Source organism: Lissotriton helveticus, chromosome 8, assembly GCF_964261635.1.
Source record: "Lissotriton helveticus chromosome 8, aLisHel1.1, whole genome shotgun sequence".
Lineage (NCBI taxonomy): Eukaryota > Metazoa > Chordata > Amphibia > Caudata > Salamandridae > Lissotriton > Lissotriton helveticus.
In genome coordinates, this window is record NC_136069.1 from 1,145,478,471 (window position 1) to 1,145,622,649 (window position 144,179).

General features: G+C 45.9%; 1 protein-coding gene across 1 annotated transcript; it reads left to right on the forward strand.

Moving 5' to 3' along the window:
* The first annotated feature begins 6,829 nt into the window (after positions 1-6,829).
* On the forward strand, positions 6,830-81,942 carry PDCL3 (phosducin like 3). Its single transcript, XM_078658024.1, has 6 exons — positions 6,830-7,132; positions 19,869-19,992; positions 22,149-22,239; positions 26,770-26,913; positions 30,307-30,515; positions 79,819-81,942. Exons 1-6 carry the CDS (start codon positions 7,127-7,129, stop codon positions 79,962-79,964), a joined length of 720 nt encoding a protein of 239 aa, XP_078514150.1. The 5' UTR covers positions 6,830-7,126; the 3' UTR covers positions 79,965-81,942.
* The last annotated feature ends 62,237 nt before the right edge of the window (positions 81,943-144,179 follow it).

The following is a 144,179-nucleotide window of genomic DNA, read 5'->3' on the forward strand; positions in this document are numbered from 1 at the left end:
ATTAATAAAGCTCCTTGAACATCAAGTAGTGTCTGTCATTATTGCATGCACGACACTACAGCTGGCGACGAGGGTGGGATGAAGTAACCTGCCATCCCCACATTGAGGAAACGAGTGCCCTATCCCTGGGCAGCACCGAGAAGTAGTCGCCGTCGCGACACGTGTGCCCCAGAGAAGATCGCCGCCTGAGGACCCAGGCCAGCGACAGCTGCGACAGCTCCACGATCTGTCGATCGTGAGGAGCGCTGCCGAGTGAGTGCTAAAATAAGTTTGCTGCCGAGAAGTCACTTCGCGCCAAAACGGGAGCTCACCCCAGATGCGTGCAACTTGGCAAGGCGTCGGAAGTGACAGCGAGCGAGCCTACCGCGACCCCTTCGCGAAGAAGTTCCAGAAAAAGCAAGTGGAGCGCGGCTGCTACAGTGCTACTGACAAGATCGGTGATCTGGTGAGTCTCAGTAACTGGATCGGAGTGAGGAGAATGAATGAGGCTGAAATCTCGCGGGAGCCGAGATTTCACTAGCGGCGGCCATCTTGAAGTCAGGCAGCCCGCAGGACAATCCCTATGTGCAAATGGGAAGCGGCCATTTTGAAGTCAGGCGGCTCACGGCTCCAGCAAAGAAGCATTGGTGAATGCGAAACAAGCACTGGTAAATGCAAAACAAGCACTGGCAAATGCAAACAAGCATTGGTGAATGCGAAACAAGCACTGGTAAATGCAAAACAAGCACTGGCAGATGCAAACAAGCATTGGTGACTGTGAAACACACGCTGGTAAATGCAAATACAAGCACTGGCAAATGCAAAATAAGGTTTGGTGACTACGAAACAAGCACTGGTGAATGCAAAAGCAAGCATTGGCAAATGAAATAAAATAAGCAGTGGTGAAAGAAAACAAGCACTGGCAAACGCAAACAAGCATTGGTAAATGTGAAACAAGCAGTGGCACCTTAAAACGGGTTTCGACAAAACGACTGGCACCAGTAAGATAAAAGGTGACGTAGCCAATCGCGCTCAAGGATGTCGAATCCACCGCAAGAGAATGGCCATGCTGCCGTGGCTACCTCGACTGAACCTCGAATATCACACTTGCGTCCCCCTGAACCACTAAAGTTGGTGGTTGGCGGAAGCATGGGCCCTCGATGGCAGGAGTGGCTAGAAGATTTCGAGGACTATCTTGAAGGCTCAAAGATCACTCTAGATAGAGAGAAACTCATTGCACTGCGTAATTTAGTAGGCAAAGAAGTCAGCAAAGTGATTAAAGAGCTGCCAGAAGATGACAAAGGGACTTATGCCAAAGCAAAAGAAGCGCTGAATAAGAAATTCGTACACAAGAGGAACGTGGACTATGAGAGATATGTTTTTCATCAAGCTCGTCAAGACAAAGAAGAAATGATGAGCACCTTCATCTCCAGGTTACGACGACTGTCTCAGTACTGCAATTTTGATGCGTTTTCAACGGAAGATGCTATCCGACTGCGAGTGATTGAAGGCTGTCACTCCGAAACACTCCGGAGGAGGTTGCTAAGAAAAAGCCATAACCTTGATGAGATAGAAGAAATGACAAGGGTACATGATCAGGCGGAGGAACACGCCAAGTGCATGGAGACAGGAAGAAGCGAGAGAAAAGAACAAGCCTTCTGGACGCACAGCACCAAGACTTGCAGGAGGTCAGGGAAACAGCAGAGGAGGTCCAGACCGGCCTCTCGTCATCAACACAAAGGACGCAGACGCTATGAGTCTAGCCGGAGAGCCAAGAAGGCTGAACCTGCAAAGAAACTGGACAGGTCTAGAAAGTGCTATCGATGTGGATACGATTATCCGCATTCAGACGTCTGTCCAGCGATGGGTCAACAGTGTCACAAGTGTGGGCGCAAGAACCACTTTGAAGCAATGTGTGGAACATATAACAAAGAAAGGAGAGGTGAAACGAACAGGCGGCAGTCTGACCCCAGAAGACACCACGCCAAAGTGGTGCAAGACCGGGCGATGTCATCCTCTGGATCGTCCCGCTCCAGCCGAGACTCTCGTGAACCTCAGTGGACCAGAAGGTCACCGAAACGATCACCGTCGAGAGAGTCCAGATCGACGTCGGCAGAGTCTAATTATACTGATGAATATGTCTGCATAGTATCAGACCCTGATCAACTAAAAAGGTATCCTCCATTGGACATAAAAGTGGGGACTCATGCGACACAGTTCATGCTTGACAGTGGGGCATCCCTGAACTACATGCCCGTGACAGAATATAACAAGATGAAATCACCACCTCACCTGAGCCCAGCGCACGTAAAAGTTTTCACCTGGATGGCGAAGAAACCACTTCCATGCTTGGGCAAATTCGAAACAATTCTCACACACGAAGACAAATCGGTGACAGCATATATCCATGTCATTGAAGGGTCCGAGGCGGAGTGCCTCCTCAGCCTGCCGACGGCGGAACGTCTCCGCCTGGTGGAGATCCTTTACAGAGTCAGTGATGATCTGGATTTAATCCGCAAGTTCCCCAAATTATTTACTGGGCTAGGCAAAATGAACAAATGCCAGATCCGCCTCCACATCAATGATCAAGTGCGCCCTGTGGCTCAGCACCCTCGACGAGTGCCTTTTCATCTTCAGCAAGCGATGGAGGAGGAAATTCTGGAGCTGTTACAAACTGACATTATCGAAAAGACAGATGGTCCGACGCCATGGGTGTCTCCTGTCGTCATAGTCCCAAAGAAAGGCACTCCAGACAAAGTACGCCTATGTGTAGATATGAGACTTCCCAATACTGCCATAGAGAGAGAGCGTCACCCATAACCCCACCTGAGTGACATGATAACCGCCTTGAATGGAGCACGAGTATTTTCCAAACTTGATCTGAACAAGGGCTATCACCAGCTGGAACTCCATGAGAAATCAAGATATATAACGACTTTTGCTACACATTTAGGTTTGTTTAGATACAAGAGACTAAGTTTCGGCATTTCATCAGCAGCTGAAATCTTTCAGGAAATGATTCGGCAGACCATCAGACACATACCCAACTCGCTGAATTACAGTGATGACATTCTGGTATATGGGTCAAACACGCAGGAGCATGATAAGGCGCTGGATCGAGTATGCCGTGCTCTTCTGGAGGCCAACTTGACTCTCAATAAAGATAAGTGTGAGTTCCACCAATCCACTCTCAAGTTCTTTGGCCATGTGTTTTCGGGAGCCGGCATGAGGCCTGACCCGGAGAAAGTGACTGCACTCAACGCCACCAAGAGGCCCCAAGATGTCAGCGACATTCGTTGCTTTCTGGGCATGGCGAGCTATTGTGCTAGATATATCAAAGACTATGCCACCATCAGTCATCCCCTGAGGGCTCTCACCAAGCAAGGACAACCTTTTGTGTGGAGTTCCCAATGTGAGAGGGCCTTCCTGGAAATCAAACAGGCTGTTGAGGCTGCAGACAATCTGGCATACTTTAGCCCCAAGAGAAAGACTGAAATAACAGTGGATGCCAGTCCAGTAGGTCTGGGTGCCATCTTGGCCCAGTATGACAAAGACAATGATCAACGGCACATCGTGGCCTACGCCAGTCGCAGTCTTACTGAAACAGAAAAGGCCTATTCTCAACCAGAGAAGGAGAGTCTCGCAGTTGTCTGGGCTTGTGAGCACTTTCACGTCTTCATCTATGGCAAGCATTTCACCATGATAACAGATCATCAGGCGTTGGTCACCATATTTGGCAACCCTCATGCCAAAATGCCACCTAGGATAGAACGTTGGGGCCTGCGCCTACAGGAATACACATACACAATCATACACAAACTGGGGAAAGGGGAGAATCCGGCGGACTACATGTCCCGACACCCTCAGGAATCCCAGGCCTCGCCTCCGTCAATTGCTGAAGAATACATTCATTTTGTAGTAGGATCAGCCGGACCTCCGGCCATTCCCTTAGAAGCAATCCAGGAAGCCACTGCCCAAGATGGCGTTCTTCAGAAAGTCATGCGCCGACTACGCACCCATCGATGGAGACACTACAGTGAGGATGAGCAGACCGATCCTCAGGTCCGCCAAGAAATGCAGGTGTTCAGACACATCTGTGAAGAGCTATCCGCCACCTCGGAGGGGCTCCTCCTGAGAGACCATCGGATTGTCATCCCGAGGCAACTACGACAAGGAGTCATTAACCTGACTCATGAAGGTCACCGGGGAGTGGTTGCAACCAAAAGAAATCTCCGTGAGCGAGTCTGGTTCCCGCTGCTTGACACCATGGTGGAGGCCACCCTCAAAGACTGCCCCCAGTGTCAACTAGTCAGCCATGGAACACCCCCGGCCCCGCTTCAAATGACTAAACTACCAAATGGAATCTGGCAAGAACTAGCCATGGACTTTTACGGACCCCTTCAATCTGGCAAGTATGTGGTGGCTATCATGGATGAGTACTCAAGGTTTCCGATAGCCCAATTCGTGCCCTCCACTAATGCCTCCTGCGCCATCGCAGTTCTTGATGAGGTGTTTGCCGCCTGGGGTGTCCCAAAGGAACTCAAAACAGACAATGGTCCTCCTTTCAATGGCCAGGAGTTTAGTGAGTTTGCACGACACCTTAACTCTAGACATCGAAAGGTCACGCCTCTGTGGCCACAGGCTAATGGCACTATTGAGAGGTTCATGGCAACTCTGAAGAAAACATTCAAACAAGCCACGCTTGAAAAGAAGGACTTGCAAGTTGCCCTCAACGAAGTCTTGCGAGCTTACTGGACTACCCCACATGCCACCACAGGAAAGTGCCCGGCCACTCTCATGCTGGGGCGACCCATCAGAACCAGAATCCCGACATGGGAAGGTGCTCTGCGACCAGTGTCTCCGACACATGTCCACCAAGAGGTGGCTCTTGCTGATCGCACCAATAAGAACAAGATGAAATCATATGCGGACCATCGACGGCGAGCCAAGTCTCCTTCCTTGCAGACGGGGGACTGTGTGGTGGTCAAACAAGAACAATCCCGCAAGACAGATTGCAGGTTCAAAGACGAACCGTTGGTTATCACCCAACAAAAGGGCACCATGGTCACTGCGGCATCTGACCAGAGAAAGATTACCAGAAATGTGTCTCACTTTCAAAAATGCACGCCGGGCCTGAAGGAGGCTCTTGAACAAGATGGAGACATACCGGACACACAAGGACCCAGTCAAGTGGGCACAATCCAAAGACTTGATCAGCAGGCTGAGGCTGAATTGGATGCTGGCGGTATGAGTCTGCGACCGAGAAGGAACATTCACAGACCTAAAAGACTGATTGAAGAACTTGAATAAAGTTAGTTCGTTCTTTTGTTAACAACGGGGGAGATGTTATGTCTTTGAGCATTCTAGTAGCTGGGGGCGTGGGTGGAGTCATGGGGTGGAGGAAGAGGCGGGGCACGAACAGGAAAGGGTTAGTTAGAGTAGGGACAGGGACGAGGAAGGAGTGTGTTAATAAAGCTCCTTGAACATCAAGTAGTGCCTGTCATTATTGCATGCACGACACTACATTGCCCAGGGCTTTAAGTGGGATGAAAAAACTGGGGGATCTCTTAAAAGGGCGTGGCCAATGTAATTATGCGTGTGGCTTAAAAACACGTAAGTTAAAAATCTGTGCTTAGCATAGTGTGCCTCCTGACTTGTATTTTGCTGTTTCTATCATTGCATCCAGATATATGATACAACAAGTAACACCATACCTACAACAACTCAGAACTATTGGCTTTGTTAATGGTTGTTAGTTGCATAAGATAACTAAGCAGCAACAAGGGCTTGTATATAGTATTTAAAAAGCTTCCACTTAAAGTCCTAGTAACACCACGACAAAGTTGGTGCTCCTGAGTTTCAAAAAGAGAAGGGAAAACCAGAGAGAAAATTGACTCTCTTTAAAGGATTTCCCTTCCCCTACAACGCTCACCTGGCATGATGTCATGCCGTAACTTCTCCATTAGTGAGAAACTAACAGTGTTAGCAGGCGCACCTCGATGTGCCTGCTGTCACTGCAGTCAGGAAAAAACGGACCGCCTGTGCCAGGGCACAAAACAGAGCCCAATAAAGACCCGTTTCGAGGCCCCCTTTAAAAAACTGCTGGCGCTCAACACCGGTGAGACCCGGCCCACTCAAAGCCCTGGGATTGCCCATCCTGTAAAAGTTCGGAAAACATACGGTGTGGGCAGTGACAACAGTCCTCAAGTGCAACCAGAAAACCTGGACACCTTGTAGCTTCCTCGCTTAATTTGTGTTATCAGTCAAATTTTTTATTTCATTGAAACATTTTTCATTATTGCTTATAAAAGCATTCCCAGATATAGGAGTTCAAACTACCAGTCATACAAAAATACCACTTTAAATAAGTACTTCTCAATGCAGTGCTATAATGTGCCTATTGTAGTCAAAGTTTACACGTTAAAGAACAGTAGATTTTGTAGCACCTAGAAAAATGCCCTGCATGGCTAATCACGTATAAGGTCCCAAAGGCGAGACCAATTGGCTATGCCAATGCTTGTTTTGAGTTCGTTTGGCAATCCATTTCTTTAGATCTCTGGGGCTGGCGCTACACCCCAATGACCCGTATTCGCGCACAAGTGCAATAAAAGTGACTAACTGAAACGCCAGACCAATAGGCGTTACTCAAAGGTACAGTATAGGATACATGCATTCATGTCTACGAACATCAAGTGGTTGGGAAGCCGCTGCCTGTGAAGCTCTGCTCGAGTTGTCTACTTTAAAGATGGCCGCCAAACACAAAGGCGCGTTCTAGTGTTCTGACCCCCAAGACACATGGACGTTCTCGCTCCTTATAGGGAGATAGGCCGAGGCAGCAGGAAGCACTCGGTGTCTCCGCTTGTATAACTCGTCCGGAAACACGAGAAGCGAAAGGAACGTTCCTGCTCGCACCTCCTTTTCCTTCAAAGTCTTGAATATACGGTGGGGTTTGATTGGGGTCCGGTTAATCTTTTCTAGTTTATTGGCTCGCATCCCAGGTGGATTCAGGCCGTCGTGCATCGCATTCTGTGAGTTTCGGACTGTACTCGGAAACACAGAGCGCCTCTCAGTGTCTGTTGCTGCCCGGACCCTGAGCGGCGTGACTCCAACTGGGGCGGGGCAGCCGGTGACACATACTTCAGGCAGCATGCAGGTAAGACTGTGAACATACAATCTCAGGGAACAAATATGAATTATGCACTAGGCTAAGTGATGTAGATTACCGTGAGAGGTGTGCTGGTACTTAAATTCCTGTCTGACACGAGGTGACTCGGGTCTTCTCCCAGCTTTGCCACTCTCTCGTTAAAATGGTGTGATCGTGGGCATCCTCTGTTCTAATACATCTTGATCACTTTTATATAGCAATACAATAAGTACTGGTAGAGGTCCCGCCGCGGCCAAGGGTGTGTTCCTTAGCAGTCCCGAGTAAAATCTTTTTCTTTAGAAAATCAACTTGAGTTGTTCCTACGCTCTCATGCGTGTGAAGAGTGCATTAATCTGTAAAATGGCTGGCTAAATTGATCTTTTCTAGAACATTTTATATTATAAGGTACTTCTATCTTTGTAAGTTAAGCATGGAAGTAAACTGAACTGTGATTCGAGAAGTTGAATTCCTTGTTTGGTGATTGGTTGAGCTTCAAGCTTCAGAAATGGACGTTTACGTTTTCTGGACTATGGTTTTCATTGTGATTGAGGTGGACAGGAATCCAGTTTCCACATAAATCATTATTAATGTTAAGCAAAGCATTCCTTGAAGATGGTTCAGCAGTGTCTTGCTTTTCAATTCCCTGGGTTGTGTGGTTTTGAGTGGTATCAATTTGAGATGGCAACATGTCATCCATTAATCCTGGGTTCTGAGACAACTGAAAATTGATGAGTTTCCAATGTCCTTGCAACATTTCAGTTGAAGGAGTATTTGTGTGTCATCCGCATAGTTATAGGATGTGAAGTGAAATTGATTGACCGGTGCCGGTGATGACTTCATGTGAATGTTGAAAAGCATGGATGAGATGATAGAGTCTTGAGGCACCCCTACTTTTGTGAAGTACAGTTTGGAAGAGAAGGGGGGCTATGACATTAGTTCAGTTGTCAAGCAGTCCCCACTATGCCGACTTCATAGAGTCTTTGTATCAGAGTGTCATGGCCAACAGTGTCAAAGGCAGCTGAGAGGTCCAAGAGAAGTAGTGCAGCAACCCCGTTCCGGTCAACTGCATTGTGAATACCATCCTAGATAATTATTTTCTCCTAAATGACTCTCTTTTCTGTTCTCAAATGCTGGGATGTATGGGAACATGACTTTTATTTGTATTTATATATGGAAGTCCGAGCTAGGAAAAATATTACTTGGGTGCCCTTCCTTTGCAGCAGTTTTGCAGCAGTTTCAAGATCTTTTTTGAGTTTCTCTTAGTTCAGAAGTGTGCACTTTCTGATATTGGTCTGTTTCTGTGCATTTAATTGCCTTCGAGAGACAGTGTTACTCTTAAGTGTCACACATTTGGTCAATAAGTAGAAGTGAAGACCTTTTGTTCAGAATGCAAACACTGCAGGGGCAGAGGAAACTTTGAAGCTAGTGCCCTGAAAATAAATCAACTTAAAATTATGAAGAGAAAATGTTGTTTTTTGCCACCCGTCCAACCATAAAGAAGTGCCTGTTTTCTCATCCATCGAACTGTGCATGCACAAAAATGAAATGCATGGTTTTCCCTATCTGCGTGGATACCACGTGTCCAGGGTCATTTGAACCCTCTCAGTTTGGCTCCAAGGGAGATCTAAAATCATCAAAAATCCAAAAAGGCTTTCAAGAGTATCAGTAGACCATTTTTGTGAATTCTGACTTGCTTGTATGCAATAATGCCTTAGAAATAATGTTGCAGCACTTTTTTCCTAATGTATTTTTCTCCACAGGGTTTATTATAATATGTTGTGTGGAAAATCAAATGAGGTACATGCCAGACCTTTTTAGATGCATTCACGTGATTCTTACTCTCGAAAGAATATAGTTCTTGACGTAACAGGAGTAAATATCCAGCAATTTCCTGGATGGGAATGGATCTTAAAATGTATGAATACCTACAAATTTTCCAGGGCACCCCCGCCCTATATCTCTACGAAGGTGGTTCTTTACCCCATCGTCACTTTCATTGGTTTTTAGAATGGTAAAGATCAACTTTCATGGGTTCCTGGGAGATGCGGTTTCATAAACAGCAGCACAATTTCATATTTTAAGTAGATAGCCATATCATTTATGACATGGCAATATGTTTTGTCGATTGTTTTTTTTAAGTTTTGAAAACAAAAACATAGATAGGATCCAATTATCAAGTCACGCTATCCTCACCTGAAACCTATGCAATTTACTGTAATTTTCTCCTGTGCCTTTGATTCATATATGAGTGGGTAGGACAACAGGGCCTGAAGCTAAATTCATACACCTGGAAATATTTAAAATAGGATGGAAAGTGTATTCTGTTTTATTTGCTGTTCATTTCCAATATCTGGCTATCCTAGGGACCATTTGAACCCACAATAGAATTCTACAGAGTCCCTGTTCAAGGATAGGGCACTAAATGACCTGAGAATCTTTTCTAAAAGGATACGCTTTGCCCACACCTGTCTTTTCCGTATGACTGTGGGTGGCGTGCGTGTAGCAAACAGCTGCCAGCTAAATTGCAAGGCCTTGCACCTGTTGTTTAACACCGGCCTCCATTTGTGAATGCATTTTTTTAAATCATCATACGTTAAAAAAAGTACTCTATTTTGAAGACACTCCATTTGTGAATGCATTTTTTTTAATCATCATACGTTAAAAAAAGTACTCTATTTTGAAGACACTCTTTCTTTCCTTTTTTTAAATTTTATTTTTTATTTTTACAGTTACAAGAGCTAAGGTGGAAAGGATTAAAGTTATTTGGTCAGGATCATACAGTTGGGTCAAGTGGGTGAAGAAGGAATTGAAACCTGGGTCAACGATTTACACAGCCTGCTTTTCAGTGTATAGTGCAAGTGTAATATTTTCCATAGTGTTTGTGTAGAGATTAAACACATTTTGTGACACTCTCCACCCCACAAAAAAATGTATTTGTGACTTTTATAAAGTATGGTCTCTTTTCCTGATAATCGGTGCTTGAACTAGAAAAAAACTTATTTCGGGAACCCAAGAATTAGGATTCAAAGATGTGGCAGAGGAAAGGGGGTGAGAGGCACGAGGGGGCAGAGCTTGAATAGCTGAGTCTGGCAGTGCATTTATTTTAAATACAATTATCTGCCAAGGAATTGGCAACAAGGACAAATGTGACAGTAAATCTTTTCTGTCTAACTTAATTGTCATAAGAGTTTTAATTTTAAATCACTTTACATGGTTAAAACACCTGCTGCAGAGATCTTCTTGTGCCCAGCAATGTTGAGGAGATTATAACAGGAGTAAGAGAACTCTAGTGGTTACTGCAGTTGTGGGAGGGTGTTGTGTTTTGTCCAGTCGTGGTTTTGACTCCTGAAGTAGAGGGTTAATGTCATGCTGCAAAACACATTGTGTAACATGCAGATCACAGATTTGTATATTATGTAGATAGGTAAGTGGGCCACAGCTTCTGATAATTAGATCATTGTGTTACGTCCAGTTCAGAAGTTGAGATCCTCCCAACGTATTACAGTGATCTATCAGCATCCAGAAGCTGCATGCACATTATAAGTCATAGGCTTTGATTCTTATTTTTCTCAATCTGTTGTTACTGTATTATTTCCAAGAAGCGTTCTTTGGGAAGTAGTACCGACAACCCCAAACACTATGTTGTGTTTTATATCCAGATGTTGTCTTTCTCCCGGCCATTCACTCTTAACATGTAATATCTACAAGTATGGACGATATGTGATATCTACACTTTAGAACACTCATTCATTGTCTTATGTAACATTTCATGTGCATTGATTTACACACTCGTATGATTTATTGTGTTTGATGTAACACTGGGATGAGTAGAACTATAAATGAATTACATGAAAAAAATAGTAGGTGGTATTTAACCCGCTTGCTGCTGGCGACGTCCAACGGACGTCGCGTGCACCACCTCGGTAGTGCTGCGCACGTCCGTTGGACGTCGCGGCCCCGCCCGCGCAATAGAACGTTCCGCACTAGCACGGAACGTTCAGCGCAGGGAACGGGTTAAATCATTAGTTGTGTAATTGTAATTACTCATATACACACACACACATCCATTTGGCATTCTTACATGCAAGCACTTCTCCTCTTACAAAGAGGGACTGAACAAAGTGAAACACGTGCCTCCAAGTCATAGTTTCTTTAAAGTACTTGTAAAGTGAGAAGCTGTGTGCCTTTGTATTAGTTTGCATTAGTAGTGTTAGGCTTGAGATGGCTCCTAGCCAGAATGATTCTTTAACACAAGAAGGGCTGATGGCACTTTTGATGAGACCTTTTTCTTTGGGTCATCTGCAAGTGAGAAGAAGAAAGCCCTTTTGCTACCTGCAGGTTGCTGCACCGAACTAACGTAAAGGATATAGCGTGTCGTTGCGGATGAATTGTGTCCTAGTATTGGAAAATGACACCAGGACAAATTTAGCATATTTCCCTTGGTCGGACAGATCCGGCCCAGAAATGGCTGCTAGAGCCAGGATCTGGTAGGACCCCTTACTTTTCAGCACTGCCAATAATTTGATCGAAATTAATTTCTCTTCCTCACCCTAGTATATTTCACCTTGCGTTAATCAGAGAAAACAGGAGATTCTGAAGGACAGAGGTCAGATAGCCTGGTGGAGGGTGGGTTAGATATGCTGCTGCAGTGCACCAAGGGAGGATGGACAGATGGGCGTTGGAGAGAAGTTAGGAGGTCCCAGACACAGGGTGCACTCCCAGCTCTGAGACTTTACAGTGCCAACATCTGAGCGGGAAAGAGCAGTGGGCGTACTCTGGCTCTCGTCTTTCAATCTTGGAAAACCAATGCAGTGTATCACTCTATCTGGCAAACAATGGAGTGAGACAATGTATGTGCTAAACATTGACAGGCAGTTGAGTGATGCAATGCAACAGCTTTCCGATATTGAAAGAATCAGATCAGATAAGAGCACAGTCCAACAAACCTATATTTTCCCACTGCCACATCATATACCGGACATGAACGAATTAACAAACTGTCGACAACAAGTGTGGAGCATAAATACTCATGATATGTGTGTGTGTATATATATATATATATATATATATCAAAAAGAAAATAACCCCTACAACCAATATTGAACATTAGTTTAGAATAATGAAGTATTATACATTACCACGCGTGGTAGATCTCAACAATGTGAAATACCAGTGGATTGAATGAAATAAAGTGGCTGATCTATCCAAAGATACCAAACACAGTAGAATATAGAGACAGATAGACAGATGGCATAGTCGTGATGAGATGCATACAGTTTATAGAGGGTTGACATGTCGCCACTATATCTGTTTGTGGTGTGATCAAGCTTACTTTGTATTTAGCAACTTAGGAAGGATTCCTTTTCTGGAAAGCTGGATATACATCCTATGATGCTTATTTGGTTTTCTGGCAAACTGTAAGTGCACCACCATGATCACTGCACCGTCTGCACTTTAATTATTTGATTAAACTCATATCAAATCAATATGGCTAGGGTCAAAAAAGTGGCATTGTGTGCATTTATTGATTAATCCAATACGGTTTATGGAATTGCACAATAGAGTGTAGGAGATTTATTCACACAGGCACAATCTATGTATACTTGCCTTTCAAGTGAATCCCATGGGGCAGCTGTCCAAGTTTGAGCATTAGAACGTTGTTAGCATTTAATTGTCCCAAGCAGCCATAAAGGAGAAGTCCCTGCTTTTGCCAAGTCATAACTTATTACAGGATTATGCGGAATTGACCAAAGGAGTAAACCTGTTATTTGAATACTGTAAAAAAAAAAGTAGTCATCATCTTCATTCAATACATCGTCCTCCTGCTGTTTGTTAGATTTTAACTGCAAATGAATCTGCCATCAGAAGTTGTTCTTATGCACATTTCCAAGGACAAATGTCCAATTTTGGCTTCAGCCATTTTAGAGATGGTTCAGAATAATTTTTCCACTCCAAAGTCTTGTGAAAAGCTTAAACTCTCAGAGTTGTGGATCAGTCCTTGAGGTGTTTCATCCTGTATAAGGCCAGCTAGTGTGATATATCAGGCCTGCTTCTTCAGGGTGAATAGGCTTGAGCGTGGGCTAATGCAGAGAATCCTAAATATTATAGCAAGTACCAAGCATTGGAAAACCCAAGGGAAATGCATTTGTGCAGTTAGCTGTTTGTGTAATCGAGAGTGGGCACTGACAAAAGCATCTGAAAAATCCATGCTACAAAAAACAGAATTGGCAAACTTAGTAGGTCTTCCCCGTTACAATGGATTGCAGACTTATTGGATTTGCCAATGCTTTTTCCATAGTAGATAGCCTTTACACATGTATGATAGCCCTCTTGAATATATATATATATTTTTTGGAAGCATAAGAAAACCCATTCCAAGATGTCCACAGTGTGTGCTGCATCCATCTTGAAATGGTTTCAAAAGCATTACATTTTATGCCTCCCTCGTAGTGCGACTCCAGGACTCTGTTTCTGTCACCTGTGTGGTTTGGGCATGATCAAATATGTAAAAGGGGTGTGGAGCCTGCTATTACTGTACCCATACTAAGTCCAAAGATCATATTTAATGACTACTCTTAAAAATGATTGTTCAGGTTAGCAAGAAGTCGCCTCACAAATAAGCTTTGATGCTTCTCAATGAGGAGAACAATCCATTCAGTAGTTTCATTTTCACCTGGTCTTGAATTTAATGTGCCTGCTTGTACAGAAGAACAAGCGGCTTCCAACTATATCCGACGGTTCAGAAACTGTAACCAGCTCGCAGGTGTGATCATGCCTTCCTTTTAATTGGTTACTCTCTCTGGGGTCTTTCTCACCCTGGAATTATCAAAAGCATGTGGTCGTCAGTCAGTGGATTGCAATAATGAATGTCAAAGGCACTTCGGTGTCTCGCTGATGGCTGCTCGGCTTAACTGATGGATAGCGGTCATTAAATAAGACCCAGGCTTATAAATTACACGCCCACATGAGCTACATCTTGATTCAGGTTGACTGCGGGGGTCTTTGTCAGTGCCTCTTCGGACCACTCATTATCCAGATTTAATTACAGCAGGGTGGCTAGTTGGCTCAGTGTACAATGAAACACCCTGTCCTCCGTGCTGTGTGGTCTGCCGGAAAGGTCAAACTGTCCTGTGCTGCCGTGGGCTCTTTTTTTGCGATTATGTAGTCTCACTAGATTGCCTTGCTTTAAGTCAGGATGCATAGTGTTTTAATGCTCTATCGTCTTGGTATTGAGTAAAAAAACTAAGACTGTGAACAAGAGGGCAATTCCACCCATGCCTTGGTATCCGTTTGTTGACAAAGTTAGATGCATTTGCTCAACAGCATGGGTCGCTGTATACTAATTTATAACATTTGTAAAATAAATATGTTGGTTGGGTGGTATTTTTATCTAATAATGACTCTTTTCTGATTTATTTCAAATGTTGGTTGTTCATCTATCACCTGTAGCTTTCAAATCTCCTCGCGTGGACTCTCATCCACTGGGATCCTTGTAGAACGTATACAGGGTAGGCCGGTTGTCTCTGTTTTAAGCATGAATCAATGCACAGTGCGGAGCATCTAATGGGGACGCTTTAACATTTTCTTTTACATGTTTGCTTTATTCAGTTTGTGACTCTTGGAACGTTTTGCCCAGATCATGTTTTGTTTGGTGAAATGCAATCCTGTGATTTTCAAAATGCTTGCTGTAACATTATCACAAAGGAAGCAGTTGGTAAGCCTTAGATAAAGTAGTAACAAAGTTCTCCCTGCCTGGGTCTTTTCTAATGCTCAGCTGTAGTTTATCCTCTTTTTTAAACTGCCTGCAATGCAACCCATAAGGAAACAAGCATGTGGATATTTTTTTATTTTCAACACGCCTTTTCCTCCCTCCATATTTATTTTAAATGAGCATGGTTTCAAGCCTTTAGTTAACACTTTAACAGGTTAATACTTCATTTTAAAATGCTGCTTTAAAACCATTACATGTGAAATGCTTTGTTGCATTCGCTTGTGTGAACGACCACAGGAAACTTCCCTAAACATGCTCCAGATCGAAGAGGAAAAGTCTGTCCTTTTCCTCCATTCCAAACCTCACACCATCACATTATTGTTCTTAATATAAGGGCCACATCCACACCCTATGCTCATCCAGAGCTGCTCCGTATGCCCTGCTGCTTTTCTACCATAACACAAACTCCCTTTTGTATGACGTGAACCCTAAACAATGGCTTTTTATGATTTATCTGGATTTGAATAACCATTCTCAAGTTGCCTTTACCTGCATTTTTGACATGGCTAATATTTTGAAGGACACAACGCACTCGGGGCGTAGTTCATTTTAAATATTATACCCCTCTAATAATATATTTTCCAAGGGTGCATTGCGAAGGTTCAAAAAGGCCATTTTACACACACACCGCAAAATTCTAATTGTAGATCTTTTCTTTATGGATAGGATAGGCAAACACAGTGCCGACCTACCATTCCATGTAATTGAAATAAAAGACTCCAACAAACCATGTGTGTCACTTAAAATTGGCAATCAATGTACATTCTGCAGCCAAACACTCATGGAAGAGCCACAACATGGTATAGGTGCCGAAAAGATCCATCCGAGGAGTGAAAGAAACCTGTTTTTTGTTTGATTATCCAACATTCCTTAATGCCCTACACTTGGACAATTTAAAACGTATTACAGAAACAAAAGCAGTCATTTATCATCAATGTCCCCAGTAATTAAAAAAGCTAGCTACTCGTGTATAATACAGCATGATTCTTAACATGCTCATACTCCTACTCCACCATTTCGTTAATGTGCGTTAAACACCGCTATAAACTTTCCTTTTTGGAAGAAATTGTCAGATCTGGCTCAAGTCATTCACCAAAAAAGTCTGTTACTGGGTGACTTTAGTGTCTGGGAAGACATCTCAAGTAATCAGCATGGACCAGAAATCACTGACAACCTAAATTGACTGTCCCCCCCCAACCCAAATAACAGGGCACCCACTGGATTTTGTGTTTACTTATGGTCTGGTCAAGTCAGAGACTGTTGTTAAACCCACCATTTAGTTGCATCACTCTCTGTTCACATTAACTATTGGTGTCTATTACAAACTCACCACGATCAAAAATACTAATCCAGAAAAAATTTCCCCAGCATGTTCCAGATATCCCTCAGTACACTCTTGCTTCCTATGATGGGGTGCCATGTTGCCCTACAGAAATCAGTGTTCTGTGGTATCGCAAAAGCCTATGACATTGTAGCTCTGATTTCTCCCAGAAAACCGTAGTTAGGTGTCAAGGCATCTAACAAGTGGTTTAACTCAAGCTGGTAAGTCATTAAAAAATAATGACGAGACCTTGTTGAAACCTGCAGTAACATAGTAGGAAAACCACGAGTACTTTTAGTCTGATAACTGTAAAATTCTCTCAAAGGCTTCCCACAAGGCAAACCACAGGACAACAAAAAGCATGATGCATTACCGATTAACCATGTCTTCAGTAAAACCGCAGAACCAAAATATTACCTTGTTTGTTCTGAGCAACACTGCAAAAATATCTTCGTTCAAGGATAATATTCTGAACATTCAGGTGAATATCTTTTGAGAATGCAGAAGTATCTCCGTTCTCTCCAATCGAACAACAGTTTGTTCCACCCTCACCTATATGTGCACTGTACAAAGAACTTGGAAAACTAAAGCCTCCAATTTATATTTGAAGGTTGCTCTGTATCTGCACTTAAAGTCTGCTTAGCTACATTAAGCCAAGACAACCAATATGGAGCCGGCAAATTCTAAACTAATTTCATATCCCTCATTCATAAAAATCATGGAAGGAGCTCTCAGTTGTCAACACAAAGAATTTGTTCAGTCAGCTAATATCTGTCAGATAATGTCTAATAAATAACAAGGCGGGGAACAGAAATTCATCCTGCAATATCAGGGCAGCGCTGCTTTCCTTTCTTGACAGTGGCACGCAGGAAACCGTTATTCGCCTTGTCTGCTGTCTGTAACCTAGTGGACAAACTAATTCTCTAGCAACATTTGGTAAAATGGTCAGGAGTCATTGGAACAGCCGTGCAACTGGGCCATCATTGGCATCTAATTGAAGTCAACAGATTGGGATGTGCTTCTCCGTGTCACCAACGAAACAAATTCCTGCAGGGTCCCTTATTTATCCTGACTTTGTATCATATGCAAGAGGCTTCTGATATTATCTCCCAGTATTGCATATTTTTCCAAATGTACACAGATGACATTCAATTCTTAATCAAATTTAAGTATGAGCTGAAATATACATTTTTCTGGATGAAAGTGGGTTACCTTCATCTCTGTGATTTGAAAACTGACATCCTCGTAATAGGAGAACAGCTAACTGTATGGATAGCCTTCATACCATAGAAGGAAATGGATGCTACTCCAGTTACAGAACTCCTCTCCACAGTGTTAAAAAGCTTGTTCTGATTCAACACCGACCTTTTGTAAAGAATAGTAATCTCCAGCTCCTGACTTTAAAAATGATCCCACCTCTCCTTCAAATAAAACAACACAGTGAACTTACTAGGACTGTGAGTGCCGCTGAGACTCAATGACTACTCAATCGCTGCTGGAGAACCCAAAAATGACCTCAAAAGACTAATAAGATTAAAAAATAAAGCAGCTGAGCTATTTCTGGCATAACAGTTGTATATCACTCTGGCAGTCACAGAGCTTCACTGGATACTCTTATTTATTTAATTAATTTATTTATTTTTATTTTAAAAGTTTTATATAGCGCTAGCTATACCCGTTGGCATCAGATCGCTTTACATACACACTGTAAAAAAACGAAGGAAATTGCATTACATAGTAGGAGGGCAGTAAGGGAGCAAAACAGAGATAAAACATACAACATGAAAAATAGGTAAACAGTGCATGGGAGGGAGAGAAAACAAACGAAGGTGGTTAACACAGTCCGGTCGCCACTATCCTTGAATGTCAAGAGAGAGCGGAGTCAACTCTGATATTGAAGTCTAGGTTAGTTGACGTTGGTCAGGAAAGTATTTGTTAAGGAGATGGAGTTTCAGGTCCCTTTTAAAACAGGAGAAGGAGGGGTTGCATCTGAGGACTCTAGGGAGAGCGTTCCACACCTGGGAGCGTTGCCAGAAAACGATCGGTATTGGGTGGTTTTCTTTTTCAGTTTTGGAGGGATAAGGAGCGTGTTGGAACTTCTCAGCGTTCTGGATGGACCTGATTTTACCACTTTGTTGTTCAAGTAGTTGGGGGCCGGAGAGTGAAGGGTTTTGGGTGTGACTCTATCACAAAGATTAAAGTTAAAACGTGACTGTTCAATCTTCAGTCAAGCAGGGTCTTAGCTTAATCTACCCTCAGATGTGCATTCCATATTACATACCCAGTCATGCAGAGCATTCAGAGCAACATTAATTACACAAACCACTTTAGTGCCAGTAAGCTCGAGGTGGCAAAACAGTTCAACCTTTCCTCATCTATGCGCTCATCTAATTCTTGAGTCGAGCATTAACAGAAGTGTATCCATTGGGTGAACTCACCGTAGTGCTTACATCGTACTATGACCTGGATTCAGTATATGTCACCATTCACTATTTCATTAAGTTTTCGATTCATATTTTCACCACTTGGGTCAAGCTTCTTTACTTTTTTATCGGGGAACCAATTGGGAAAAGTGAGTACCATTAAGGGAATCTGTTTTCTGTGCACCTGCTGTGCTGCCGCCTAAATATAGCCGATTATTTATTATTTGCAACGGTGTTGCTATTTTGCAGCCAATCTTAAAATTACATAACTAAAAAGAAAGGACTGGTAACTAAACATTAGTCCTAGTACTTGCAATGCTATTTGCTCTAGGACTTTTTGTCGGTCTTTTTCAATCTGAGAACATCCTCTAGCTTCAAAATCATTTTAAGTGTCTGGTAAGCAAGATAAATATGTTACCCTTTGCCAATTAAGGTTTCACATACATGATTTTGCTTCCTTCCGTAAGCATCTGCTCCACCAGCTGAATTTCATTTTCGTACTTAAGTAGAAGTGGTGTTGTTTTTCGAAGTCTAAGCCATACCACACACTGGCAGAACCATTTTCAGTAGTTCATTGAAGCCCTCTAGTTTTGCAGGAAAGATAACATTATTGAACTGTAGCTGTCCTGTCAGGGGTATCTGGTTCCACTTGTAGCCTGAGGTGTGTTGATTGGTAACCACACCCAGCCCATACTATCCATCTCTTGATCTGACAAACACTTGTTTACAGCTTTTTTGTTGTTGTTGGAGTTTTATATAGCGCAAACTCAACCCAAAGGTATTGGAGTGCTTAACATGATCACCAGTTATGTTACAGATGGACACATTTATTTTGTTAGGCACAGGGAGATTAAGTGATTTGCCCAGAATCACTGGATGTCGAGCGTCATTGCCGAGACTCTAACCCGGTTTCCGAGCTTTTAGGACGACCGTAGTAGTGCAATTTGTGCAAGGTTGAGATTGAACTGTTGACAATAGATCCTTCAATAGCACTAGAGCTAAATGGCAGTTCCCTCCTTTAGCTACTTGTAATGTAGGGTCTAAGATATTCAACACGATCTTATAAAAAAATGGAGTTGAGCTTTCCATGTCTCCTAAACAGCGACTGGAGTAATGGTAACACTTAACACTTGTGTTTAAGTACTTAATCAAGTCTTCAACTAGCAAAATATTTCTACAACAATTGTTCTGATAGCTGGTCTGAAAACATTTTTCTGTTTTTGTTTCTAGGACCCGAATGCAGATACCGAGTGGAATGATATCCTCCGCAGAAAAGGGATCCTCCCTCCAAAGGAAAAGCCCAATGAGGAAGCAGAAGAACAGGCGGAGCAGATACTGCAGCAGCAGTCAGTAGGTGAGCACACATGGAAGTCCGAATGTAGACTTGAGCCGCAACTTCAATGTTTAAAGGCTTACATGTGCAAATGGGCTTATGCGATTAAAAAAATGTGGGTTTTTGCTTGCTGCCAGAACGTGCTTAATCATTTGCAACGACGGTCCTTAGTAAAATTACAATTTTTTAAAATTTAATTTTTTTAATGAAAGTTAACTAAGTCAAATGTTTTCTTGAGCAATGGAGAAAAACCCAACTCAAGCGAAATGGGATTTGTACATTATGTGTTAAGTGTATTTTAGGTCGAAGCCTACCAGACTGCACGGCTGTATGGTTTGTTAAAGACATCTTGGGGATATTCAGAAAGCTTCCCTGAGAATGCATTCCGCCGGTTGCTTATTATTGTCTTTTGGTTTGTAACTCATTTCCTGGCTTTCTATTTGCTGGAATTATTTGTTTTTAGACTGTCCAGGGAGAGTTGGTCCCTCTCTTTGTATTCTTCCACTGTGCTCCTTTCTGTAAACAGTCCTGTAAATCTTTTTCTTGTCTTGTCACACTTGCTGTTTATTCAAAGACAGAGGTCAAATCTCAAGCTCTGCCTTCCAATGGAGCTTGATGTTTACTTTCTTTCTCTGACTTTAAAGTGAGAGGACTTATCTGACAATCTTGCTGGATATTGAGGGTAGGAAAGTGTGTTTCTAGCACACAACAACATTTAAATGAACATTTAAATGGACTGTGCAAGTATTTCAGAATATATCGATACACTAGGTGATGCCATTTCCACACTTTATCATATGTGCGCTGTATAGTTTTATTAGTAAAACTGTATGTCTGTGCGAATGTAATCGGTCATTTCAGTTGAAAATGTATGGTCTGTAATGGCAGTGTGCTGCCACATCATGCATACTCCACTATACACCACGCCACTGCACTCTGCGCCACTGCACTCTACTCCCCTCTGCCCCACGCCAATCTATAGCACTTCCCTCTGTGCTCCTTTACTCTGCACCACACTATGCCAATGCAGTCTGCGCCACTCTACTGTTCATCACTGCACTCTACACCACTCCACTCTAGCCCAATACAGTCTATGCCAATGCACTCTGCACTATTCTATGCCAGGGCATTCTACGCCATCCTACTCTGTATTACTGCACTCTATGCTGCAGCACTCCACTCTGCACCTCTCTACGCCTCCGTTCTGCACTACTCCACTCTGCACCACTGCATTCTATGCCACTACACTCTACTGTACACCACTCTAATCTACACCACTGTATTCTATGATGCTTCATTGTACGCCGCTGAATTCTATGCTGCTGGACACTACACCACTATACTCTGCAACACTCTATGTCAATGCACTGTACACCAGTCACCTCCACTCTACGCCACTCCTCTGTACTCTGCTACTGCACTCTACACCACTACACTCTACTCTGCACCACTACTCGGCGCCATTGCACTGTCCTCCACTTGTACGCCACTGCACTCAATACCACTCTGCGACACTCTACTCTGCACTAATGCATTCTATACCACTGCACTCCACATCACAATACTTTACTCTGCCGCACGCTCCATCGCTCTACTCTACACCACCCTAAGCCACTGCACTCTTCATCGCTGCACTCTGCTATGCAACATTCTAATCAACGCCACTGCGTTCTATGACTGCATTGCACGCCCCTGAATTCTCTGCTGCTGCACTTTACGCCACTGCAATCTACACCACTAGACTCTGAAACACTCTACGCAGATATACTCTACACCGGTCTTCTCTACTCTGTGCCACTCCACTGTACGCCACTCAATACCACTCCAATGCAAGACGCACTATACCACCCCAGTCTACGACACTTTACTCCACCCGTCGCCATTCCACTTTACGCCACTCTCTTCCACGCCACCAACTTTTAGCCATGGTGATTAGCAGCCAGGCTGGCGTGTACAGCATGTCTAAATCATATTGGGAAAGCCAATAGCTCCTGCATAGGAGAGACCTATTGGCTGCGCCAGTGCTCGTCTTTGTCGTCAAGTCAATCAGATAGAAAGCCAACGCTTTAAAATAATTGTGCAGCCAGTTTTCTCCTTTTTAAAATAAATAAAAAGCTAATACTTTTTTGAAGGACTGTTTGCTAATTGATAATTTGCTGTGTTTTAATACATTGTAGTGAAAACCTACGAGGACATGACGTTGGAGGAGCTGGATGAGAACGAAGATGAGTTTGGTGAGGAAGATGAGCGAGCAATAGAACTTTACAGGTTGGAGCAACTTTTTTATAAGCAATCTCAGTTTGCTTAGTAGCATGATGGAAAAAAAATTCATGACAAATTTTATAAGATTTTAGCAATAAATCAGTGCGGAATGGCCCACAAACCTATACAGGGATTTATAATAAAAGCCCTGTTATCAAATGCAACACAGATACTTGCACAGTATGTCCCAAACATCCCACCAGCGTACCACATGCCACTAGTAGAGCCCTTGATTGGATTCAACACCAGACTCACACCTCAGACTCTCGTGCCATGGCACCATAGTTCTTTAGTTCAGCATCAAGCAGGAAGTCGATAGAGCGAACTGAAGCCAGAACTATACCCCTGTAGTTTGCCCATCTCTGCCAAATTTCTAGGTGTATCCCCTTGCCTGAAACACCGCCCGCTACCTCTAGAACCATACTATAGTCCTTCCCCTTTTTCCAGGCCCTGACAGATGGAGGTGTGTCCACCTTCGACATTCTAGCTTTACCCATGTGCCAGAGGCAATGCCTTATGTAGTAGGCTCTGTGTAGGTATTTTTATTGTATCAAGTGGAGATGGGCTTATATCTCCGTCTCACTGGAAGCTCCCAGAGCCTCTGTCCAATCAGCGTCATCTAAAGTGTCAATGTTGGCCTCCTATGCCACCCTTAGTGCAGGTAGTGTGTTGGAGCTATTCGTGATCAGGGACTGAGGTATTTTTGTGATCTTGTGGGTACCTATGTCTCCCAACCGGAGGTGCCCTCTAATAAACTAAACTCTGGTAGCTCTTGGAGATCCTGGAGATAAGGGTATGTGGCATGGTGGAATTGCAAATATTGGTAGAATTGGCTACAGTGTAGCTGATAGTTCCTTAGCATCTCATGGAATGATTTTAACACAGTACCCTGCAAAACATTCCTAGCATGGATATTCCTATGAAATCCCATTTCTGGAAGCCACCCAACCGAGCCACTTGCTTTAGGACAGTGCCCTTCCACTGAGGCATCCGCTTTGTCAGTCTGGCCCACTACCCCATCCGCCGGAGGAAGCATCTCCATGTGTCTATGGCTATTTCTGTTGCTGGAGGAAGGAGCCCGACCCGCTTTCCACTATATAGGTAGTCTAGCAAGGAGGCATCACTCATCTCTCAGCGGCATAAGCCGGGTACCCCTGAGGGGCATACCACCAGTCATTTATAATCAGGAGATGGGAGGCAGCATAGTAAGAACATGCAGCGGCAATGCCTCCACAATATGTGGACTGGAAGCCCACTCCATGGCACCAGCACCCCTCAGAAATGGGGGAAGACAATGGATTTCTCAGCATTCATGTACAACCCAGAGGTCTCGCCAAAGATTTGCATGATCCCAAGGCTTCTGGATCTGTGAGGAAGAATAAGACGCCGTCTGCATAGAGGGTTAACCTATCGAACAGCTCTACAGTCATTCAAAGCCTCCCACTTGGGCATCTACCCTGACCCATGCAGCGAAAGGCTCCATTGCCAGTGCGAACAACAGTGGGGACAATGGGCACCCCTGCCGTGTAGCCCTGCATATTAGGAAGGGGGTCTGAGACTCCACGCACGACCTGAACTGTGACAAACAAGCTGTTATACAAGAGGACATAGGAAAGGAATCTGGGGCCCAAGTTTAAATGCTTAAAGACAAACAGATACTCGCAGCTGATGGAATAGAATGCTTTATCTATGTCTGCAAGGAGCATAGTCGCCGGCCTCCTCAAGCGGTCCACCAAAGCATTGTATAAGCGTTTAATATTCTGGTGTAATTGGGCATAAATCCTGATTGGTCGGGATGGACCGGATCTGCCATGTGTTTCATCAGCCTATTGGCCATGGTTTTGGCTTGAAGTTAGAAGGGAGATTGGAGTATGGTGGCATTTTAAGTATTCAATAAGCAGTCGCTAACTTTCTATTGTTCTGCAATCTGAACTGATTCTGCTTACTATTTCTGTGTGGAAGGATTGCAATCTGAAACATCAAAAGGAACAGGTGGTAGCTCGTGTGCTTTGTGATCACTGCTCACTAGGCAGAGCTGTCAATAAATGTCCCCTTCATGTTTGTAAAAAAAAGTGTCTGGGCAGTGCTGCTAATGGAAAATGGGTGCTGAAATTAAAAAGTAATGTTGAATGAGCAAAAAGTCTGCCTTCCCTCTAGCTTTCCTTGCTTACTTTCATTGCACAATCTGTCCTTCATGCCTTCCTCTTTTGCAAAGCACCATCTCACTAAAAATACATTGCACTTCCAGTTTCTAAAATTGCTAATTGGTTTGCACCAGAATAAGCTGCTGTAAGAAAGTATGTAAAAGACATTATAGAGAAATTAGAATTCAAAATGTGCCATTGGGGACAATGACTGGTGTCTACAGTACACCTAAAAATATATAGATGTGATTGAGTAATCAAAAACTTTTTTTTAACCACAAGATCAAATGAAGTGGATAACTTATAGAAAGGCCCATTTAGAATTTCAGATGAAGCCCTCTGTCCTTTCCATTAGAATTATACATTCACGAGTCATGCAACTCCCTAGCATCACAGCTTTGTTACATTCAGTACATTTCTTGTTGAAATGAAGCATAGCTAAATCTCACTCTGAATCTTCTAGGATTTTAAAGGCTATTCCAAGCTTAACTATATATCAGCAGTTTACATCACTTACTTCTGCCAAGGTTCATCTTAGTAGAACACCTGTCTCGCCTAATGATCCACTGCCCCATAAAAATATATTAAAACAATCTTATATTAAATTTAGTCTCAAATAAGATGACACTTTGTATCAATTACTCCCTTCAGGAATTAAGCATTCCTTACTTCCTGTGAAACATTGCAGTGAAACTCGCTGTTGAAAAACCATTGCTAAATCGGTAGATTTGAGAGTTATTGTTGCATTTCAGTAACCAGCAGTCTGACTAAACGTGTTGGAAAAAGTGTTAGTTCCACAAGGTACACAATTTTGTAGCATGTAATTACTTCCCACCAGACAGTATTCTCCACCCTCCAATATGTCCACCTTGTCACACAGATGAAGGGACCCTCAGGTCTTGGCACATTCATCTTTTTTTATCAAATGTTTCTGCTTACTTCTATGGTACTATTGGCATGGCCTGTTGTAACCATGAGGATAACATGCAGATTATTGTATTGCCCGTCTCACAGCTGCTTAAACAAGCACACATTGCCTAACTGCACCATTGCTATCAAGCAATAGATGAATTCGAATCTCCTACAAGTAAATCTGTCAATGATGGGTGTTGTGCTCAGGGGTGAGAATACCAACTTGGACCTGTGAAACTTCTTTTCAAGTGTGCTAGACCCAGGGTCTCCTCTTCAAAGATGTAAAAAAAATAGGGATTTGCACCTTGACTGAGAGCTCTCTGTGAATCCCCCAATAATGTTATTAAAGCAGGATTGGTTACACTTCCTATTGCTAAAAAGGCAATTTGCCTGCATTGCACTTCTTACAGCATTGAAGCTGTTTTAATCCTAAGCACTCACAACTAGACTATTGACACTATTTGATCTTGGCCTTCCCAAACACACATTTAATAAACTACATAATAAACAGTACAGCCACTGAGGCCCTAGGATGACCATATAGCTCCGGTTCTTAAAAAACTACATTGGCTCCCTGTTTATCTGAGAGCGGCATTCAGGGTCTTCTGTTTCGTTAATAAATCCTTTTGTGGAAAAGGCATAGCCTTCTTAAATAATAAGTTGCAAATATACATTCCAACAAAAAATGTACACACCAGTGATTGCTATTGACTCGCCATTACAAGCCAAAATGGGAGGTTGGGGACTACCAGTCCAAGTGGCCTCTCTGGAACAGTACTTCAAATATGCCTTGGTAGATTCAGAATTCAGCCCTGCAGCAATTTGAAGACTTTACCATTTGCTTTTTCATAAGCAGCAATATTACTGGATTGTGCAGGGTGCCAAGAGGATGTAACGGTGGTTCGCTTTACTCGAAAAATGCAACAAATATTTAGAGTTTGTCATGCGTAACTTCTTTGTCTAATTGCTTTGCTTGTCGCTATATCGACTGATGTGCTACATGTGTGGCTAAGGCAAGGCATCTGAATTATTTTATTTGTTTCTGTCTCAATGAAATTGATTCATGTTCTAACCATTTGTGACCTTTTCACTTTATATTTATTTGCACACCATTACCATTTATTCCATTTCAAGCTGTAGTGATGTTGAGGCTGAATTATTTTAATGTTACACAGCTGATTATTTCACGAAAAGCCATCTTTATTTTGTACAAGCTTCAAATCACTGCATTTTTAGGGAGTACATTGCTCTGGCCATCAGTAAGGGAGCATATAACATTGAGGCAGCCTTTGTAGCTCCCAGAAAATGTTACTTTGATCTGAACCCTCACTGACCGATACAATTCCAAATATATGTAAAATATCATTATCTTGAAAGATTATGTCCTTGGCTGCTCACCCATATGTTACCTATATGTAAATCCTGATCTGTGCACAATATTTATTTTAACTCGATGTATTTGTGAATTACTTCTCAACAGACAACAGAGGATGGCACAATTTCAGGCATTACAGGTGAAGAACAAATTTGGAGACGTTATGGAGATTTCTGGCCAGGACTACATTCAAGAGGTGACGAAAGCTGGTGAAGGACTGTGGGTTATTTTACATCTTTACAAACAAGGGTAAGCAAACCTACCAAGTACATTTTTGAATTGTACGTTGTTTGTCATAGGGAAACATCCCCGTTTAAAAACAATGTGCCCAGCTGATTGGACCTTGATTTTGACTATTTATGATACCATCAATTGTGGATTAGAATAGATTGCTTTTCTGACATTGTTGTGAATTGAAGTCTTTTTTTTTTTATTTGTCACTGGGATTTTCCTTATCTGGAGCCATCCTCAATATATTTTTTCACCTTTAAAATATTCAGATAGCATGCACAATGATCTTGATTTGTAGTGCATATTTTTTTATATATGTAAAAGGACCATCTCACAGTGGATAGTGCTCTGCATTAAAATCCGCTATGCATTGGCCAAGAAGTTGTGAAGGCTTCCATGCTCATTCCACCAGAGCCAAGGCTGCGACCACTGCATTAGCTTGCACAGTCCCTTTCCTGGACATCCTTCAGGCTTCAACATGGGCATCTCTGCACATGTTTATCAAACACTATTGCCTGGACAGTCAGGTTTGTCGTGACTGGCATTTCCTGGTCTACAGTTGTTTGCAGACCCACCTCCAGAGAGGTATTGCTTGGGTATCTATTCTTAGGTAAGGAATCTGCGGCTAAAAGACTCCATCAGATGAACAAGTTACTTGCCTTTAGTAACGCCTTATCTTGTCTACATGCCGATTCCTTACCGACCTTCCCATTCTGTGAATGGATCTCTCCATATAGGGTAACCCATATGAGGTTCTTAGTGTCTGCACACTGGTACATCAGCAACCATTGTAGCTCTGCACTACTGGCAAGGAGAGTTTACGAAAAGTAACTGATGTAGGCGCCCTGGGTTGGTGCCTATATTGGCAATGCGTGTCACTTCTGGCGTGGATGACATGGAGAAGAACGACGCCACCTACTGGTGCACAGAGATTCTGCTCGGAAAGGTTCTGGAACCAGTCTTATGCCTGGTATAATTCTAAGGTAAGGAATCTGCAACTAGATAGAGTCTACCAGAAAAGGCTTTACTGAAGATAAGTAACTTGTTCGATTATGCCAGGTCTTATGTTATATCAAGGGTTGGATTCTGGCATAGCTCTGATTTTGCCACATTTCTGCAAATCTACGAACATGTGCTAGTCGTAGGCAGGAAGCAGTCCTTCCAAATCTAGAATACCTTTTGAGTCCGTGCACAGCCACCAACTTGCATCTTTAAGGGTAATCACCAATTCATCTGTCTCTTCCCTCTCCTCAAAAAGTTGGAAATCAACTCTTGTCAAAGGTCGGGGTCAAAGTATTTCCAGGAAGGGGGGGGTACATTGGATGTAGGGAAGTGATTTCGCAATTAGCAGGCAGACTTTCACATGAGCAAATATCCATGTATATATGTGCTCAGTGCGAAATTGAATTCACAAACGTTGCTGGGATTATAGTTTCTAGGCCTACTTCTATAAACTCTTGAATTCCTGAATGCCGTAAGTCTGCATATGCCTTTCTTTAATTATTGGGCCCCTAATTTATTTTAATGTTGACCTTTATGATTTTATACTGAGTCTCCATTATTAATCTTTTGTTTAATGGCATATACCAGACGTTTTATCAAGTGATGCCTCGGAGAATTAATATCTAAATTTGTAAAACAATTTGGCCAGATATTTTTCAGGTTGCAATTTTTTGGGTCAGATTTTATTTTGAAAGTAACCAATCACCAGTCATGATTTAAGTACTACTACTGCAATGGCCTTATGGCCGGAGTGAAAAAATCTACTCTCAGAAAGCTGCAGTGCATCCAACATGCTGCAGCCAGACTGGTTTTACAACTCCCCAGAAGGTCATCAGCGTCGGCAGCACTTAATTCGCTGCACTGGATGCCGCTGCACAAAAGAATCCTTTTTAAACTGCTCCTCACAGTTTTTAAAACTATGCAAAATACAGGGCCCCGCTATTTTGCAAATCGTTTCACGCGCTATAATCCCCCGCGCTGCCTGAGATCCTCCGGGACAAATCCGGTCCGAATCCCCAGATTCAAATTCAAGACCAAAGGTGGGAAATCCTTCATTGTTCTGGCAGCCAAGGCCTGGAACAACCTACCTGTCAACCTTAGATGTACAGAAAATGAGAACAATTTTAGAAAACTTCTCAAGACATGGGTCTACCAGCAACCAGACTCCTCTGTCTTGGCTGCCATTTAGCTTCACTCCTTTATCACACTCCACTTCTTTCTGTTATCCGTTCACAGCTTGCTTAGCGCCATGATGCTCCCTTGGGAGCGAACGTCTGCGCTTTACAAATGCACATAAATATCAAATATCAAAAGTATTCCTCATGTGTTTGCATATAATTAGAAAGCATAATGGGGGTCTTTTGTGTGTTCTCAAAATATTATATTTTGCGCTCATCTACATGTGTTTTTTTTTTTTTAGTGGAGCCACTATCAGTTATTAAAACTGAGCACAAGTTTGAATAATTTACACACCTAGCTAAAAAAGTTTGCTGTGGTATCTCACACTGGCAACCAAAGGATTAGTGCTGCAAGGGAGTTTGTTGTCCTTGGTCCAAGCAATATGTCCCAGGTGATACGGATTCCGCGCCCCTGCACCCACATAGTTTATCCTCCAGCTGACAGGGTTGTGGTCAGAGACTTAGCAAAAGGTTCTTGATTTGCTTTTATGGGGAAGCTATTTGTTTGGACATCAGGTGGGAGAAGTGATTGAAAGGATGAAGCCGGGGACCTTTGAATCAATTGGATTGGAGAGTAGACCGTATAAAAGCCAAACTTTAAGTCGGAGACAAACCTCATTTTATTGACCTTAAAATTAAAGAAAATAAAGTAGACCTGTAGACATTCCCAAACATGACTTGTAGTTGCTTCACCTACAGAGCTAACCAGACATCCTTTGTGGGAAACTCTGATTGAAACACACTGCAGTCTACATAGCAATGAACCTTAACCCCTATCAAATATTTCCTTTTCTTTCATCTCAACTTAGCTGTTTAAAAAAACTCCTTTATCCACAACCCTACAAAACTGCTTTGCTGCAGGCAGTGGTTGCCAGTCTATGACGTTTACAGTAGGGTTAATGGAAAAGCCTTGTGGTTGTACAAGGTCTTAGCGTCCGCTAGAACCGCTGCTTTCATTTCAGGGTGCTCTGTTGGGGTGAGCCAAGTGTATTCCTGGGAAAGATTAGAATATATGAAGGAGGGATGCCATCTGGTGAGTCAGTTACTGAGTTTGGGGGGGGGTCGAAGAAACAATCATGGCTTCTGATAGAGAAGAATGAAAGAAAGCACATTTTAGTAATTTGTAACAACATAACCAGCCTATTGTCATCCTGTTCATAATATTACGTACATGTGCATATTCGATTTTACCTGGGTGGTGTGTTAACTATTGTATTTTTGGTTCCATCAGAATCCCCCTCTGCGCCCTCATAAACCAGCATTTGAGCAGACTGGCGAGGAAGTTCCCAGCAGTCAAGTTCATCAAAGCTATTTCTACCACCTGCATTCCCAATTACCCCGACCGGAACCTACCCACCATCTTCGTGTACCTTGAAGGCGCCATCCGGGCACAGTTTATCGGCCCCCTCGTGTTTGGCGGCATGAATTTGACATACGATGGTAAGTCAGTATTTACTTTCATTTTCTTCTCCGATAGGAGCTACACTTGATGAGCAGTTGATATTTTCAGAGCTGAATCCCATGTTTATTGCCCTGTGTTTTCACTAGGCCCAGACTTTAAATATTCTGTATAAGTTAGAACATGTTCCAATGCAGTGATCTCATTTCACCAATATCAGCAATCTTTCATCCTCATGCATGTTACAAGAAGTAACATGACATGGCCTTTGACCTCTAGTGACTGGCCAGTTTACGTGTTTAAAGCCATCTATTGACAACATTAGGTTGTAACATTGAAAGAAACAGTCACTGATAATAATTACAAACCACCAGATACAATAATGTTCAACACACATAATTATAAACCATGTGTAATATTAGGCCCTCATTCCCATGGTCATGACATTTCCGATTTATTTATATTTATTTAGTCAAAGTTTTATATAGCGCGAACAAGATCCTTACAGATATCGGAGCGCTTCACAAAGACAGGGTAGGGGCAGTAGGAATGAACAGAGATAATGGAAGCAATATAATAGTCACTGACATGATAGGATAATAATAACATACATAACACATATCAATATACAAACAGGTAAACACGTAATATAAGACGGCACCAATCATTGATCCCACTAAAGAGGTGTTCAGGTACACCTTGGGTGTGTGGATGGCTTATACCAATGTCTTAGTGTATAGAGAACACTGAGTGGGGGCATCGGGAGAGTGAATCAGTAAACCAAAGTGTAACATATATCGGTCAGTATTAAGAGAGTAGCGTAAGAGTGTCCCCCATCAAGTAGAAGTATAGTGCCAAAGGACAAGGTGAACAGTGATACAGAGCCATGCAGAGTCTCTGATCCAGCACCTATAAGGATCAGGAGATCTTGGCCAGACGGATGGTTTTCACCTCTTTCTTGAAGAGTGCGGTGGAGGAGATAAACCTGGTTTCAGGAGGGAGCGCATTCCATATCCTGGGTGCCATTCCTGAGAAGGAACGCTTGTATGTTTTCTCTTTCCGGAATCTACGAGGTTTCAGGAGTAGATTTTTTTGTACTTCTATTCGATCTCGAACCTCCTGATATAGACAACTTTTGAGCGAGGTAGTTGGGTGCCTTGTGGTGCACGGCCGTGTGTGTCATAACAGCAATTTTTAGCTGTATTCTGGCTTCAAAAGGCAGCCATTTTAGAGACTTTAAATCTGGGGATATATGCGAGTGTTTTCTTGAGCCAGTAATGAGTCTCGCGGCAGCGTTCAGTGAGGCTCTTAAGGGTGCTGTTGTGGATAGTGGGAGTCCGCTGAGGGCCACAATTCCGTAGTCTATTCGAGGGATGACTAAAGCTTGTACAGCAGTTTGGAAGTCTTCGGCAGGGAGGAAAGGTTTAATTTTCCTCAGTGTGCTGATTTGGAAATTAGCTCCTTTTGTGGCTTTGCTAACGTGCTGCTGCATGTTGAGCTTGGCGTCGAGTGTGATGCCTAGGGATTTTGCTGAATCCACGATGGTAGGTTGGACATTGAGTGCTGTTAGGTTATTGAGCCAGGTTTGGGTGGTGGAAATTTTCGCCGGGGGTGAGATGAGTAGGAACTCAGTTTTCAGAGCATTTAGTTTGAGGTGTGTTGTACAGTGCTTAGCTCTCCTTCTGAGCTAGCACTCTAGATTCCTGTCAATGTTCTTTGTTCTGGCGTTCTCCTTCGCCCTGTTGGCAGTTGGAGCTCTGGCCAGAGGAGAGAAGGGCTTACCTGTTCTGTGCTGTAAATAAAGCTGTTACTTGTAACATCCACCTGTAAGGACATTCATCATTTACAACATTTGGCGACTAGGACTGGCGATGTGTCTGGCCACAGCTTCCTCCTGAAGATTTGCAGCTGGAAAAGGTATTACGGAACGGTAACACCAACTTCTCTCGAACCCTGCGTGGTGTGCGACGTTGGAGGGAGTTTTGTTGCGGTGGTGTTGGTCACTGTGGAATCGTTTGTGACTTGGAGAAATATCCGGAAGATTTTCCCAGTAGTGTCTCCTTCGTCGGAGTGTGTGACGTCACCTCCTTCAACGTCTCTTCTTTGACAGCGTCCTGACGTAGCCTGGTGAGTCGCGCATCTCCGACGCTGCTGAACCGCATTGCTGAAGCGCATTCACTCTCATGCGCATTTGACGTCGGAGACGTGACTGACGCTACGCACGACGCAGTCGGCCATTTTGAAATACATTTTCACTGTCTGTCGGTGGTTGCTAGGCGACGCAACTCACCGGGATCTTCACTGCGCACTCAGAAGCAGCGTCGTGTAGCGGACCTTCAATATCCTAAATTGGGGTAAGCGCTTATATTACACGGAGACAAAATATAAGCGGACAATTTTCCTAGTTTCTTCAGCATCAACCTGTACTTTACTATATCGTGTGACAACTGCTTATTGAAACGGAGTTGACTTTACACTGTGATAGTCTATCCAATCGTATCTAATGGCTCAAGCGATTAATGTTGCACTACCACCACAATTCTTGTGTGAGCTGGGGATTCCGCCTATAATGTGGGAGGACTGGATAATAATGTTTAACAACTATATCCAGGCTTTAGACGGAGAAGACTTCTCACCTAAACGCAAGAAAGCCCTCCTGATGACAACTTTAGGCAAAGAAGGACAGCGTCTATTCAAATACTTACCACAAGTATTGCCTTCTGGGTCACAGGCGGATTTAGACGAATTTAAAGAAGCGGTAGTAAGACTTGAAACCAGATTTGGTAAAGAGGAAAACCTTGTCCTACAGAGATATAAATTCTACAAAAACAAACAGTTGGCAGAGGAGAGTATTGACGAGTTTGTTGCGCGACTACGTGAACTATCAGTGAAATGCAATTTTGGTCAAATGGCGGATGAACTAATTAGAGACCAGCTGATTGTTCAAGCCAATAACAGAAAGGTCCAGGAACTATTATGGGCAGCGAAAAATCCAACGTTGAAAGTTGCAATAGAGTTGGCTAAAGTAGTAGAAGAGAGTGAAAAATGTATGAGAGAGTTGCAGAAGAGTGGTTTGGAAACTAAAGTTGCAGAAGTTTCCAATAAGGGTGTGATTAGTGACAATAGTGATGATGAAGCTATGGCAATTGCTATTGTTAGAAAAAAAGGCTATATTCTTCAGAAAAAGAATATGCAACCAGTATCAAGTAATAAGAATAGCCAGAAAATGTGTTCGAGATGTGGGAGTTTTTCACATAGTTCAGATGCCAAGTTTTGCTTTGCAAATAACAAGGAATGTCTACGTTGTGGGAAGACGGGGCACTTTGCAAAGATGTGTAAAAACAAAAACAGCTCAAGGGTGACTGTAGTTAATGAGTGTGGTGATGTGAAACGTGAAATGAACAAAATATTAGTTCTGTCTGACACTGTATGTTCCTGCAAGGATCAAAGAGGAAATCCTTTTAAAGCTGAGATCTGAAAGAAACAGGTTAGTATTAGATTCCTTACCTTAGAATATCCCCAGGCGTCAGTCTGGATCCGGAAACTTTTGCGTAGCAGTACCCCTGCGCGTCGGTAGGCGTCGTCTGCAGGCGTCCCCTGCGGCTCCGCGTCGTCGGCGTCGTGCGCCGTGATGACGTCGCTGGAGTATATAGACGCCGCCTCCGCGCGCTGACGTCAGTTCTTCTTTTTTCCGCGCCAGTTAGCGCAGATCCGAAGAGCAGTACTCCGGTCTTTTGACCAAGTGTTTGTAAAACTAATTCTTTCTACGGTGCCGGTAGGATGCCTGGGTTTAAGAGCTGCGACGAGTGCGACCGCATGATGTCGGTCACCGACCACCATCGACTCTGCCTCCGGTGTCTGGGCGCGGACCACGACGTGGAGTCCTGCGTCGACTGTCGGGCCTTGACTGGAAAAGCTAGGCGGGAGCGGTCCCGCAAGCTTCTCGAGCTCCGGGTGTCGGCCCCGCGTCGAGAGCGGTCCCGGTCCGGTCGGAGGTCGAGGGAGCGGTCGAGGGAACGATCGCGGAGCCGCCATGGGCGCTCCGGGAGTCGCCACCATTCCTCCGGCTCGTCAGGTAAGCACAAGAAGTCGGGGCGTCGCCATCGCACCCCCGACTCCCCCCGACGCCCGCGTGATGCGGCCTCGGGTGGCCCCACCCCCGCGGCCCCGCGTGGGTCGCCGACGCCGTCTACCCCATACCCGTCGGTCCCTGGGGAAGGCGCGTCGCGTGAGGAGATCGAGGCCTTCCTCATTGCTATGAGGGCGAGGTCTCCTCCGGCGGGGCCTTCGGCGCCTGCGGGCCCGTCGGTCCCGTCTGGGGGCCCGAGCGGTTCGGGTGCTCCTGCCCCGGCGCCGCCGGTGGCTCCGGCCCCGGCGCCGCTGGTTCCCTCTGGTTCGTCGCTGGCTGGTCTCCCGGCCTCTCCGGCGTCGGTTCCTGTGGGCCAACCCGTGGTACCGCCCCCGCGTGGTGCAGCGACTCCGCCGTCGGCTCCGGCCGGCGTCGGGTCCCCGGCGCCGCGCGGCGCCACCCCCCTTTCCTCCCCGACTCCGGACGCGGAGTCGGACCGGCGTCGGCCGACGCCGGATCCGACGCCGATGGGGCCCGTTGACCCCGATGTCTATATCGTCGACCCAGAATATGGGTATGATGAAGATGAGTATGGAGAGGGTTGGGAGGGGTCTGAGGACCCTCTATCCCGTGCCTGCCAGTATGATGTGGACTGGGTAGGTGATCTGGGTGATGCCAGTGGCCTGGACGAGTCGCCCAACCCTGGGTTTGTCTCTCCGTCCCCTGTGGCGTCTGAGGCAGGTGCTGCCTATTCGGTGGTCCTGATGAGGGCTGCCAAGGCCTTGCACCTTGAGCTCCCCGTCGCGAAGGTCAAACCGAACATTCTGACCGAAGTGTTTAAACCGCAGTCATGCCCCCAGGAGCCTCTGCTGCCGTTTAATGAGGCCCTGTCGGATGTCCTTTTGGGCACCTGGTCCAGGCCCGCTTCTGGTGCGCCGGTTGACCGGAATGTCGCAAGGCGTCACCGTCCATGCTCGGACGACCCTGCCTTTTTATCCACCCATCCCTCCCCGGAGAGTCTGGTGATCCAGGCCTCCACTTCGCAGTCCGCATTTCCGTCGGCTCCGCCCGATAGGGAATCAAAGCGGTATGACCAATTTGGTAAAAAGGTCTTTTCCTCTTTGAGCGCTGGACTGCGGTCTTGTAATACCGCGTGCCTCTTGGGCCGCTACACCCACTCCCTGTGGGATACGGTCGAGGAGTGTCTGCCGCAATGTCCCCAGGAGGTGCGGGACAAGCTCACCCGGGCCTTAGTTGAAGGCCGGGATGCGGCGCGGTACTCGATCCGTTGTGGTCTCGACACGACCGACTCGCTGGGACGGGCGATGTCCACAACGGTGGCGATTCGTCGCCATGCTTGGCTGAGATCTGCCAACTTCTCGCCAGACGTCCAAAATTCACTCATGGACATGCCATTTGATGGCAGTCGCCTGTTTGGTGACAAAGCGGACCACGCGCTGGAGCGCTTCAAGGACTCCAGGGTCACGGCCAAGTCCTTGGGTCTTTCGACCCAGCGCCAGCAGACGGGTTCGTTTCGGCCCTTTCGTGGCCAAGGGAGGGGAGGTCCCACACGTGCTGCCAGCCACGCGATGCAGAACGCTCCCCAGCGCGGTGGCGGCCGTGGTTTCCGCCGTGGTGGCGGTAGAGGCCAGCGGCGTGGTCAGTCCACGCCTCCCTCCGCTGCTGCATCCAAGCCTTCCTAGTCCGAGCTTTCGGGCTCACGTGACGCCAGTGGGTGGCAGGGTTCGCCATCACCACTCCCGCTGGCGCGCGATAACATCGGACAGGTGGGTGCTGCAGCTTGTCCGAAGGGGCTATGCCCTCCCCTTCGAGTCCACTCCTCCAGCCATGCCACCGCAGAACCACCGTGTGTCGGGGGACCACTTGACACTTCTGCAGGAGGAAGTTACGGCCCTCTTGGCCAAGGGGGCCATCGAGCGCGTTCCTGGGCCAGAAGTAGGGTGTGGTTGCTACTCCCACTACTTTCTGGTACCCAAGAAGGACAAGGGAGGCCTGCGTCCTATCTTGGATCTACGGAACGTCAACGGCTTCCTCCGGAAGGAGAAGTTCAAGATGTTGACTTTGGCTCAGGTCTTGGCTGCTCTAGACCCACAAGACTGGATGGTAGCGTTGGACTTGCAGGATGCGTATTTTCACATCCCCGTCCTGCCGGCCCACCGGCGTTACCTGCGGTTCACGGTAGGCCACGAGCACTTTCAGTTTATCGTGCTCCCATTCGGCCTTACCAGCGCCCCACGGGTGTTCACGAAAGTGATGGCGGTGGTCGCAGCTCATCTGCGCCGGTTAGGGGTTTCGGTCTTCCCCTACCTCGACGACTGGCTGTTGAAGGCGGGCTCGCCCCAGACAGTCGTCCACCACCTTCAGATGACGGCAGACCTCCTGCACGAGCTGGGGTTTTCCATCAATGTGCCGAAATCACACCTGTGTCCCTCTCAAAAGCTCCTTTTCATCGGAGCGGTTCTCGACTCGGCGCAGTTTCGGGTTTATCCTCCGGAACGGCGGGTCCGGGATATTCAGGCTCTGATTCCCATCTTTCAGCCGTTATCCCGGGTTTCGGTCAGGTTGACGCTGCGGCTTCTGGGGCTGATGGCCTCCTGCATCCTTCTGGTGCATCACGCCAGATGGCGGATGCGGGCTCTGCAGTGGGACCTGAAGTTTCAGTGGGCCCAGCATCAGGGCAACCTATCCGACCATGTCCTGATCTCGGAGGGCACTGCGAGACAGTTGCAGTGGTGGCTTACGGACCGCGATTGGGTCAGGGGCAGATCCCTCTCCCTTCCCCAACCGGAGCACGTGGTTGTGACGGACGCGTCCCTCCAAGGCTGGGGTGGCCACTTGGGAGAGGCGGAGATCAGAGGCCTCTGGTCTCCGGCGGAGTCCCGGCTCCATATCAACATGTTGGAGCTGCGGGCGATTCGCCTAGCACTGAAGGCATTCCTCCCCTTTGTCAACGGGAGTGTAGTGCAGGTGTTCACGGACAACACCACCGCCATGTGGTACTGCAACAAACAGGGCGGTGTGGGGTCGTGGACCCTTTGCCAGGAGGCTCTGCGCCTCTGGCAAGGGCTGGAACGTCAGGGCGTGACTCTGACGGTTCAACACCTGGCAGGTTCTCTGAACGCCAGGGCGGACGAACTCAGCCGTCGGTGCTCGGTGGATCACGAATGGCGTCTGAACTCGGATGTGGCGAGAGGCCTCTTTCAGCAATGGGGAGAGCCTTGGTTAGATCTATTCGCCACAGAAGAGAACGCGCAATGTCATCAGTTCTGCGCGTTGGAGTTTCCAAGACGGCACTCGCTCGGCGACGCCTTTCGGCGCGAGTGGAGTTGCGGTCTGTTGTACGCCTTTCCGCCTATACCACTTCTGCCCAGAGTGCTGAAGAAGATCAGGCGCGACCGGGCCCAAGTTATCCTTGTGGCTCCGGACTGGGCTCGAAGGTACTGGTATCCCGAGCTACTCAGCATGACAGTCGGTCCCTCGATCCGCCTGCCCCTTCAGGAGGACCTTCTGTCGCAGCAGCAGGGGACGGTCCTCCACCCGAACCTGTCCAGTCTCCACCTCCATGCGTGGAGATTGAGCGGCGACAGTTGAGGCCATTTGACTTGCCTCCTGAAGTCTGTGATGTCATTCTGGCAGCCAGGCGTCCCTCCACAAAGTCGGTATACGCCTGCCGGTGGAACAGATTTGTGGCATGGTGCACAGCAAAGGCTGTGGATCCCCTTTCTGCCCCTCTGTCTGAGGTTCTCCTCTTCCTCCTTTCCCTTGCCCAGCAGGGCTCTGCTCTGGGCACTATCAAGGGCTATCTTTCTGCCCTTTCCGCCTTCTTGAGGCTACCTGATCAGCCATCTTTGTTCAAGTCCCCTATTGTGTTAAGATTCTTGAAGGGCATCACGCACATGTATCCTCCAACTCCGTTCGTGATGCCTCAGTGGGACTTGAACCTGGTTTTGACTTTCCTGATGTGCGCTCCCTTTGAGCCCCTTCATTCCTGTCCTCTCCGTCTTCTCACCTTAAAGACGGCCTTCCTGGTAGCCATCACCTCTGCCAGGAGAGTGAGTGAGCTCCAGGCTCTTTCTATTCAACCTCCTTTCTTGTCTGTTCATCCTGATAAGGTGGTTCTTCGGACTAGACCTTCTTTCCTGCCCAAGGTAGTCTCTGCTTTTCACATTGGGCAGTCCATCACCTTGCCCTCCTTCTTCCCGCCTCCGCATCCTTCAAAGGATGAAGAGCGGCTCCATCGTCTGGACCCAAAACGTGCGCTTTCATTCTATATGGATCGCACACGCCAGTTCCGGGTGGATGACCAACTGTTTGTTGGCTACGTGGGTGAGAAGAAGGGAAGGGCGGTACAGAAACGGACCATCTCTCGGTGGCTCGTCCTGTGCATCAAAGCATGCTACTCTTTGGCTCGGAAGGAGCCTCCTGTTGGGCTGAGGGCCCATTCCACTCGGGCCACGGCGGCTACTACTGCCCTGGGCCGGGGAGTCCCTTTGCAGGACATTTGCCAGGCGGCCACGTGGGCCTCGCTGCACACCTTTGCGAGGCACTACTGCCTGGACAGTCAAGTCCGGAGGGATGGCTTCTTTGGCCGTTCGGTCCTCCAGGACTTTCTGGTGTAGGTTGTATTGGTTCGCAGACCCACCACCGGGGTTGGTATTGCTGGGGTATCTATTCTAAGGTAAGGAATCTAATACTAACCTGTTTCTTTCAGATGAACAAGTTACTTACCTTCGGTAACGATATATCTGTAAGAAACAGTAGTTAGTATTAGATTCCTTACCGCCCCACCCATCCTCCCCGTTCTGCGAACTGATACCTAGGGTTAAGGACATCCCTTTCAGGGCCCTAGTTTTCAAATGGCACCAGTGTTGGTTCTCACATGGCTCTGCGTGTTCTGGCGCGGAAAAGCTGTGTGCAAAGAACTGACGTCAGCGCGCGGAGGCGGCGTCTATATACTCCAGCGACGTCATCACGGCGCACGACGCCGACGACGCGGAGCCGCAGGGGACGCCTGCAGACGACGCCTACCGACGCGCAGGGGTACTGCTACGCAAAAGTTTCCGGATCCAGACTGACGCCTGGGGATATTCTAAGGTAAGGAATCTAATACTAACTACTGTTTCTTACAGATATATCGTTACCGAAGGTAAGTAACTTGTTCTTTAGAATTGATGAGAAAGTGGTAACTCTCATGGTTGACACAGGTTCAAAGTGGACCATTATCCCGCTATCCCTGATGAACAGTGTGTTGGGTGACAGAGTTTTGAAAGAGTGTGATATCTTTCCGTCTGGATATCAAGGCGAGAAAATTGACCTATTAGGCTACTTTGAATCAAAGATTGAATTCAGAAATAGATCAGCGCCTGGAAAAGTTTACATTTCAACGGAAGGGCCAGCTATATTAGGTCGTCACCATCAATATGATTTGCACATTGTGGTGGATCCCAGGTCTGATGATCCTGTGTCAATAGTTGAGAAATCTTCTATTGATGAGATACTGGATGAATTTAAAAATGTTTTCAGAGACCAATTGGGGGAACTAATAGGTTATTCTCATCGCATAATCCTCAAAGAAGGTAGTTGTCCTGTTCAACATAAGATGAGGAGAGTCCCTTTTGCTTTACGTAAAGAAGTTAAATCCACTTTAGAAGAAATGCTTCAAGGTGGAATTATCGAGCCAATTGAGGCGTCTCCGTGGGTTTCGCCTGTAGTAATTTCCCAGAAGCCAGACAATAAAATTAGGTTCTGCGTGGACCTGCGTTCACTAAATAAATGTGTGGTTGCAGATGTATTCCCTCTACCAAACATTAATGAGTTGGTTTCAACACTCAAAGGAACCAAGTTCTTTAGTAAACTGGATCTAAAGCATGCTTACCATCAAATTTGCTTAGATGACAGTTCCAAACATCTTACTGCATTCATCACTAGCGAGGGGACATTCCAATTCACGAGATTACCCTTCGGACTTGTCTCTGCCGCTAGTGTATTCCAGAGACTTGTTTCTGAGGTTTTTAAAGGGCTAAATAAAGTACTTTACTTTCAGGACGATATCCTGATCTATGGAGATTCCCTAGAGGAACACAATGAAATTTTGCAGAAGGTGTTACGAAAGGTAGATGATGCTGGGCTAACATTAAAAAGGGAGAAGTGTGCATTTCTTTTGAAAGAAATAGAGTACTTGGGGTTTTGTCTGTCTGAGAAAGGAATAAAACCTAAGAAGAATTTATTAGAGTCCATTGAACTAGCCCCTTTCCCAATTGATAAAGATCAACTTCGATCCTTCATGGGTCTGATCGAGTTCTACTCGAAATTTGTGAGAGATTTCTCTTCAAAGACGGCTCCTTTGAGGTACTTATTGAAGAAAGGTGTTAAGTTCAATTGGACTGTTGAGCACGAGTCGTGTTTCAATATGATCAAAAAGGAGCTTAAATCTGCCAATGTCCTTACTCCTTTTGATACTGCTCGATCCTCTATTTTGATGGTAGATGCTAGTATTGTAGGTCTTGGTGCAATTCTCCTACAGAAACATGGAGGGGTAGAGAAGACCATAGCGTTTGCGTCTAGACCTTTGTCTGTTTCGAAATCAAATTACTCGGTTATAGAGCGTGAAGCTCTTGCTGCTGCTTGGGGTACGAGTTATTTTAGGACCTATTTGTGGGGTTACAAATTTACCCTTCGCACTGATCATAAACCTCTCTTAAATGTGTTGGCTCCGGGAGGTGCTGGAAAGGGGTCTCCGAGGTTGGCGAGATTAGCCTCTCGCCTACAGGATTACCAGTGTGAAATTGAGTTCGTTCATGGCTGGAAAAACATCCAGGCGGATTGCCTGTCACGACTTCCTGTACGATCCTCTAGTGGGGAGGATTCTGAAGAGGGTGTTGAAGATGATGTAGCGGTCGCTATAGCAGAAGATGTTATGTTTGTGGGAGGTGGTTCCTTTTCTCGTGATGAGTGGTCGAAAAGTATGGAGGAGGATCAAATTTTAAAGACAGTCCTAAATCTTGTCTCCAAAGGAGCAAGAAGAGAGAGCACAGTTGAACCTCAGGTCAGACCGTTTTTGAAGGTTTTGGATGAGCTTTCCTTAGAAGGGAAGGATGTTTTGATGAGGGGTGATCGTTATGTTCCTCCTAGCTCATTAAGGTGTAGGATTCTGGATTTGGCCCACGAGGGTCATTTGGGCCAAAGCCTCACACAACGTCGTGTTAAGGAAAACTTTTGGTGGCCCTCTGTTGATGGTGATGCAGTGGATTGTGTTTTAAGATGTAGTTTCTGCAAGGAGGGAGAGAAGCGTCTGAAGATTTTGGGGTCCCAGTCATCACAGAAGATTGGTTTTGAAAAAGCACCTTGGCACAGCGTGTGCTTGGATTTCATAGGCCCTATGAGCGAGTTGCCCTTAAATCAACGTTATGCCATTGTTGTAATTGACTGTTATTCGAAGTGGCTTTGTGTACAGTTTGTGAGGGAGATAAACACCGATACCACCATTAATTTTCTTAAGGGTGTGTTCTTGAATGAAGGATATCCTTCTGTTCTTTTTTTTTTTTTTTTTTTTTTTTTTTTTTTTTTTTAAAAACCTTTATTTGAGCAAGCAGAAATGTACAAGGATGGGCCTACAACCACACGGGCCAGCCGCTAAAAAGGAGAAGAGACATATCACATAAGCCCGCAAAGGTGACCATCAATCAACAATGCAATACTCCACATTATATACAGGACCAAAACAGGTTTTATATATATAAAAGAACAAACACACAAAAAGGCGAGAGCGTATCACTGAAGGTCAGCCCAAGGGACGCAAGGGGGGGGACAGCTGCGGAGGTACAGTAATAATATCCTAAGCACTAAGGAGCCTGGAGCGGGGGGGGGGGGGGGAGGGGGGCAGAGATCAGGACGAAGAAAGGGGGAAGAGCCGGGGACACCGGCTCAGTCCCTATATGAAGATTCCGGGAACGCCAGCCTAGGGAGATAGGGCAATCTCAATAGTGTCCACAAGGGGAGGAGTACAAATGTCGCCACGGTATTCGTTCCATTGACCCCACACCTTCACCCATGCCCTGGGTCTACCCCTGGCCACATAAACAGTTTTCTCACGGAACATGGACCAGTCCATATTATCCTCCCATTGCGAGAGGGCGGGGGGCCTGGAGGCCCCCCAGAGTTGGGCAATATCTCGCTTCGCGATCATGTAGCCCAGGGTGGCCCATCTAGTCTGCGCCACCGAATAGTCCGTGGGCTCCCAAACATTCAAAAGACAGCGACGAGGTTCCGGTCGCAAGGACACCCCCGTCACCACAGTCATCAGATCAAGCACGGCCACCCAATAAGCAGCCACCATCGGGCACTCCCAAAGAATATGCAGGAAAGTAGCCCGCAAACCACATCCACGCTTACACAGGCCATCAGAGGAAAAGCCCATCACCATGAGTCGCGGTCCCGTAATATACACCCGATGAAGGATCTTCAATTGGACCAGACGGAGTCGAGCCGGTATAGCCACCTCCTTCGGAGAGGAGAGGGCCGACTGCCAATCCTCATCATCAAGTTCCAACCCATCCCCCATCCACTGTTCCCGAAGTCGGGCCAATAATTCAGTCCGATTGTTGATCAACTTTTTATAGATCAGGGAGATAGTGCTATCAGGAAGATGTCCGTCAAGGATACGGTCTTCAAGTGGGGAAGAGTCAGGCGGAATCTCACCAGGGGCAAACACCGAAACCAAAGCGTGCCTGATCTGTAAATAACGAAAGAATTCCCGACTACTCAGGCCGTAGTCAGCCTGGAGGGCCTGAAACGGCCGCACAGAACCCTTAGAATATACATCCCCCACTTTGGAAATCCCAATCAAGTCCCAACGGTCAAAACCCTTGGAAGACCAAAGACCGCCCAGACGTTCCGAAGCATAGAGCGGCGTTGCCAACGTCAAGCGATCCTCCCAGCCCAGGCTCACATTCACAGCACGCCACACAGTCAAAGCAGTCAAAGTAGGCCCCACAAGATGGCGCCCAGCGGAGCGAGAATAAAGTACTCTATTAAAGTCACCTCCCGGAAGCTGAAATTTATCCATCTCAAACGCCGGATTACGACCCGGAGAGAACATAGCGTGATTAATAGCGGACAGATGGGAAGCCCAGTAGTATCTCTTAATGTCGGGGAGCGCCATGCCCCCATCGTACCATGGGATAGAAAGTTTCGCGAGAGCAATGCGCGGTCGCCCATCCCAAATAAGTTGTCTCTGAAGACTCTCAATCTCCCGAAAATAGGTCTTGGGGATAGGATCATAATAATTCTGGAGAGCGTAGAGAAACCGCGGTAGTGACATCATCTTAAACAGGGCCGCCCGACCCAGCGGAGACAGAGGAAGTTTGCGCCAGCGGGCAACGTCCAAACGGAGCCTAAGCAACGGGGGAAGGAGATTACGATCAAAACGCAGGGAAGGATCCAAGGTAACAAAAACCCCCAAGTATTTGAAACCATCCCGGACCACCTGAAGAGGAAGTCTACTCGGTAACGGAGGCAAAATACCAGACAAAACATATACACAGGATTTAGACCAGTTGATGACAAGGCCTGAATTGGCGCCAAAGGACGCAAGAACGTCAAATAGAACAGATAAAGACTTGCGAGGAGAAGTAAGATACAAAAGGATGTCGTCCGCATAAAGCGAGACGCGGTCTTCGAAATCCGGGGCCCAACGAATACCTTTAAGGGACGGTTCCCAACGGAGCCAGGCCGCCAACGGTTCAAGAGCGAGCGCGAACAACAAAGGGGACAAGGGGCAACCCTGACGGGTACCCCTGCCCAAGGAGAAGGGGGCCGACACTCTACCGTTCACTACAACTTGCGCCAGAGGTTCCGCGTACAACAGCCTAACCCAGCTAATAAACTCGCACCCGAATCCAAATTTCTCAAGCGTCGCCCATAAATAGGGCCACTCCACAGTATCAAAGGCCATGGAGGCATCCAGGGACGCCAAAATGGCCGGTTCAGTCAAAAGCCCCGCCCTCGCCAGCGCGCCGTGGAGCCGACGTAAATTCAGAGCAGTGTTGCGATGCGGGATAAAGCCAGACTGATCCGGATGGACCAACTCCCCAAGAACCGTAAGGAGACGGGTCGCCAAAAGTTTAGCCAACACCTTAGGTTCAACATTCAATAGGGATATGGGCCTATACGAGGAACAGAGGTCACGCGGTTTACCCTCTTTGGGAATGACGACGATTGTCGCCAGACGCTGATCATAGGGAAGCATGGTCCGCTCACGAGCTTCTAGAAACATGGCGCGGAGATACGGCGCCACCTTATCGGGGCATAACTTATACAACTCAATAGGCAAACCGTTCGGGCCCAATGCTTTGCCCGAACGGAGCGATCGAACTGCATTAGCTACCTCATCATTCGTAAAAGGGGAGTCCAAAGCAATACGGTCCAGGTCGGTGACACAGGGCAAGGCGATATCACGCAGAAGAAGGCGGGAGTCGGCAATATCTCACGGACACGGGGGCATATACCACACGGAAATATTCCGCAAAACGATCGACGATGGCGGTCGGATCTATCACATTCTCACCACTCGCAGACTGAATCACGGGCACCACACGATTAACTCTTTCTTTCTTGTCCAACCACGCTAGGAGTTTGCCCGCTTTGTCACCCACATCGTACAGTCTTCCCTGCTGCTCACGAAACATCACCTTCGCAGCGTCAGTGACCAAAGATTTATATGCAAACTGTTTTAGACCCAGGGCATGGAGTTTGTCAGGCGTGACACCAGATTCCAACTCGTCCTCCAAAGCAGAGATCTCCCCCTCAAGGTCCACCACCTCCTTCCTCCCTGCCCTCTTAGCTTCAACAATCAGGGAAAGGGCCTGTCCACGAATCACAGTTTTAAAAGCCTCCCACAGGGACACAGCCGAAGAGACCGACCCCTCATTTTCCAGGAAATATGAATCCATGGACTTGAGCAAGAGGGTACGAGTCTCAGGGGAGGAAAGATACCAAGGGTTAATGGGAGCCACTCGGCCCGCCGCCTCTACCCCAACCTCGAAACGAAGCCAAAGCGGCGAGTGGTCAGAAATACCCCTCGGCAAGTGTAAAATCTCACGAACTGCCGATGATTGGGCTGCGGGCATCAGGAAATAATCCAGCCGGGACAGACTGCCATGGGCCCCAGAATGGAAGGTGTATTGGAGCTGAGTCGGATGCAACAGTCGCCAGCAGTCCACAAGGCCAAAGGTGTCTAAAAACCCACCCAACCACTGCTGAGCTAGCGGGGTATCTCTAGGGGGATGGCGATCGTGAAGGCCGGAGAGCACCGAATTAAAATCACCGGCAAGAAAGAGAGTGCTATCAGGGAGATCCAACAGAACACGGCCCAAGTCAGTAAAAGTAGAGGCCTGCAAACCCGGGGGAACATAAACATTGAAGAGAGATAGGGTACGGCCTTCATACCTACCCACCAGGACAGTATATCTCCCACGGTCATCATGAATCACCTCATCAATAGCCAGGGGGAGGGAGGTTCGAACAAGAATACCCACCCCCCTAGAGCCAGAGGTAAACCCTGAGTGCGCCACAAGGCGGTAGCCCCATCTATTCATTGCATAACAAACATTACCAATCAAATGGGTTTCTTGCATGAAAACAATGTCCGGTGACAAACGTCGTATACATTTTAAGACCACACTGCGCTTAATACGATCTCCCAGGCCATTAACGTTCCAGGAAAGAAATTTCAACCCTCTACCCCCCATCCCAACCACCCGAGCCAAAACCCCCCGTCCATGAGCTAGACATCAGAAACAGCAGCAAACACAGGAGCAGATCGCCTTGAAAAAAACACACAAAAAAGAAAAAACTTCCCAACCCCCCTCCCCCCAACTGAAGAGAAACACCCCCCACCCTGCACCCCTGCAAAAAGCTAAAGAGCCACCCCAACCTGCAGTGTGCCTGTCGCCCAAGAACCCCTATTCTACACAAAGACCCCGGAGGAGGAAAGGTCTCCGTTCCATCCACCCCCCGACCTCAGCAAGAACAAAAAAACCAACGAAAAGACAGAATTATCACAATGTAGAGGGACGCCGGCCAATACCCCTGAGAATGTATTCAAAATAAAACAAAAGAGCCGAACAGTTAGATCTCCACACCACCTTCGGCACCGCCAGGGTGAGCGGCGGATTCTGTCTCAGGAGGACGTTCAGGCAGTGAGTCCAGCCAGTCATTAACAGCATCTGGCCGATCAAAGAAAAGGGTACGTTCATTGTACTCAACCCGGAGTCTAGTGGGAAAAAGCATGGCGTAGCGTAGGCCCCGATCCCGGAGACGTTTCTTAGCACCACGAAACTCCATACGTTGTTTCTGAACCTGTTGGGAAAAGTCCGGGTAAAAGTTCACCGTAGCATTCTCAAAGGCCACCGGGCCCTTCACCCGCGAGGCCTGCAGGATAGCGTCCCGGTCCCTATAATGAAAAAGCTTCGCTACAATAGGTCTCGGCGGGGCTCCCGGCTTGACTTTGCCCCCTGGAACACGATGTGCACGTTCCACCGTGAAGAATTTCGTGAGACCAGAAGGGGCCAAATGGTTCAAGACCAGATCCTCAACCAGGAGATCCACCGAGTGGGGTTCAGGGTTTTCCGGTACACCAACCAGGCGAACATTGCAGCGACGCGCCCTGTTTTCAAAGTCCTCCAGGCGACGGGTCATGAAGTCGTTCCCCCGACGGAGGTTCCCAATCTCTGTTTGGAGCTCCGAGACATCGTTCGTAAGGCTAGAGGATTTAATATCCAGTGATTGTACCCTCTCATTCGTCTTGCCGAGATCAGCACGAATCAGATTCACCTCAATAGCCACGGTGTCAAGCTTGTGGGCCAAGGCCTCGTACTGTAGGCCGATGGATTCCTTCACACCCGAGATGGCGCCCATGATATCCTGTAAGGAGGGCTCCGCCGATTCTTCCAAAAGTCGCTCGGACGCAATACTAGAACCAGGCAGGGCAGCTCCGGGGGACCCCTTAGAATGGGTATAACGGTCCATGACATTTGATTGAACTGGAGCTCCGCGCAGAGGTGTTTTCGTCTTGCGCGTCTCCCTGTCCCCTCTGCCCGCCATTTTGAAGATGCGTCACAGGACAAGCCACCAGGTTCGACGGGCCCGACACCCAAAGTACAGAATCAAAAGTACAGAAAAAGGGGGCACCACTCGGGTAGAGGTCGCCAAACCAGCAAATAGGTCAGATGAAAGCCCAACAGCCGATCTGCCTCCAAATCGCAGTCGCAACACGACATCCACAGCCGTGGCCCAAGTCCGAACGGAATCGAAACCGAAACTTAGGAAGGGGGGACCCACAAGGCCAGATCTCCTGCCGATGTTGTTCAATTGCAGGACGGCTACAGCACCGCACCCCGTCCCGGGCGCACCTCAAGGGCGGAGCCCAAAAGTTCAGAGCACCATAACTCAGGAACACGAGATCCAAATCGATTTCTGAAAAGTGCCAGGGTAATCAGCCAAACGTCCCCTACACGAATTCTTGCAAGAAATCAGGATTCAGCCAGGATAAATTGTCGGGAGCGGCGAGGGTCCGGAGAGCGCTGTGCTCAAGCGGCCATCTCGGATGCCCGCCAAGCTCCTCCCCTATCCTTCTGTTCTTATCTCAGATAATGGCACTCAACTGACATCTTCAAAAATGGCTCAGTTTGTGCGTGAGTGTGGCATCCAGCATCAGAAGACGAGTCTGTACAATCCCCAAGGAAATGGCCTTTGCGAGAGGGTAAACCGTCTCGTGAAGGGAGTTATTCAAATGTTTGTTGAGAGTGGTTGTTTTTCCCATGAGCGAGTGCAAGAACTTGTTTGGGCATACCGATCGACACCTCATAGGAATGGTGAAAAATCCCCTTTTGAGTTAATGCGAGGGCGTGCTCCTGTAACAAGGTTGACTCCTGCATGGTTGAGGTGTCCTGATAGTGAGGTGTTCTTATCCCAAAGTAGTATTTCTTTACCCATATCTGTAGGCGATCTGGTCAAAGTGAAGCCAGGCAGGTGTTCGAAGGGTCTTAGCAAATTTAGAGGTCCCTACAGGGTCAAAAGAGTTTTTCCGCATTTTGTTGTTTTGGCCAATGGGGAAAGTTGGAACTATAGAAGAGTAGCACTATACCAAAAGAAGAAAGATTTTTATTCTAATGATTTAATGGCTAATGGTTCTAAAGGATGCAATGGGTACTTGTTAACCCCTGATAGTAACTCCTCTTCCACTTCTCAACCAACTATACGAGGAGAGGTGGGTAGTGGGGATGCTTCCACTTCTTTGTGTACACATGATAATTCCTTGGTTGAATCTGCCTCTATTACATCTATTCCCACTACTTCTTCTCTTTCCTCATCGGAAGCTAAGTTGAGGTGTCCTCGCTCTCGTCGTCCACCCACATATCTGAATGATTATGTACATTGATTTTGTTATGTCTCATATACAATTTTGCTTTCTTTTCTTGTTAAGAGGGGAAGATATGTTGTACAGTGCTTAGCTCTCCTTCTGAGCTAGCACTCTAGATTCCTGTCAATGTTCTTTGTTCTGGCGTTCTCCTTCGCCCTGTTGGCAGTTGGAGCTCTGGCCAGAGGAGAGAAGGGCTTACCTGTTCTGTGCTGTGAATAAAGCTGTTACTTGTAACATCCACCTGTAAGGACATTCATCATTTACAACAAGGTGATTATCGGCCAGTCATGATTGAGTGTTAATAAGTGTGGAGTTCAGATGTTTGATATCTTCCGGGGATTGTAGCTTTAGATAAAGTTGTGTGTCGTCGGCGTACATATGGAATTGGACATTGGAAGCTTGGAGCAAGGTGGCGAGCGGTTCCATGACGAGGTTGAACAGTGTGGGGGAGAGGGAGGATCCTTGTGGGACACCTAGATCTGCAGGCACAGGTGTAGATAGCACATTGTCAATCTTGAACTTCTGATACCGGTTGTGAAGGAAGGACGAAAACCATTTGAGAACAGTTCCCGATAGACCCATTCTAGTGCTTAGCAGCTCCAGCAAGTTCTCATGTTTGACCGTGTCAAATGCTGAAGAGAGGTCAAGAAGGATGAGGAGGCAGGACTCATTGCGATCAAGAATTTGGAGGGCGTCGTCAATTATGTGTGTCATAGCTGTTTCCGTGCTATGTTTCGCTCGGAAGCCTGATTGATGAGGGTTGAGGAGGTCAAATTGATCAATGTGTTTTGTTAGTTGGAGTTGGACACATTTCTCCAGCAGTTTGGCCAGGGTTAGGATATTGGTGATGGGTCGGTAATTGTTTAGGTCAGACGGATCAGCTGTAGGTTTCTTGAGTATAGGCGTGACTTGCCCCACCTTGAGGGAGTCTGGAATGAGGCCTTGTTGTAGGGAGCTGTTGATTATTTTGGTCCAGAGAGGGAGGAGCCAGGGGATGAAGTCTTTTACAGCATTAGCAGGTAGAGGGTCTGTGAGGTGATTAGAGGGCTTCACGGTGCAGAGCAGTTTGTGTATTGCTTCTTCCGAGTAGGTATCGAAGTACAGCCAGGATGCCTTGTTTTTAGGTTGATTGTTAGACATTCTGGTGTTGTTGGGGAATCGGCTTACATCCATGATGAGGTCATTTCTTATGTTGTCAGACTTTAGCTTAAAGAAAGCAGAGAAGGCTTCACAGTGTGGGGTGTCGCTTGTTGTGCTGTTTGATTGTAAGGGTTGTGTCTTTGTTTGGGTCTTGATTAGTTCGAACAGCTTTCTTGGCCTGTTTTTTGCTTGGTCCAGCTGGCGGCTAAAGAAGTCCGACTTTGTGCGCTTTATTTTCCTGAAGTAGGCATTTCTCTTGTTTTTAAGCCTTTTGAGGTGCAGTGCTGAAGGGTCCGATCTCCAGGTGCGCTCTGCCATTCGCATAGTACTCCTGTCGTCATTGAGTCTATCGTCATACCAGGGGTTAGAAATTTTGGTTGCGACTCTCTTCAGTTGCAGTGGGGCGACTTCATTGACTATTGTATTCATAGAGTCAAGGTAGTGGTCGGTCAGTGATTGAAAAGCCGAGGCATCTGAAGGGGGAAGGAGGAGATTGCCGATGTGGGGAGGCAGGGTAGAGGGGTTAAGATTCTTCATGTCCCTTTTCCATGTTTTGGATTTGATTGGTTGAGCCGGGTTGGGTTTAACTTTTTCATTGATAAAGAAGGTGATAATGTGGTGATCTGACCAGTCGCAGGGTTGGATCGCCTCCAGTTGTGTAGAGTTCTCTTTGGCAATGATGAGATCGAGTATCGAGCCTTTGTCGTGTGTTGGTCTATCGCATGTTTGGGTGAGGTCAAGCGCATTAAGGAAAGTTTTGAGACTATTCACCACTGTGTCTTTCTGATCGTTCCAGTGGAGATTGAAGTCACCTAGGTAGACTTGGGTGGTCTGCCGACCGGCATTGGAAGTGATCATGTCCATGAGTTGTTGGGTGAATATGAGATTGTCACCAGGCGGGTGATAGATGAGATGTAAAGCACAAACTTGTTTGCCCTCGCTGGTGATGTCGAGGCAGAGGAGTTCACAGGAGGAAAGGGAGGGGGAGTTGACTTTAGTAACGGAGCGGTTGCTCCTAAAAATGCATGCAATTCCCCCGCCCGTCTTGCCAGGGGACCTGTCCAGCCTAATGATGTGATAACTGGGGGGGACTAGTATGTCCATAATCGGGGTAGAGGCTTCAGTAAGCCACGTTTCCGTTAGAATGGCTAGGTCCAGATCCATAGCTGAGACGAGATCAGCGATGTCGGAGGAGTGTCTCTGGGCCGATCTGCAATTGAGTAGGATGCATTTGAGTTTGGGAGAGAGAAGGGTGGTTGAGCTTTCTAGAGTGAGTGGAACTTTTCTGAGGTTGTTAGGGACGGAACCTCTGTTGTTGTGTGTTGGGAGCCTCAGAGGGTTTGTAAGAATTGTGGGTATGGGGATGTGCGTGTTGGATATGTGTTTTACCGGACCTGGGCCATAAGAGTGTAGGAGAGAACATAGGTCGCGGTCCGACAATGGGTTGAGGACACGACGGGGACGGTGGGAGTTATTGCGAACGGGGATAGTCGGCCAGCGCGGGTGTCGTCGGAGGCGAGGGTATGTAGGATGAATTTAAAATTACAGATTAAATCTGTACCACTGCATATGGTTCCCACATTCCTGGCCGTTTTCCAGAGGCAAATTCTGCCAGATTTACTTCTGATACGGAAATATCACATGAGGAATTAATGCTGTTCGTGGAATCCTGATTCGGCTGGTGACTTAAACCCGCCTTACAGTTCCTAAGCCACAGTTCTGCAATGTATTTGTTTCTGTGATAAACTGCTTAATTGAAGACCAATAGCAAATTTCACTCGGTCAGTACCTGCGAACACTGAGTGACCCACTGATGCTTGCTTTACATTTGGCCTCACTACACAAGATGTTGCTTAGATGCTTGATGTTGCTTAGACCCACCACTCACTTTTAAAGTGCAAAATGAACCTCAGCCTTCCAGAGGGTGCTTCAATAAGCGCTGCCATGGAGTTGTCTTCAACTTGACAAGGAACAGTGAACACGTGTTTCAGCAGAAGTTAGAAACTTTTCTGACAGCCTTGCATTTAAATGCCTCAAGACCCCTAATGTTGGTTGTAACTCTGCCAAAGGATTCAACATGTGGACATTTGGGATTAATAACTTTTATGGAACTTGCAGGGTAAATCGAGTCTAATTGTGGGCAAAATCTAATGAATCTTGTTCTACAGTGAGCAATACACTGGTGAGCAGCCTACTGCTTTTCCTATAGCAGTCGCAGCCCAAGTACTGCTAAAACTGTTTGCTGGTATGCCGCTTTTATTATATATCCACTGTGATCAAAGTAGCACATCAGAAAAAGCTGTGATCTTCACGTCTGCGTGCAGATTTGTGGTGACAGATTTTTGGCAGAGAAAACCATACTCTTCGAAGTTAAAATTATTTTATCATCTCTGTTACCGGTTGTATGTAGAGAAACCTTTCATGCCTCTTTACGGGTGCTTACCAAAATTGCGAGGAAAGAAAAACAAACGTTCTTGGGTAGGAACTAAGTACTTAATATCCCAAGCACCAGTCCAAACCTAGCCATGTAGTTAGTAACCAGACACTTATAAAATCCAATGGTTTCTTAGTGGCTCATGTGAAACATGGGCTAAAATATAGAGTTGTCCACAAACGAAACATTTTTGTAATACACCAAAGCCGTATGCTTTTCATTTTGTAATTTGTTTCAGAGTCTTTTGCATCTCTAAAATTTTAACAGAAATGGACACTAATTTAAAATCATGACCGACAACAGAGCAATCTTAATTCAGGGGTCCAGATGAGATTTTAAATGCGAATGTTTTACCCCTCGCCGCTTACTTCTGCAAGTTGTAGTTAAATCTTGATGGGAGTAATTTTAATCAGATACATCATTTACAATATTTTTTGTTTGTAGACAATGGGTATCACTTTATGTAACATTTGCATTCTGTGAAGCTAGAAATTCACCTACATGAACATATGTGTCACCTAAAACTACCTCTTTAGATCAAGCGACAGCAGAGGTTTAGTCCCTTTTTGTGCATCTGACGGATGATCTCACTAATATGACCATATTATTAAGACAGTGATTGAAAACTTAAAGGTGTGAACCTGTACAAAATATATATTGGGAGCATATGGTCAATTTTGTGAAAATCACTTTTTTATATTTGTCTTAAAGAGAAAGCAAACTTAAATATATTGTTCATTGTAAAAGCTTTGTAATTCTATATTCCATGTTCTTCTTTGTATAATCCTGCTCCCCCATAACCAAGATTGCAAGACGTGCAGAAAGCACTACATAAAACAAGTTGGTCATTATGCAGCGATTATTAGTCGTATCTAATTTATTACCTGATAGCCTATAGTGACGTTTTACGCCTAGTGTCACCCTTTCATGTTGTCACAAGCTCAAACTTCTTTGTTTGACAATTCCAGGCTGTTTCCTGTTGTTACCTTTTTCAGTGTCTTCAATGTGTGCCTGTGCCCTCCAGTCATGAATCCAGAAATAACTAGCTGCTGGTGGCACAACTTTTATCCCCAGGCAGACTGGAGCGCTTGAGTATAGGAATATGCTTTCAGAGAGAGTACAGGCCTACATTATTCAGCAAAAATCTCAGGATCTACACTGAAAAGTTTCTCCTGTGAGTCAGGACCTCTGCCTTGAAGCTTTGTGGATCTGCATATGTTTCTGGGGCTTTACTTTAAAGCTTGTAGATTGGTATATTTGAGGCAGGGTGAACCCTTCCATTGCATTTAGTAGATGGGGGTCAAGAAGGAGATCTCTCCACCACCATCCACTCCATTTTTAGGTCTCGGCCTGCGGCCTGCGTAGGCTGCGCTTGCGCAGTCTCGCCGGCGAGATCTCATGATTTTCAGTGTGGGGCTTGAACCTGCCCCTCTTCTCCATTGGCTGGCTTCCTAAATGGAGGCCAGCCATTGGAGGAGAGGGGCGTCTGTCCATTTAAGCCCTGTGGATTGAGGGGTGTGTTTTTTCTCCTCTTCCCATTGGCTGGAATTTTACATTCCAGCCAATGGGAAGAGGAGAGAACGAAAAACACGCCCCTCAATCCTGAAAATGACGCTGCGTTTCTCCGAGGCATTCCTGCTTCACCTCGGAGAAACATGGTGGGAAATGAAGGGGGCTCTCGTGGCCCCACGATCCGCATTGTGCCCAAAGGCCTGGCCCAGCGTGGCACTGTGCACGAGATACCTGCATGCACAAGGATTCTGAAGGTAAGGGGGTGGTGGGCCCTCTAGCGCGGCTGGCGGGCTCCTTACGAGTCCCCGTTGCTCTCTACAGGCTCACTGCACACAGCCAACTGGAAGAAGCAAGCGATTGTTTAACTTCGTTACCCTGAAAAGGAAAACTATGCACGTTTTTTTCTAGTAAACGTTTTATGGCACTGGAGTGATACGTGTGAGTTTTTAGACTGCCCCCTCCTTTCCTCCGGGTTCACGACGTGCCCTTTGGGCTCCCCATGCCTTCTTTTCCTGCTGCGGGGGTGGGGGCGGGCGCTCCGCCTGGGGTCAGTGAAAAGTTGCACTGCGCCGATGAGCGGCGTGAAGTGTTTCCGGGACGGCGCATTGTGCAGGTGCACCCTTCCGTGTGTAACTCGTTCGCCCGAAGCACACACGCCTGTCCTATTGGTATTTCAGCCCCCCAGAGAAGCATGCATCACTGCCACAAACGCAAGGGCGCCTGCTGTGTGTACGTCTGAAGCCGAGGTTGCGTGACGCAGCTCGTTTGAAGCCAAGGTGTGCTCAAAGCAAGTCTGAACACACACAACCCACCCCCGAGGCAGGGACAGTCACACTAGCGCCAGTTGTGTTTGAACAGCAGGATGGATTAAGGACGCCTTGTACCCAGAACTGGACTTTCCATTAACAACTGTACACTGCAAGGGCACTTTTGTACCCGCCATTATTCTGCCATAACAACAAATTAGCTGAGTGTCCATAATAATGGAAACGAAACCTAATGACCTTTGACCCGAATCGAACATCTGAACACATTGGACGGGATGAGATAAAGTGACCCCGTGGCGTCTGACCAAGATGACATCATGAGAAATAAGTGACATGATCGAGGCGCCTGACCTTTGCACACAATAGCCAGCCCCAACCGCACACAATAGCCAGCCCCAACCTCACAAGCACACCTCTTCTTGAGCAATCAAATCTGTGCAATACAGTCAGAGCTCCCAGCTGCAGCTTTTGGAGAGTTGTTTGCCTTTCTGTTTTTGCTCAAGGAGCTGGTGTTTGCCTCTAGGACGGATGTGGCTCTGTGTGTGTGTGTGTGTGTCTCTTTGTGTGTGTGTCTCTTTGTGTGTGTGTCTCTTTGTGTGTGTGTCTCTTTGTGTGTGTGGCTCTTTGTGTGTGTGGCTCTTTGTGTGTGTGGCTCTGTGTGTGTGTGGCTCTGTGTGTGTGTGTGTGTGGCTATCTGTGTGAGTGGCTCTGTGTGTGTGTGTTGGGCTCTGTGTGTGTGTGTGTGTGTTGGGCTCTGTGTGTGTGTGTGTGGGGCTCTGTGTGTGTGGGGCTCTGTGTTTGTGTGTGTGGGGCTCTGTGTCTGCTAATACTCTCTACTACTCTCTAATGCTCACCTATTGCCATTGTAAATGATAATACCATTTATTTATGTTGTTAAAAAAACAAAAATTGAAAAAAATGCCATTTGCAATGCCAAATGCTATACCTTTTTAACAAAGACGAGACCATTGCATTGTAAATGCTTGTTTTTGTCCTATTCTGGAGTTAGTCGAGGCTGATGGTCATGTAATAGCAGTGCATTTTGGTCTTTGTGCGGTGAGCCCTCCTTTTGAAGTGTAACCACTACCTTAATTTTCTGTTCTATTGGGGTTCTAACGCCAGTCCTCCACTCTGCCTGTAAACATCAGTGTCACGTTGGAGTGTCAGTCAGAACAATTGAGAATACCCATCTGAATGCAGACCGTGCAAACAGAACCATGCCTCACAAACCTGGATGAGAAAACAAAAAAAACAGCCTAGTGAAAATAGAGGTAACCTCATCCATTGAAATCCCCCATAACTATGCAAAAATACCAACTAATTGAAAAGGGCAAAAACCCAAAAGTTAAAAAGGATATATTTTCACATCATGAAAATAGCTGCTGAATAAACAATGATTTCAGAAGCTTTAACAAAGGGAAGTCACTAAAATAGTATGTTGGTGCCTAATTTTATGGATGCCACTGCAAAATGGTGTTAAACATGTATGTTTACAGGGCTCACGTCCTAATTTTTGTTCTGGAAAGTTAGAAAAACAGTATTTGAATGTAAGCAAGATAATATCAGTTTATGAATTAGAGGTATATTCTCTGCTGTGGAAATACATGTTTTATTCTGTTAGACGTGTTGTGAATGTACAACTCAAATACTGTTTCAGGGAGCAATCTAACTTTGCCAAAAAATGCAGGCTCCCCCTTGCAAATTGTAGGAAATTAAACTAAAATGAAGAAGTCCACACTTGGAAGACTCAAATTTCTGTGGATTTTTGTGATCGTGTTTTTTAGTCACCTCTCTTACTTCAAAGCTCCTAAAACACAGAAACTCATCATCATAAACTTTTATTTCGAGCACCAGGTTTATAAAAGTACAACATTAATAAATGTGTTACAGAAAAATACATACAACATTAAAATAGGAATAAATCCCACATAAAATACAACCAAGTGAGCTGGCAGGCAACCCCATGAAAGATTGAAATAACATTCATTGTAGCAGCAAGTTCTACCAGAAGGACCACATTTGAAAAAGGAACACACAATTCTTTCTTGCAAGCTGTACAGTGATCCGTAAAGTGCAACAGCAGTTTATATAAAATGGTCTCTATGCTAAAAAAGTAGCCTTGCTATTCCAGCGTATCTTCATCGGTGTCAAGCGGAAAATCGGATAATAAAGCAATACCCAGATCATTATCTCTGTTCTCTTTAGCCACTCGGGAGCTGGATTACAGGGGCAACTCAACTTTATACTCCAGTGCAACAGTTCATCAATTACCTTGAATACACTTACATCGCCTGATCCAAACTGGCATCAAGTATTTAGCTAACGAGAAGACCATTACTCTACTAGTATCATCAATAAGGATCCTAAAGGCTTGAGGATCACGCCCATTACCCATGTTCCAGCAGACAGGAATTATCCACTTGCACATGGGCTGTAGTAAAGTGGGCACAAAAAATAAGATGTGGATCAGTGAATCTGGCCCTCCTTAACATATGAGACAAAGATCACCATCTAAACCATCCAGTGCTCATTTCTACAAAACTTTGATTGGAAGGGTGCTATACCTGAGGGCAAGGTTTAATATCTGCACTCCTGATGGCGGTGGAGACCCTACGTCAGGGGGCGGATGAGGGTCACACTATGGCCCTCATCCTATTGGATCTGAGTGCAGCATTCGACACTGTAGCCCACACCACCTTGCTACAGAGTCTGAATAACGGAGGAATATCAGGAGCTGCACTCCAATGGATCCAATCCTACCTGACTGGGAGAAGTTTCCAGGTCCGCCAGGGCGACCACTATTCCAGGGACATAGGTTTGGGCCAGGGCGTTCCCCAGGGATCGTCCCTGAGCCCTACCCTTTTTAATCTCTATGTCTCCCCAGTGGCTTCCATTGCTGTAGGTCATGGGCTGCAAATTGTGTCCTACGTCGATGACACGCAGCTGGTTATCTCCCTCTCACGTGCACCCGACCTCGCTATGGACAGCTTCAGAGCTTGCATGCAAGAACTTGCAACCTGGATGTCCACTAATTGCCTTAAATTAAACGGCAACAAGACCGAGGTGCTCGTGGTGGGGAGGAACCCATCCGTTTGGTCGTCTGCGTGGTGGCCACCATGCCTAGGAGAAGTCCCAACGCCCCGTCAGGAAGTCAAAAACCTAGGTATCTGGCTCGACACGGACCTTTCCTTTGGACCCCAGATAGACCGGGTGGCGGATGTATGTTTCAGCGTTTTAAAAAGCCTACGGAAGGTCCTTGTCCTCCTTCCTACGTCCGCCCAAAGAACGCTGGTGCATGCACTCGTCACATCACGGTTGGACTACGGAAACCTACTGTATCTGGGAGCAACCTGTAAGGCAACAAACCGCCTTCAGGTTTTACAGAATGCGGCAGCCCGCCTTATTTTCAATCTCCCAAAAAGATCGAACTCCAAAGCTGCCCTTCAGACCCTCCACTGGCTGCCAGCAAGAAGCAGAATTGCATTCAAAGCCCTCTGCACCTGCCATCGCATTCTTGCTGTGAAGGCGCCAGTCCCACTACACAACCTTGTCACCAGGCATGTACCATCGCGCGCTCTGCGCTCCTCTTACGGAGGCCTACTAAAAGTCCCTAGGGTAAGCAGGACCCGCATGGGAGGGAGGTCCTTTCGCTACTTGGTGGCGAAGAGTTGGAATGCCTTACCTCTCAACCTTCGCTTGGATCCCTCAGAACTGAGTTTCCGAAAGAAACTTAAAACACATCTTTTCAAGGATAATTAGGCCCTCCCTTACGTCTATCTCTGAGCTTCAGTTCCAGCGCGGGGACACGTTTTCTGCGTAACCAAGCGCTTTGCAAATATCCCTTAATAATAATAATAATAATATCTTTAAATTCCATTGCAAGTGATCCCTCACACCAAGTCAGTTTCTGCAGCTGTGAACTCCCAATAAATTCCTTGTAGCCTAGCTCTAGGGATTGAGCTCATCTCCTCTGGGGATACCCAATGGTTCTCCAACCTCAATCTCCCTAGTAATGCCCAAAAAGAATCTGAGGAACTTGTGTTCAATCTTTGACAAAGTACTAGTACTTGCACCCCCCCACCCCACCTACATCTCTGCCCTGTAGATGACAGCCCCCAAAGGCCTTACTAATATAGGTTTCTATGGCTGGTGCCACCCTCCTGGATATTGTCTGTCTATGAATCTTGACTATGTTTGCTGTCTGCTGGATTAATAATGTGTGTGTTTTTTATCAAGTTGAGGGGCCCTATTTAGGTTAGGGGATAGTCTTACACCTAAATAGTCAAAGTTGTAATCCAGATCAGTGGGACTGTTACCCACATACATGTTTCTCTTGTTGGTCTTAGGCTTAGCGTGACAGAAAATCATAAACTTTGTCATGGAGCTTTTTAGCTCAAACCCCGCTCTACACAAAAAGTATTAAAGGTATTTAACAGCTGTTGTAGCTCCTGGGGTGACTTTTAAGACCTAGAAGGTGTCGTCTGCATATAGAAGGGCAGGTACCCTCCTGCCTCCAACGTTTGGCGCATCACAGCCATCCATGTTAAGGTAATCCATCACCTTGTTAAAGTACACTAAAATTAAAGGTTGGAGCAAGAACACATCCCTCCTGCCTGACTCCATAGTTGACCCAAATGAGCTTAGTTAGTTGCCCATTTTCTCCCCATCTAACTTGGGCAACATTTTCTGAGTGTAGCCGCACTAGAATATCTAATAGGTGTGCAGGAGTGCCCAGTACTTTAAGGACTCTCCAAAGTTCACCCCTAGCAACCAAATCAAAGGCGGTACTTAAATCAACAAAGGCAACATACAGTTTGCCCCTTTGATTACTGCAGCTTTTCAAAAGATCCAGATCAATTGCAAGACCTGGTCGTTAGTGCTGACATTACTTCGGCAACCATCCTGGAAGTCTGACAACACTTCATTCTTCTCGATCCAATCCTGAAGGTGAACCAGCACCTGTTTACAGAATATCCTTTGAAGGGAGTCAATCAAACTGATGGGCCTGTTAGGCCTGTGGTTACTCTGATCCCCCTTGTTAAAGATTGGGATAATCTCCTTTGCTTTCCAGGATCAGGGGATCTCCATACCATAAAGAATTGCATTACATAATAGGTTGATGTATTGCACCCACCCATCTGGGTTAGCCTAATGCAGGTCCTTAGTCAGCCTATCAGACCCGGGGCCCTAGACACAAGACAATAATTGATGGCTGCTAGGGTTTCACCAAGTCCAAACTCTAGATCAGTTTTATTATTTAATTCGGACACAATCAATGGAGCTTTGCCATCCTGCCCCAAGGAACTATTACATAAATATAGCCTTCTAAAATGGGCTACCCACTGCTGTGGTTGGACACAGTATTCCAGATTCGTCTTGGGACCATTGACTCCTACAGAGGCTATTCTCCAAAAGGATTTATTGTCCTTGGCTATCAATGCTTCGTGCATATTGTCTCACAAAGGGCACTCCCAGACCTGTTTTGCCTGGGTCAGTTCCCTCCTATAACGTTTCCTCACCTCACAAATTGAGACCATGACCAAACATAGTAACATGCAAAATGCCTCTAGAAAGTGTTTTCGATCCACCCTAAAGACATGTCTCACAAAAAACTTCTTGATAAACTATTAATTGTCTAGACTCTGCTTCATCCGCTGACACATTGTTTCCTCACCAATCCCAGCGATTCCCACCACTTCTGCTCTTCTTCTCATACTTTGTATTCTACAACCTCATACTCTCTGGATGTCCACCGTGTCCATAAAATATGGGACGGGCTGGACTGTGGGACCTGTTTCTTGTCCTCGGCCAAACAAAGAACACTGATTGTGCAACAGTTCTTCCATCAGCTTTGTTGTTCCACCTGAGTGTCTGTCTTTTTTTCTGGGTAAGGAGTCTTTTTATTTCAGTGGTGCCGTTGTGCCACCCCAAAGACTTGTTTGTGCTATAGAAATACATTTGATAATATAACAGTTCATCGATAAGGTTAAGGTCTTTTTTTGTGACCATCAACAAACGTTATCTAACTAGAAGAATCCAATTTGCTTTTTGAATTGCTGTATATTGACAGATATGTAGAACTATCCACTTGAGATTCTCACTTGAATCAATTGGCAACCCTCCGGAGATCCTCATTGAAGGAGCTGAGAGTGGTTTCCAAAACCCTACAGGAGATCGATCCAGCTTCAAGGGGTATACAGTTGTAATTTTTGGGCCTTCTTACACCAGTCTAAAGTACTTTTTAATGTTCTGTTCCCTTTGACAAGCTATAATTTTAGGCATGGTATACTTTACAGAAAAGTGCACATGTTCAAGTGAATTTGTCTTAAATTGCAATAGGGATGAATTACAGTTCTTTTTTTCCCATTGAAGAACTGCTGCTATTCCGGCGCGGTGTTCAATTAATTTGAAATTACACCAGCGAGCAGTAATCGCGTCCTGCTCACCAGGCCTCCATTTTGACATTTGAAGAAGCGGATTTGCAGTTAGCTGTGGTGGGTCTTGGGCACTTCATGCCTGTTTGGTAGTCTTGACATCTGGCGCCCACTTAGCTATTATACACCTTGTACTTTTGTATCCATTATTTTAAGTATGGAATGGCAACCGTTATCCCAGAATAGGATGTGCTCTTATTACTTTTCACAGCCTGACCAGAATTAGATTTAGCACAGAGGAAGGAGGTTTTAATGCAGCCATCATTTGTGCAGTAGGTTTCTCTTCAGAAGTGTTCAGCTTGGCATGGTTTCAGAAATAATAAGTCTCCATGCTGGCCTTTCAATTTAGTCTTGCCTTTGTTTTTACTAGAAAAATGATTGCGTTGTCAAGTGAAGTAAGTTTTTTTCCTATAGGTTGGTTTTTTTTATTAAGAAGTACTGATGTCCATAAGTTGTTTGTCTGTAAATTCAGCACTTAGCCTTCTTGCTGTATACGCCTTCTCTTGCTATTGGTGAATGGTCAATGTGTGTATCGTATTTACACCTTGTGGCTTGACGAATGTTTAAGGTCCTCGATATCCCTGCAAATAAGGATGATTTGTTCATGGCAGAAAATCTCCCCCTGTAATGTTCATTTCTCTATTGCTCTGTTTTACTCCATTTCTTGCCGATCCTGTATACTTGGTAGTGACCCACAGTAGATGTTGTCTCTCTAATTGTCCCTCTGATCTCAACAGGAGACTTGTTGTAGTTTGTACTGCGGCGTCATTTCTTCCATGTGTCTGGGAGCCTAATTCCTTTTCAGCATGCTTGGTCACCTAGATGTGCCCAGACCAGACTCCGAGTCTCCACGGTGCAACTTAGCTCAATGAAGGCTCTGAAGCTCTTTCGGCCTCACAAACGATAGAAACACCAATGCTGGTAACTTATCATAAGCACTTTGCAAATAGATGTCCCCAACCGGATGAAGTAAACGTTCTTTATATAGATTACTATGTTACATACATGTATATGCTTCTATCAAACAGGCCTGACAGACTGAAGGCCAATCACACATGATCTTCTGATATCTCATTAGCATGCCACGTGCACTGATGCATTTAGACGCAATACCAGAGGTACTATAAGGAGTCTTCTGATTTTAGTTACTAAAGGTTGGAACAAAAGCATAGACACAAATTAAAGGTGAATATTTTGTATTACGTCAGTCTCCCAGCTAACTCGTTCTCTCAATTCTCCACCTTACCATTCTTAGTGGGCTACAGCACAGTTTTACACGCTGCACTTCCACATTCTGATCAACTTTGAGGCTCCCTCCAACTGCACCAGAGAGCATTCATTATTAGAAGGTAGATCTACCCTTGAGTCTGAATTTATTTTAAATAGTCATGTGTGTGGTTGTGAGGGAACTGAGATCTAAAGATCGAAATCTATTTTAATTAGACATCTGGCTAAAAGGAGTTGAATACAGAATGCTCTCTAAAGCTTTCACCTGGCACTTGATTTCGGTCTCCAACTACAAGCATGTAAATAGGATTGACCCTATGTCGTCTACTAATTTCTTGAAATCCAGCTTAATTTCAATTCTGAGATTGTGCTATTGCCAATCCAACCTGATTTTGTGTTGCAGAATTAGTCCGGAAGCTCCCAGGCCCTATGTGTCCAGAGTACCACTTACTAGGGACTTACAGGGGGGGTAGAAGTACCAATTGGGGATATGTTTTAGGGAAGAAGCACTGGCACAGGGGACCTGGTTGGCAGGGACTCTGTGCACTACAATCGAAACCACATCAAATACCAGGCAAAAAATGGGGGCTAACCATGTCAAAAAAAGCACTGACTCACATAACCTCTAACCAGCCCTCCAGATAGTATAATTCTAATCTTAATCTTTGTTCACTTAGTGAACAGCGTAGACAATGTCTGGTTTCAAGGTCCTGAATCCATCTCATTTCAGATGCAGGGTTTGAGTTGTAATTGTTAATTTGTGGGTAACCCCGGTGTTATTTTATGGTCACACTCCCAGTTTGCTTGCAGTTCAGTTATGGACATGCCCTTGGTTGACAAAGAAGTTTTCAAGAGAAGAGCGGTCAATAACAAACCACTATTAGTACATCTATTCAATATGCACAAAGGCTACATCATTCTCCATCTATGATTAAAAAAAGTAGTGACTTGGCTGGTCTGGGATGCAAATCATTTAATTTCTGATGTCTTACTTTGTGGAACACCATCTTCACTGCTGAAAGAGAAAACAATGATGCACAAAGCATTCAGCTACCCCATCCTTCATTAATTTACTTAAAGCATGCTAGGTGTATTTCTAAAGGGTAGATGTCCTCATCCAACTTTCCTTGTAACAGGCGTATGACCCCGTTAGCCCTAATTAAGTGACCGCTGGTGTGCATGGGGTGTTCCTGATGTCCTTGGTGTAGGAGTTCTGGTTGGTTGTAATACTGCATGGAGATATAGTCCAGTACACCAATATATTAGTGGTGCTGTTACGACAAGGTTTAAACCATCAGGTCTGTGTATACTCATCCTTTTGTTAGTTTTGGTCAACATGCTACAGTGCTGTGCTCCGTCTAATCCTTTACTTAGAGTACGTGACTTATAAGCAACTTAACCTCAACATTATTAGGAAAAACTAAAAGGAATGCTGCCAAAATGGAAGTGGTACATCTAAAAAATCAAATTTTGATATTTATGCCCATGTGTGGGCAATTGTTTGAGGAACCCACATTAAGAGGAAGCATCAACAGCCACCATAAAGTATTCTAATGTAATAATCTTCACCTGTCGGTCAACATGAAGGTATTCAGTGAATCAGTTGCAGGGTTTTCTTGGGTGCACAGTTCTGAACTGCTGTACCAAATGTAACGCTGTTTGGGGGTTCAAGATTTAGCACTGTGTAAGCTAGCCAGTATGGGAGGGGTGGAATAGAGGTGGCGTTCTCAGCTGATTCACCCCACCGAAAGGAGGGCAACTCCCACAAGCTCCAGGAATGTTTCTGAATTCACCTCTGTTCCCATAGGTGTTAGTCGGCCTTTCCCCTTCTTTATGGGAGAGGATAGTTCAGAGGGGTAATCCCCCCAGAGCTGCACTTATCTATCCGGAGAAAGCCCACTTGACCCCATGAATTGAAAGGATCCCCTGCTTAGTGCTGGACTCCCAAAATACTGCAGGATGCAACAGCCTTTCACAGCCTCGACACGTAGGGTGGAGTGTGGGGAAAGCCCACTATCACCAGGGATGTTATAATGGGGAAGTGAACCCCCAACACAGTGGACGACCCATCCCATAATGCCCCCGAGGGAAGGGATATGCCACTAGACCCCTACGATTGTAAATGAGTAAGTGGGTACCAAGGCATAGGCCTTGGTTGTCCTGTAACTAAGTAGGTTCCAACGGCCTTCCGCAAACTTATAGGCAATAGATTTTGGAGGTATGTCACAGACCTTACCAATAGAACTCTCTCTGGGGAGCGGTGTGGGCAGGGGTGTTTGTGGGGGCAGGAAGCCCACTGAGAACCAAAAATTGGGAATTGGGGAGAGGTCCTCTTCTGGAACAGGCCCAGCTCCAATCTGCCTTTCTCGTTCAGTCTACCCCTCACTTAAGGGAGCTAATTGGTTCATTACTCAGTTTGCCCCATCCAGGGATGGGAGATCTTATTATTTTTATTTTTTTGGTGCACCATGGAAAGGGACCTCAATTATTTTGGAAGGGACGGGAAAGCCATCCTGTTATTGTCTTCAGGGACAGCAGCACCTAGCAGGGACTATTTGGGGAATCAAGGAGCCATCTTGAAGAGTCTCCTCCTTCCTCTAACTTCAATACAATGTGTCCTTACAAGTTTGTTTTGGTGCAAACTACGAAAACTCTCCCAGATAATTATTTTGCTCAAATTAAAATTAACTGTTACAGATTTGCATGGGTGGTTGGGGTGTATTAACCCAGCTATTTCGTGCTTTTTTTTATTTTAGCGCAGCAGCTGGTTGCACAAAAACTGAAAGACACGGGTGCTGGCAAGGCCATGCACACATAACAAGTGCGGCCGCCTCTCTAGCCCTGTGTTTCCGGTATGAAAGATCACTGGTATCCACATTCATCATGTCAGGCCATATGAGCCACATGGTGTGGCACCACCCACTCCCATAATATTCACACGCCATCTGTGGATGTACTGTTATTTTTGTGGTCTGGCTTGACCGCACAGCTGTCGCCAGACAATCATGAGAGCATATCTAGAGAGAGGCTTGACTTAGCCCTGGCAGCAGCACAGATGGGAGGAGGGCAGTCATTAACCTACATGGATTTTTTATTTATTTTTTGGTTTTTTCCCAAGACCTTTATTAAACAGATACGTGATATGTAACACAGCTTAAAGCCCACATCCTCAATATATAAGGTCGGCCGCGTACTGTTTCATGTGTGCATTGGGCTGTTACGCCCCGGTATAACACCGTTACGTTATTACACAGCAAGTCGCCTACAACCACCGTGGGCCGGCCGCGTATATTATGCTATATCGTCTCGGTATTTTACTTTATGCAGTACAAACATTTAAACAGAAAGGCAACTTAACTGGATCATTCCACTTCCGCTCTCCTCAACCATTGTATATTGTCGTGGTATTGCAAATGCGATGCTAAAATTAGCTCGATTACTGTGATAAGAAACAATAGCAGCAGTTTGGAACACCTGGAACACTCTTAGTCTGCACTGTGCGCATTCAAGTACGTTGTTAGGTATGACCAATAGTCCTTGGGCCTAGACCTAGGTGGCAACATTTCTTCGTACGTGCATAAAGTGTCTTGACAATAAACCAAATCCCTCAGCCATAGTTTAGTCGATGGTGCAGTTTTGCTCTCCCAGTGCATAGATACCTGTCTTTTAGCCAGTAATAGTGCCACCGCACAGAATCGGCGTTTCGACGCTGTCACTGCACCGAGCAGACCCAGTAAGCAGCAGCGTGCTGTACATTCTACAGTGACTCCCACCATTTCAGACAACACAGTTACCAACTCAGCCCAGTATTGTTGTATCCTTGGACAGTGCCAAGCTAGGTGTATAAAGTCGGCCGAATCGTATCCGCATCTTTTACATTGTGCATCTTCACGTAGGCCGAATTTATGTAGCCTGGTTGGGGTATAGTACACCTGATGGATATATTTGAAGTGAATAATTCGTAGGTTGCCATTTGGCGTGAGTAATCTCGTCAGTGTGCATGTGACCTCCCAATCTTTATCAGTAAGTGGTGTTTCTAGTACCAGGTCCCACCTTTCCCGTGCACGTGTGGCCTTGTGACCTATTTCTGACTGCACGTGTGCATACAGTCGTGATACGAGATGCTTAGTGTTGGGTGACGTCAGAACAAGCTGTAGCGCTTCCAGTGTGGGCGGTTCTGCCGGGAACGTGGTATAGTGTTGCCTGATCGCGCCTTTTAGTCTGTGCATCGTGAATTTGAAAAGTAAAGTGGGGTTTTGTACGAATTCTAAATCTTGGTCAGACAGGAATACTCCGTCCTTGTATAGATCCCCCATGTTCACTATACCTACACTTTTTAGTAAATTCATGCCAACTGATTCCGCTGTAACTGAGAGATTAGGATGATGGTGCAACGGTAGTGCTGGCACGTATAGAGGTAGTTTGTCCGCTAATCTGCCCAGTTGTCTCCAGGCCGCGTTTGTGGCATCAATAGTGTTAATATCTGTGCTATGCAGTGGGGGTCTGATGTGAGTGATGATGGCATCGAGTGGGATCGGACTGGCATCCCCCTCCTCCACAGCCACATGAGTTAGATAAGGCGTTGGATGATACCAATAATTGGCGTAATGGGCTTGTGCACAGAGGTAATATAACAGTAAATCCGGGACTCCCCATCCTCCACTTGCATGCGGTAGTGTCAGTACCGACAGTTTAACGCGCGCTTGTTTACCCGCCCAAATCAGTTGTAGCACTAGTTTAGACATCCGATTAAATACTTCTTTTGGTGGCGGTATCGGTATATTGTTGAATAAGTACAGGAGCTTAGGAAGAACCACCATCTTAACAATTGCAATACGGTCGGCCAATGACAGTGGGAGCTGGATCCACCTCTTGACCCTGTCTTCCAAGTTATCTATGGCCCTGCCGTAGTTCGTTCTAATCACTAGTTCCGGGTCCCGATGGAACCAGATTCCTAGGTAGCGCACTGGGTCTGTGTGCCATTCGAGCGGATATTCGCTCGTGTGTGGCGTTGTCGTGTCCGTTAATGGAAATAACAGTGACTTGTCCCAGTTTATTTGCAATCCAGAGAAGCCTCCGAATTTGATATACAACCTAAGCAGCGGATCCAGATTTCTGGCCGGGTCCCGTACATAGAGAAGCATATCATCGGCGTATAACGAGATATGCAGTGGTCTGCTGGGAAACTGGAGCGCCAGATGGTGGTTCTTCTGCCGGACCAGACATGCTAGGGGTTCTAGCGCGATGGCAAAGAGGAGGGGGGAGAGTGGACACCCCTGCCTCGTCCCGCGTTCGATGTTAAAGGCATTTGAAACGTAACCATTGATTTTGACTCTAGCCATAGGTCGTGTGTACAGCAATTGAATCCATTGTGTGAACATGGGGGGAAATCCCATTCTCTGAAGAATTGTTAACAAATATGACCACTCAATGGAGTCAAAGGCCTTTGCAGCGTCCAACATCACTGCCACCGCTTTAGTCGATGGTGTGAGGTAGTGAGAAACTGCAAATAACGATCTAGTATTGTGCGCCGTATTCCTCGAGGGGATAAATCCAGATTGATCCGGGAGGACTAGATTAGACATAAGCGGTTGTAGTCTGGTGGCAAGAATTTTAGCAAGGATTTTTGAATCCACATTTAGTAACGACAAAGGCCTATAGGAAGCGCAGTCTGTGTCATCTTTTCCCGGTTTGAGTAATGCAATGAGCATAGCTTCCCGCAAGGAAGCCGGCAGCAACTGAGCCTCATGTGCATCTCCGAACATTGCAACCAGGCGGGGGGCCAGGAGGTCTGCGTATTTTTTGTAGAATTCACAAGTGAATCAGTCCGGCCCCGGCGCCTTGCCGTTCGGCAGGGACCGGATCGCCTCAGTGACGTCCTCCACTGTGACAGGAAGGGCCAGGTACTGTCTCTGCGCGTCCGATAGCCATGCAATAGCTATATCATCCAGGTAGTCCAGTGTTTCCTGTTGTGTGGCCACCGGGCATGACTTGTACAGTTCACCGTAATTTTTAACAAAGCATTGCAGAATGCCCTGCGGATCAGTATAAGATACACCATCCTTCCCTGTCACCTGCGTGATGATGGTTGACTTACGCCCTGCACAGATTTTAGCCGCCAAAACCTTCCCTGGGCGTCCTCCCTCCCCCCGTATGATCTTGCAATGTGCTTTTTACTGAGATATTTGAGTTCATCCGCCGCGAATCGACCGTGTTCTGTTAGTGTGTCTCTGATTTCACTAAGAGTTGTTTGTTGGTGTGAGGCCTCATAGTGTTTCTCCAGTGCTTGCAGTTTGGTTTCACATCTGGATATTTGTGTTCTAATATCACGCAGTATCCCTGCGGTCGTACCGATACATACACCGCGGATAGTCGCCTTGAACGCTTCCCACAAGAAGCCTGCGTCATCTGTTGATTCTTCATTGAGAAGAAAATATTCACGGATTGCCTTCTCGATCGTGTCTGCATAGATTAAATCTGTGAGCGCTGCGGCATTGAATTTCCAACTGTATGGAGGGGGTGTGTAGTTGGGGATGTTCAGGGACAGCTTAACCGGATTGTGATCTGATAGCGTTTTAGGCAAGTGTGTTATCTCGCTGGTCCACAATAACGTATCTTCAGACCCCAACCAGTAGTCTATACGCGACCAACTGCCATGTGCTATCGATGTGTGCGTGGCCTCTTTCGCTAATGGGTGTCGCGCTCTCCATATGTCCCTGATGTTTAACTCAGCTATTATGTCGTGCAATTTGTCGCGAGCCCTTGTGTGATGTTCGATCGTGGTGCCCGACCTATCCATGCCGTCCTTAAGTGCAATGTTGAAATCCCCACCCCACAACAGGGTATGTGTGTCAACCTACATGGATGTTAAGGTGCGGCTTGACAGTGCGACTCTCACCTGACCATTTAACCTCCACCAACATTATTCTGTAGTTCTAGGTATATATATATATATATATATATATATATATATATATATATATATCTCCATTCCCATGCCATTTACCTGAATGCTTCTCATTACCAGAGGACATTACTTTAAAGCTAGACCTGTTGGCTTTGCCAATGCTTGTTAAAGTGGTTTGTTGTTTCTAGTCACTTTAAAAAAAAAAAAAAAAAAAATAATCTTACTTTATACCTACTTTTGTTTTGCCTAAAGTGCGATTGCGTCTCCCTTGAGGTAGGTGTACCTTGCCACACCTATCAGCCCTGGCCCTACTGACTCCTCCTGTTGCTACAGCCTCTTAAGTGTGATCACTGTGTGAAGTAAAGTGTGTGGCAGGCAGCAAGGTGCACTGTAGCAGCATTGGCCCATCTTCCTGGGATAGGTACAACTGCCTGTCCGCTCCTAATACCACTTCTTCTGGGGTCCGATTGCCATGAGCCAGGGTTTGGCACTGGCAGCTGGATACAGAACCATTGCACAATGGCCAATTTCAGGTAATAAGAAGAAAGTAATTATATGTGCATCCTTATAATAATAGTTAAAAGTATTGAGCACCAAAATATATTTTCTGATGGGTGACGTATTGTGTAACTATATCCTTTAATTAGTGGACATGTTTACTTCCTTACGGGCAGTGAGTGAAATGGAAATATAAAGTGTAGGTACTCACTATCCTACAGAACCTGTTTATTGCTTAGAAGTGCCGGTACTCTCCTATTAAGGACCTCTGCTGAGAAGTGTGGGGAACCCTTCTTTTAAAATTGCAGAAGTAAAGGTACTCAGTACCTGTCCATTTAAAGCACTGTTTACCGGGTAAATGAAACTTAACCTTATAAAATGGCCGCTAAGTTGCCAGGCGTTTTTCTCCTTAGTTGCCCTTTTCTATTTCTACAATCCTATCCACTATATAGTGATTCCATTTTAAGAGGGAGGGTGTCTTTCGATGCAGTGCGTCCAGGTGAAAGCTTTGTGCATTTTGTTTGTATGTCTTCTTTCTCCCTATGGTGGGATGGTCTGAAAATCATCTCAAGTCACCCTTCAACCACACTGATGATGGTGTGAAATCATCACTTCCCGCATCCCCTAAGAAGCCGCACTTGTTGGATCGTATGCCGGATCCAGGGACATTTGGCCACGCACCTCCATCTCACACGCCAACTGATCCAGCACAAGCCCTACTTCTCCTCACGTCTTCTCAATTAATCAGGATTTGTAGAGCATGGCTGCTTCACCTGTGAGGGTCCTGAGGCGCTTGTGTCTCCCTATGTAGGGTTCCGGTTCCCTAGCGGCACTTGGCAGGCTGTCTATGCTGTTTGTAAGTGCTGCCTCCATAGGCTCTTCACTGGTGTCCAAGTCCTGTCAAGAACCACAACACACGAACACCGAAGAAACTGAAGTTAAGCAGTTTTTAAAAATCTAACCCAAACATTATCATTTTAAGTCACTCTCCATGCACTATCACTTTTAATGTATTTATAATGTTCTTTTATTAGCATGATAAAAATGTACACTTACAAAAAATGTGCATTGAAAAATTCATGAAACTTATATTCCATTCCATTAATGTGGAATGCCTTTAACAATGATTCCTGCATGATGGGACAAACTTAACATGCACACTTGTCCGCATACTTCTGCCTTCTCCAGTGTAATACAACTGCATAATTCTGACGTAATGTAAACATACACACAAACACTCATTCACCCTGTAACCCAAACTTGCAATTACCTACTGTGAGGAAATGGGGTGTATTATATGGGGTGGTTGTGCAACCTCACCTTGTAATACACTTACCAACCCCATTTAGGACCCTTAGGTTTTGGTTGTCAAACTTTTTCTCAACCCTGCATAGCTGTGGCTCTGAGCAGCAAGGCTTACACAAAGAAACAAGTGTAAAGCATTTAACCAGCACCAAACTGAAGAATAAATCGACATGACACCAAAGAAATACAACACCAATGTATAACAATAGATGGTATTTTATATGTATATTTAGACACCACAACGAAAAAGATCCACGGAGGGTCCAGAGATATAGAATTTACAATGTATAGTAAATCAGAAAAGGTATAGTAAATCAAAGTATTTCATTCAACCGCGAACAAGCACTGGCAAATTCAAAGTATTTGACACTTAGAAATGTGTTCACTAAAAAGTTTGGCTAGTTCTAAGGCAGTAACTTGGAGTCACTCTAGGTAACCAACTTGTGCAGGGAGCCAGCCAGGTGGACAACAAGGTTTCCCAAAAACACTTACCTCAGCAGGTGAAGCAGTCTTTGTGCAGTTCCAGGCACTTTTATCCTTTGCAAGGCTTTCCTATGGAACTGGTCCTGATGCAAGAGATGAAGGATCCTGAAGATTCTCAAAGGATTCTGTGGATGCGATGCAGTAGACTGGGGTCTTCCTGCAACTCCTTCTTGGTCTATAAAGAGGGTGAAGCGGTCCTGGTCACAGGGACGACATCCCTCGAAGTCCTCTCAGTGCTGGCAGAAGTCCAGTTGCCACTGAACTACCAATTGCCCAGTATCGCGGTAACAGGCCAATCTTTCCCGGGTCGATAACTCATCGTCTGAAGGTCCCAGCTGCACTTCAATGACACTCCTGGGCTCAGCTAACTCAGGTGCAACTCTGTGCGTCTTGTCCAGATCCTTGATGCTGCACAGTGGCGGGTTGGCGACTTTGGGTTACCAACTTGCCCAGCAGGCTTCTCAGCTGTTGTGCCCCTGTGCTGTGAACAGGAGGGCAGCTCACTGACCTTTGGAGTCTCTTGGCTGGCCCTGGAGATGACTTCTCTAGCAGGACACAGCTGGGACAGTCCCTCGCCTTTGCTAGCCACCAGGTCATGCCGGTGCAGCTTCTTTGCCTATTCCACAGTGCAGCAGCACATTCCTCCTTCGGTCCTCATTTCATCATCATTTCGTCTTTATTTCGACAAGAAAAATGTCATAAAAGTGTACACAATAAAATTCATCATAAAACATTACAATTGTTAAAAAATACAAAGGTACAGAAGCCATACAAATCGTTCAGTAAAACCAATAGTTTAAGATCAAAGGCCAATCACCCGAAGACACCTCGGGACACCTTCCCCCATAGATCACCTCGGCAGTTGCACAGTTAGATTTCATCACAGTTTAGCAGATACTTCCTTCTGATATTCCACATGGCAGCCAGGAATTTCGTGACCGCAAAAACAATTATTGGTGATAAGTCTGTTTTTAATATTCGGTACGACCGAAAATACTCCCTAATGCCCATGTTTTTGCAGATGGGGATGATCCACTTCTTCCTAGAAGCCTTGTAGGAAGGACAGAAAAAGATTGTGTGTAACTCTGTCTCTAATTCAGCCCCACACGCAGGGCAGTTCCTGGGAGCGTTAAGGTGCCAACGAGAGGCCAAAGCTCTTATTGGTAGGGAGTCATATCTCCACTGGAGGTATAGCTTCCTATGACCATTGGGGCTGATGAAGTCAAAGGCAGTCTCCAGTTTATAGTGATCTTTTAGAACCAGGAATGATCTCGTTATTGTTCCAGTTTGGGCATTTGATAGACAGGCTAACAATTTTTGATCGTAATACAGACTAACTAACTCCCTTCGAGATATGCCCCTACACGCTTCTTCAGGATTGGACCATAATGGGGAGCAACCTAACCTATCAAATTCCTGCCTGATGTATTTCAGCCAGGAAAGAGTCCAGACGTTGGGAGTCCTCATTTCAGTCCAGTTGAGATCTGACTTCAGGATGGCAGGGGTGCCCTACTTATGCTCAGAAAATGCCCTCAGGGCAGGATGCCGTTGGTTTGTTTGAGAGTTTTATATAGTGCTAGCTAGACCAGAGGGTATTGGAGCTCTTTACAAGACATGTGAAAGGTTCCAAACAGTGATAAGATGATTTGTACTGGTTGACATAGTATAACCAGAGGGAGTAAGAACACTACAGTGTGTTATGTTGATCAGAGAGTAAAGGATCACACAACAATAAATATCAGTGGCGTTTGCGACAAATTAAGCTGCTGACTGGGTCAAGTAACCGTAAAGAAGGATCCTGTCTGCGTCATGGGAGCATGAGTACGACAAATCAGTCAATTTGCCAAAGGGCTACCAGTTTCTCTCCACCTGATGACCACTTCCTGTGAAGTATGGTAGCTGGGCATCCCAGGATGCACCATTCTGCCCACTTCCAATATGGCAGGGCCCCTCTCCTGGTGAGTGGCGCTCCCTAGCCCACCCCAGAGGTGTGGCTACCAACATGGCTATACACCCCTGGGAAACAGGTTTGGCAACTAGTTTCTCCTCCCCCTCCCCCTCTCCCGTCCCACGTGCCAGCCTGTCTGCTCGAACAATGGAGCAGCCCCTCTCCCAAGTGTCACTCAATTTATCCTTCAAACGTGGCTTCTCCTTTGAAACTCCCATTTTGGGCCAACATCAGTGGGGCTTCCTGCAGGAGGAAGGTGACACCTCTATCCAGGGAACGCCCCTATAGAATTGATTCCTGAGAGTTGTTAGCACATTTTCCCAGGAGGGCAGAAAGCTATCTCTGCGTCAGAACCAAGTGTGCAACCAGTATGGGTACACGGGACTTAAGGCAGCAAAGTCACAACTTTACTACTTGCTACATCAATTTCGACCTGAGAATCGAGGTGGCTTAATGTAATGAGTTGTTTCGTACCTTGGATGACTCACTTTGGTCACACTGTTCCAGCTTTAGCACAGCTGAGGGGTAAGCGTGTAACTCTGAACTCGCCAATTGGGCAACCAAGCTTTTTCTCAGTAAAAATGACCGATCCACATTTTTAATCCCACAACATGTAAAATTACATGTTCTACTTGTAGAATATGTAGCACTCTGCCTTAGGACTCGATAGGCCTTCTGTAGGGGGTTACTTATGCATGTACCTGGGGGCAGTCTGGCTTTGCCATTGCTTTAAAGGGCAAAGTCGGGCCAGCAGTTAAAAACTGCTCTTCTAATCTGCAAATGGTGGGCTGTGAGTCTCCTTTTACTTGTGCCTCACCAATGGTGGCACAACCAGTGCTACAAGTGGAGAAGTGTGGCTCACTGGTTAGAGGCGGCAGACCCTGAAGCAGAGGTCAGACCCGGGACCAGGGTTCAATTCCTGACGCGGCAGGGTCTTGAGCCCAAATATCCACAGACTCGATAATTCTCGTTTCGGTGCATACTCGAGTCACAGGTTCACACTCTGCACCTCTGGGCATTAGCTTGCTTAATCTCCACTACGGCCCCCCCGCGGCGGGATGCATGGCTTTCACCTTGGGGATGCCCAGTACGGGTATCTCACAGGGAAAAACCAGGACGGGTTCCCAAGGCAAGCGCCGAGATGCCTACGGGTAATCAAGCTCTATATAAGAACGCTTAATAATAATAATAATAATAATAATACAAGCCCTGGTTGGGGAGGGGGGGCTCTAATTTGCATGCTCTGGGCCCCTTGGGCACCATTTACTCCAATTGGGTAAAAGCCATCTTTGACATATTAGTTTATGGGTGAGGGCACAGGCACTGAGGTCTGGTTAGCAGACCACTGTGCACTCTCACAGTTGAAACACCAGCAGCATCAGTCCAAAAACCTGGGGTGACATACAAAAAGAGGCATTTCCTTATACCTATCCATCCTTTTAGTCATCTGTAGCCAAATCTCTTGACTTTGACAGTGGTGTTTACTCTTGCGTCACCTTTTGTCAAAAGCGCAGGTGCGTTCCTTACCTGCAGGAATTCAGCCTGCTACCATTTCTTGATATTAGGGTAGCTTACTCGCACATGCCCATGCTTGCGTTTCACGAAGCATTTGGATTTAACTTTAACATTTTCACAAAGTAAGGTTTTCACCATTTACCAATTTTTTGGGAAAAAAGAAACGTATATCTCATGTTTTTCTTTTTGTGTGGGTGATGAAATCTATCTGGGGGCAAGCAAACAATCCTAGTTTTAAAAAGCCAACAGACAGTCACTTCAAATTCAGGAATCATTCTAAACCATTGGTAATTACTTTTGGCCCGTTCCACTTTATTTTTAGGGCTCGTGCTTGCGTTGCAATGCGCAGCATTGCTCGCGCAGCGAGAGCCCTTTTGTATGGTGTTCTGAAAGCTGCTCACACGCTTGTGCGTGTGGTTTTGCTTTCCGCGGCCCTATTGGCTTTCGCGTGCTTAAAAGCCATCACGCAATTGGGCAAAGGCGGGCGCATGTCCCGCCTTTGCTCCGCCCATTCCTGTCAGTGGCTAGCACGTGCAGCAGCGCGTTTTCGCCGCGCTCCTGCGCTCCCTAGCCCCCGCTCCTCTGTGGTGCGCGCGCACCACTGGTTTGCTTGGGCATCATTGACTGTGAAGGCATTCCATATTTCTCCAAGAGTTAAGCCTTCCAGAGAAATGGTTCAGTGGGAAACCAAATGATTCTTGGACCCTTGTTTAATTTATGCAAGGACATAAGGATTCTCCGGGAGTCTTCCCTCACATCCTGGTACCAGACAAGGATCTCCACAGCAAATGAAACAGAGCAGCAACGACAGACTGGAGATCCAAAGGAACTATGGCGGTGGATGAATAGGTCACATGACCAGTTCGGTTTCTATTTCTCCCATCTAGTCTCTAAACTGCCTTCCCAGAGAATTGTGTGACTTGTGGTTCACAAGCAACATCACGTTATACAGGAGCTTCGAGTGAAAATTACAATCCCCAGGATGCAAAGTGGCTCACTAGCTATTGCGTTTCTGCAGGCGCTGCCACAATGTACAAGCGGCGGGCCAGGGTGGGCCTAAAACCATTTCTGTTACAGGTTTTAGTTGGGCGGCTGCGTGTTGGATGATATTTGTACAGTGAAATCATGAACGGTAAATGTCTCCCCAGTGTTTCAAAAACGGGATTACAAAGTGTCTTTTCTTGCCGTGAGAAGACCGCGGCAGAGTGGCTCTACACTGTTTTGGAGATGACTTAGAGGAATCATTGATTTGTGTGCTTTGCTCTGAAGGTTCGCTGTGGAGGTGCAGGTCATTTCTTTAATTACATGACAAAGGACTTGAGAAGAGGTTAGTGATCGAAAAACTTTTTTACCCTATTTCGAGCATTCAGATATCAGGTCTGTCTTCTCGCATTAGGCTTATGGCACAGATGGGTACTCCCGTGTCTTCGGTTCAGATTCTTGATCGTTCCGAACTGCACCACCACTGCCTTGATATTTTCAGATCACAAGCATTGCTCTTTTTTGTGACTTTCCTAATGTCTGCATATTGAATTATTTCCAGCTCAATGCAAATGGTGACATTTGTATAAATACACATATACCTCTCAATTATAGTGTGTTCAGACCTCTGTTGTAACAGGGACCTAAAGCATCACATTTAAACTGGCATTGTTTAGGAAGCAATTCTAAACTAAATAATTGTGATATAGAGTAACATAATACACCCAGTACCCTATCCAATAACCACAGATCACAGAATAGCTCAAACATAATAGCTAGACCCGTAAAGTGAGGTCTTCTTAAATGTATTTTTGTATCCCAGAACTTAATTTACATCTGACACGTAAAACGTATTACACTTCAGTGCAAGTTAATATCTATTTAACCTACGGCACAGTACAACCAATATACATCCTCTATACATCACATGCATCCACTACACTACAAACTCAGACGTAAAACATACTATCATTTACAACGTCAATAGTTCTAACTCTAAGAAATGCGAGACCTGTTGCATTGAAAATGCTGGTTATCTGTGCAGTCACATATCAAGACCAAACATATGCAAATCTCCCTCGCCTCCATCGTAAAAGGTACAGTCGAGCCTCACCTGCTATATCATGTCATCTGCACTAGAACACAAGCATCCATTCATACAATTTTTTTCCATTCATCCTAATTTATTTAACGTTCTTGAGGGATTGAACCTTAAAAGCATGTCCTCCAAAAATGTAGATTTAAAAATTAATGTGTTGAAATAGGTGAAATAATATAGCGTCCAAAAATTTAGGATTAGGATTTTTTTTAGATACCGTAAACACAGTATTCATGAATGTAAAAAAAATCCTTTTGAACTACTTGAAAATGTATAACATCACCGTTCCTTGGTGTAATTGTAAGGAGGAGGAAATAGGGGAATCCCCATATTTTAAATACATTAATAAAAATAGTGCTATAAATTTGAAACTCTTTGCAACAGAGGGTCGTCCCACCTCCAATACAAAAAAATAATGATGTATATTCCACATAAACCTATAAAAACAAGAGAAATTTGGTAGCGCCCAGGCCTTAAAATAGATTAAAAATCGATATGAGTTATGTAAATAAATTCGCATTGCCGGATTGTTTGCAGAGGAGGGACAAAATGTCCAGATTCCACAAGAGGACAGTGTTGAGCCATGAGCTACAATTTTCTTTCAAATTTCAGCAAGTGTAATACAATGTAATGTACCGTATCAGTGGTTTCACGGTGCAGAAAACTTTCCATCACAATAGATTTGCCATTGCAAATCCTAAACGTTATAATAAGTCTTTATTATTTCAACATTTCAGACTCGACTTCAGTGTTTAGCGGTATTTCCAGCTCAACATTTTTTCTAAAACATTTTTCTGTATATAGTTGGAAGGTGGGCTGGTGTGAATACTTTTCTTTTTCTTGGTTTTCTAAAATGATTGACTGTGGCTGTCTTGAGTTTTCGGCTCTAGCATAGCATTAGCAAGGTCTGTAGTCTCGATACATGCAATCCGTCTCGATAATACAAATGGTTGACATTTCCTCTTCCTTCAAGAGTAGCCAGGCGGTTGCAGTGTGCCTTCTTAACAGGTGAATCCTATCCTGTTGTATTTATTGCAGGCAGTTGCTCTAAATCACAGGCAACAGTTTTTAAGGTTTAAACACGGATCCTACCAAAAGTTTGCCAAGAATATTTTGGTACTATTAGAATATTTTAGTAGTGATTGATCTATCTATCTATCCATCTACTGTGTACCTACCCAAACGTGCAGCAGAGCACTTCGCAAAATTGTTGTGCCATCCTTCTCAGATTTGCAATCATGACATTACACTAATAAAGTATATAAGTATATATAGTAAGAAAACTTGGCCAAGGTGACAGGGGAGTGGGTTTGGGCGACGGTTGCTGTTTATCCGGGACATGCCAACTCCAAAAGAGTATGGGAATAAAGGGATTAACCTAATAGGGTTAGGTAAAATATCATTTGGGGGTCAGGTGAGAACATTGATTAAGGGAGTCCGTTCTAAATTTGACATGGGACCGGAATCTCCCTAAGAAGGGGGATCTGTGCATGGACTACGTGCTCGCGAGAGGTGTTCGATTGAAAGCACTGGGACCTGTGATCCATTACAGAGCTGCGACCATCTCCCTGTTTGGAATTCTGAACACATAGTGTATTTTACCAGTATCCAGTAGGAGGGCATGGACATAATGATCTACTTGGGAAATCTATGTGTTTTCCATTAAATGATAAACAATAGGAGGAAGGGACGCAAGAGGCCCCATATGTTTACTACCATAATATCTTGATATTATCTTTACGGTCAATAATAACTTTTAGGTTGATCACAGATGATTCATTTCTGACTCCTATATTTTAAAGTAGTTGAAAAAAAAGTATGGGTATTTGTTTAGAATTCGAAAGGATACAGATATATATTTTTCTGTTAAGCGGGAGATCCCTGACCCTCACTCTTGTTCTTTACACTTAAATCTTCGCCTCACTTTTCCTTAACTCTTAATTAATCTTCTCGGACCTGGGGATCTGGGTTCGAGTCTCGGTAACGACGCCAAAAACCCCCTGTGATTGGGGAGAGGGGTTGGCCTAACGGCTAGGGTGCTCGACCTCGGACCTGGGGATCTGGGTTCGAGTCTCGGTAACGACGCCAAAAACCCCCTGTGATTCTGGGCAAATCACTTAATCTCCCCATGCCTAAAAAATGAAAGTGTGTCCTCATGTATCGTAACTGGTGCTATGTAAAGCGCTCTGATAACTGATTCGGTTCGGTTCTAGTTCGCGCTATATAAAACTCCGGAAAAAAAAAATTATTGCCACTATCCTCCCATTAAAAAAAATATATGGGTAACCGCAGTCACTTACATTCCACCATTTTCATTTTTTAACAAATCCCTAAATTTGCACTATATTTTGTCTTTAACGTTACTCTTCCACCAAACCCTAACATTTTTCTGTATCATTCCCAACTTTTTTTACCATCTTTGCTTTTAACGAGATTTTTGTGACCTGAAAAGTAACTGCTCCACCAAAATGTTTTGTTAAGAGAAATATTTAAACGAAAATTCAGAATGCATGGATTGTGCTTGTTTTCGTGGTGTTTTCTGTGTCGTGCTGATTTTTTTCGGGTTTTTTTTCTGCCTCCCTTAGAACTTGAGTGGAAACTTGCAGAGTCCGGTGCGATCAAGACAGACCTGGAGGAGAACCCAAGGAAGCAGATTCAGGACCAACTCATGACTGCGATCCGATGCTCTGCTCCCACGAGGAGAGGCAGCGACTCTGAAGATGAGGATTGAACTCAACGTGTGTTCACATTCATCCTCTGTCCTTTGCTCGTTATGTGTTTTTTTAAAACTGTGGAACACTGTGTGCAATTTCTGAAAAATACATGGACTGCAATGGTACATACTTTTTGCAATGCAAAACCGAGATTGACATGGACACCGCTCTACTGTACATAAATCTTTATAAATATCTTAATAATTGTGAAACATATAAATGAGTGAACCATTTCTTTCCCTTAAATGATAGATTATAATCTGGCTCAAATTTACTTCTATGACCTCTTCAGTCCCTTACCAATTTCCAATCACATTTACTAAGAGTTTGACACTGGGAATTGTTTGTGGCATCACTCGGCAGCCACAGAGTGATGGAATTTAACTGAATTAATTAATTTATATCATAGTTTATGTTGCCTCAATCAATTGTATATGCGCTCCTAATATAAAATTGAAAAAGTAAAATACAGATAAATTAGCTGATCACACTTCGCGTTGGTCATGCTTGAATCTTAAATCGTGAGTACTGCCTTGACGGCTGCTTCTGAATGTTCATTGTGAATACTGCGATCCCGACGAGCCACCTTGAACACATGCTTGAGCAATTCAACAAGTTTGGAGGTTCCCGGTGGAGGGGATCCGGGTGATAAATGTTGCAGGACCACCGACATTGAATACTGCTGTTTCATTGTCAAATGTAAGATGCTGGAATGTTAAACACCAGTGTCGCGGCTTCATGATCCACAGCCAGAAGCAAGCAGTGAAGACTCAAGAGGCCTCTGTAGCAGTGTCCACTGTGAACATGATGGGTTCAATCGGCAGTGTCCACTGTGAACATGATGGGTTCAATCGTTTCTTTTGAGGAGTCGGCCTTTGTGTACATGGTGACTAGAAGAAGCTGCAGTCCAGAAGGTGCTCTGCACAGCTGCTAAACTGCCTTGTTACATTGAGATATGCTTATAAGGGGAAGTGTGATCACCTGCAGAGAAGCCGCATTGTATCAGCGGGAAACCATCCCCAAACCGTTAGGGGTAGCAAGCCAACTGAGCATTAGCCAGATTAAGTCAATGGCCTGCTCTCTACTTATTATGTCTATACCTCTCCTAATAAATTCATATGACCTTTAGAAAGCCAATAAAATAGAGATTTTTAAATTCCACAATGATGGCTAAAATCTTAAAGTGTAAACCATATTAAATCATGTTTGTGTCATGAACGTTTGCTGTATGCATAGAATATATATATATATATTTTTTTTTTCAGCATCGTGTACCCTTGTAGTTTCATTCAAGCCACACTTGTTTTATTTAAATCTACTTTTAAAATTCACTAAAACAGAAACCAGTTCTTGATGCTAATATTGTTGTTCAACTCTTGTTGGTGCATCATATCTTGGGTTCAATAATTTAACTACCATTGTCAAGTCACCCAATTACTTAGTCCTTCTCCAGCCATTTCAAGAATATTTTTCAGAGCATCCCATATTTAATTTCTTTCATACAGGGTTCTTCAGTCCAACACTTTGGGGTCTGTCTGGATTACATTCACCTAAGAAGATCCTTTCAAGAATATTACTGCCATATTAGTTGCCATAAGGAGACATTCTGCGGGCAGAAATGATCAGATTGTACCAGCAGAGTTATTATGTCGTCTGTGTTTAGTAAGACAGAAGAATTCGCACACATTGTGTACGCGTGACACATGCTTTTGTACCCTGTAAAAAAAATGGCCTGGTGTTGTACAATTGGCATCCGTCTTTTGCATAAATAAAAAAATAAGTATGCAAAATGTAAATTATTTATTTTTCATTTACTTTTTAAATACACATTTTGCTGTAATTTCACAGGCATGCTATTCCATAGTCTGTCCAAATCAGAACTGTACTTGAAAGTCGGTAGTAAATGTCAAGAGTCACTATAAATATGCTTACGCCTACTTTTGTACAACTTTCGTGTGTACACATGAATAAAGCTGGTTACATTTTCTACAGAGATTTAGTCCGCTTTAGTGTATTAAGGTTGACTCCTTTCTTACTTCGGGCAATTTGCATTCTCCTAGGTGCAGCGTAAGATAACCCCTAGTAGGTTGAACCTACTGATCCCAAGTGAGATCAAATGAGAAGACGACTGCCTTGGTTGTCACTGCAATCTGTGCTCTAGCAGTACTTGTATGTAATAGGAAAACTCAGCCAGTTGTACCATGAACAGAATCAAATGAATAGTCTCTAGGTGCATCCATGCATGTATCCTCTTGGTAAGCAAACATTTTTATATCAAGGAGGGCCTTTAAGTGGATACTTTGAGGCCTGCTTGAGGTCTTTAAGGTAAGTACTACATTTTGACTAGTGCCAGGTGAACTTAAATCGACTGCGAGTGTTCGTTTTTGAATAGGGAAGGGGTGAATCATTTGGAATTGCATGTCATGCTGTTGGCATTGGGCAATGGGAGCTAGTGTCCGCATAAGACAAGAAAGACCCAAGAAGGTAGTAAACTTAAACTTGGGTGCCCCATCTATCTTATATTAACAAAATGGTTATCGACAGATACTAGGTATAGTATATACCTCTGTACCTAATGACATATTACAAAATAATGTTATACAATTAAACTTTAGAAGCTAATTTAGTGGAGGGACTCTCAATGTGCAAAAAATGATGGACTAACTCCTTTGTCAAAATATACATTTTTAATTTGGAATCGCCGTGTCCACTGCTTTTGTAGGTAGTTAAGGTGGAGTGGGTCTACGTCCCAGAAGGGCGACTTGCTCGGCTAAGGTGATTCAAGGGCGATTCTAGTTGCTGGAGATATTTGACAGTGGATCTGAATGTGGTGCATGTTGTATTGCCCTTGGCTGAAGGAGAGGTGGTTCTCAAAATAAGGAGGGTGTGGTACTCGTCGTTGTCGTGGAAGTTAATTCATTGGGTCCTCGATTGTTATTCCTGTAGGTGACGCTGTTAAGGCGGTTTCCCTAGTAATAGAGAACCTAGAGAACAGGAGAGACTAGCTCCATGAAGGGATGGGGTCAAAAAATGTATTGGACTGAAACATTACACATATTCAGGAAGGCTCGGTGATACCCCGCTGGGATGTACCACAGGTTTGTTTTAATTGAGGTCATGTAGGTAAGGTGGGTGTTGAATATTCGTGCATTTCCCTTAGTGGAGCAAGTGACCATTGAGTAAGTTGGTGACTGAAGAAGATTCATAGTTGTGTTTGCTGGAGTTTGATCTGTTAATGTTTCTTATGCTATGTTTAATTGGCGTCATATGAGGGAGCATCAGATTGCATTGGTTCAATGTTCTGGGCCAGTCCACAGGAATAGGATTGTAAAGTGCCATTATATATTGTGTAGTGCTTCATAGGCTTTTCTGTTCTCAGTTTGTAATATTTTGTGAATCCTGGTGGGTTTTTCAGTGTTCTCCAGTGTTTTCAAAAAATTTAAACTCCGTGATAATTAGTGTTCCTCTTTTTTGCTATGTGTTCTAGTCATTGGGATAGGATTTGTTTCCATTGCTTAAGAATGTGCCTTTTATTTCCTTCCTTCCCTTATTTATTCCTATTCCATTCTTCCTTCCTTCTTTCCTCCTGTCAATTCCTTGAATGTGCTCTTTCAAGTAACTTCATTATTTTCCCCACCTTTCTGCTGATCTTATTTCCCAGCACCAAAGCTCCTATTTCCTGGCATCCAGTCACAACCCATGACCAGGATGTGCATGTATGGGATATGTTTGCACCCCAATAGGATTTGATTACAGCACATAAATGGTTAATGGAAAGCATCCAATTACCTTCTTGCTGGACTATTTATCAGACAGTGAATATCAACTGAATCAAGATTTTCAATGTAGGACATGAGATATGTATTGTGGTTGCTTGGTGCTCTGTTATTACAAAGCTGTTTCAACCTACCCTTTTTTTGTCTCAAAACTTCAAGGAACAGCTTTGCTAATAAATGTGGTATTAGTTCCTATTCTGTGCCTATACTTGCTCTACCTGGTTATATGGTAGAAGTCTGCTAAGGAATTGATATGCATACTTGTAGGAAAGTAGGATATGCTGTTATGATTACCTCCACTTTTTGCTTGATATAATGCTGTTTCTGACTGGGATCCTGCTAATCATTACCCCAGTCTCTGCTTTCTCCCCTAAATTGGTTTGGCGAATACTTAGAAACATCTCACTTTGGACACTGGTGCAACCTTATCAGTCCCTAGTATATGGAACTAAGGTACCCAGGGAAAAGGTACACCAGGGGTCCCCCATGGGCTGAAGCATGTATTATGCCACCCATGGGGGACCACTCAATTTGTAACTATAGGCCTGCCATAGTGCTAGCACCACTTACGAAAGATATAGGTTGCCCTATATCTAAGGTCACTGCACTTAAAACCTATAAGTCAACCCTACAGCAGGCCTTTACAATCTTGAAGGTGGGGTTCTAAGTGTGTGGGTTCCCCTGCACGAGCAGGACACCCCTACGATCTACGGAGTCCATTCTCCTGGGTTGTAAGTGAGGCAGCCATATGACATATAGAGGGGCACCGCATCATTACCCGGTGACCATCCCAACACTGACTGCAATGAATCCTATTATGCTTGGTATCAAACAAGTTTGAATCATTCCCCCAACACAGTAAACAGTGTGGTAGGTAGGATTCCATGCACCGTAAAGCTCCTCTGAGAGGTCCTTGGTGCTCCTGGTACCAGTCTTGTCAGACCAGGACAGCAAGCTAGGGCTGCTGCCGGCCAGAGACACGTTTCTGCTTTCCTGTTGCTGAGCCAAGATCGGGCAGAGGAAGGCAGAACAATAGGGAGGTGTGACCACCTCCCAGCGAGGATTTAGTGTATTGGGTCAGGGTGGGAGCGCTTGCCAGCACCACATAATGTGCATGCAGGTGCCCTCCATGCATAGTCCACTTCAAACCAGTTCAGGGAGCTGTTGGCTCCCACTCCGGCACGACCCTGGACAAAGGACAGGGGAAGATCCTCCTCCTCCTTGCTCAGCCCTCCTTAGGGAGGGACCCCTGCATCATCCCAACCCTTTCCTTAGGGTATTTAAGGGCCCACCTGTGGGTGGGTACCTAGATTTGTCGTGGAACAAGATACATTTCCGACACTACTTCATCTTCAACCGTCTGGGCACCCTGGACTTCGCTCTGGGCATCAAGGCTGCACCTAGGAGGACTCCTGCTGCTCCTGATCTCCTCGCCATGCTTGTCTGCTGCAACGTCCGTTCCTGTGCACCATACATGAACCTTCCAAGGCCTGTGGGCATCCAAGAAACCTGAAGAAATCTCCCTTGAAGAGAGAGAGGCACTTCCCTGCATCAGCAGGCACCGCAACTGAGCTGACCGGTCTGCTGATCTTGGGCTCCCACCTACTCTGAAAGGCTCAGCAGCACAGGAAGTGGTTCTTGAGGCCTGCCCTGTCCTCTCACCAAGTTTGAGGCCAGTGTCCCTCGTCGGCGCCACAGGAACCAAACCCCTGTGCACTGCGTTGTGCTTTGAACTTGCAAAGGCTTGTTGGCTTCCTTCCATCAAGATCTTCGGGCTCCAAGTAGACCCAACCTTAAGCATCTCCAGTGGCCAAGATCTTCACCCTCACTGCATCTCTTGCATCCTGGGTGTTAGACCTGGCACCATTGGCGTGGGTCTGATAAGCGTGGCACAAATCCAACTGAGCGACTTACCTCACTCATCTATCATTCTCATATAATAAGCCAGCCAGGCAGTGGAGAAGGATTAGAGATATATTTATTAGGATACAAATGTTCATCTATAGATGGGCCCTGTCAGGTTTGCACTCCAGAGAATGCATCGAGAGGACTGACTCATCCTATCATGATAATACATCATAACATAACATGGCAGGGTAAAGACACGCCCAGCCTGGAAAATTACAGAACTAGCGAAATGGTGAACAATGAACGCATACATGAGGCATCTGCGCCTGCGAAGGCAACTCTGTTATCTCCCCTCAAGGACACAAAGCCGAAGCTTTGCTCTGCCAGGGCATGGAAAAATTTTCTGCAAAACTAACTCAAGGCAAGAAATGCTGAAATAAGGATTTTCTGCTCATAAGGGAGGGGGGAAAAACTGTACCATGAGACATTGGAACTGCAGAGCAAATGTCAGCATCAGAAGTCTGTCTGCCATAGACAAGCCTCTCGCTCTTATAGGAAAGTATACAGAAATATCAATAATGGGAACCTAACCAAGGGAAAAGGTAATGTACCACATCAGGTTTTCTAACTTAGAAGGCAATAATAAGACAAAAGCTTATACATTACAGAAACAATTCTATCCTACTGAAGCTTGCACATTACAAAAATAGCTCGGTGGGTTTCAGCACCTGAATTTTAAACTGTGACTGCATATTGGTTAGACACATCATGCTAACTCATAAACATAATATATACAGTGGGCGGGGCATCGGAAACTGAAACCTATCAGACCCTCCTTTTAGCACGATGTGGCTAACATGATTACAGCTTTTATTAATCAAAAGGAGAGTCTTTACATAACGTGCTAAGGGACAGAGCGCTACACTAGTCAAAAATATCATCATCAATCAACATCAACCAGTATATTGTGGTGGAAGGCAATAAACACATATGCCTCAAGTCAGTAATACACCCACAATTCCTACAACCCCCATCAAAATTTTCCGACCAGTATCCGTCTGATCTACGTCTTCAACTTGGGGAGCCCTCCTTTTACGCTGCCCAGGCATTATAGCAAACCGTCGATGAGTCTTATGATAGTCCGAGGGTGCTACATAAACAGGGGGAAGTAAATAATCCAAATAACAAATCTCACCGCATAATACAGGAAAAAGGTGAAGGGCCAACAACTGCCAGGGGTATCAGAGAATGACCACTACTATTTGTTGCAGGAGGATGTCTATAGGCCAAGGAAGAGTTCAACTGTAGAAAACTTTCCCTCACGTTGTCAGTGTCGTTGGGTGTCACAAATCGTTCTACCTTTTTCGAGCATGTCTCTAAGAATGTCTGATCAAAACGTCCGTCACTAAACAACCGTCCAAGGGATGAAGTGGGCATAGGGCGTACTCGCATCGTCAACGTCGACCCTGTACCATGTAATCGGGGACTCAGAAAATCTGGCTGCTGGAAAAATTTCACCATACCAATCAAAGTGTACCAACCCACACAACTATTCACGGGTGTTAAGGGAAGTGCCAGCAACCTATCTTTCTCATATGCGGCTGAAGGGAGCAACCCACAAACCCAACAATCTGTCACATTATACACAGCATGAGCATGATGTAAAGTTTTAATGAAAACATTATCACGATAGCCCTTCCTCATGCATTGTTCACCATAATCAACAGTAATCATATTATGTTCTGGCAAGGGAGAGGGAGTAGGAACCAGTTTGTGGACAGGGTAAGCTTCGTCTAGGAAGAACAATATTCCAAGTGTTATCAAGAATATGATAATGAACACCACAATAACCACAATTTTTCCTTTGCGAGGCAGGGCATGCCATGGTGAATCTGGTTCTGATCTGCGAGGAGCAGCAAAAGGCTGTTCCTCTTCGGGGATAGGACGGCCAAAGGGATACATTTCACCTAATGAACAAACCAGGGGATATCCTAAGAGTTCCAAACACTAAGGGGCACTTCTAAAATGTTCCAGACACTCCAAAACCGGCCAGAGGGGTGCTTCACCCTTCAAAAGGGCTCTTCTCCCTATGTCCGTTAAAGCCTCATAGGCAGGCTTTCAGTCTCGCAAACCCTAATCCCTCGACGGAGTCGCCCAACTGCAGCGACTCAGGAGCACTGAACCTGGGCCCACACACAACTCTAGCGTCCCGTTCAGCAGTGTCTCAATAGTGCACCAGGGCTCTTTCAGCAGTCCATCCCTATCACTAGGCTAACCTGTTCAATATAGTCCACTCCTAATCCCTACCTCGGCCCTTCTTCCAGTGCTCAGTTCTTTCGCCTCTCTTTTCTGGGCCGCAAGTTATAGCGAGTGCTCCCTCGCACTTCAGGATCTGTGAACAAAATTGGGGAATCACTTTCAAAAGAGGTGGCTTCCGTTGTTTGTGCACTGTGACCAAAAGAAGCCTCGATACTTGTACTCAGGGCTGGCCTCCGCACGTTCTCGTTGTGTTCCCCCTCTGTCAGTAAAGCATCAGAGAAGGGGATGTATCTGGGAACTATTTCGGTCTCGTGATCTGCAACGCCACCTCTCACCCAGGCATCATAAGGTAGCGGGAGGGGGACCTTCTTCACATGAGAGGCATGGGTCCACGCCTTCCGACCCTCCACTCGAAGTGCGGTGCGGGTGGTAAGGAGCACCAACTTGGGCTCGGACCACCTAGGCTCCAAACAGGACTTCCGCTGATACCGCTTCACGAGGACCCAGTCCCCTGGGTTTATACCATGGCCAGGCCCCTCAGGCAACGGCTTCAGGGTGTCTGCTACCTGCTGATGAATAGAACGAAGATCTTTAGACAAGGCATATGAATAAAATTCAAATTCAAAGAAACCAAATGAGGTCTATTCTGTGCTTTCATATTCTCTACCCATGTCAATTTGAAGGTGAACACATCGTACCTATCAATAAATTTGTGCACTGACAATAGGTAATACATTACATATCTGACTTTTCGCTGTATTACCTGTAGATGGACGTATGCATTTATTGAATTCTAAGAGAAGAGAAAAAATAAAACAAAACAGACATGTTGTATTCCCCCATTTGCACTTGAGAAACAGCAAAAAGGGAAGTTCAAACCGCTCTTCCTATAGCGAGCACACAGCGTCTACTTTATGAACCTTCACTGTTGTGCAAAACTTCAAACATTCTAATATTCTTTTTCTTTACTCAAAACAACTATATTTTTTTTGCTCATGACCATGCTCACATATTGTAGAGGCAGCAGGAAACTAACTTCTACAAATCTTTCATTTCTAAAAATATTTGTGCTGAGGATCACACAAGCATCTTTTCACCTTTCTCACTATTTAGACCATGTAACATTTTATTTAGGGGAAAACCTGTTCACCAGCTCTAATAGGGAATATCAGCTGAACTTTACCAGCTGTGGAGAAGTGTGGCTCAGGGGTTAGAGGCGGCAGACCCGGAAGCTGAGATCGGTCCTGGACCAGGGTTCAATTCCCCGCCTCGGCAGGTCTTGGGCTAAAAATTCCACGGACTCGATAATTCTCGCCCCGGTGCCTCCTCGACTCACGGGTTCACACTCTGCGACTCTGGGCAATAGCTTGCTTAATCTCCACAACGGCCCCTCGCAGCGGGATGCCTGACTTTCACCTTGTGGACACCCTGCCGGGGTTTCTCACAGGGGAATACCAGGACGGGTTCCCTAAGCAAGCGCCAGGATGCCCTTTGGGTGACAGGTTGCGCTATATAAGTACACCTACATTTACATTTACATTTACATAAGAAACTTGTGCACCTTTACTTAGTGTTGCACAATAATGATGTTGTTACCTAAGAATGTGACACAAAAGTACCGACCTATTGTTCCCTTCAAAGGTCAAATAAGGAAACACTAATCAGGAGACAACTCAAGACCTGGCTGTTGGAGCAGTAGCGGACCCCTTCCCCCAAGCGCCTTGGGACCCTCAGTTTACCCAACACTTGTAGAACAAAACTACCCACATCTAATTCCCCTTTTAGATCAAAGCAGGACAGGAGGGAGCAATACACATGTTAACTTGTTTTAATTTATATGAGAGCTAGCGGGGAGCTAGCCTCCTACCCCATTTTGACAGAAGGAAATCTGAAACATATATTACTTCGGTCAATACCATCAACCACTGGGTGTAGCCCTGAGCATAAACAAAATTCTAGGGGATACATAGCACTTTTGAGAGGGCTAGAACATCTTTTAGCACATGTAGAAATGTCATTGCCATAAAAGGATATGTGTGCCTATTAATATCTAATACAACGTATCTAAGGAAAAGTAGTAAGGAAAAGGAAATGGAACTGGGACACAGCTGAAGTCCCCCATAACTAGGCACTATGCGACATTCATTAGGGAAATGGCGGCAAATGGAAAATCTATAAATGAACAAAAATTACTTAGGTAATGGTCAGGCTTGTGACACAACACCTTGAGTACACCGTAGAACTCTTGTATTTTCCCTCCATACCCCTTTTAACCAAATAGACATACACTGCTGAAGTGTTGTCTGTGAAATTTAGGGACCAGAACAAATTCCCCATAGAGGAGCTTGTTCTAGTATCAATAATAGAATTGTCAAAACAATACAAGGCAGCAGGTATACTTGCTGTGCTAAGCACAGAAAGCATAGACAAATCACAGTAACACATGCAAATGAGCTGTGACACAAAATACGATGCCATGCATTTCATGTACAGTGAGCCTGTGGCCCAAAACCCAGCATGCTGGCCTATTGAATTTGTCAGGCTTAAGATCAATCAGCATACCATCCACGCAGAACAGAGCAAGCAATGCACAAGAAGCCAAAGAAAACATAAAACACACAATAGCACAAAGGCCACAAAAGGAAAACACAATATTAGTTACTCAAAGGACTATATTTTTTCTCATGCATATCATGCATCATGCGGTGTCAGTGCACACTTAATCTGTCTAGCACAAAGCTGCATCAATACTCACCGTAACACACAGATAAAAAATATTTCCCATTGCACTGAAACGAAACAAATCAAAACACACACAAAAGAAACAACAACACAGAAAATATTGGACAAAAAGGCAACCACTTAGTAAAAATACCTTCCACAAATAATTACCGTAAAACCTATGCTTGAAGCTCATTCATACCAATTCACCGTTCACTTTCCGTTCCGAAAACCCTGTCTGCTGTCTTAGATAAGAACCAGTTCTAACCTCTTTAACCGTCAGCCATGAATATAAAACATTTAGCAGCATTGAAAATCACATGACAATCTAGTAATGGCATTTAATGCAGCATCAAAAAGGGAAAAAGATATACATTTACGTTCACATCATTCACTTGTCATGAGCCAGGAATTTCCATATTTGCGTAAAAATGTTATTCTTGTTATTAAAATACCAAATATTTCTGCACAGTCATCTTTCGCTGTGTAAATGAGCCCTCTTATAACCAATGCCATTTCTTAACTTTAAACAAAAGGGCGCCATATTCTCACCTCCAGAACATACTAAGTACTCCAGTGCACACTAGCAGACATTTGCACACTCAGCGGGTGGGGCACTGGGCCCACTGTAATGGTGTCCCATGGACAAACTGCATACAAATACTGTTACACACATATAGACATTACACACAAATATACATTCCCACCAGGCCGCTCCTATGAGCAACACAATCAATATTTTTACCTGCCCTCGCATCATCAGTACTCTCCACTGGTATCCACTAGCAAAGACACTAATCAGTATGCCAATCAGGGACCCCCCAACTCAATTATTATTGAAATAGAACAATGTTATACTAGGACATGGTCCAACAGTGAAACAAAAAAATCAACAACAAAAATGGACACAACAGACAACCAATAGATCTCTCTTTTCTTTTTGCCATTGAACTTCACACAAATCAATCACTTACTGAATACCATCCAAACAATAGGAGTAACACTCACTAACATATTTAGTAAATTAATTTTTCTCAAAACAATCCTTCTTTTCTCAGACTAGGCCATGTTAAAGTGTAATTCTCTATGTCCAAATGGAATAACCTGTTAAAAGTTATTCATAATTTTGTTCCTAATTCTAATTATGCAGACTCGCTGATGCTGGCTCCAACTGTGTATCTCTGCTGTCTGTGCCAGGAGCAGAGTCTCCTAGCCCCCCCATAATCTTCTGCCTGTACTCTTCTCTCGCTCTCGGTCCCGGTGCTCTGCGAACCCATTGGAATGGTGCTGATAACACCAAGGTCACACCTGTTCTGCTCTACGGCTGCAAGCATCTATGTTTCCATCCTACATAATCTTCCAAAACTGAATAAAAATGCACACACTGTTATTCTAAACCTTACCAACTCGGAGTTCTACAACCTTTTTTATTTGATTGTGGACTGAAACACATTCATTCAACAAGTCATTTTTAAAACTAACTAAACAACTGCATTTCACTCTCCTTCCAAGAGCTAAGAATTCTGGGCTGCTAGCCAGCCTTCCGCCTCCCCTGGCATTCACCACCAAGGTCAAATCTGCCTCGCGCTTGTCGGTCTGGCGCTGACAAAGCCAATAAGCCTTCCTAACTCTTTCTAACATTCAATAATTAACACTATTTTGGCACATACATTTCTCTTTCTTTGTTTTTTCTCTTCTTTCTAACTTTACACTTCTTCCTACATTCTATTAATATACATTCTGATTACTGGTATTCAAATCCCTTTTTCTTCACCTTCTACTGTTCACAAATTAAGAGATGGAAGAAACCAAATTCTTTCCCATAGAGCACAGCCCTGCATGCACTTTTAAACTACACGAAAAACACACTGATAGTCAGGCATACCCATCTCAGATAGCTCACAAGGACCAGACAATCTAACTTATGCAACAAGATGCACTCACTTCATTCAAACAAACATTTACACAAACAAAAGGCAGCCCACAGACTGCTCTCAACCCAAACCAATTATAACAAAATAAAACATGTTACATGAAATACATACCCCATCCTCTTAATCACTGCTCACATTGGCTCACTGAGCCACTAAAAGCAACTTTAAATGTACACATTTTGTCTTCTTTTAAAACTAAAATTTCCTCTTTCTGCCACAACCTTAAGGAATCAAACAAGACAGCAGTGCCTAGCAAACAATCTCTCTTGCAAGTGATCTATCTTAACTGCATCAGAAATATTAAACAATATCAAGAGTCTTCTACAGGAGCGGGTTGGATCTCGGCCAATCTGACATCAGTTGAACTGCAGCAACACCTAAAACATCGCAACTTACTGAAACACGGCATCTTGCACACTCAATCAAACACCACCAAAGTCACTCAATCAGATACCGCCAAAGAACCCACACATACCCAGGCACAAAAGAACCAAACAACTATCTCCACACACAACCACACACGCACACACACGTCCTATGCATTGAATCCCTGCCAAACACGTGTTACCATAATGGGACAAGGCCCGTCGACCAAGTCCTGGGGAACCTGGACCCTACCGCAGACCGAACAGTACACTAACTGTTCTGAGGTTGGAGGACACATCCGCCACCCGGGCGGCACTGCAGACCGTTACGCACTTTACCCCGGAAGATCTGGGACTCTTCCATCAAACCACTCACACTAGGGGTTTGGGTCCTTTCCCAGTATTTAACCGTGGTGAGCCACACTCCAGTCTCAGTACCACCCGGTCGGATGATCTAAAACAGACATCCACCAAAAACCCTCATCACCAATAGTCTGTCAGAGCGCCACTTGCACTCTGAGTTCCCCGGAGCACACTAGCCCCAGGAGCACACCGGCTCCTCCAATCACCAGAGACACACCGGTCTCATGGAGCATCCCAGCTCCCTCAATCAACAGTCGGACCACTCACCTTCTGCTCGCAGAACCGACATCCACCGTTCTCCACCGCCGGCTGCTGGGACCAACACGGTCAGCTCCAAGGTTCCGCCTTCTGGACTCCGGTGCAGGATCATGAACCGGGACCTCTCCCGATCAGCAGGGTGGGGCAGCGCTGCGAGAACCAAGCTCGGCATCAAAATGGGTACCCGGGCCCACCGTGCCGACCAGAGGGTCCCCGGCCTTCTGCTACCCACTTACGGGTGAGAAAGATCCTTATCACGGAGTCCCTGTTCGGGCGCCATCTGATAAGCGTGGCACAAATCCACCTGAGCGACTTACCTCACTCATCTATCATTCTCATATAATAAGCCAGCCAGGCAGTGGAGAAGGATTAGAGATATATTTATTAGGATACAAATGTTCATCTATAGATGGGCCCTGTCAGGTCTGCACTCCAGAGAATGCATCGAGAGGACTGACTCATCCTATCATGATAATACATTATAACATAACATGGCAGGGTAAAGACACGCCCAGCCTGGAAAATTACAGAACTAGCGAAATGGTGAACAATGAACTCATACATGAGGCATCTGCGCCTGCGAAGGCAACTCTGTTATCTCCCCTCAAGGACACAGAGCCGAAGCTTTGCTCTGCCAGGGCATGGAAACATTTTCTGCAAAACTAACTCAAGGCAAGAAATGCTGAAATAAGGATTTTCTGCTCATAAGGGAGGGGGGAAAAACTGTACCATGAGACATTGGAACTGCAGAGCAAATGTCAGCATCAGAAGTCTGTCTGCCATAGACAAGCCTCTCTCTCTTATAGGAAAGTATACAGAAATATCAATAATGGGAACCTAACCAAGGGAAAAGGTAATATACCACATCAGGTTTTCTAACTTAGAAGGCAATAATAAGACAAAAGCTTACACATTACAGAAACAATTCTATCCTACTGAAGCTTGCACATTACAAAAATAGCTCGGTGGGTTTCAGCACCTGAATTTTAAACTGTGACTGCATATTGGTTAGACACATCATGCTAACTCATAAACATAATATATACAGTGGGCGGGGCATCGGAAACTGAAACCTATCAGGTCTCCCACTTTTTGCTGTTGCCTCTTATTTTTTTGCTGGTTAGATACTTTTGGGCACTGTGCCACTGCTGTTCAGTGCCACAGTGCAAGTGCTTCCTATGGTAAATTGATGTATGGATTAGTGACTCCATGATTGGCTTGATTGGTTTACTTATCAGACCCTAGTACAGTGCACTGCGTGTGCCCAGGGCTTGTAAATCCAATGCTGCGAGTGGGCTGCAGCACTGATTGTGCGACCCACCGGAGGAGCTTGTAAAGTGTGTCTCAGGTCTGCCATTGCAGAGCCCGTGTGCAGTCTGGTACTGCCATGTTGACTGGGAAAGTGCACCCACTTGCCAGTCCCCAAACCATCCCTTTTATACATATTAGTCACCCCTATGGTAGGCCCAAGGACAGGGTGCATTGTAGGTAAAAGGTAGGACGTGCCCTGATGTGTGTGGCATGTCCTAATAGTGAATTACAGCCATTTTCGTTTTTCACTATTGCAAGGCTGCCTATTCTCCATAGGCCAGAATGATTATTACATCTTATAATCCTAACTGACTCAGAGAATTGGGTAGAAATTCGTTTAGTATGCCTGAACTCAGAATGATAAAATACATCTTTTAGTGAAGTTGGTTTTAACATTCTTTTAGAAAGTAGGTATTTTCTTGCCTAACAATACAAGCCTGCTTCTGCTAAGTTGTGTATTCCTTGTCTGGAGTTTGAGTGACATGGGCTGGGGGATTCCAGGAGACCGAGTGAGTCAGCACAGGGCTGAACAGAGAGATCTGCATGCAGATGGGAGGGAGGAGTTGCACCTGGGACCTCAATATGGCTTTGCCTTCCCTCTACAATGCTGGCTCCACCTCCTGTGGTGTGTCTGATATCCCTGGCCTACACACTGAAAGGAAAGCAGGAGTCTTGTCAACAATGTGCTCCAGGACTGACAAGAACTGGTTTAGATTAGGCAGTGGCCTCTCTGCCTTCAGAGAACAAAGGTAAAAGTAGTATAAATATTGGGACCCAGACCAAAGAACTTTACATCACTTCTGGGAATCAAGACAAACCTTTGCTGAGTAGAAGAACAGGAAGCTGAAGGAGGAGACTACCCTATGCTGTGTGTTTGGGGGTTGGCCTACAGTGGTTGCTTCATTGCTATAGAGAGGAGAAAAGGTCTGAGTGTGATTTCTATCAACTTGAAGAAGAATCTCCAAGGGCTTGAACTAGAGCTTGCCTCCTGCCTGAAGTCTTAGGTATACAGGGCTTCACCAACCAGCTCCCCCCTGAATTCCCTTGCTGGGAATTGAAGCGCCTGCTGTTGTGCTGGGCCTTGTTGCAGCCACTGTCATCGTATCGCTGAAGAAGTGAGCCGCCACTGCCATCATCGCGTCATCGCATCGCCGGAGAAGCAGGACGCTGCCACAGAGGACATTGTTGCATCCATGGAGAGGTGCGTCGCAGGGCCTGTCGCGGCTCCAAAGATCATCGATTTGCTGCACCGCCGGCTAACGTGCACTCATCACACCAACGTTATCGCTTCGCAACCAAGACCCCATTTTGTCACATCACACCGGAGAAGAGTATCTAATCGAGGTAACATCTAGGCGCATTGCACCGGAGAACAGTAAGAAACCGACGCATCCACTCAACTTCCCTGCAACCCTTTTGTTTTCCTTGCGTTACGCATTTAAGGTAAATTGAGAGTAAAGTGTTGCATTTACAACTTGAAAGAACTGAGCTATTTTATAACCTTTTAGAGACTATTTTTGAGTACAGTATTGTGGATTTATGTTGTTTAGTCTTGTCTTAAGTCTATATAAAAATACTTATTTTTATAATACAACCTGTCTGGTGTCCATTTGTAGTGTTGTCACTGTGTTACTGTATGTGTTCACAAATGCTTTACTTACTGCCTCTGAGATAAGCCTGCCTGCTCGTGCTAAGCTACCAGGGGGATGAGCAGGGGTTATTTTAGCAGTATAGCCCCTTACCCTGACTAGACGCACGGGTCCCTATTTGTCACAGGTACCTACCTATGCCAACTATAGACCCCCAAATCTAACATTGGTGGTCAGCGGTGAGGATTTGGAATTGCATTTATGATTCATATACAGTGATTGGTGTACACTACTAGTGAGTGCAGACCATAATGCAACCACATACTTTTTGAGAGAATTTTTCCTTGGAACTTCTTTTCTATTTTTTATTCTTAAGAACTGCCAGTCTTTCTGCTACCATGAGCAAGTCAGCATCCATAGCATCTGTAGACATTGAATTGGAAGAGAGAATTGATACCTACACTGTGCCTCATCTCAAAGCTTTGTGCAAGAACTTTAAGATCTCTGTGAAAGGCCTCACCAGGAAAGAGGAATACCAAAAGGCGCTGAGGACCTGGGTAGAATCTAGGAATGCCAGTAAGCATCCTGAGGAGCCAGCAATGGAGGCAGAGAATTTGAATGAGCAGTTTGAGGGGCCAGTGGGCCCAACTGGGGGGAAGCACTTTCAGTGGTGGGTAGCAGTGTTTCTTCCAAGGGGTTGTCCCCAGGAGAGCTGGAGGACAGAGCAAAGGAGAGGATGCATAAGTTGGAACTAGCTAGGCTTAAAATGAATGGTCAGAAAGACATAGAGAGCAAGAAAATAGAACTCGGAATGGAATTAGAGATGAAGAAGTTAGCCTTAGAGGAAAAGAGAATGCATTTTGAGCACGAGAGATGATTGAGGGAATTGGAACTCAAGGCCAAGAAGTTCGAGGTTCCTCACTCTGGTGGTAGCATACCACCAATGCATGTAGAAGCAAAAGCTTACATCCCCAAAGATGTAGTTAAAGATTTCCACAAGAACAAGGATATTGGTCAATGGTTTAGGGCTTATGAAGCTGCAATGTTGGCCCACCAGGTCCCTGAGAAGAATTGGGGAGCGGGGTTGTGGGGCCGCTTTGTTAGTGATGGGATGGACACTTTGTTGGATTTACCTACAGAGGAGCAGATATCCTACACCAAGGAAGCCCTAATGTCCAGATTTGGTTTGACCCCAGAGTTATACAGACAAAGGTTTAGAAATTGCAGAACACTGGAGTCTACCACTTAAGTGGAATATATGTCTTTCTTTTGCAGAGCATTGGATGGTTACGTGAAGGGGAGCAAAGTGGATAAGTTTGAGGTGCTCTATGATTTGTTAGCATGGGAGCACTTGTCAAATAACTGTTTCCCAGAGCTACGCCAGCGTCTTATTGACAGCAAGCTGACTAACCCTAGGAAGCTTGCTGAGGAGGTGGACCGCTGAGCGAGCACCCGGGTCCAGAAGGGTCATGTGGGAGACTTCGCCAAAGGTGGGCAGGGTCCCCAGCAGAAGAGTTGGGGGGAGGGGGGACAAGGGTAAACAGAGGGAGTTCCAGAAAGGGCCACAAAGTAATCCCCAAGGGAAAGGTTCCCAGCCTCCCCCTGAGAAGAAGGGAGTGGCCAGACAGATAAGCCTGTTCACAAGGGGCCCAAGACCTGTTTTAGTGTGGTCTAGTAGGCCACTGTTCTTATGCTAGATGTCCCTTGTATGGGAAGACAGAACCCACAGGTGCACCACCCCGGCAGTTGGCTAGGGTAGCCCTGGGGGAAGAGATGGGTACCCAAGGTGGGTGGGGTCCCGCAGAGATGTCCCTTGTCTCTTTAGGAGACTGTGAGGTGGTGGCCAGGACCCAGCTGCCTGATAACACTAAACAATACAGGCAATGGGTGACCATCAATGACTAGAGTGTGGAAGCTCTTGGAGACACCGGAGCCACTTTGACAGCTGTCAGTTGTCGGCTGGTGTCTGAAGAGCTGGTAGTCCCCAATGCATTTTACCCAGTTGTTGCCGCTGACAACACAGAGAGCCACTGCAAGGTGGCACAGGTTCCCTTTGAGTGGGGGGGCTCTCAGGGACTCCTCAAGTAGCTGTGAGGCCAGCCATGCCTGTTGAATGCCTGTTAGGTAATGATTTGGAAAGCTCCCCTTGGGCTAAGGTGGAGCAAAGAGCTCATTTAGAGATGTTGGGTTTGCCTGAGTGGGCCTGCGTGACCATTCGGTCTTTGGCCGCCAGTAAGGGTGTTCAAGAGGACCTGGAGCCTGAGAAAATGGCCCAGGTGCCTGCTTTAAAGAGAAGAGGTAGGGGGCACAGGAAACCATCCACTGAGATTCCCATGGCCCAGGAGGAGGCAGACCCTGAGGGGGATGCCCTGGAGCCTACCGGAGAAGAGATTGCTGAACTGGAAGACCTGCCTGAGCTGACCCATTGGCAGCAGGAAGGAGGTCCCTCCAGGGATGAGTTCTGTGAAGAGCAGAACAAGCGCCCTTCTCCTGTGCGTTTGCGGCAGCAGGCTGCAAACCAGGCAGCAGGTGATCTGTCTGGATCACATTGGATCTACTGTGAGAATGGTCTCCGGTATAGTGAGCCTAAGGTTGCTGAGCCTGTGTCAGCCCGTGTGCTGGTGGTACCCCAGCGCTTCAGAGCCTTCCTGCTGGGGTTGGCTCATGATGTGCCTTTAGCAGGACATTTGGAGCAAGACAAGACCTTTAAAAGGCTTGTCACCCATTGTTATTAGCCACAAATGCCCAGGAGTTCAGATACTCATTGCAGGACCTGTCAGAGTGGGAGGAAGCGCAAGGCTCCTCTCCAGCCATTCCTTGCGTTCAGCACCCCCTTTGAAAAGGGTAGGCATTGACATTGTGGGGCCACTAGACCCCAAGACAGCCATGGGCAACAGGTTCATCCTGGTCTTGGTGGACCATGTCACCCGTTACCCGGAAGCCATACCTCTGAGGACACTGACGGCCCCCGTGGTGGGACGGGCACTGATGGGAATTTTCTCTCGAGTAGGATTCCCTAGAGAGGTGGTGTCTGACCAAGGTACCAACTTCCTTTCTAAGTATATGAAGTCCCTGTGGCAGGAGTGTGGTGTAACCTACAAGTTCACCACCCCTTACCACCCCCAAAGTAATGGGCTGGCCGAGAGATTCAACCGGACCCTCAAAGGCATGATTATGGGCTTGAGGAACCCATGAGGCATAAGTGGGACGTCCTCTTACCACGCATTCTCTTTGCATACCGTGAGGTGCCACAGAAATTTCTAGGGTTCAGTCACTTTGAGCTGCTCTATGGGCACCCAGTGAGAGGACCTTGGAGTTTGGTCAAGGAAGGCTGGGAGCAATCTTCCAGGAAACCTCCCAGGATGTATATAGCTACATGCTGGCCTTCAGGATCCAAACTAGGCGATTCGGAAAACTCGCTGAGGCAAATCTGGAAGCCAGCCAGGAGGAGATGAAGCAGTGGTACAACCAGAATGCCACTCTGGTAGAGCTTCAGCCTGGTCAGAAAGTGTGGGTCATGGCCCCAGTGGAGCCCTGTGTGCTCCAGGAAAAGTGGACTGGGCCATTTGAGGTGGTGAAGCGCAAAAGTCCGGTTACCCACTTGGTGGACTTGCGGTCTCCCAGGAACTCTTTGCGGGTCCTGCATGTCAACCGCCTGAAGCCCCACTTAGAGAGGTCCAAGTGGGCATGCTCCTAGCAACATATTCTTGAATGGAGGAGGAGACTGGGCCTCTTCCTGACCTGTCTGCAACAGAGAGAGATGGGTCAGTGGATGGTGTGAACCTCTTCCACCCTGACCCCTGAGCAACAGAATGACTGTCACCAGTTGCTGGGACAGTTTTCTGACCGGTTCTCCCTGATTCCTAGTGTCACTGATTGGTGCGTCCATGAATAAATTGAAATGAAATAAGCACTTGTATAGCGCATGGCTACCCGGAAGCATCCCAGCGCTGAGCAAAAACTAGAGACAGGTAGCAGAATCTAAGGAAAGCGAATGGTCTTTAATTGTTTACGAACGAAAAGCCAGGTGGTTAGATTCCTTTCGAAAGTACAAAGGCAGAGAGTTCCAAAGTTTAGCCGCATTATACGAAAACAACCGGCCTCCACTTCTGGCCTTCTTAATCCTTGGGACCTCCACTAACTGGAGCTCGACAGATCGCAATTTCCTTTTGGCTTTATATGGGCAGATCATCGATGAGTTTATTGGAGGCCCAGTCCCCTGCAGGGCTCTTTGGACCACGCAAAGGGCATTAAAACTGATTCTCTCCTGTACTGGGAACCAATGGAGGGAGTGAAGTGCAGGTTTTGCTGACCGACGATTGGAAACTCCCATTAAAAATCTGTCTGCACAGTTTTGTACCGTTTGGAGCTTTGCTACTACTGCCATAGGAGCGCCCAAATATAGGGTATTAGCATAGTTAATTCTAGACAGTATAAGCGATTGAACTAAAACTTTTTTTGCTTGAGAGGGAAGAAGGTGCAGCATTTTGCGGGCCATTCTAAGCAAGCCATAGCAGGTAGCCCCGGTCTTTCTGGCCTGCCCCTTGAAACTTAGATCCTGATCTAACCAAATGCCTAGGCCCTTTATCTCGGTCTTAGGGACGGAACCGGGCCCATGCAAACTGGCCACATTGTGCTAGAATTAAAATGCAGGGGGTTGCCCAGGACCATAAGTTCGGTTTTCTCACCCTTGAGCTTGAGACGTGACGTGCTCATCCACTTAGAAACTACTTCAAGGCATAAGTGGAGGCCATTAGCTCTTTGATCTGCTTGATTCAGGGCTACGACCAGTTGGGTGTCGTTAGCGTATCATACCATATGGATCCCACATGGGGAAACAATGTCCGCCAGCGCGGCCATATAGACATTAAAAAGAGTTGGGCTCAGCGATGAGCCTTGCGGGACACCACACTGTAGTGGGCGAGGCTTGGAAGCCGTGTCACCCTCAATTACTTGGAGGAATCTCTCCTCCAAAAAGGAGCGCAGCCATAGAAGCGCAGTACCATTCACTCCTACTCTCTCAAGACGGTTAACCAAGATTTGGTGATTCACTGTATCGAAGGCCGCACTTAGATCCAGGAATATCATGGCTGATGTCCCACCAGCATCTAAGATCTTTCTGCCTTCCACCACAGCTAACAGAGCAGTTTTGGTGCCCTGTCGCGGCAGAAACCAGTTTAGGAGGGGTGTAGCAAGTCGTATGACTCAAGAAAGCTGGACAAAGTCTGGTTTATATAGCGATCTTGTTTATCCCTGGGAGGAGAGAAATGGGGCGATAGTTACCCAAATCTGCAGGATCAAGATTGGGTTTTTTAAGTAGGGTCTTCACCATGGCCCTTTTCCAATTGTTGGGGACTATTCCTGTAGAGAGTGAAGCATTATTCAAGGCAGTAATAGTGGGGGCAATTGTAGGTGCTACCAATCTCAAAAACTTCGGTGGTGCCGGGTCCCTAGGTGACCCACTTTTCACCGAAGAAAGTAGGGTGAGAACTGATTCCTGGAGAAGAGGAGGAAAACCTCCAAAGAATGTTTAATTGCATAAGGGCTCTGGTCCGTGAACAACCTGGTGGAAAGGTGTTAACCATCGGTCTGGGGAAGGCATTTAAGGATATTCTGTACTTTGGCAATAAAATTATCTGCCTGATCATTGCAGTGCTGACCTGAGATGTCAGGTGCCACAGGAGGAGTAGGGGTTTGGAGCAGTTTTTTTTATAATGAGAAAGGTTTCTCTAGGAGAATTGACAGCAGACAGAATTGTTTTCCTCGTAATAGGAGGCCTGGGCTTTTTTTTATTTCTGCCTTCTAGATGCCAATTGCCATCCTATTTTCCGACTTCTTGTGGGGTGAGAAATCTTTCCTCCAGTTTCTTTCCAATACTTTACACCGATGTTTTAAGATGCGTAGATTGGAGGAGAACCAAGGGAACATATGTGATCCAGTGGCATTATTGTCTAATTTGTTAGACGATACTACATTCAATGAGTTCTCTATCCAATTACAATAATTTTCATAAGCTGTGATTGGGCTGGGATCCTCCTTTGGTTTGGTTATTTCTAATTACTGGAGCCACTTGTCTACCGAGAGCTTGGCCCAGGGGCGAATGGAGGAACGTATGGACTGAGTTTGAGATAGGGCAACCAGGGGGTCCAGTGGAAAGGAATAAGATAATGATCGGACCACGGGAGAGGAATAGGATCTTTTCCTTTTCGGTCCTCTAAGTTGGAAAACACCGGATCAAGAAGACTCCCTCTAACATGAGTTGCTTGCATAACCTTCTGAGATAATTGAAAGGCTGTGAGGTCTTGCGCTAACTCTCGAGCATTCAACGCGTCTGGATCGTCAAAATGAAAATTAAAATGTCGAGAAGAGAAAAATTGGCGGGAGAGCTAGCCTGATTAACAACTGCTTCTATCAGAGATTTACAAAAAGTGCCTGAAACCCCGGGGGGCGGTAAATAAGAATGCCTGTGAGGGAAAAAGAGGGTGTGAACTCTATCGAAAAAAGAACATTCTCACAATCTGAAAGAGGGCTTCCAAGCAGACAACAGATAAAGTGATCTTTATATATGGTAGCAATGCCAACACCTTTACCTGTCGTTCTGTCTACCCTCTGTATCAAAAACCCCACGGGAAGGGTTTGAACGATATCCGGTTCTGAACTAGGGGTAAGCCAAGTTTCAGTAAGGAACATGACTTGCGGGTCAGAATCTTTTAAAAGTATTGAGAGCTCAGTTATATGCTTAGGTAGAGATCTACAATTCAACAGGAGTAGCTTGTAAGAGTTCCTAGCCAAAATCTGCATAGTAGAAAGAGAAGAGAATGTAAGCTTACAATGTGGACACCTTTCCAGAAACCTTTAGGGCAGGACAGAGTGGGTACATGATGTTCTCAAGGTACCGTTAAGCTGTTTGAGCTGTAAGCTTAAATAACAATAAGGCTCAAAGGAAGGAGATGCAGGGGTTCTGGCCCCTGGGCGTGGACGGGCGCAGACAGGCTTGCCTTAGACGCGCCAGTGGCACGCCCGCTGCTCGCGTCCGCTGCACGGTCGCGTCATTGGTGCTTTTTATGTGTCAGGGTCTGGCGTCGGGAACAGCAGCTAGAGCGCCGACATGGTGTCACAAAGTGCAAGTGTGGAAATAGTAAAAATACCCTTGTACCCCCCTAGAGCATTGAACACAGCTCTATTAAAAGCATAAAAGAGTGGCAAATGGCAGCAATCTAATTAAAAATAATTTTGCCGGTAGAACCACTCTCTGACACCGAGTGTACTGCCTCAAGTCTCTGTAAGCCCAGCGAGGTCGCGTCAATGGCGCCTTTATGCGTCAGGGTCCGGCGTCGGGATCAGCAGCTAGAGCGCTGACCCGGCATCACAAAGTGCAAGTGCGAAAATAGTAAAAATACCCTTGATGTGGACACTGGGGACAGTCCTCCTGTCTAGCACAAAACTTACAGGGTGACTGACAGGGTGAGAGCTTGCATTTAGGAGGAGGTCACAAAGATGCTTGCGTTAGGGGTGATTGAGTCCTCTAACAGTCCTTGGCCCAGCCCAGTGGTCTTGGTCCCAAAGGCTGCCGCACTGGGTGTCACACCAGAGCTGAGGTTCTGTGTGGACCACCGAGGGCTCAATTCAGTCACCAGGACTGACTCTCACCCCATCCCCACAGCTGATGAGCTCATTGATCGGTTAAGGGCTGCCCGGTACCTCAGCACGTTTGACTTAACATCTGGGTACTGGCAGATCGCCTTGACTGATGGGGCGAGAGAGAGAGGTCAGCATTCTCCACACCAGATGGGTACTACCAATTCCAGGTTATGCCCTTTGGGATGAAGAAGGACCCTGCCACCATTTAGAGGTTGGTCAACCAGGTGTTGGCTGGACTGGAAAAGTTCAGTGCTGCCTACCTGGATGACATTGCAGTGTTCAGCGCCAGTTGGGAAGAACATCTGCGCCATCTCTGGGAAGTGTTGATGGCACTGCGGAGAGCAGGCCTCACGATCAAGGCGAGTAAGTGCCAGATCAGCAGGGTTCCATGGTGTTCTTGGGATACCAGGTTGGGAGCAGCCAGGTGGCGTCCCTACAGCCCAAGATTGAGACCATCCTGGCTTGGGAACCCCCCCAAGACCCAGACAGAGGTGAGAGCCTTTTGAGGACTCAGCAGGTATTACAGGAGGTTTGTAAAGGGGTATGGCAGCATTGTTCCACCCTTGACAGAGCTGACTTCCAGGATGCAGCCCAAGAGAGTGATTTGGACTGACACCTGTCAGAGAGCTTTTGATGCCCTGAAGACTGCCATGTGCACGGCGTCCATGCTCCTGGCACTCAACTTCTCAAAAGAGTTTATTATTCAAACAGATGTTTCAGAGCATTTGTGTGGGGGCTGTTTTATCACAGATTAATGAAGAGGGCCTGGATCAACCTGTAGCCTTCATCAGTAGGACGTTCGTTCCACGGGAACAGAGGTGGAGTGCAATTGAGCGTGAGGCATTTGCTGTAGTCTGGGCACTGAAGAAGTTGAGACCATAGTTATTTGGGACTCACTTCCTCGTTCAGACAGACCACAGGCCCCTCAGATGGTTGATGCAGATGAGGGATGAGAATCCAAAGCTGTTGAGGTGGTCCATATCCCAACAGGTGATGGATTTCATGGTGGAAGACCAAACTGGTACAGAACACGCCAATGCTGATGGTCTGTCCAGATTTTTCCGCCTTAGTGATGAGAATTCCCAAGAGGTAGGGTAGTTCTCCCCACTTTTCAGCTGGAGGGGACACATGTTAGACCTGGCACCAATGGCGTGGGTCTCCCTTCCACTTTTTGCTGTTGCCTCTTATGTTTTTGCTGGTTAGATGCTTTGGGGCACTGTGCCACTGCTGTTCAGCGACGCAGTGCAATTGCTCCCTATGGTAAATTGATGTATGGATTAGTAACTCTATGATTGGCTTGATTGGTTTACTTGTCAGACCCTAGTACAGTGCACTGCGTATGCCCAGGGTTTGTAAATCCAATGCTGCTGGTGGGCTGCAGCACTGATTGTGCCACCCACTGGAGTAGCTTGTAAAATGTGTCTCAGGTTTTCCATTGCAGAGCCTGTGTGCAGTCTGGTACTGCCATGTTGACTGGGCAAATGCACCCACTTGGCAGTCCCTAAACCTTCTCTTGTACACATAGTAGTCACCCCTATGGTAGGCACAAGGGCCGGGTGCATTGTAGGTAAAAGGTAGGACATGCCCTGATGTGTTTGGGATGTCCTAATAGTGAATTACACCCATTTTCGTTTTTTACTATTGCAAGGCTACCTATTCCCCATAGGCCAGAATGAGCAGATAGATTATTACATTTTATAATCCTAACTGACTCGGGGAACTAGGTAGAAATTCGAGTTTAGTATGCCTGAACTCAGAATGATAAAATACATCATTTAGTGAAGTTGGTTTTAACATTCTGTGTTTGAAAACTCCACTTTTAGAAAGAAGGTTTTTTTCTTGCCTAACTATCCAAGCCTGCCTCTGCTAGGTTGTGTATTCCTTGTCTGGAGTTTGAGTGACAGGGGCTGGGGGATTCCAGGAGACAGGGTGAGTCAGCACAGGGCTGAACAGAGAGATCTGCATGCAGATGGGAGGGAGGAGTTGCACCTGGGACCTGAATAGGGATGTGCCTTCCCTCCAGAATGCTGGCTCCACCTTCTGTGGTGTGTCTGATGTCCTTGGCCTACACACTGAAAGGAAAGCAGGAGTCTTGTTAACAATGTGCTTCTGGACTGACAAGAACTGGTTTGGACTAGGCAAAGGCCGCTCTGCCTTCAGAGAACAAAGAGAAAAGTAATATAAATATTGGGACCCAGACCCAAGAAATTTAGATCACTTCTGGGAATCAAGATCACTTCCATGTGGCATAGACTTTGTCCCCTCTGCTTTCAGGTACTTCTTGACTTGAATCCACCTTTGGGTTCCACCGACACTTTCTCCTTCTCCAGCATCGGCATCTTCATGAAGTTCTCCATTGGGTTTGACTGCGGTTTCCGACGCTACTGTACACCTATGCATACGGCACCCCTGGGGCAGGTATTTTGGTTCCTAAGGTATCCACGGGTGAAATGGCTCTCCAATCTTCTGTCTTACACAGGGTTTCTTCAGGGTCCACTGGGAAGGGTCCTTCTTTAAAATTACAACTGCGACTTCCCCATTGACTTGCATTTATCACTCGGTCTCGCTCTCACTCTGCACACGGCCTCCGTGGGGCTCCTAGTTACTTACCGTGGGTCCCCAACACTTCTGCGTCTTCTGCGTATAGTCTTGACTCGAGTCTTGGTTTGCATTCCTCTATTTTAGTATATGGTTTGGTCCCCGTCTGGTGGCCACTGTGTATTACGTGCTACTTACCTGTTTTTATTGACAAGTTTTGTGTGTATCTCCAGCTAGGAGATACCTGTATGTGTTAATGAGTGTTATATAATAAATACATATTTTATAAATACACTGTGTGGTTCTTTTTCACTTAATCTATATCTAGAAGATTATGTTATGTTAACAAGCTGCTTTACACTTCTTCTGGACTAAGCCAGAAGGCTGCTCCCAACAGCTACCACTTTCTAAGGTTGTCTAATACCACTAAAATCACCATAAGGGTTGACTGGATTGCTGCAGGGTGCCCTCTTACATAGCTGTGCATCATATACCAAGCCAGCTTCTCATAATACTGTATAAGGCATTTCGAGACTGCAAACGCTACTGCTATAGAAAAACGTAGCTTGGGTAGTAAAAAATGTAATGACCTGCAGGGTGCTTTGGGTCATTTGCCTGTCTAGTTTTCAGTGAATGTAGCTTATTTTACATTGTTGGGCCAAGCATATGGGATATTGGGATTATTTGAAAGTCTGCACGAGTGACGCTAAGCATTGATTTATACCAAGGGGACTTTTGGTGTGCCTGCTGTTGCCCTGTTGCTCTGCTGTTTTCCAGGGGACTCGCTGTTCCACAAGTCATTATTGCTAAGAGGAGTTCCACCACCTATTTTGCTGCTTAAAAGCGCCCTCCATCTACTGTGGCTCGGGTCATTTGGTATGCCTGCTGTTGACCTGCTGCTTTCTAGTCATTGCGCAAAGAGGAGGGGCCGCAGTCCTGCGCCCGTAAGAGCCAGGAAGAAACGGGGCAGGGCCACCCCCTTAGCCACTCAATTGTTTGATCGTACATGCTGCGCTACATCTGGTAAGAGCTCCACATACTGTTCAAGTCTACCTTCTAACTTCACATTGACCTTGCTGCTGAGGCTTGTTTGGAGGGGAGGCCCTGCGTGGCTAGAACTAAGAGGAGGAACTGTGCTGATGCTACCAGTTGTGCTGAGGTCTAAGTCCGAGACCAGGGCTGATGTTCAAGCACACAGAACCCCTGATAGGTGTGCTAACTGGGCCCTTCAACTTACGAGACGTGCAAGGCGGTTAGAGTGCCTGGGGTGATGACCATAGTCCCCTACTTTTGTGCCTTTTGGAGACGGGGGTACTTCACTAGTGCACCAGTTAGACACCGCACAATTTTTCCTCTGCATTGGTTGGTGCATTCACTGTTCTTTTTGCCGACAGCTGGTGCAACCCAGGCCAATTGACATTACATCTGACTGATGGAGGGACCCTTCTAATTGGCTTATTAGATGGCTGATAACAGACCCCCTGCAACATGATACAAAGCTATCCCTTCCGGCTTCTTGATTCCGTATGTTCTTGCTTGGTTATTGTTTCCTTGTGGATTGGCACTATTGACATTATTTAACCCTGTGGGATTTGCCTATTTAGTTATTATTTTTGTATGTTTAAACTCTTAACATGTGATTAGCCTGAATGGAAGTTCATTCTGAACCCTACTACTCTGTATCCAATTATTGCTAAAAAATTGACTGCACCAGGGATGGGGTTGCTACCACACCTTTGCTGGTAGTACTAAAACTAACATTGTCCGGGCGGGTGAACCGCTTCAGAATTTTCAGAATTCCCTAGCTAACCCTAATAAGAAGCAAACCACAATTGCTAGGACTTGCAGGATAATTATATTCATTGTGTCCCATCACTATGTGTAGGAAAGTCGGATTTGCTTTCATCGTTACCCCCCCTTTTTTCTGGTGTCATTCTGTTTTTTCTGACTAGTCTGACTGGGATCCTGCTAATCGAGACCCCAGTATCTGTGCTTCCTCTCTAAATTAAACCATGGTGAGTAATTAGGTACTCCCCAAGTTGGCTATTGGTGTACCCTTGTAAGTTCCTAGTGTATGGTACTCGGGTACCCGGGGCATAGATACACCAAGTGTTGGAGGTATGATTCCATGCTCTGTGGGGCTGCCCTGGGAAGCCCTCCGTGCTCTCTGTACCAGTCTTCTAGAGACAGCAAGCTATGGCTGCTGCTAATCACAGACACAATTCTGCCCTCCTGCTGCTGAGCCAAGCTCAAGCAGGGGAAGGTAGAACAATAGGTTTCCAGTCTCAGGGAGGTCTGACCACCTCCAGACAGGACTTAGTGTATTAGGCTAGGGTGGGGGTGCTTGACAGCACCATTAGAGTGATTTGAAGAGCATATTTGGTGCCCTCCATGCATACTCCAGTTGGAACCAGTTCAATGACCCGTTGGCTCCCGCTCTGGTGTGAAAATTGACAAAGGACATGAGAGTACCCTACTCACTGTCTAGCCCCTCCTCCGGGAGGGTGCCCTGCATCGTCCCAACCCTATCCTTAGGGTACTTGGGGGTTTACCTGGGGGTGGTTCTTTAGATTCGCCATGGGACAAGATTCAGATCCGAAACCACTACATCTGCAACTATCTTGGCACTTTGTTCAACTTTGCTTTGGGAACTGAGATTGCACCGGGAAGACTCCTGCTTCTCCTGGCATTGTCTTCCTGCTAGTCTTCTGCGTCATCTGTTCATCTGTGAGTTGGCTCCATCCAGGTTCTTCTCCAGGCCTGTGGGCATCAAAGACACCCAAAGGATTCTCCCTCAGAGTGAAGGAGACACTCCCCTGCATCTGCAGGCACCGCAATGACGCTGACTGGTCTGCTGTTCTGAGCTCCCACGGACTCCGAAAGGTACAGCAACACAGGTGGTGGTTCTGCAACTCCCTGGAGGCCTGCACTGTCTTCCGAGCAAGTTTGAATCCAGTATCCCATTGTCAACCACTGGCGCAGTACCCCTGTGCACGGCATTGATGTGCCGTTGCCAAGGCTTGTTGACTCTTCTCCGGAGATTTTACGGGCTCTAAGAAGCTCCAGCTGCCACCATCTCTTGCTACCAAGATCTTCGGCCTCCCCGCATCCTCTGCACAGTGGGCCTGCATCATTGGTGAGTTGCTCGAGGTCCTCTTGTGACAACTATGCCATCTGCCTGTGGGTCTTTTGGAGGGTCATCTTTGGTTCCAGTGGGCTCCCCAGCTTGCTGGGACCTACTCTTACTTACCTGCACTTGGTGAGTTCCTTGGACCTTGCTGGTTCCGCCACTGCACCGTTTCAGTCTGCCACATTGCTTGCAGCTGCCAAGGCTTGTTGGTGCTCCCACCAGACACCAAATCCCTGGCTCTCGACATCCGACGTGGGACAGCTTGTGAATGGCTCCTGGTCTTTCACAGTGTTGCCTGGTCTGCACAGCTGCAGCGCCAATGTCCCCGTCAACTTTCTTGCATCTTCCGACATCGGTGGGTATTCATCTTCCATGCCTCCTGGTCACTCCTGAGTGGCATAGACTCTGTCCCCTCTGCTTTCAGGTACCTCTCTTCCTGAATCCACCCTTGAATTCCACTGGACTCTTTCACCTTCGCCAGCGGCATCTTTTCTGAAGTTCCCAATTGTGATCTACTGTGGTTCCCGACGTCACTTCACACCTATGCACCCGCTTCCCCGTTGTAGGTATCCTGGTTCCTGGGGTATCCACAGGTGGGGTGTCTCTCAAACCTGCCATCTTCCACGGGGTTTCTTCGGGGTCTTCTGGGAAGGGTCGTCCTTCTTGAAAACTGCAACTGCAACTTCCCAGTTGGCTTGTATTGAGCACGCGGTCGTGTTTCCACTCTGCACAAGGCCTCCGTGGGGTTCCTGGGTACTTACCTTGGGTGGTTCTTTGGGTCCTCGGCTCTTCTAAGGCTTCTGGGTCCAGTCTCGACTTCGGTCGTGGATTGCATTCCACTTTATTAGTATATGGTTTGGTCTTCCCCTGGAGACCACTGTGTATTTGTGTTACTTACATGTTCTATTACTGAAGTATTGTGTGTATTGTGATTATGTCTCCGGTGAGGAGATTTTGCAATGTGTTAGTTTATAATAAATACATAGTTTTATAACTACCCTCCGTGGTTCTTTTTCACTTAACCTACACTATATGATTAGCACTGGTAAAACAAGCTGCTTCACTCTCCTTCTGGACTAAGCCTGAAGGCTGCTCTCCACAGCTACCACATGAGGAGCCTTCTAAGATTGTCTCAGATCACTAAAATCACCATAAGGGTTGTCTGCAAGGTGCTCCACTTAAATAGGTTTGCAGCATATACTAAGCCAGCCACCTACATTGGCGTGCAGCGGTTGGGATTCAAGCCTGCACTGTTATACCAACTAATCTATGTGTGGATTAAATGAAAAACCATCAATAGCATTGGACACATAGTAAATATTTTTATGGACAAGTAAGTTCTACTGAACGTTTAGATTGATTGTTAAGGGTGTAGCACAAACCTTGCTCCAATCTTGGAAAGTTTAGTTTCCACTAGGATAGGTACCTGCCACACCACACTACACCTAGTCACCATGTCTTTAATTGTGGGTAACAAGCCTCTTAATGCAGTGTTTTTAGGTTCCTGGAACTAATGACCCTGTGTATCTCTAGAAAAATAGTAAGGCAGGTAACAACCCCACCACAAAGTATCTCTAAGAGCTACTTAGCCAAGTGGACCTCTAAAATCCTGACTCGTCAGAGGAACAGGAAAATGTGGGAGGGGATGTTCCAGAAGAGAGATCAGTAGGGGCTCCCCCTAGTGACGTTAATTCTGAGTATGGCAGCGGAGTCTGGGGACTCCACACTCATATATTCGGATCCCCCAGAGAATAATGCAGATGGCACTGAGGGTGTCCCTAGAGGTAGATCCCCCTTTATTCCTTCTGGGAGGGTTCAGAGGAGGTCTAAATCTTCCTCTGCTGATTCCAAAGCTTCTGCGGATTCTATAGGAACCTCCGTCTCTAGCAAGAGAAAGGACTCCTCATAGAAAGAATACCACCTGATCAAATTTGAGAGAGTTAGACTCAGTTGGCCTTTGACAAGGAGACCCTGGAAGTACAGAAAGCTAGGAAGACTCCTTGACTAGGGTTCCATGGTGGCAGCAATTGTGTCCCTAGAATCAGGGAACCATCCTTTGACACTAGGAACCTGGCAGAATAGTCCCTCCTTACCAGGAGGGGGATGATATCCATAAATGGATCACTGCCTTGGAAAGGGCCTGTAAAGTTCAGAAGGTCTCTCAAGAGCAATGGGCAGCTATCCGTTGGCTCTCCTTTGCCAACAAAGGTAGAGACAAGCTCCTCACTGTTAGAGAAGAGGATGCTGACAATTACTCAGTATTCAAGAGTTCCCCCCTAGATGGGTTTGGCTTAACCACTGAACGGGGTTAATTTCAGGGACACCCAAAAGAGACACACTCAACACTGAGTTGATTTCATAGACAATGTTAATAAGGCTCTGGAAGGTTGGCTTCATGGAAGCATGGTACAGGACTATGAGTCAAACCACCTGGTGTACCCATGAAGTGAACAAAGGTGCCAGTCTGCCTGTGAAAAACAACATTTACAGACAGCCTGACCATATCAGAGACTGCATCTGGACTGAGGTCCAGAAGATGTTGGAATTGGGGGTCATTTAGCCTTCAGATAGCCTTTGGGCTAGTCCAATAGTCCTTGTACCAAAACCTCACACCAAAGATGGCAAGAGAGAGATGACGTTTTTTCGTGTGGATTACGGAGGCCTCAATGCAGTCACTAGTACTGATGCCCACCCCAATCCAAAGGTCAGATGAGCTCCTAGATACTTTGGCCTCTGCCAAATATCTGAGTACATTTACCCTGACTGCTGGCTACTGGCGAATCAAACTCCGAGGATGCCAAGCCAAAAAGTTTCAACCCCCAATGGGCATTAAGAATTTATTGTGATGCCTTCAGGATTGAAGAATGCACCTGACACATTTCAAAGGTTGGTGATCAACGTCCTAACTGGTCTGGAAGCCTATAGTGTGTCCTATGTGGTAAATAAATAAATAATACCTCTCTTTTTGAATGCATAAATGAATAACAGATAGCTCAATAAATAAGAGTCAAGATTCGAGGTAGTAGGAGTTTTGCAGGTTTAATACAGCATAAAGACAGGGACAGGACAACCTGCACAGGAATAGGATGGCAAGCCCTGGCAGCGCTGCCGGGGTCAGGATCGGAATCGGCGGAAGGAATAACTTTTTAATAACAGTACATGAGCATATATACATAACGCAAACACATAGCATTACATCGCAATAGGCGTAGCAGTGGGTGGAGCAATAGGCGTGACGCGTAGCAGTCGCGAAAGATAAGGGTGAAAAGAGGTGTAACAGGGCGTATACATAGACATGTGATGCAAACGTAACAGAATATGTCATGAATGGGGTGGAAACCATGGAGGGGGCTACCTAAGGAGCCGGGACCTCTAACCTGATGGTGCGCGCAAACTGGCAATGACGTGTTACTAGGAGAAGCTGGGGGCTATGAGCTCTGTGCTAGGAGCAGAGACTGAAGTCTGGAGAGTCAGGGCGACATGTACCTAAGCAGTATCTAGTATCTGATGTTTAGAGAACATGTTGATAGAATCCAAATGTTATCGGGGTAAAGGCGAACAGACTCTAAGACTGGAGCATGCATTATTCTACATGTAGTGCGTGATGAAGAATATTAAATGATCATTAAATGCAGTATTTCTTTTACATGGAGACGTAGAGGCTAGACAATGACGGAAACTATTGATGCGATTCAGTAGCTTTAGGAATGCAGAGAAGGAGGGCTGTACTGATAACTCGAATCATAACATACTCTTGGCCGACTCAGAGGCAGAGCCAGGCTGAACCGGGCACTGCGAGGCAGGAAGTAAGTGAAGGGTCGAGGATACAGGCGGGGGCTGTATCGCTCCTCAGCGAGGCTTCAGGGGACAGGAGCTGAATCTGGTGTCCAGGCCCTTTTGAGGCCTAGAAACGGAGATTTTACAATGGAATAACGTGCACACTGAGAAACGTGGCAACGTAGCTTTACATAGGCCTGATATTCGTAGTATTCACGAGAACTGGAAACTGACATACTAAAGGTGGACACAACTATAATTGCGTCTTTAATCGAACATGGGAAATAACATATGCATATTAATCATGCACAGATAACATATGATGGATGACACGTAGGGACACAGAACATGGCAAAATTTACTTTTCCACATTCCCTCCTTGTCACTACGTTTCCATCAGGAAACATCAATATTCATGATACCATCTATTATTTCATACAATATCATTTGCTCGTCTCGAATTTTCTTGGAACGGGATTTAGAACGGGGCTTGGGACTAGGAATACAAGAGGTAGCACAAATGCCGCAAATCGCAGGGCCACATTGTATACAGAGGCAGCAGCTAAATATGATCGCTACTGCAATACCTAGAAAGGACAAGACTTTCCATCCCCAGGCGGAAATTATATTCCAGAACCAACCGGACCATGTCCAGGTGCCTGGATTTTGGTGTAACAGATGGGCAATTTTATGAAGTCTGGTTATAGCTGAATAAACAGACGGCGCGTTATTTGGAATGAAAATGCAGCAACTAGATCCGATGACTCTACAGGCCCCGCCCCTATCGGCCAATATGACGTCAAGGACGAGACGATTCTGGAGCACGACAATTCTCATAAAGGATTGTTCTTCGGTTAAATTACTTAGAGCAGAAGTAGTCTCAATTACTACTGCTTCAAGGGTTCTGGTTAACCTACGTATCAGTTTACTATTCACAACTGTACCTAAATAAGGGAAGACACCTTTATTGATATCTATATATTGTTCTAGAGCAGTTTCAGTATAATCGACAATCGGGAGGTTTCTCTTGTGTCTAGTATGTACTAGGTGGGAATTCCTATGGTAGTCGGGTGGGGCTAGAAAAACCGGTGGCAGTAGGAAGGCAATGTAACAGGTTCCCTCCCAATCGAGGGGCAGACGAACATATGCGGTCTGACCACAAATAAAATAAGAATGACGTGAAGCTTTGAAAATAGATTTCCCACTGTCACTATACTTGACAATAGTAGTACAATCACTATGTCCTACGTGTGTAGAACCATTATTTCGGACACATAATTCGCCTTTGACTGGTAGTACTGAAATTGCAGGTAAGTCTGGAGTAGTATCAGACTGAACATTCAGGACCATGAAATTCGAAGAATAATTACCTAAATTATACACTTCATTTTCTAGATCTAACCCGGTTCTGTGGGGGAGACCTTGCTTGTCTGGAAAACATGTACTGTTAAGAAAAGACATATCTGTTGAGGATGACGTTAACGTGGACCATGCTCCACACGAACCATTATGTGAAAAAGGATAAGGAAAGAGTGGCAGAACTCCCTTCGGTGTCTGAAAAGGGGGGAGTCGACCACACACCCAACAATTAGTGGCATTGCTGGTCTGGTGTGAATAATGTAACATGCGGATGAAAGAATTATTTCGCATAGCGAGGCGGTAAGAGAGTTCATGAGGAGGCAGATCACTAAACGTGTGTTCTACTGTAACATTAGAAGACTTATTTACATGAGAGACTGGAAAATACAGATAAAATGCATAACTGGTGCAGGAAATCATAATGCTGAGAAATAATATGAAACTTAGAAAAACGATACATCGGATTGAGTTTTGACTAACTCTCTCACTATGGGGTTCTATTTTATACATGTCAGAAACAGTCTAACCGTTTCACCTAGGGGAGGACTTAGACAATCAAACTGGCTGACTTATTTTACTAGACCGGAGTTTCAACTTATACTCCTGCTGCGGAGTTTTCTCTAACGGGGAGGGTGCAGTATCATTGTTCTTTGCGGGACAGTCCTTAAGAATAGTACTTTGGTAATCCTTCGAATCCTGGGAAATGTTCTTTGAGACCGGTTTCAGTCCATAAAACTTCTTTATATGTGAAAGATGCACCCAGCCTTTGCGTCCCTCCAACTTCACGGCTGTACGTGTGGCGAGGAGGACCTGTCGGGCTCCTTCCAGCGAGGCTGCAGCGGACTTGAGCGGTCAAAATTTCGCACCAGGACCATGGATCCTGGAACGATTTCATGCGGTGCCACCTCGGTATTGTCTGGAAATGCGGCGGCAACCTGTGAACGACAAGAGTTGAGGGCAGACATCAAGGAAGCTAGGTAATCTGTCAGCATATTACTTGAAACATCGGTAATACTTCGGGGTCTGGGTGTACCCCACATGTTAGGGGGGCGGCCGAAAACAACCTCATACGGGGACAGACCTGATCTGGAATGTGCGACCATGCGCATATAGAACAAAGCGACTGGCAGAGCTACTAGCCAGTCCACACCTTTCTCTTTACATACTTTGGCGATGCGAATTTTCAGGGTCTGGTTATGTCTCTCTACGAGACCTGCTGCTTCAGGATGGCGTACACAATGGAACTTCCACTGGTACCCTAACAAAAGGGAAACATGCTTCATTAACTCTGAGGAGAATGGCTGGCCGTTATCAGAATATACGACCCTAGGGAGTCCATAACGGGGGAAGAACTCACGAACCAACTGCTTGGCAGTGGTCGCGGCTGTGTAATCTGGGACTGGATATGCTTCTGTCCACCTGGACAAAGCGCATACAACTACAAGGACATACTTGAAACCTCGACATCGCTCCATCTGAATATAATCCATCTGGAGGACTTCAAAAGGGTGGTCAGGAGGTTGGAATCCACCTTGTTCCACCGGGACACTTTTACCTGGATTAAACTGACAACATATCATACAGGTACGGACTTTCTGCTTGGCTGCAGCTCGTAAATGCTTGTTGAACCAAATGTTCTGGATACTGTCTAACATAGCTTTTTCTCCTAAATGTGCTGGACTATGTGCGGTATTGATAATGACTTGAACCATAGAGTCGGGGAGAAACCAAGTGGCTTTTCCTTTCGTTAACCATCCTTGATCTGTCTGGACCCCTCCTTGTTCGGACCATTTCTTGATTTCTTCGGGAGTAGCATGTAACTGGATATCTATGACATCTTGAGTAGGGTCCTTAACTGTCATACATGTAGTCGGATCTGGAGTGTGTGTCATGTTAACTGGAATGTCTGGAGTCTGTGCTGTAAGCTTGGCTGTGCGATCTGCTAGATCGTTACCCTGGGAAATAATGTCAGTAACTTTCGTGTGTGCCTTGCATTTCATGATAGCAATGGATGTCGGTAAATGTATGGCATCTAACAGAGCTTGAATAAGGAGACCATGCTGAATCTTGGTTCCATGAGAAGTCATGAAACCTCTCTCCTGCCAGAGCACTCCAAAGTCGTGTACGACTCCAAATGCGTAGCGTGAATCTGTGTAAACATTAACTTTCCGGTTCTTAGCGTGTATGCAGGCTTGTGTCAGAGCAACTAGCTCTGCTGCTTGAGCGGACAGGGTGTCAATACGGTGTGTCTTAATAACTTCGGTGTCGGTAGTCACTGCATACGCGGCGACTAGTTCTCCTGTACTTGTTCTCATACATGAACCATCCACATAAAGTGTCAGGTCGGGATCTGGTAACGGAATATCTGTCAGATCTTGTCTTGGCTTTGTCGTAATATTAACTACTTCCACACAGTCGTGTGTGTCCGGACTTAAAGTAACTGATGGTAACAGTGTAGCAGGGTTCAGGATGTTGCAGCGTCTGATTTCTATGTGTGGCTGGAACAGTGTCAATTCATAACCTGTTAAACGTGCAATTGTCAAGTGCTGAGTCTGTGTTCGGTTTAAAAGAACTTCCACGGAGTGTGGAACTTGTACTGTCAGGGAGTGTCCTAATACTATGGAATCACTTTGTCTGATAGCTAGTGCTGTGGCTGCAACTGACTTGAGGCACGCAGGGAGAGCCTGGGCTACAGGATCTAATGTGCTCGAAAAATAAGCACAAGGCTTGTATTGTCCTGCTTGATCTTGTGTGAGAACAGATAATGCTGTACCTTCGCGTTCTGTGACGAAAAGTGTAAAAGGCTTACTGTAGTTTGGTGTAGCTAGAACTGGAGCTTGACATAGGGCTTTCTTTAACTCATTGAAACTGAGTGTATGTTCAGATGTCCAAGGGAGGACAGTCGATACGGCTGCCTCCTGTGTCGTTAACTGTATCAGTGGCTTGGCTAGAAATGCATACTGAGGAATCCATTGTCGGCAGTAAGAAGTGAGGCCGATAAAAGCACGTACCTCCTTCTGGGTCTTGGGCTGAGGAAGACTCGCTATTAACTGGATACGGTCAGGTGTCAACTGCCTACCCCTCTTGGACAGTAAGTGTCCTAAGTAGACCACTTGCTGGACACAGAATTGAAGCTTCGAAGGGGACACCTTGTGCCCCATCTCGGCTAGGAAATACAGAACTGTGAGGGATGCTCGCTCGCAAGCACGTTCAGAACGGGCTGTGACCAGTAGATCATCGACATACTGGAGCAGGGCAGTGTCAGTTGGCATGTGAATGTTGTCTAGTTGTCTCTTAAGTGCTTGACTGTAAATACTAGGACTTTCTGTGAAACCTTGAGGAGCTCGTGTGAACATATAGCTCCTTCCATTTAAACAAAATCCGAAAAGGAACTGGCTGTCTGGATGAATGGGGACACTAAAAAATGCATTCTTGAGGTCTATGACTGTAAAAAATGAGGCTTCTGAATCAATGGCTGCCAATAGGGAAGAGATATCTGGGACAACTGGGTACTGGGGAATAATACATTTATTAAGCTCTCGTAGGTCAATCACTAATCGATATACTGGGGGTGCATTTGGATCAGTACGTTTCATGACTGGAATGATCGGAGAATTGCATACATTGGAGTCAGTTTCTACAACCACTCCTTGAGCGATGAGCTCGTCAATAATTTTGGATAAGGCTGCTACAGCCTCCGGTGGCAATCTATACTGTCTGATTCGTGGTAACACTACACCTGGCTTGAGAGTCACACGATGGGGTGTGATTTGCATATAACCAACATCAGTTGGACCTTGCGCCCATAGATGCTGCGGAACATTGGACAATCTGGGATCAAAATCTCGTAATACATAGTGACCCTTAAAGTCACGCAGGAACAATCGTATTCCCTCTGGGGAACAGCATATAACTGCACCTAACTCTTTCAGTGTTTTAATACCTAATAGATTCTCTGGACATGACTTAGTAAGTAACAGATCAGTAGTACGGGACAATGGACCTACTTCTAGAGTAACTGGCTTTGATATTTCATTTACAATGGGTTTTCCTGAAAATCCAAGGGAAACATTTCTTGAGCCTGAGAGCGGAGCCCCTGGAACTTCGGCGTGGCTAATTGTGGTCCTACTTGCCCCTGTATCAATCAAAAACTTTCTGTCTTTCCCTAATACTTGACTGTGAACATAGGGACCTTCTTGATCTACAGGTATCTCGATGAGAGGCAAGCCTACCTCCCTCTCTAGGCTGTTTCATGAATATGGCTGATACTCTGGATACTCAGACTGTGCATACTGGTACATCTGCTGTGTAACGTGCTGTGTTGCAGCGATGGGCTGCGGTGCTGTAACTGTCTGTGGTGCATTCTGTGGCTGAGGAATCTGTGAAACTTGTTCTTGTCTAGGCGGACGTGGTCTTTCTTTAGTCTTACCAGTAGCTATGTTGTGTTTCAGAACTGCACACTCGTTTATAAAATGACCTGGCTGTTTACAATAATTGCAGTTCCCTTTAACGGGAGCTGCAGGATGACTGGCTTGATTCGGACCCCTCTTCTGACTGTCTTGAGGAACAGATTGTGCAACTAGTACTTTCATTTTCGTGTCTTTCATACGTTTTCTCTCGTGTTCTTGCTCTTCTCTGATTCTATTCTGGTGGTATTGGAGCATCTGTCACATCTGGGACGGGGTATTAGCTTGCCAGGTACTTTCGACTTTCAAAACTCGATTCTTAATTTGTGGACTTGAATTCTCGACTAATTTAGTAACAAAAGGTGAGGGTTTGACTCACTACTTGTCTTGAGGCCACTGTTGATGCTAAAACATTTCTCAAATCTAGAATAAAAATCACTAATGTCTTCGTCTTGTTTCTGTTTACAGGCTGAGATTGCATCCCAGTCTTCCTTTTTCGTTGTTAACAATCTGGGTAAAACTTGAATCAATAATTCAGGTAATTCTTTACATTTCGCTCCAAGACCGGTACCTGGTACTCGTGCCTTATCTTCAGCTTCTAGAACTGCCCAATCGATCTTTTTCTCTCCCACCTCCCATTCTTTTTCCTTGAGCTTTTCATACACCCCTGCGGGCAGCAGAACCTTTAACATTTTAATTATATCTGGATACGTGTATTCTCCCATACGGAGCATGTCTTTTAATTCTCGATGGAACCCTGCTGGATCTTTATCATGACAGGGGATTAATTTTTTCATCTCTAAGAGTTCCATCTTTGTGATCGGGGTGTAAACAAACACTCGTTCTAGTTCGCCACCCGTTCCTCTAACTGGGTGGACTTCTCGTAACGGATTCTGTCTCTCTATGTAAAATGGTTTACTTTCTGGGGGTGAGACATGAACAAAATGCGGGTTCAAAAACGTTCTATATTTGTGACGCTGTTCTAGAATGACACTAATTAAATCGGTACCTAAACCTTTCCATCTATACTGGAGTAACTCGTTCAGGATATCATGTAACGGGCCTGGATCAGAGTGCTGACCCTCATACAATGTAATGAGGTGCTGAATCATATACATACCCGCCAGTCGTTGCTCGGCTGGGGGCATTTTCAGAAACATTTGTGCCACTATTTCGTCTGGAAAAGTGGTAGAATCAGTAGTCCATCGGACTGCTGATCGGGCTAGTTCTTGTTCATGCATAGTACTTAACTCACTGTAACCGATTCGTGATTTCAGAATGTGATCGGTAGCTTGAAACACTTGTTCTAGAGAACCTTGTTCTGGTGCTGGATGATGGAAAGTTGACTTGTGTTCTAGGCGTAAATGGCGATCTGGAAATCTAGATTTTCCTACATACGCTATTCTGGCGGGATTCTCGTCGTCTACCTCTTCAGTATCAGAGTTACTTTCTTTCTCGCTTACTTGTGCTGCTTTACGCTGTTCGTGTAACTTTATTATTTCTTTACGGATTTTCTTGTACATACTTTCCATAGCACTGATGGTCCTGTGCTTACCCTCGGCTATATTATCACTCCACATGTCAGGGTTCTCATTTCGGCTTGATCTTTGGACGGGTAATCTTGTTCTCTTATTAAACAATTAATCAAAAACTTTAGTATCATGAGCTGGATCTCGGCTTTCCTTTGAGACATGACTTCGCCAATGCTTTCTAGATCATCCCCTGTACGGATGAAACGATATATTCTGTCTAGATCTTCTTTCATATTCGGTAGGGTGACTAGATACTCGGCCACCTTTCTTACACGTAATGAATATAAAACCATATTATCCTCGCCTGGGACTGGATCATAGCCGCATTCATTAAGGGCTTTTCTTATTTCTGCTACAGACTGATGTCTGGGCGTACGCTGTGACGCTTGTGCATGTAATTCGGCTGACGTTAAACGCTTATGTGGCGGCGGGGTCTGAGGAGGACCTCCTCCTGCGGCCCCTAAACTAGAATCGTCGACTGATCCTCTTCGTACTAGTGTGGCAGGAAATTGAAATGCGGGCTGAACTGGTATGGCGGGCTGGACCGGGGGGACCGTAACAGGTACTGCAAGGGGTACCCCGGTGTCTGGAGAAACGGGGAGTGCCTGATTTACAGGGACTGGCGGAGCGCGAACAGGATTTGCATATTCTGGGACTGTGTCGTCCAAATAGGACGAAATGAAAATATCAGCTGCGGTCTGTTTGTGACGTAGCTTGGTCGGAACTAATGGTGGCGGAAAGTTACTGGATGCCTCCGGGGTCGCTTTTGGCAGGCCCTCGGCAAGAAGAGGATACATACCCTTAATAAGAGCATGCCTCTGTCTGTCTGACTGTTCGGTTTTAACTCGTTCACCAATCTCGATTAATTCCCTTTCTTGGGCTCGTTCCAAGGATTCTCTACTTAATTCTGACTTTCTGATTTCTTTTTCGGTTCTTTTATGAGATTCTTTGCGCCATAACTCGATGGCATCTTTCTGTGACTGTCTGGCTTTCTTTTTCCATAATGCTTCTTCTACTCTCATGATGCACTCGGCATCCCATGTGCCTGACACAGGCCATCTATACTTTTCCTCTAACTGTTTGGTATACTCGACCCATAAATCTAGATACAATATGGCGCTTATGCCATGCTTCTGATACATAAAATGACCTGGACTGTCCCTAGGCGGGACAGGAACTGCTGCTTCTAGCAGACCTTGTCTAGTTCTCAACTGACGCAGTTTTGAAAAGAGCGGCATGACTGAACTATAATCTGGACACAATACGATACACAATAAACACGATAACTACTTCACACTCATACCACGACATCAAGATACATGAAGAACATTCAGAATAACAGTTCGAACAGAATACTACCTGGAATACGGAAAACAGAATACATGAATTTTCTCGAGAACAGAACTGACTAGAACAGAAACTAGATGCACTGCTGAAACAGTACGAAACTTACCGGTCTCATACAGAGACACGTCAGGACCCGTATCCACCGGAGTGGACACTTCGTTTGTGGGCTTGTGTACCACCAACCCACGGACCAGAGTCAATTAAATTGACCCTGTCTAGATACTACCCCAGTAATGGTACTCACCGGGCAGTAAGAACGGAAGGCCTCAGACTGGACGGGACTGCTTGGACGCCGGACGGACGAACTTCGGACTTCTGTTACGGGTGGGCCTCCGGATACCTCGGACCTTGGACTCTCGGCTTGGGCTCTGGTCGGGACTCGCCGCGTTCCTCCACCGTCTCGTCTGGATGCTGGACCGCCTCCTCCGTCTCCTCCGTGGGCCTGAGGGATACTTGAAGCAGAAATATCTGCCGGTGCGCAGAAGAGTTCCGTCACGACTGCAGAGGGTCAGGGGGTCGGCGTGGCTTCACCGACGCGTGGGGAAAGGGCAAGTCCCTATTCGGGCGCCATTATGTGGTAAATAAATAAATAATACCTCTCTTTTTGAATGCATAAATGAATAACAGATAGCTCAATAAATAAGAGTCAAGATTCGAGGTAGTAGGAGTTTTGCAGGTTTAATACAGCATAAAGACAGGGACAGGACAACCTGCACAGGAATAGGATGGCAAGCCCTGGCAGCGCTGCCGGGGTCAGGATCGGAATCGGCGGAAGGAATAACTTTTTAATAACAGTACATGAGCATATATACATAACGCAAACACATAGCATTACATCGCAATAGGCGTAGCAGTGGGTGGAGCAATAGGCGTGACGCGTAGCAGTCGCAAAAGATAAGGGTGAAAAGAGGTGTAACAGGGCGTATACATAGACATGTGATGCAAACGTAACAGAATATGTCATGAATGGGGTGGAAACCATGGAGGGGGCTACCTAAGGAGCCGGGACCTCTAACCTGATGGTGCGCGCAAACTGGCAATGACGTGTTACTAGGAGAAGCTGGGGGCTATGAGCTCTGTGCTAGGAGCAGAGACTGAAGTCTGGAGAGTCAGGGCGACATGTACCTAAGCAGTATCTAGTATCTGATGTTTAGAGAACATGTTGATAGAATCCAAATGTTATCGGGGTAAAGGCGAACAGACTCTAAGACTGGAGCATGCATTATTCTACATGTAGTGCGTGATGAAGAATATTAAATGATCATTAAATGCAGTATTTCTCTTACATGGAGACGTAGAGGCTAGACAATGACGGAAACTATTGATGCGATTCAGTAGCTTTAGGAATGCAGAGAAGGAGGGCTGTACTGATAACTCGAATCATAACATACTCTTGGCCGACTCAGAGGCAGAGCCAGGCTGAACCGGGCACTGCGAGGCAGGAAGTAAGTGAAGGGTCGAGGATACAGGCGGGGGCTGTATCGCTCCTCAGCGAGGCTTCAGGGGACAGGAGCTGAATCTGGTGTCCAGGCCCTTTTGAGGCCTAGAAACGGAGATTTTACAATGGAATAACGTGCACACTGAGAAACGTGGCAACGTAGCTTTACATAGGCCTGATATTCGTAGTATTCACGAGAACTGGAAACTGACATACTAAAGGTGGACACAACTATAATTGCGTCTTTAATCGAACATGGGAAATAACATATGCATATTAATCATGCACAGATAACATATGATGGATGACACGTAGGGACACAGAACATGGCAACATTTACTTTTCCACACCTATCTAGATGATATTACTGATTTAGCTTCACCTGTGAGGATCACCTGGTCCACCTCAGGAATGTACTGGAGGCCCTGCAAAAGGCAGGCCTCACTATCAAGGCCACCAAGTGCCAGATAGGACAGAGCAAGGTTGTATACTTGGGTCACCTGGTAGGTGGAGGCCAAGTTCCACCATTGGAGAGCAAAATCCTCATCACGGGCTGGGTTGCTCCCACTACCCAGACTCGGGTCAAAGCTTTCTTGGGCCTGACTGGGTATTACAGGAGGTTTGTTAAGGGATATGGTTCTATTGTGACTCCCCTTAATGATCTCACCTCCAACATAATGCCTAAGAAAGTTCAGTGAACAGTTAGCTGTCAGAAGGCATTGGATGACCTGAAGCAGTCCTTGTGCACTGCTCCCATTCTGCAAAGTCCTGACTATTCCAAACCCTTCATTGTCCAAATAGATGCATCTGAGATAGGGGTAGGAGCTGTTTTGTCACAAGTAAATGCAGAGGGCCATGTTCAACCAGTAGCTTTTATAAGCAGAAGGGTGACCCTCTGGTCAGCTATAGAGAGGGAAGCCTTTGCTGTGGTCTGGTCCTTGACGAAGTGGAGGCCATACCTCTTCGGCACTCACTTCCTTGTTCAGACAGACCATTAGCCCCTCTTATGGCTTAAACAAATGAAAGGTGAAACTCCTGGTGAGACATGAAATAATCAGAGACTAGAAAGACTATTTTATCTATCAATATCTCAAACTCGAGTTTTTAATCATGACAAAAGGACCAGACAATTAAAATAGTTTTTGGATCCTATTTAGTCATGTTTAGCATGCACAACCTCCTCTCGTTCTACTCACACCTGCACACTACATCCGAACCTCACTCTTCACGACGGCTAAAAAGAAAAGAACTCTGGCAAAGAGCCTCCCCGAGAGGTTGCTTGGGCATTGCAGCGTTGGCCCAATGAGGAGCTGCCCGATGATGAAGCATGACACCTCGCCGGGTGTGTGAGGGCCCTTGATCCAGTTGGGCATTGCAGTGCTGGCCCAATGAGGAGCATGACACCCCTCGGGGTGTGTGAGGGCCTTTGCTCCTGATAGGAGCCTTCCCTGGATTCACCACACCAGGAGAACTAGATACCAACATAGGAACTACACATTCTGTTTTCACAAGGGGTTTGTCTTGTCAGGTCGACATCGAACAGGCTCTGCAAGGGCCAGCCTGAGACCTGTTTACAGGGTTACTTAACTGGTGTTAGCGACAGCTAGGTAATAGGGCGATAAAATTATCGCTGCTTTAGCGGGAAAAATTCCTGCTAAAGCGGGGGTAAGGCCCTTGGTAATATGCCCCTGAGAGCTTATGGGAAGGTAGTAATATCCAGAAAGAATGGGTGAGGGTGCTTTAATACCTGCCTCTGCAGTAAGGGCCGGAGGGTGCTCGTCCGGGAGAGCTCAAAGGCGCAGCTTCAGCTACGAGCACCATGAATGCAGCTGAAGAGCATGTTACTGCAGTTAAAACTTGCAAAGAAAGGGGTCGATTAGGATGGCGGTTTTTCCGCATCCTCCGGGCCGGCGGAAGTGTCCGCCGGCCTGGAGGATGCGGAAAAACCGCGGCGGAGACTCCAAAGACCCACCGCCAAATTAGGATGGCTGGTGGGTCTGATAATCTGTCCGCCGCTTTTCCGCCGCGGTCGGAAGGCGACCGCGGCGGAAAAGCACTAACATGTCTGGCGGTGTCTATCAGACACCGCCAGGCATATTAGGATGTCTGAAAATATATGCTTTTCCGCGGCGACTTTACCGCCGTGGAAAAGCATACGGACCTTCACTTCGGGGGCCCGTTGCGGGCCCCCTGGGTGAAGGTGGGGTGGGGGGTGCACATGGGGGGTACCTATGGTACCCCCCTGCATTTGCGTGCACAATGCAGCAGGCACCGCGCGGTGCCTGCCGCTTTGTGCACGCAAATGCTGTGCATGGATTTTTTACATTGCGGCGGATGCAGCTTGAAGCTGCACCCGCCGCAATGTTAGAGATGGAGGATGTGACCGCCACACTGGCGGTCACATCCTAATTTGATCGGAGGGAACGCCGCAGCCCATGCGGACGTTCCCTCCTCCTCAGGGGTCGCGGACGGACTCAAGTCCGTCCGCGATCCTAATCGACCCCTTAATGTTTAAGTTAAGCATCCACTCCTTGCAGGACCATCAGCGGAAGGCAGCAAAAAGAGCAAGCATGGTACAGTACTGACATAGTCACGTGAGTAAAGTAGGGAGTAAAAACACCCACATAAGTTGGGTGAATGCACTGCAAATGACAGCTTGTCTACCTTTGCACATTACTGGCATGGGACAGTACGGGTCCATGTGAGACAGCAGCCCTGGCTGGGGGTAGGTGCGCTTCTTGATCAATAGGCAAAGTAAAACAAAATTCAAAGTGATGGATGTGCAGAGACAAAGTAAAAAAGCATTTTTTTAAAGAGTATGTGCAGTTAAAAGACACTGGCCACTGGAAGCAGCACTTGGTCCAGGCTCCAAGGCAGGATGGCAGAAGACTCATACTCGAAGCACTGGAGGAAGATGGAGGGGAGGAGGAGATGCTGACCAATAATAAGCAAGGAAAGGAGAGTGATTTGGGAGCTACCTGGAAGCCAGCCAATGGTAAGCAAATGTCCGTAATGGGCGGGCTCAGAGCCTCTTTTATTATATATATATATATATTACCTACTGGCGGTCGCCAGTAGGTATATATAGTTAGGATTTTTTCTCTATGGGTTTTTTGAAAATTCTATGTCTAATAACTTTGGCGTTTGTGGACGGAATTGGCTGAAATTTTCAGGAAAATGGCACATTTTGTTTCTGAGCAGCCCTTGAAAATTTGGGGGGGGTTCGTCCAGTGGGGGCCGAGAAAAAAGGGGGGTCCCAAAACGTGTTTTTAACATTGAGTTTTCCATAGGGCGGTTGGCCTCACTTTTAGCCCGAACGGCTGAATGGATTTGCACGAAACTTGGCAAAATTGTAGGGACTGGTAGCCCGATGTGCCTTTTGTAGGTCTCAATATATGTGCTCCAGTGGATTTTGAGAAATTAACGTTTAAAAAAAGATATATATCTGTAACAGCGGACCAGTTAGCGCACTGGTTCGCGGACTTTTCGCGCAACGGAGCTTTGTGAAGCGAAGCTGATTGGTTCTCCGGCGTCTGTCAACATTCCAAACAGTCCGTAGCGGCCGCCATCTTGTCTCTCGGTAGGATCGAGAGACAAGAGGAGGTCAAAACAAAGGGGGAAATAACTATAAGGGGGCATAGTAGATCCTCGCTGACCCCCTAGGTTTGATGTGGAGGTTTTAAAAGGGCCCCGCGGGCAAAAAAAAAACAAAATAATAATAATCGAACGGCTGAATGGATTTGCACGAAACTTGGCAAAATATTAGGAACTGGTAGCCCGATGTGCCTTTGCTAGGTCTGAATATATGTGCTCCAGTGGATTTTGAGAAATTAACGTTCAAAAACAAGATATATATCTGTAACAGCGCTCCGCTTCGCGTAACAGAGGTTTGCGAAGCTGATTGGCTCTCCGGTGTCTGTAAACATTCCAAACAGTACGTAGCGGCCGCCATCTTGTCTCTCGGTAGGATCGAGAGACAAGAGGAGGCCAAAGCGAAGGGGCAAATGACCATAAGGGGGCATAGTAGATCCTCGCTGACCCCCTAGGTTTGATGTGGAGGTTTTAAAAGGGCCCCGCGGGGCAAAAAAAATAAAATAATAATAATCGAACGGCTGAATGGATTTGCACGAAACTTGGTAAAATATTAGGGACTGGTAGCCCGATGTGCCTTTGCTATGTCTCAATATATGTGCTTCAGTGCATTTTGAGAAATTAACGTTCAAAAACAAGATATATATCTGTAACAGCGCTCCGCTTCGCGGAGATAAAATTATATGTGTATTATCTAGCTGTTGCTAACACCAGTTAGCGACGGCTAGTAGGAGATAGCGACCATCTTGGGTCCCACTTTGCATGTGAGTGATATTTATCACTAATGACATGCAAAGTGGGCATGCCAAGATGTTAGCGACTGGAAACAGTCGCTAACATCGCTATCTCCTATTATCAACTTTTGGAAATATTCGAGATAAGCGCGAATATCTCCAAAAAGTAACAGCTGCCCTGAGCAGTTCTTAGCCATGTTATCCAATGGGAGGTGGATAACATGGCTAAGAGCATTAGCTCGGTAATGCATGAATATCGCGGAGTTTTCAGCGATATTAATGCATTGCGCTCGTTTTTTATCGTATTTCCGATAAACCTTGATAATAGCAAGGTTTATCTGCGATAATTTCTGACGGTAAAAAAATCTTTGCAATGCATCGTTAGGGATAAATATCGCTTAACTTTGGTAATATGCCCCAACGTCTGTTAACGTTCGATTGGAAGGAAATCAGGAATTGTTGAAAAACATTGTGTGCGCCATCTTGTCTTTTTTCAAATGCCACACTTTTGTCGTGCACGGCAGCCATTTTAGATGCCTTGACCAGACCCACTCTGTGCACGCTGTCGATCCTTAGCATGGCTCCCCACCCTCGCAAGCATCTCACCCAGGCAGTGGTCACCCCCGCTCTCTGTCTTATGCATGGGTAATAAACCTCCCCCCATCTGCGCTGCTCTTCCCTGAGAATCACACCCTGTGCCCGCCCGACACCTCCCTTTCGCCCTATTCACTACCGCACCCTCTGACACTCCTTTTCCTCTGTGTCCGATTGTCCAGGCCGGTGCTAGGCTATCAGCTAGCCCTGCAGATGTAGTTTATGGCCACAGCTGTAAAGAATCACCCCTCTTCAAAGGAGTTATAGTAGATCAAGGCCCACACTCAATGAGATCCGTCACAGCAGAAGCGTTGCTATTATCTGAAAACCATCCTGTATTGTGATTGGGGAGGGGACCGAGCGTGAAGCGGAAGATTCCAGGGATGACTCTTTGTACATCAAAGTTTTTACAATTATGTGTCACATTAAAAATATATAGCACTCCGACAAAGTAGTAAGATTATAAAACTTTAATAATTTATAAATATATACAAGAAAACAAAAATAGTAATAACATATAAACATTTTTAGAGAAAAACAACGAAGTAGCGGTCGGCTGTGCGAATAGTCCCAACGCAGCACAACGTCCAGATTTCCGGCGTGGGGCGTCGCGGGGGGTGGGTCATCAGTAGCAAACTGTTGTGCGAATAGTTCCAAGGCAGCAGAACGCGCCGAAATCTGGATGACACGAAAGTGATGTCTAGTAAGTTGCCACCCAGCAAATAACGGCGTGGGGCGTCGCGGGGGGTGGGTCATCAGTAGCAAACTGTTGTGCGAATAGTTCCAAGGCAGCAGAACGATGGCACCAAGGTGATGTCCAGTAAGTTGCCGCACTGGTTTTGGTATCCTACAATGCTGCTCCGAATAACGGCGTGGAGCGCCCCGGGGGAGGCGGCGTGAACGGGCCTCTCCAGGTGGAGTCTCATCTGTTTTAGTGGGGCGCCCCTTTACCGTTTCAGTTGCCATTCCGTCCGCTTTTGGTCTACTGTGTCAAAATCCGCCATTCAGCTGAGTTGCGCCCACTCTTGCGGTGCAGCGATAGGCGGCTGCCACAGGACTCTCAAAATGGCGGCAGGCTCTTTCCTTTTTGGGCCTGGTCCACTGAAATGGCCCTGGGACACCTTGGAAATCGGACGCTTGTCTGCTAGGTCTTGGACCCCATTCTCGAAAGCGTCCCCTCCGCCTTGAGAATTCATCAAAAGTTTTGGGGGCCCCGACTCCTGCAGGCTTCTGGTGGGGAGCGGCTGCCATGATTGCTCGCGGAATGACCACGACGGAGCTACGAGATGGTGGTGCTCTCATGGTGACGCCAGTTTAGTCTGAAACATCCAGAAACAAGGTGGGGCTTTCATCGTTTGGGGGAAAAAAAAAGTTTTCATCCACTGAAAAGTGTTGTTTTTAGGTCATATGATCAAGCCTTCCATCATTCGGAAACCAAAAGTAAAATGAACCAATGAAAAGTTTTATAAACAAGTCACATGACCTGTTATGCGGCATAGGGTATAAAATGCAGAGAAAATACGTTGGCACGTGAGGCGTCGTCAGTAGCGGATCGATGTGCGAATAGGCCGAAGGCAATACAACGCGCCAAGATCCGGATGGCACCGAGGTGGTGTCATAGTTGAGAGTTCTGAGCAGCGGTTGTAACACTGTCTGAAGCTTATTTGCAGCTGCTGCAGCTTCACTACGCGCCAAGATCCGGATGGCACCGAGGTGGTGTGTAGCAAGTTGCCGCACTGGTGTGGCCATCCTACAATGCTGAAAGTCGGCGTGGGGCGCCCCGTTGGCCTGTGAGTTTGCGTCAGTAGCGGACCGATGTGCGAATAGGCCGAAGGCAGCACAACGCGCCAAGATCCGGATGGCACCGAGGTGGTGTCTAGTAAGTTGTCGCACTTTTGTGGCCATCCTACAATGTTGAAAGTCGGCGTGGGGCGCCCCGTTGGCCTGTGAGATGGCGTCAGTAGCGGACTGATGTGCGAATGGGGCCAAAGGCAGCGCAACAATATTTTCTGACGAGAAGACACCAAAAGGTGCTGACATTCCAAGATCCGGATGGCACCGAGGTGGTGTCTAAGTTGCGGACTGATGTGCGAATGGGGCGAAAGGCAGCGTAACAATATTTTTTGTATGGAAGATACCACTAGGCGTTGAGATGCCAAGATTCGGATGGCACTGAGGTGATGTCTAGCAAGTTGCTGTACTGGTGTGGTCATCCTACAATGCTGAAACTCGGCGTGGGTCGCCCCATTAGCCTGTGAGATGGCGTCAGTAGCGGACCGATGTGCGAATAGGCCGAAGGCAGCACAACGCGCCAAGATCCGGATGTCACCGTGGTGGTTTCATAGTTGAGAGGCACTTCATCTGCAGGGGGCGCCGAGATCCGGATGGCACCGAGGTGATGTCTAGCAAGTTGCTGTACTGGTGTGGTCATCCTACAATGCTGAAACTCGGCGTGGGTCGCCCCATTAGCCTGTGAGATGGCGTCAGTAGCGGACCGATGTGCGAATAGGCCGAAGGCAGCACAACGCGCCAAGATCCGGATGTCACCGTGGTGGTTTCATAGTTGAGGGACTTCATCTGCAGTGGGGCGCCGAGATCCGGATGGCACCGAGGTGATGTCTAGCAAGTTGCTGTACTTGTGTGGTCATCCTACAATGCTGAAACTCGGCGTGGGTCGCCCCATTAGCCTGTGAGATAGCTGTTCTTTGGATTTGGGCCTGGTCCACTAAAATGGCCCTGGGACACCTAAGAACTCGAACGCTCGATTTTTTTTTCCTTTCCTGTACATGCAAAAAAAGGTAAATGCCCGGTATGTTACACGCTTCATCTGCCACGATGAACTCTCCAGAGGAACCGAAAAAATATATAGTTGTGGTAACTATACCATGCATCGTCATATGGAGAGGTGGCACCAATTAATTATAGTGCTGCATAAAAGAGAGATTTGGAGGAGAACCCCTGACCTGCTAGTACATTCATCAAAGAAGTGGCACTGACAGCATCAGAGGCAAGGGAAACGGTCCCAAATATTTAGAAGAACTTTGGAAAGATTAAAATGACATGTTTAGATTGTGGCAAATTAATTTCATGTGGACAGATGAGTGTTACTCTAATAAATACAGCATATGAACATCATCATAGTCGATGGTTGGTAGAGACATTTTGACTATATCCTGGACCTGCCCGTCCTCGCCCAAAATGGCGCCGGAATAAATGGGACTCGTAACTCCTTGTTGTGTACTGGTTGCAGAACCTTGAAATCACGAGATACGTATGCAGTTTTGAAGCACATGGCGGGCGGGGACGAGAATTGATTGAATATTTCGACATCCCTATTGATATTAAGTTCTGATGTGTTATTGATTACTGTACTGTTGAAAGTTCGAATTAACGTCACCCATGGTACTTGCCCGCAAATGTATATCTAGATAATTTTATTGTAACTGGCCCTGTCGTATTTTAATTATAAAATGTACGTCCACCGATTCCGTAACTGTTAGACACCTTAGTTCTTGCAACCTAATGGCCCGCCCGTTACGTTCCTCTACAGTGTAAATGTCTATTCATCATATACGATTACAGTTTGCTCTGTGGCAGGCCCACGTGGTTATAGGCTCGTATTTGTATAATGAAATTTTCTCAATAAAGGTTTTTAAAAGAAAACATGGTAGTAGTATATACATTGGTAAAGTTTTTAATAATAGTGACTGTTTTAGAATCATTAAAAGGCAAGTGAAATAAAGCAGACCAATTACATGAAGGGTAAAAGGTATAATACGAAGGAACGCAGTAAAGATAAATGGTCAAGGACTGTTGTGTTTTCTATTCCTGCAACATAAAGTGATCGATAAGAATCTCATATTCAGGCGTATCGGCGACTAAGACAGCAGGTCGACCCTCTTTTGCTCAACGGCTCCGTCATGGGACGAAGAAACGCTCTTTTTCTCGAAAAAAGAATATATTTTACTTGCAGGACAGTTGTAAAATTTCCGGGAAAGTACATTAGCCTGGAACATTATAACATATATTTAAGAAAAAATAATGTTCGGAAGTAATGAAAAGCGTAATTTTTAGGTGATATGACCAAGCCTTTCATCATTACAATAAGAAAAGTAAAATGAACCAATGAAAAGTTTTATTAACAAGTCACATGACTTGTTATGCTTACGTTACGCGCTGCGCGCCCCGGATGACTTCCGGATGCGCTAACGCGGCGCGTCATATGACGCATTACGCGACAACGCAGGTACAGAATATAGTCAAAATGTCTCCACCAACCAGCGGTCGGAACACAACCCCTTTCAGCAGGCTAAATAGTTCTGTTAAATGACAACAGAAGGGACAGGCAACAAGAACCATCAGTCAAAGAGGGGAGAGCTAGTTCTTCTCTACCGGGTTACATTGGGGCGCTACCGGAACTGATCGAATTGGTAGTCTACAGTGTTTCTGGATGTTTCAGACTGAAGCTGGGGTTAGCATGAGAGCAGCACCATTTCGTAGCTCCGTCGTGGTCATTCCGCAACCAATCATGGCAGCCGTTCTTTATCGTTATTTTGGGCGGGGTGGGTGGCGGAGCCGAGTTGTTTTGCAGCCATCATTGTGTGGAGTTCAGTTCATCTCACTAGTTTTGTATTTGTCATGAGGGGTTGTTCCTAATGTTTCTATTTTAGCGAGGTCAAAAAGAGATCCCATTAGTGGCCTACTGATTTTGCTCGATTCCTTTTCTGTTTTTTTTTTACACGATTTTTCGTTATCTGCAAAGACTGAACAGAGTATTGCGACTCTGTGTTTGTTTGTAAATAGAGAATGAACCAAAGAGAACTAATTCTAAAACAGTAAATACTTGGATAACAATCAATCAAATGGAGAGAGAAGCAGGCACGACGGATTACAATGGGGGCAAAGACCTGCGTTAACTACCTTTCACTATCTGCAAAGAGAGAGTACTCCTAATAGAAATGAGGGGGGGGGGCACCATTCAAAGCAGATCAGTGTGCATAAACACGAAAATGTTTTCACTTACCACGTACTTGACATTCGACAGCTTATGATATTTGCTATTAAAAAACCATTGAAATTCACTGAAAAAACCATAGGTTATAGACCATATATAGTTAGGAATTAGCATTTACAAAACCTTGAAAATTCACTGAAAAAACCATAGGTTATAGACCATATATAGTTAGGAATTAGCATTTAAAAAACCTTATTTTACTCACACAAAACCATTGAAATTCCATATATAGTTAGTTGCACTAACTATATATCGCGCACCTGCAATCCACTGCTGATCATGTCACATATTACATCATTCATGACATGGTCAGTGACATCACTGATGACATCACTGATGACATCTCAAATGACATCACTGATGACATCACTGATGACAACATTCAGTGACTGTATGTTTCTGTAAAGTTAAAATATATCTTACATATTGAAGAATGAGTGGATGTATAAGTGTCTGGATGAAGGATTTAGTAGGTGCGTGACTGACTGTATGAGTGAGTGATTAAATGTGTCTCACTGAATGCATGGGTTAGTGACTAAACTGTCTTAATTTGTGCATCATTATGTCTGTTGTTCTGTAAACTGCTGCATGTGTTGATCATTAGCTATACGAGAGGCTATATGTGTTATTAATTGCTTGCCCAAGTATTTCTATGGGAGATTGAGTTTGTGTGGGGGTGGCTGGAAGGTGTGTGACTCTATGCATAGATGTGTGAACAGTTTATTCACTAGGTGTATGAGTTCAAGAGTGCATGTGGAAACAGCTACATGGGCAGTTGACTGTGTGCATGAGTGTATTGATGAGTGAATGGATATCTCAATGCTACATGTCATAGTAAGTACATATGTAAAACACAGTACATGTGAGAGTTGGCATATATAAATAACTGTGCATGAGAGCCACCGAATGAGTGAGTGGTTGTATCGATCATTGTGAACTTGTATCAGGGATTGTATAAGAGAGTAAATATGTGTTAGTATATGTTTCAATAAGTAAGGTGTGTTTAACTGTATAGTTGAAGAAATGGAGATGAGATTGTTTCTTTGCATGACTGACTGGGTGTGTGAGTAACTCCATGGATGAGTGGAAGTGTGTGAGTGTCTGTATACACTGAGTGTATCTAAGGTTATATTAGAGTCTGAAGAGGTTTATCGTATTAGCACAAGAATGATGTCAAATGAGATGTCATCAGTGATGTCATCAGTGATGTCATTTGAGATGTCATCAGTGATGTCATCAGTGATGTCACTGACCATGTCATGAATGATGTAATATGTGACATGATCAGCAGTGGATTGCAGGTGCGCGATATATAGTTAGTGCAACTAACTATATATGGAATTTCAATGGTTTTGTGTGAGTAAAATAAGGTTTTTTAAATGCTAATTCCTAACTATATATGGTCTATAACCTATGGTTTTTTCAGTGAATATATATATATATATATATATATATATATATATATATATATATATATATATATATATATATATATATATATATATATATTTAATACACGAGATTTTTTTTCGATCAAAGAGATTTCGTAAGAATAGCACAAGCCAAACCCTAATATAATCTATCCCGATGGCACTTACATTAGAAGCTCTACAGAAAATTCCATTGTGCAAACCTATACCATCCTAAAACACCAGAGGGCACTATTTAATTTAAAATGAAATAATCAAGTCGCATGTATTTTATCAGGCTTTCATTTCAACATATCTGGCATTTCTTAACGGGTTAGGCAAACTTACCGCAACGGTCCTATAATTTCATTGTTTATCGTAAAGTCTCTGTTGAGGTATCCATTGGCATCGAGTAGTGAGGCTGCAGTGTTTGCGCTTAATGTATAGATTTAATCTACAGTCACATATTGGCCTCTCCTTGTAACACAACCGCTTGTTCTTTACCGTCCTTTCGGTCCCTCTGCCTCATTCTGTTTGTCACTCATTTGTCGTATGTCTCTCCCTGTTGATTTCCATCATGACATCATTGCCAGATGGACTTGCCTCAAGCTGTTTTATTGGAGACAATGATTTAAAGAAGAAGAAAGGAAGCTCCATATATCTGAGAGAAAAGGTTCATGTGCCAATCAAGGACTCTGCTTTGAGTACCTGTTGTGTACTTCTTTACAAAATAAAACACAAAAAATGGAATCACATTTCATCAGGTAAGCAGTCTTCCAATGCAAGGCAGTAGCACTCCGTATTTACTGTTATGCTCTAGAGTCCACGTTATGAACAAGGCAAGACATGTAGGTACAAAGGTTGTGTTATGTTCCTAAAAAAGAAATCTAAAAATGCATGGATCATTTAATTTATTTATTTGCTAAATTTACTGTAGCGCCACTGCATTGGAAGGTGGTTGAGCGCTTTACAGTGAACTATAGTTACATAAGCGAGATATGTGCGCAAAAATTGATACAATTCGGCAACAAAGAGGGGAGTAAACAGCAGGAGGCATGAGAGTAGGGTGAAGGAAGGGGGAATGTAGGTCGATTAATAAGGAGAGGGGAAAGCTGATGAGGAAGTGGGAGAGGGAGAGAGATGTTAGGAGCAACAAGAGATTCACAGAGGAGAAAGGGACAAGAAAAACAGGAAGCGAGCAGGTGATTACAAAATTAAAGTCAGACATCTTTGAGAAGAGGTGTATCAGATTCAGTTAGCTAGTGCTTAGATGTCTCCTGAACAGGAAGCTTGGCAGTTCGGGCTGGACTGTTCCCAGGCACAGGGTCAACACTGATTTGCATATGGCCATGTCTGAACTGGGGTGGCTTGGTGAGCAAAATAACGATCGATTAAACCGGCTGTGACTGGGGGGTGAATGTTTTGCCATTGTGCAACATTCTGTCCATCATCTTGTGTGTTTTGCTCTTCACCCTATGTGGGAAGGGTATGCCCAGACGTGGGTCCCGTTCTCACTAAGCCACTTGAGTCAAGCTATCCTGGCTGAAGACGGCTGATAGCCAGAAACCGGTCCTAGGATGCTTGATTCTGGTCCAGGAAGACATGGCTTGGCAGTTTGGGCTGGACTGTTCCCATGAGGCACAGGGTCAACACTGATTTGCATATGGCCATGTCTGAACTGGGGTGGCTTGGTGAGAAAAATAATGATGGATCAAACCCAGATCTGTGACTGGGGAGGAATGTTTTGCCATTGTGCAACATTCTGTCCATCATCTTGTGTGTTTTGCTCTTCACCCTATGTGGGAAGGGTATGCCCAGACGTGGGTCCTGTGCTCACTAAGCCACTGGAGTCAAGCTATCCTGGCTGAAGACGGCTGATAGCCAGAAACCGGTCCTAGGATGCTTGAATCTGATCCAGGGAAGACATGGCTTGGCAGTTCGGGCTGGACTGTTCCCATGAGGCACAGGGTCAACACTGATTTGCATATGGCCATGTCTGAACTGGGGTGGCTTGGTGAGCAAAATAACGATGGATTAAACCCAGATCTGTGACTGGGGGTGAATGTTTTGCCATTGTGCAAGATTCCGTCCATCATCTTGTGTGTTTTGCTGTTCACCCTATGTGGGAAGGGTATGCCCAGACGTGGGTCCCGTGCTCACTAAGCCACTGGAGTCAAGCTATCCTGGCTGAAGGTGGCTGATAGCCAGAAACCGGTCCTAGGATGCTTGATTCTGGTCCAGGGAAGACATGGCTTGGCAGTTTGGGCTGGACTGTTCCCATGAGGCACAGGGTCAACACTGATTTCCATATGGCCATTTCTGAACTGGGGTGGCTTGGTGAGCAAAATAGTGATGGACTAAACCCAGATCTGTGACTGGGGTTGAATGTTTTGCCATTGTGCAACATTCCGTCCATCATCGTGTGTGTTTTGCTATATAATTAAGGTAACTGGGTGGGCAGACCTTACTATCCATCTGATTGGCCACTGCAATTGCCCTGCTGTTTAATATAGCTCATAGTCGGGGGCAGCCAGGTCCCCCTCATCCTGGGGGAGATAAAGGTCATTCAACCTCATCCTACGCTTCCCATAAGCCAAAATTATCATAGATAATAAGGAGTGTAACTCGTTAAAAAGGGCAGTTTCAATGTAAGTGGGGGTGCTGAAAAGAAATATATTATCCTATAGAGTATTAGCATCATACAGATTGCTATGTATCCAAAATGGATAATGGTAAGGTGCTCCAGAAGGGGAGGGAGTTTCTGATTGAAGTAACACCTCACCCTAAGTTACCCTCAAACAGGCCCTGTTCATTGTGCTAGTTATGCACTCACAGGCATTTAAATGTATCAGTCGCCAAATGCAGTACAGTATTTGGTCGAGCCCACTGCACCACCACAGTCTTTGGCAGTCAATGGAAACAGACAGGATTTATACCCATTCACTTTGAGGCCCGAGGCTTTGCCAAAGTCTTCAAGTACTGCCATCACTGGGATGAGATTTTGTTTAGTGGTTATTTTCTTCTGTAGGTATATCAAGCCATCACCGGCGTATAGGGACACTAGGTGCCATTCTCCACCCACTGCAACACACCACTCTCATGCCCGCACATGCAGGGCACAGGCCAGTAGCTCTCTAGCCATAGCAAATATAAGAGAGGAGAGTGGACACCCCTGTCACATTTCTCTTCCAATCTGGATAGGGGATGATATACGTCGCTCCATACATACCCGCAGCTCAGCGTCCCTGTACAGCAAAGTGTATACCTCTACGTTTAAGATAAAGTATATTATATCAAAAGGGGATGTATGTGAGTGTAACAGGCATTATGTGCCCTGCGTTATAGGCTATACATCACAAATCTACCTCAGTAGGCCTCGCCGGTCTACATATAGTATCCTGACAGTCTGGATTCCAATGCACGCACTCAAAGTAGGAACTGCGAAAATCCCATCTCCTGATCCCCAGCCTTGGACTTGGAACTTGCCTCGCCAAAACTTCAGTACCCCAAACCAGTGCCCTAGTGTCAGGTCCATTTGGTAGTCAGTGGGTTGATGACCATTGATTACCCTCATACCACTGGCAATCTTTGAAAACAACAAGGGATATGCGGGAATCCATCAATTATCCAATCAAGTCCTCCGTCATGGGCGTCAGTGCAGAGCCGTGCCTCAGGGAAAGCAAGGTCTTCTCCAGTTCAGTGCTGTCTACATCTGCGCAGCACCACTAATCGTGCCCTGAGTTTGATGATTTGGGTCTAGTGTACCTTTTGATCTCCTCTACTATCATGGCCTGCTCTTTGGTGCTTGTTCTTGATATGGCAATGTACTGCGGGATCTGTTCCTTTGGATCCAGGGCTATTTGGGAGCTGCAGAATCATTGTGGCCCCAGGGGCCACCTCGGTATTCAAACACGAGTGTGCTTTCACAGGGGTTTCAAAAAAGTGCACTTTTCATTCCTCTGTGCATCGGAGTTTGGCCGGGAACATCAGAGCATTTCTCATGCTTAGGTCTTGGAGGTGCTGCTTGAACCCTTGGAAGATTCTCTGTGGTTTTGAGTCTCAGTAGTGTAGTCAGGAAATATGCTTACTTGACTGTTCTTGATCACCCATGGTCCTCGTGCTCTGGATGCCTTTAGGATGTGATCTCTATTCTGGTAGTTGAAAAGTCTCAACATAACTGGCCCGGGGTGAGGGGTTGGGGCGCTCCTGGGGGTGGTGCTCGGTTTAGCACTCTGTGTGCTCCTTCAACAGAAAAAAAGTGTGATTGTTTACCAACCAGTACTGTGTTCATGAGCCACGTTTCAAGATAAAATTACATGCTGGGGTCCTGGTGATGTGAGCGTGCTACCAGAGCTACAGCGCTTAACAGCGTGATTTTGCGAGGCTCACAGCGCTTTATTTTTTAATATTCCCGTTTTGTTATTTAATTTACTGCTTTCGTTTGCCTTCCCCCCTGATTTTAATACTGGCCCACTTGCCTGCATTATAATTGGTAATTCACCGCATTTTGCGGGCCCCTCTGTCAAGCTTTCTCATCTTAGCGGACATCTTGGAGGGACGGAAGGACGCCTGGCGGCGCCATTTTGGATATCGGTCTAGTCGTCAGAAGGACGCTAGACCTGCATTTAATACGGTTATGTCAACGCGCAGCGGGCTCGCCGGACTCCCGCCGGAGTCACGCCCGAGTCCAGCCCGTCTGTGCCCGTCTGTGCCCGTCTGTGCCCCTCTGTGCCTGTCCGGGCCCAGACGGGCTTAGGGCCAGACCCTATGCCCATTCATGTAGGGTCCACTATCATCTACTCTCACAGAGAGCTTTTACGGATGCACCTCACAAAAAGATCGACCTGTACGTATGTGCACAGAGGAGCCGTAACCTTTTCACAATGCGGACTATGCGGTTCATCTGAGCAACCCTCGGTAAGGAATCCCCTACAAATGCCTTTACTGAATTGTAGGTCCCTCCCGAGGCACTCACTCAAAATCAATCTCCTCATACAAGATCATAAGCTAGATATCCTGTTTGTGACGGAAACATGGCTTACATCAGGCTCACAGGTGGATATTGTGAAAGCCCTCCCCCCTGGATTTTTAATCTATTCTCAGGATAGGACAGCAGGGCGGGGAGGGGGTATCGCCATTCTTTATAGGGATTCCTTGGTGTGCAGGGCTCAGAATGGGGGGGTGTCGGACTGTGAGAGTTGTAAGTTCTCCCTGAAAATTTCACCCACGGTTGCGGTGTCCGGGATATTGGTGTATCGTTCCCCAGGAGGCACTGGGAATTTTGTTAATTCCCTGATGGAAACCGTGACGGTTCTGGCCGCCTCGGCGACCAATTTCATCATGCTGGGAGATTTCAATCTTCACTTCGATGACCCGGCGGACCGGTTGGCGGCTGACCTTCAATGCGATCTAAAGGCATATGAGGTAGACCTCATCAACTCAGGGACCACTCACAACAAGGGTCACTTGCTTGACCCGATTTTTACTAACGTTGCCGCTATGAAAGCCTTCCCTCCAATTCTACTCCCTTGGACGGACCATCTACTGATTCCCTTTACCTGGCAAAGAGAGGCTGTTAGTACTCCTTCTCCTAGTGTCTGCACCTCCGAAAGACCTTGGTCAAGGCTGTCGGTGGAGAATCTGACTCTGAGACTTGAGGGTTCGCGCCCCCCCCGGTTTTGGACCCAGTGTTGGCTGAGGCAGATTTCAGCAGATGGCTGACCAGTGCACTTGACTCTGTTCTCCCAATAAGATCTGCAGGCAGGAGAGAGAAGAGGACGAGCTCTGTTCCCTGGTATACGTCGGAGTTGAGAACTCTTAGAAGGGGTTGCAAAAAGCTTGAACGTGCCTGGAGGAAGAACTGGGAGGAGACTAGCAAGGCTGAATATCGCGCGGCGATAAGAGCATACAAACTTGCTCTTCGGTGCGCCAAAGCCCAGTTCCTCGAGGAGAGAATTAAGAACGCTTCTAATTCCTCCAGGGAAACCTTTTTAGTGGTCAAAGAACTGTTGAGGGTTCCTGAGCCGCCCGTAGCCATAGACAATATAGAAGGAAAATGCAAAGACTTAGCAGACTATTTTCATACAAAAATAGTAAATATCTTAAGTACCCTGCCCCAGACGAACAAGAGAGCAGAGTCTAGCAGTGAATTAGGGAGACCCCTTGTCAAGCTAGAAGCTTTTGGACCAGTACCGTCTGATGAGGTCCTTAAAGCTTTGGCCACCATTAAGAGTGGTTCTCCTCGTGACTTAGTTCCCATGAGGATTTTAAAACAGGTTGGCTCCTCCATCGCTAAACCCTTAACTGAATTGATCAATGCCTCGTTGGGGTCTGGTGTTGTTCCACCGAACTGGAAGGGCGCAGTAGTAAAAGCTCTCCTGAAAAAGCCCAACTTAGATCCTCTCGACATGGCGAACTATAGGCCAATTTCTTTACTTTCTGGGCTTAGTAAAATCACGGAAAAGTTGGTGAATTTTCATCTATCTAACTTCCTTGAGTCCAATGGCCTATTGAGAAGTTCGCAAACTGGATTCCGTCCAGGGCAGGGCACTGACACCGCCCTACTGGCAGTCGTTGAAGAAGCAAGAAGCATTCTGGATTCAGGAGGATCAGTGGCAGTGATCCTCCTGGACCTCAGTGCTGCTTTTGACACTGTTAATCATCAAGTGTTACTTCAACGGCTGTCAGATGTCGGGGTGACGGGGAGTGCATGGAAATGGCTTCGGTCATTTCTTAGCGACCGGACCTACCAGGTATGGGAAGGTAGCGCACGTTCGGCATCCATCCACCTCCAATGTGGGGTACCGCAGGGCTCCTCCCTGAGCCCCACATTGTTCAATGTGTATATGGCCCCCTTGGAGGATGTGGTTGCTCCATTTAACATCAAAATCGTGAGCTACGCCGACGATACCCAGTTGGTGGTCGCCCTTTCCCAGGCTACTGAAAGTCCCGACATGCTGTACTCCTGCCTGTCCAAAGTTCACATCTGGATGGGTGAGTCAGCATTAAAGCTGAACGGTTCAAAGACCGAAATCATGCTGTTGGGACATAAAGGATCCTCACTTCCCTCGACTATTTGGCCCAGCTGCTTGGGCTCTCCTCCGAATCCCAAGGAGGAGATCAAGAGTCTTGGGATATGGTTGGAGCAAGATCTCTCCTTCAGGACCCAGGCTACTAAAATGGCAGGTGTCTGCTTCGGCCTTCTCCGGTCTGTGCGTAAAGTTCTGCCCCTCCTTCCATCGCTATCTCGGAAGCTTCTGATTCAGGGGCTGATCATATCAACACTGGATTATAGCAATACTATCTATCTGGGTGCCCCTGAAGCAACTTTGAATAAATTACAACAAATTCAAAATGCTGCAGCTCGGTTACTTAAAAACATCCCCATGTCACGATCGGCTAAACCTGCACTGAGGGCTCTGCATTGGCTGCCGGTGCGTGAAAGGGTGAAATTTAAATCCCTCTGTCTCGCGCACAAAATTTTGCAGGGTACAGGCCCTCCTCTTTTGCAGAATTTAGTTACACCCTATAAGGCCAGCAGAACCCTACGTTCTAACCAAAAACACCTGCTTAAGACCCCTAAAGTTAAAAAGGCACGCACAGGGGGAAGAAGATTCTCTGTGAACATCGCTGTACTGTGGAACTCTCTCCCCCTAAGCTTGCGTTCTGAGACTTGTCTCCTTCGTTTTCGCAAACTTCTGAAAACTCTTATGTTTGTTAACTGCTGACCCTGAGTGCATGTGACCGTTACTTCTGTTCTGAACAAGCGCTGGGATGCTCCAGGGTAACTACGCGCTATATAAGACTGCAATAATAATAATAATAATAATTCCTCTCCAGGAGGCCCACAATACGCACATTGCTCCTACAATACCACCCTTCAGCATCTTTAGCTTTAAATTTCAGTTATTGTACTTCCTCCTAGAGAGCTTTGATGAGTGTTTGCATATCGCTCACTGAGGGGTGAAGCGCCAGCAATGCCGACTCATTAGTCTACTCGTTCCACTAGCTCCTGTGGACTTCCCTCAGCAGCCACGCTTCAGTTGCCACTGCCACCATTGGGGCTCCAAAGTGGATTTCCCATCCTGGATAGATAACAATATGTCATCCAGCTAGGTGGCGCGTTACTGCGCCGCAACATCAAGGGTGGCATGCATTTCCGGCGTGGTAGCTTGAGTCGCTGTCTTGCCATCGCAGAGGCCACCATGGCTTCAGGTTTCGCACTTTTTGGTTTCACCATGGTGACGGGGAGGATTGGTGCTGACACTGGACTCCCAGCAACTCTGTGTAGTTAGCCGAGCAAAGGGTGTAGTGCTGGTTGCTCGTTAAAGGGCCTCTACAGTCCTGCTTCACCTCAGCCCAGTGATGTTGCCCAGCGTAGATCAGGCCCTACTACGCCATGCTAGGTCTTCAGTGTTTAATCATGCTCCACTGGGACAACATACAGGAAGGCTACCCTCATCCTTCACCCCATGACACTATTTACGCACTCACCAATGGGGGAAAAGTGTCTTCATCCACCATGCAGAGTATCCATATACAGAGACCTGAACTCCAATAGGGGTCTCCACAATCATCTGACTGGGTCTCAGTGGGGGTTGAGGGGGGGCAATGTGTTTGTTTTGAGAGAGTGTGGTCACAGTGCACCTGACCTCTTCACCCGCATCAAGTACAGGTGTTCCGATGGGCCTGCCACACCAAGGCCCAGCACCACGTGCCCCCATTGAGTAGACCCAACTAGGACGCATCAGGCTCATTGGCCTCCGTCACTCTTCTAGGCACCGGCCCAGCAGCACAACATGGGCGAGACAACGCCAGATCCTCTTCACGGCCCTGAGGGAGCATGAAATCTGTTGTCCCCAGCAGGTAAGGCAGGCAGCGAGATTTGGGGCTTTACTCGCTGTGCCTGCTCGCCCATCACCTCCAGGAAGGCCCGCTGTGGGACAAATCGGTGTCCAGGTCGCAACACGTCGCCACGGTCTCCAGACAACAACCAGCAGTTCTGAAGGTCAATTAAGGTGACTGGGATTGCACCAGCGCAGTCCAGGATGCTAGCAAGGGGAAGTCTTACTCAGTCGCCATCTTGGCTACGCCCTAGCGTCACTATTACAACGCTTATAATATCAGTAGCTCTGGACGATTTTCGTTGAACATAAGTAGCTCTATTTTTACAGAAACTGTTGGGGGTATCTGGTCCAGCTCTTAGATTTTGATCACCGACTAATGCAAAAGCGAACAGGAGCTGGAGCCCTGCAAGCACTTGTGCATGTTTAACGTGGCCAGAAATAAAACTGCTATC

What these genes read in the sequence shown, in the direction of transcription:
- PDCL3 (XM_078658024.1), top strand. An exon ending in TTACATCTTTACAAACAAGG is followed by an intron (nt 26,914 to 30,306) that starts GTAAGCAAACCT and finishes TGGTTCCATCAG; the next exon opens with AATCCCCCTCTGCGCCCTCA. An exon ending in CATGAATTTGACATACGATG is followed by an intron (nt 30,516 to 79,818) that starts GTAAGTCAGTAT and finishes TGCCTCCCTTAG; the next exon opens with AACTTGAGTGGAAACTTGCA.